Source organism: Lygodium microphyllum, chromosome 20, assembly GCF_053477565.2.
Source record: "Lygodium microphyllum isolate KBCC chromosome 20, Lygodium_microphyllum_v1.1.10, whole genome shotgun sequence".
NCBI classification, from domain to species: domain Eukaryota; kingdom Viridiplantae; phylum Streptophyta; class Polypodiopsida; order Schizaeales; family Lygodiaceae; genus Lygodium; species Lygodium microphyllum.
Window position 1 is genome coordinate 14413078 of NC_141154.1, and position 144179 is coordinate 14557256.

Below are 144179 nucleotides of genomic sequence, written 5' to 3' on the forward strand. Positions count from 1 at the left end.
GTGTTCTACCATGGGAAGAGGTTTGAATAGAGAAGAGTTGCTGGTCCTACACATTAGATAGTTAGAAAGAAGGCCTGAAGACATTGAGACATCCATGAAAAAGTTGAAGACTGCAAGGATCAAGAACAAGTTGAAAAGTGACACAAACTTCGACCACGAGCTATACAAGAAGGAGACTAGGTGCTAGTTTATGACAGTAGCTTAGAAAATCAACATAGTGTGAGTTGGAACATGACAAAGCGGTGGTTTGGTCCATATGTGGTAAGGTTTGTTTTTGACAATGCTACCTATGCATTAAATGAGATGGATGGGACAACTCTAAGGATTACAGTGGTTGGAAAATGTATCAAACTCTTTAAACATAGGGAGTCTTCGGCATATGAGTTGAAGGAGTTGGATACTCAGCATGAACATGAGAATATGGAAGAAGAAGAGGTAGAAGATGAAGACATTGACATGGCAGAGGATACTTCTTCTAACACTGCGGATCCATAAGAATTTGGCACATGCCAGAGGATGTGCAGGTCAGGAGGGGGTGGATGTCGTGCCGCTACGCAAACACCATGTGAAAAACTCTAAAGTGTGGCTTTCTTATTGATCTAGAGAGCCAATACCATTTTAGACATTAGTGTTAGTGTCCATGGTTCAAACATATTAGTTTTTTGAACAAGTGTAGCCAATTTATGATATTTTAGATATTATCTCTTGTAAAAATCCAAAAACTGTAGACAACTTCTAGATTAGGATGACATACAAAAGAAAGCATGTAGCTTTTAGCCATCTGTGAGGATTTTATGTAAAAAGAGAGATGGAAAAAATCATGAGTGTCACGATCATTGTTTTCAGGCAGTGAACAACACTCCAAAGTGGGAGATGGAGTGATCTGGCAGTAATCTGGCCAGGTGTGTTGGTAATTTGCCCCCCTTATGAAGCCAATGGAAGCATCAGATTGGCGGTCTAGAGCAGCATAGAGCAATGTATTATTTTGTGTATGTTTTTGTGTACAAGAGATTTGTCTTATCATAATGAAGAAATAAACTGAAAGGCTTCAATTATGTGAGTATTATTCTACGTCTTCTATTTCTTTCTGCGAGTATTCTTTCATATCTTATCTTTCTTTCAACCCCTTCTCTTCCATCTACTCCACTCCTTGAATCTACCTTCACCTTGCTGTCTCTTACCCTCGCAGTAGACTTTGAACCACAAACGCTCGGACAAGGTACAAAGAATTATATATCTCATCTTATTAAAATATGTGTATATGAGAATAGATGTCAGGTGATATTTTATGTAATAATGTGTCTCTAGTGTAGACGTAAGTGATTCTCTCGCTCTCTCTCTCTCAAGATGGCAATGGCATCTCAATAGTTGGATGAATAGGAAGAAAGGATGAAGCACAATCAACAAGAAGGGTTGAGTTTATGCTAGGCTATTTGCCCTTGACATAGTTATAGTATTTACTAGCCTTAACCCTCAACATTGACCTCTCCTTTGTCCTCCACACACTAGACCCCCTCTCCTCATTGATTTGATTCCTCCTAAATTGGCACTTATCTCATCTCTTTGATGTTTGCATCGATCAATGGTATGGCCCTCCAATTAGTGAGTTCCAATTATAAGGCCTATGGTTGAAACTTCATCAATGTTGGAGACTCTCTTGGCCTTTCAATCAATCTATTCCTAAGGTGCAACATCTTGATGGCTACATTTTTTTCTATTGTTTTAGTAAGGCGATTGTTGTCATGCTAGATGAATAATGGCATGTTTGTCATGGGATCATATAAAGCTACAAGTTTTTAAAAAAAGCTAGACCTGTGTGAAGTTGGTGTTACAGCTTTAATAGCAACATACTATTCATGTGCAAAGGTGAGTGAATAACAAGCAATTTGTGTCACCTTCCATCTTGAGACTTGTTCTCTAGTCTAAGAAACAAACCCAATCTCGGGAAAATATTACTTTGCAAGTGGTGATTTGTTATGGTTTGCAAGTGTAGAAGCACACATATGTGAGGGTCCTAAGGGTTAGGGTGGGAATCACTTTAGAATGGGGAGGCTTGTGTTGGTTCAATATGACCAAGGAAGTTGTATGGAAGTAGGTAAAGTTGCAACAATTGAGAGTGGTTTGCCATGTCACCCTCTTCCATCCCATTTGGCATCAGTTGGTGAATTTTGAAATTTCACCAAGTACCTCTAATTTTTCTTACTTTCAACTTGGTGCTTATTGGGAGAGTCCCTTGCCATGTCTCCCTCCTATTCACATGTAAAGCATGTATTTGTAGCAACCAACTCCTTGCATTGTGCAAGTGTTTTCCAGGTTTTTTTGTGCTAGGCCCTATTTTTAGATTTTCTCCCTTTTCAGCCTTTGATCCTTTCCACACTACAAAGCATCAGCTCTACTTGTTGTCTCTATGAGTTCTGACATGCTCTTGAAGGGGAATAGGACGATAAGAAGTAATAGATAGCAATGCACTCCAAAACTTCTTATTATATGCTCCAAATTTCAACATTGTGATGCATCCAACTTACTCCAAACAATCATAACATTTTCAAAGGTGCTCATTAGCCAATTAGAAGCAAATATATGCAAAAATTGTTCCCATGTTGATGACATTCTACTTTGTATTAAAAGTGTGGACTATCACTGTAATACATTTTCCTTCAAAAAAGTGGTTACCTTTTGAATCTTAGTTATCTCGTGAATATGTCCATATGCAAGTATGCATGCCTTTAAGCCTTCGTTATCATGCTTATATGCTTACATTTCTTTATTGTGGACAGTTTGTGATTTACGATGGCCCTCAACGTTGCCAAAGCTCTCCGTATTTGCTTGATAGGGGCCATATCATCTTGCATAGAAAATCAAATATCCCTTGTTAATAGTTACAATGTTGCTTTTGTCATCTTTTGCAACCGGGCATGTCCCGCCATGCGTACAATGTTGTAGCAACAAGGGCTTTCACACTTAGTCACCGATGTGCTCTGGGATTCAAAGAAAATTTTGCATCTTTGTTGCACACTTCTTGGAAATGCACCCAAGATGCTAGAAGATCTTAAAGAGTTAGCATCAATGCCTACATCAAAGGAGAAGCTAGCCTTATGGAACATGAAGTGTGGAGAGAGGAGGTGGCCTGCTCAAAGAGGGTGAAAGACTTGTTTGGTGCAATTTCTTTGCCAAAGCGTCTTAAGACCACCATAGGCGCAAGTCCTAGTTTGGTCCCACCAAGCAGCAAGGTGATTTGTCAAGGGCAGGAACTAAATTGCACACATTGAGGAATCATCAATGTGCACCAGAAATTGGCATTCCCTTTGATGCTATCAAGCCAGGAAGAGTTATTGGCCAAGGTGCCTTCGGATAGTGTGTTGAAGCTGCCATAGACAATATTAGCTATCTTCCTTCAAATTTAGCATATTGCGCTAAAGTGTACAAGGGCTCCAACAACATCGAACTACAACAATTTCAAGTGGAGCATGGGATGCACAAGGTCAATGCATCAATTGTGCAATGCATTGCCTTTACTTTTGAGCCCCCTTGCGTTACAATCTTCCCCTTTTTCAATGGTGGTACACTGAATGATAAATTGATGTGGGGTCCTTTTCAAGAATGTAAATACAAAAGAATAATCAAGTGTTTCCTCAAGCCTTCAATGGGATTTAGACCTGGTCCTGACATGGTGCCCAATGCAGAGGAGATTGGTATTCGTATTTCCAAAAACCTAGATAATTGGTGAGTGTTCACAAGCATATTCTAATATATGCTAGTGCAATATGATACATATTCTAATATATGCTAGTGCAACAATATCATGGACCATGTCAATTTAGTTTTGTTTCTTTATAAAATGCTAAGGTGAGAGAGGAAGGGAGGCTCTAACCTCAATCACTTTTTAACAAAAGTCAAGTACTCTTAGGGTTTTAGAGGCGGCATTGTGCCCAATCTTGTGTCCAAGTACTCTCTCTTGCTTTTTTCATGATTCATGCTTTCTCAAGAACTCTCCTAAATATTGTATATTTAAGTTTTAAAATATGGTAAGAGATTTCAATAGCCTCATGATCATCCTTAGCATAATACCCTCCCAATTCTACACATGTAACATGCATTTGGAAAATATCTAAATTTAATGTGCAAAACCACTTCAAGCCCATGCGGGTGAAATAGCTCCATACATTTTGATGGATCTTGATGCCTCTCCCAAAGAATACAAGCTCTTCTTTATGTTCTAAGAGTACCATAGGAGGAGGCCATAGTAGGCACATAGAGAATATGCCCTAGTACTTCTATAAGAGCATGGACTACGCCATCCAACTAGACATGCATATCAAGGAAAGAAATCCAACCTACACGCTTATGTTGGACAATCGACTTAGATTAGAAGGCAAGACACTATAATAGAGTAACAACTACATAATCTAGCTCCATAGTTTTCTCCTCAGTTATACTGACTTCTTCTTTCTATTTTGGTTATTCTCTCCAACAATCACCCCAAATTATCATTTGCCAATAAGCTCTCTTGTATGCACAAGAAGAGTGGCCATGTGTTAGGCTGGCCCTAATGTTGCAATAATGGCTTTAGTGGTCTTAAAGGTTATCCCTTTCCATGGCTACCCACACATCCTTGAGCCACTTGCTATAAAACTCCTCACTCGAACTCAATAAGTAGTGTGGCAAAAAAGGTTACTGATATACTTGGCCTAAGTGTGTTGAGCTGTTATGATTGGCACATTGAGATCCTATTTTGGACAAACATATTCCTAGCATCTTGTGAACCTAAGGCTCAGGAATAGATGCATGCACAAAGTGTGTGTCTCGATGTACAAGAGAGCCTTATTGCATGTCTAGAATTGATCACTACAAAGCGTGGTGTAAATGTACTTGTAATTTTGGTTAACTTATCATTGGGTTTGGTTTTGAACCATGGTTGGCATTGTGTCATTTTTCCTTCATCAGGTAGAGCAATGCCATTGCTGTTGCTTGTTACTATACCGTTTTTGTCCTGCCGCGCAAACTCTGAGAACTATCTCACTGCAATTGACAACCTCTTCCACCTATGGTGAGCATGCCTCCTCCATATTTCCTTGCAATTATCTTCCATCATTGAAACCCTACATCACCTTTTCAATGTCTCTAAGCATATTAGCTTGTGGATGTCTAATTATATCAAGCCTATTGTTCTTCTTCATCTATACAAAATTTATCTTCCATCATTAAAACCCTACATCAACTTTTCAATCGACAATCATGAAGTTAAAGAATGTACTTAAACTTTGAATTTCAAAGCATAGGAGCTATCAACATCTAAATCTTTTCCATTATTGTTGAAGCTCCTTTCCCTTCTAGGCCATCATCAAAAGCCAAAACTTCTTCAAGTGTTCAAAGTTTATGGATACTCTGGTAGTTGACATTCCATGCAAGCAACTTTCATGATTCAGGTGTCTTGGAGGATGAACATGATTATTGATTTAAACCTTTTGCACTGATCTAAGAGCTTAACTTATTTAATCTAAGTTTGTGCTTCCATATTTTAAGTCTACAGCATTGATAGCCAAAGTCAGAGCAAAAACTGCATCCATGCCAATAAGTGGGATCCATGTTGCTTCAGATGGAAGTTTTTTAATTACAACAGATGCTAATCACTTGAAACACTAGACAATCGGGTCAAATGTAGGACGACAACGATCTGGAATACGCTCAGGTCTGGTCCTAGATGGGAGAAATGTTCATCTTGGTAGTCAGCATGAAAATTCTTTTGTGGCAATAACATCTTCAGAAGATTCACGAGATGGAGATGTCCAACTGGTTTATGCCTTGACCTGCATAGGCATGCCCAAGCAAGCTTCAACCAACTTTTTCTATTTGGCACTGTTCTCAATTCTGATGCTAATTTTAAATAATTAGTGAATTGAGGATTGTGGTTGACACATATGACGTTCAACAGGAATACTATGCCTTCTATATCGTGGACTTGCATTGAAAAAATGGGTTAATCTTAAGGTATCCTTTGATACAAGCAAGGATCTCTTTGAGGTTTCCTATCTGCAAATATCAACAATAGTTTCAGCTGCTTGTTGCAGGTTCAACACTCGAGGTTCAACAAGGCCATGATTTAGCCATTTCAAGTTTGCATGTTTCTTGTGCATGCAACAATTGTATTGTGCGGATTTTCATGCTTGAATCTCTTGTATTTGCTGCAACTTTTCCTTGACCAACATCATTTGGATTCCATGACTTGACAGTTACAAACACATGCTCCTACCTTGTCACACATAATGTAAATGGGATCTCATATGGTGATGCTGTTACTTGACGATTTGCAACACGCACAAGCTTGGTAAGTTTTATTTTGAGATAACATTAGTGAGTCCTTACAATGAGAAGAAGCTTAAAATTGTTAGGCATAAAGTGCTTCAGTTTTGATAATACATTAGTAAGGTTTCTCTTCAATCACTATTCTTACATAAGATGTTTTGGTTTTTCCAGCTGTTGTATATGCTGATCATAGTTTCTTTGTTTGTGATACTCAGAGCTTTTCAAAGGCTAGGTACTCTATTCCAATATTGTTCAGGCCTATGCTTCTTAGAAGTTGTTAAGTTCTCTGTTGAGTGGAAGATTAATGGTATATGTAGCCTCTTTAACATTGTCTCTTTTGTGACCTTGGGATGGTTTGTAGCGCTATTAAAGAACTTGTAAGTAACAACTTAAAAATGCTTGGGAATACATAGGACATATTTGAATGCATGAAAGGTTGGAAGTTATTTTCATGGAAGGTTACCACATGTCTTATGCCATCCCAAATTGGGAGCGATGATGTCTAGCATACCATCACAATATGGTAGCTCGTTTTCAACCCCCATCCAAATTTTAGAGGTAGACATGCCAAAAAGGACTTCTAGGAGTTAGTGACAACCTAAAACTCTATTATTTTTGGAAAGGAGGTCTTCTCTCTCTGTTCATGCCAAGTTTTTTCTCAAATAGCGATGGAGGACAGCCTTCCAACTTCTCTCTTGCTCTTTTTGCTCAAGATTTGGCTACACAACCTTGGGGCAAGCATCCCACAGACCTCCTTAAGCACATAGACTACAATATCTGCCATTTTCAAATAGGGATTTGGGCCACGAGATCAATTTGTTTTGCTTCACATGGTTTACCTAAGAGCTTTCCACAAGGCTTCAAGCTCAAGCAAATGGGGCACTCAACAAGATGAGAAGAAAAGCCAAATTGGCAGCAAGATCTATGGTCCAATCATTGGGGATTTAGATGCCCAAAAGCTGTCGAATGTTAACATGGCTGATGTATCATTTGGGTGCTAGCCCAATAGAGGGCTGAGACATTGAACTTCCAACTTGTGAAGCCATAGGTGGTGGACTTGGCAGAAGGGGAGGTTGCAAAATCTTTGTAGCCATGAAGGGTTATGAAGCAAAAAAAGGCACAATCCTAGACATTGAGCTAGAGTTAACTGATTGAAATTGTCTAGGTGGAACTAGTGCCACATTTGCCCCTCCAGAGGAATACAAAAGAGGGGGCGGCCGACTTGGTAGTGGTGGTTGGACCTGTACCGGTTGAGAAACAGATGGCCCTAATGAAGTAGGCTGATGAGTTTGACCAGGTTGAAGAATTTGAGCAACATGCGATGATGGCATTAAACTAGTTTGTAAAAATGCTGCCAGAAAGCTGTTAGCAGTTCTATCGATATGCGGTCCCAATGAAGATACGGAGGAACTACCAGTAGCATCGGACCCTCCTAAAGTGTTTGTTGCAGTTAACTGTTGCTCTTGTGTGGTTGGGATAGAGCTCTATATCACCGTTGGCTATTGGGGTGTCTGAATAGGTTGAATGATTGTAGGTGGCTTGCTGAAGAGGCTCGATAGTAGGGAAAGCTCATGATGAGCTAGATGCTCTTAAGGCTCAACTCAAGAAGAGCTTTGAGATGAAAGATCGGGGACAAGTCGCTCACATACTTGGTATGCACATTAGATGCGACATGCATCAGGGACTCCTCTACTTGTCATAGAGGGAGTACATTCGTAAAGTCCTTGAGCGCTTCCGCATGCAGGACGTAAAGCCTATTGGCTGTCTATTGCCTTCTTATGTGAAGGTATCACAGGCTGATTGTCTGGAGACAGATGAGCACAGGGCCGAGATGGCCAAGTCTCCCTATGCATTTGCAGTGGGAAGTCTTATGTATGCCATGATAGCCACTCGTCCAGATATTACCTTTGCAATTGATGTTGTGGCACACTATATGGCTACACCTGGCAAGAAGCATTGGGATGCCGTGAAGGGTATCATGAGGTACCTGAAGGACACTGCAAATATGTGCATATGCTATGGCAGCTAGGATACAAGAATCATGGGGTACACTGACTCTGATTATGCAGGACATGCAGATAGTAGGAAGTCCACTTCCGGCTATGTATTTACCTATGCTAGAGGTCTTGTTTCTTGGATGTCCAGGGTGCAGAAATGCATGGCCCTTTCTACTATAGAGGCCGAGTATATTGCAGCCACCCACTGAGGCTTGCAAGGAGGCCATTTGGTTGGGTCATTTGGTTGCTGACCTTGGTATTGATGCTATCCCTACACTGCATTCGGATTCTATGAGTGCTATTTAGTTAGCCAAGAATCTGGTCTTCCATGTGAAGACGAAACACATTGAGGTAAGGTATCACTTCATACGTGGGGTCATTGAGGACAAGTCTATTGATCTTGTTAAGATCTTGACTGACCAGAATCCTGCAAATCTGCTCACGAAAAGCCTCTCTAGAGAGCACTTTGCCTTCCTCAGGAGGTTGATGGGTGTGGGATGAGATGACGTCTTTTCTCATCCTGTTGTACATGTGTACATGTTGCACTGTCTTTCTTCTTTTTTCTTTTCACTCCTCACTAGGGGAGGTTCACCTTTAAGTGGGAGGTTGTTGGGGGTAAACGCGCTTTCGCCTAGCCACCCGTGTATTACTACATTGACAATCACCGCCACTGCACATTGCAGGTGGCAGGCACACGTCACCGTCACTTTATTCTTTATTCTTTTAGTGATAGTTCGAATAAAGGAAGGCCCGGTCACACATTGTGACTGTTGGAGTTCCCATTTCTTGTCTCTCTCTTTCTTTCTCTTGCTCTCCCGCCATAGTTCTCGAGTGCAAGCTTTGATCCTTCTCACCTTTCAAATATGAATTTATCTTTATTAAACCTTTCTCTATTGCAAATGAGATTATTGGTGATGAAATCTCATGAGAAAATACTGAACGTGATAGTTTGAGCACATCTGATAAAAAAAGAAAAATTTCTATGCCACTATAGGAACTCTCTAAAACTCAAACAACTCGTTGAATTTGAGTCCAATTTCATGTACAAGTGGTATAATTTGCACCTTTCATGGACCCAGGAGAGATACCAAATCATGACTAATGCAGAGCAACGATGTGCCATCAAGAATACTGAGTACAACGAGACCTTATTTAGAGTGTTGGTCATAACCAGGAATCAACCATTAGAAGAAAATGTCATGCTAAGATTCTCACGGAGGAGGAACTCCATATTGCAAGTGGGCTCAACTTAGGTGACATCTTAAAATTGATCTATTGACTTACATCATGTAAGCAGGCATTCATCCATGGGATTTGGACTATTATGTGACTCCTGAATATAAACCCAAGTTTTATGACTGGTTCTTGAGAAAGTAAGGCATACCACGGATGCATTAAATGCCCATACACTTTGATTCCCACAATCCTAGGAGGATTTTCATCCTTTCCAAGGGAAAGGAGAGTAATAGATGAAAACGAAAAATAGGAATTGAATTCTAAAAGAAAAGAATAAAGGTGTGGATTGATTGGTATGTCAATTCTTACCTTTTGAGATTTTATGGGTGATATTCCTCATTGTATGAGCATTCTTATTTTTAGACATTGATCTTTCTAGTCATCTTTCTTTCCATGCAAGAAGAGACACCCCTTAAAAAGAACTAGTTGTGGGATGTTGTGTACCGATAGGAACCTAAATGGTAGGATAGGAGGATAAAGCCAAAAAATTTCCATTCTTGAAGGAAGAGCATAGAAGATATGGACTAGCCATGGAAATCCAAGCATTCAACCAATTGAAATATCATAGCATCGACAATCTCAAAAGGATGGTGACAGTTGAAGAGGCGGTGGCACGTATGTTGGAACAATGCAACCTTACCAAGTACTTCTAAAAGCTTGGACAAGACATAGACCATAGTAAATGCTGTGAGTTCTTGAGGAACTTTGACATCCAAAGGAACATTGGCATGGTGACTGTGAGGCAAGGTGACACCTCTAGAAGTGTGGTGGTTCCCCTTAGTCTAGAAATTGTAGAGAAGGCACTTGAACTAGTAGAGAAGCTAGAAAAGAGACCCAATAGGGATGTGTATGAAATGATAGGGATGGACAAAAGAAAGGTCTACACCAATGATGGAATCAACCTAGAAATTATCCCGGAACCCACCATTTAGTTGCTGGCTAAAATGATTCATACACTTTTTCCAAGCTAGAGATACAATGCCCTTATGAGTAGAATCAATGTACCCTTGCTAGAAATCCTTGCAACCAACACCGTGGGTGGACAAGGTGTACTGCAATGCCTATGTTTAGAAAACAATAATTACAAGCCTTGAGAAAGGTACTAGCCGTAGCATGAAGGGTGGCAAGAGGAGAGTCCCCAGCTACCACTAGAGAGTTCAAAAGGTAAAAATCTACCTCCAAGGCAGCAACCATAGGTTTTGGAGGAGTATTGATAGCCATTATCCAAGAAGCTATAGAGGAGTAAGACAAAGAAGTGGTAGAGGAAACCCCAGAGCCATCACCAATTCACAAGGATCCATCATCAATCCATGAGGAGAGTCGCTCTCCCACCCGAGCAAACTCAACCATCTAGATTTTAGAAGGAGAATATGAGGTGAAAGAAACCCATAAAGAGCAACATGAAAACACAAAAAAAATCACTAATGAAAAGGAGAATGACCAACACCTCGAGCGAGAAGAAAATTAGTGAGGAGCAAGGTTCAAAACTCTTGAGCCAAGGGGGAAGAAGAAATATTACTTTCAAAATCCCCATATGGAAGGCCCACTCCAACATTGAGGAAAATAGAGAGCTACCTTGGGTAAGTTACTATGTATAAACCCTAGGCATCACGTGCATTCAAGACATGTTTTATATATCCCTATGTAACCTATTTTGTAAAATTTTCTTGACCCTTGTGTGACTTTTTAGCAATATTTATAAATCCCTTACTGTAAGTTTATTTTTTTAAGTAAAGAATTTAATAGATCCCTATGTAATAGATACAAGATACTACAATATAGAATTGACCATAGAGCAACTCCCAAGGGTTCATAAAAATCTCTTAGTAGTTCTAGTGACTATGAAAATATCATTGTAATATATGATGTCCAAATGTAGATTTAAAAAAATTTCGTCAATAAAAGTAAAATTTTAAAATAATTTCTAAATAGAGACATTAGGTATATAATGTAATGAAGGAGACCTAAGAGAGAGAGAAGGAGAGAAGGGAGAGACTACAGAAGAGAGGAGAGAGAAAGAGGAACAAGATGAGAGAAGAAGAGAGAAAGACTAGTAGAAGAGAGAAAATGATAGGAAAAGAGAAAGAAAGAGAAGGGAAGCCATGAAAGCTAGAAGGAAGGGTAAAAGAGATTTGATTATTGATAATTGATGCCCTACCAACACCTTAAATATGCTATCAATATAACTAGGTATTCCTGTGCTAACCCATGTCCCACCCATTTATCCCCACGCTTTTACATTCCATCCCAACCCGAAAGGTTTTTTCCCTCAAAAACAAAAAGAGGACTTATTGGTGTGGCTCACACTAGAAGGGGGTTGCAAAGTACTACTCTCTTCAGCATTACAAAATATAGGTATGGGGAAGTGCAATCTCATGTGGAATTGGGCCATACAAATGTATATATGATGTATAATACATGTGCAAGTTGATAGCGTATGAGTTTGGCCACCAATTCTTGATAATTAGGGGCTGACAAATAGTGGGCAGCATGTTGTCTAAAACAGGCCTACTAGAGAAAACTAGTCATAACTTCCTATGGGCAGCTCTAATTGAGGCGTATGACATGTTAAAACAAAGTACATGAAGCATAATTTCAGCCCGTATAGGTGACACTTGACTATCATTAGTGCAAGGTAAAAATTGTTCTAAAATAGTGTGATGTCTGCAACTTGTCTACAGTGTAGACTAGGGAAAATTTAGCTAATCCTGAGTCAAAATTGCACCCTTGAAGTAGGGGGAGAACTGCACTGGTGAAATGCTGATTGGAGTAGGGCTTTTCCAAGACCATTCCATTCCCAGGATCAAATGGATAACCTACATAATAAGCACCAAGGCCATAAGGGTCATCCATACAAGCGTGGGTCACCGTACTACCACCACGGTCAAAAGGATAATTGTGATCCAAAGCATCCGTTGTATCATAGAAGTAATTCATGGTGTCATCTTCAAGCACTGATGGTAGCACAATATGGTCATCTAATGCATCCACTGTATCATAGAAGTAATTCATGGTGTCATCTTCAAGCACTGATGGTAGCACAAGATCCTCACTGACCCAAACGGTTGCATGCATTTACTTGTCCATAAACTCATTGGGAACCACTATGCCAAGTAGAATTGGAGAAGATGAGAGGTTGCAATCACTACAACATTCAGTACATCAACCCCTAGGCATTTCATGTCCATGAGTCCCACATGCGTGGCTACTACTGGGCATTCAAAGTTAAGGGCCTTGGGCTGATGGGGCACTTTCTCATGAAGCTCCAGTGAGATGCTCTCATTATGGAATCATTCGTAAGAAGTATCATGTTTCTCATAAGGATGCACATGCTACTCATAGTGATGATCAAGTGGCTGATGATATCGATCGCTCCATTGCTGATAATGATGTTGCTCCCCATGTACATACTCGTATAAATTTGCATGATTTTGCCCATGTACATAAGGCTATCTAGATGGTTGTCCATGTATGTGACTAGAATGTAGCTCATAAGAACATACATAGTCATTAGATGCATGCTGCTGCTCAAAATATGCACAATCAGAACATACATGCTGACCATAAGTAGGCACATGATGATGTTGCCTTTGCACATCCAAACCATGCCAGTGGTCATGGTACTCATAATTTCCATGAGAATGCCCATGCTGTTGCTCATAATCATGTTGATTCGTCCTTTTAATTGTAGCCATTTGAGCAACTTGAGTCGTAAGGGCTGCAAGTTTGTCATTGATTGCCTTGGTTTGTATGTTGGTGACTGAGATAGTTGAGATCACTCGGTCCATTTTAGACATGAACTAATTGTATTGCTCAATTAGTTGGTTGTGGCTCGTAGCTCAGAGAGCTTCTTGTCATCGTAGAGTAGCATTCAATGCATTCATTTGGGGATGCTAAGAGTGAGAAAAGGAATTGGAACTATGAGCTAGGACTAATTTGTTTTTGTAGATATTAGTGTCTCTTTGTTGGTGCATTTTATACATCAAGTCCTTATGCCTTTCTTTATCCCTTGCATGAAGCCGCCATGAAGTGTGGAGCAAAGCTCTACATTCTTGGGTCGCTAATCTTTCTTTTATCCTTGTCCCCTGCCATTGAAGGTGCAGTCCACACAGACCCCTAGTCACAAAATCTAAGATAACTTTGGCTAGGGAGATGTGATTGGGGAACTTTTTGATTCAAAACGGAGGGGAGAGTGCCTTCTACGAGCTATTTAAAAAGTTATATGACCTCTTCTCTCCCCTTTCTTCTGAGACTTGCACATTTTCTTATGTATCGTTTCAAAAATTTTCCCTTCTCCTCTTTCCCATTTTCTCTTTCCTTTTGTGCAATGAAGATGGAGATATCTAATGAAGATGATCAATATGATGAGTTTGTTCATTATTGAGAGAGAGATTTTGAGGTCCTCTCATGTTGTGAGATCAATGGAAAATCCATACACATATATTTTTGTGATATTTCCTCTCTTTTGTGTTTGTTTCTTACCATGGGAGGCTATGTTCACTCATGCAACATATAGATAGTAGAAGACTAGGTAAATATTTGGTATAACAAAAGAATTGGCTATGCTAAAAGAGAGAAATGACAAAGGGAAGGGATATGAGAGTTGTGAGAGATGTGTGAATTTAAAAAAGAGAATTAGAATGACTAATGAGAGAATTTGAAGAAGCAAATCAAACAAGAAAGGAGATACAACATAAAACCAGATAGCTTGTCCAATTAGAGAATGAGATTAAAAAAGCACACATAACTACACGTGACTCTAGAAGCAACCAGAATATAGAATGCAAAAAAGGAAAATCTTGAGTCCAACTTATAGGGAATAGTAAACCACACTAGAAGTCCTCACAAAACAAAGGGATAGAGCATGCAAAGGAGAAGATAAATCAATGGGTGGAGAGAAATGTTGATGCTATGCAAGATCTTGTCACCTACTTAGCTCAAATAGAGTGTTAAAAGAATTTGGCAATGGAGAGGCTAGAGATTATAGAATGTTAACCCCAACACGAAGAAAGTAAAAAGAAGTGGAAAAGATACAGGGCAAAGGCGGAAAAAGGTAGCCCGATTGAAGAAAGAAAGGGAGAAAAGGCCAAAAGCGCAAGGGCAACCTTAAAAGTCCAAAGCAAAGGCAAAAGGGGAAAGGTGCATTTTAAAATAAAAAGGCGCACAGTGAAATCTTGTAAAAGAGTGCCGGGCTCTCACCCATGCAATTTGTAAATGTAGATGGGCGGTGGAAAGGAAGCTAGGAAGATAGAAGGACAATGGGAAAAAGGGCCTAGGCTATGGCCGGCCATGTAAAAAAGGGGAAAAAGGGGATGACCACCCAAAAGGGATTTAGGGTTTTGTATATAAAGTTGAAAAGCGAATGAGAAGCTCATTCTTGTGTGTGGCCAAAAGTAGCTCTCCTCTTCTTCTTCTTCTTCTTGTTCTTGCTTGCTTGAGCTTGTGCTTGAGAGAGGGAGTGTGAGAGTGTGAGGGAGTGAGTGTGTGAGGGTGAGGGACCGAGGAGGAGAAGCTCTCCACCTTCTCCTCTCTTCTTCTCTTCTCTTCTCTTCTCTTGTCTTGCTCGCGGCAATGGAGCTTGGAGCGTGGAGCTTGAGGATGGAGCTTGCTTGAAGCTTGCACTTGGATCGTGGAGCTACCGGAGTGCGCAGGAGAGGAGGTAACTCAAACGGCATCAAGGTAAGCTCACTACACCCGTAGATATGGATGGCGCGTCGGCTATGTGAGAGGTAGCCATTAGTGCTCGGCTTGGAACGCTTGAAACAATAAGCGGTCTGAGGGTCTTGGCGGTTGAGTGAAAGCTCCCACATAGAAGAAGTGATGTGTGCATAGTAGTGAAGCTTCACCAATATGGTACTTCAAGTATGTGAGCCATGTGAGGAGGACATTGCTGAAAATTTTAAGAAGAAGATGCAACTCACCAGACAACCATTTAAGCATAATCTGCAAAATGGAGTACCCCATTTAGAATATAGGAAGATGAAGGAAGCATAGGTCTTATGAGTAAGGGAAGTTAAATTCTCAATAAAAGATCTAAGACTAATTGGATTGTAGCTAGTGAAGAGCCCACTCTAGCTAATGGAAGAGCCACCACTATCACCTCATATACCAAAGCTAGACTATGAACCAAAAGAACTTGAGGGGCTACTTTTTCAACAGTCAAAGATCACCATAGAAGCCAATGAAAGGAAATCCAATCCTTCATATGGAATTCTAGAGGCCATGCAATAAAGAAGGGAGAAGGTGGAGAGAAGTAGAAGAAGGCTCGCTGCCACACCTCTAACAATACCAAACGTACCCTTCCCATAAAGAGGAGAGTACATCTCAATTAGTTGGGACATGGAGATCAATGCACGGGAGACTCAAGAATCCCCCACGTTTTTTTTCTATTTTATTTTTCTTCCAAATTTAGAAAGATTCTAGTCAATATAATGAGAAAATAAATTGAGATATCAGCATGCCTACAAAAGAAATGGGTAGAGTGAAAACTTAAGACTTGAGAATATGACATGAGTAACCAGTTGGCTTGGATAAGGTGTTTGAGATACCAAGGACTATGAAGGGATTTGACTTCAAATCAGCAGGAAGAAGGAATATCCTAGATGACAATGTGAAAGTGAGGGCACACCTATCATTTGTTTTCTTGTACTAATGTCTTTGAAGAAGCACGAATTTATTCCTTAGATTTGTAATTAGTTAATAATTTGCTAAGATGTGGAGAGCATATTGTAATGAAAATTTTATCTCATAAAATTTTTAAAGTTTTAACCTAGTAAGTCTCAATCTTGAAAAAGTAGCTTCCAAGGGTTTTTCTTGATTCTTTTGATTTTTTTTGTAGTTTAACTTTCTTTTGAGGCATTCTTGTATTATTAAAATGGGCACATAATAGTGGGTTTGATACCATAACAACAAGAATATTACAAGACATTATCATATTCTATCATTAAGCTATAGCACTAAATGTATGTTCATATAGTGTATGTGAGATCTAAGAGATGTCAGTGGCACAACCTATTAGATTTCATAATATCCTTGTTTGTAAAATATATGTGAGACCTAGGACATGTCTATAACATAACTTATTGCCTTTTTAAATATTCATGCCCTTAAATAGAAGCTCTTGGGATCTCTTAGAAGAAGCTTCAACATCATCCAATTTGAAGAAATACTCTAAATAGAAAAACGTAAGTTGCTACTTCATTTGGAAATTTGGCTTATTGGCATAAATTTGAATACAAAGCTTACCACTTTATAAAAAGGATAGACCATTGAAGCTTCATTCTATGTGACTAAAGACATTGGTTTCCAAATCTTGGATTTGTACCAAAATTCTGAAATATGTCTTATAATTCTTTACAATATAAGGGTTGGCCATATGCTCAAACACTTTTCTCATTCTATCCAAAATACATAAGAACATGAGATTTTTCCAATTTGTCATAGTCGCTGAGTCACATGAATGTGCTAAAACTCACTCCTTAGGCTATAATAAAAGATGTATTCGATTGGTCTTCTAGGTCAACTTCAACCTCATTCTAGCCACTAAACCCATTCAAGAAAGAATACATTTCATGACTTGCCACTTAATTCAAAATTCTAATTGGATAGGGTAATGGAAAAGGATCATAAATGATTACTTCATTTAGCTTTTTGTAATCCACATAGATGCGGAGATACTTATTCTTCTTTGAAATATTCTCAATATGAAAAATTCATTCGTCTCTATCCACTAGAGCCTTGAGCCCCCGACCCAAACTAGTTGGTGCAATTGTTCCTGTACTAGTTTTGGGGATTCATTTGATATCGTTGCATATGGACTAGAGTGACATTTGGTTTAAGGGGAATCCAATGTTGGTAGAATTATGGAACTAAACCTTTATTGTCATAATAATCACATGCAAAGACGTCTTCAAATTCCTAGAGTAAGGAGATCAACTACTCCCAAAACTCAAGAGCCAAGTGAGTAGTCATTTTGATAGGTTTTGTATCATCTGGACCTAGATAGACTACAGAAAGTTTATCTTGAATTACCTCAGTCACGTTTTGCAAGTACGCCTCAAACACTCTTCTCCTTGTATCCAAAATACATAAGAACATGAGATTTTTCCAATTTGTCATAGTCATCTCTTGTATGAAAAGTACATACCACTCGTAATGCTTTAGAACCTAATGTTTACTCATATGGTCATATCCTTTTCTTTCCTATACCACTTCACCTTTCACTACATTGTGAAATCCTTTTCTTATAGTATCAAGAATTCATACCATTTTTAATCCTATGGCCACTTAGTAGAAATGTAAAATATCATATGACTCTTGCCTTGATCTTGTGATATAGTTTTGGTTACTTTTTGCCACATGGTCAAATTTATCATTTCCTAACATCTCTTTTATGATTCATCACCTATGCACCTATGCAGGTTTTTAATGTAGAAGTTAACTTTGACGAATTGTACAAATTGCACATATAATGTTACAATCTTAATATGCTTTCAAGGGAAGGGTCACCAACATCCAGTTGGCTTTACTCTAGCTTAATTTCCATGTGTTTGATCTTTTTATATTGATTTTAATTAGAACTATCTAGTTTGTGAAGTGTTTCATTTTCTAAAGCCTCTTAATATGGTAATGTGTTTGTTAAAACCAATTTAGTGATGGGAAAAGAGCTATGAGAAGCTCATTCACTTAAGATAAAATTTACTTCATTAGTTTCTTGTATGGTTTACTTTACCTTATGATACCACTTGTTAAATTTTGCCACATGGTCAAGTGTTTCCTTTTTTATAATCTCTTTTATTTATTAGTAGATTCTAGGCATATTTTCTATATGTATACAAATTTAGAAGCCTTCAAAAATGTGTACATATACATAGGAGTTGTATAAATTCGCATATCTTCTATATGTATACAAATTTGGAAGCCTTTCAAACTATGTACATATACATAGGACTTATATAAATCTGCATTTGCTGCTCCTCATATGTTGCATTATGACCTCATACTATAATTTATGATACCTTTTTCCACATGACCAAAAGTTTCATTTCTTGAGATGTATTTTAAGAACATATACCTATGCATGTCATCTTTTTATGTACAAAATTAAATGCCTTAGTGTACTTGAGTTTATGATTTTTGAAATAAATTGAAATATTCAATGCTAGCTTATTAGGTCAAGCATGGATGTAGCCACAAAGCTTATTTTCTTGAGATATATTTTAAGAACATATGTCTATACATGTATTCTTTTTATGTACAAAGTTAAATCCCTTAATGTACATGAATTTATGATTGTTGAAATAAATTGAAATGCTCAATGTTAGCTTACTAGTCAAGCATACATATAGCCAAAGTAATAAAATAGTAGATGATTCTCATGTGCTAGTTTTACTTCTTTGTTTGACTAAGGGCTATATGGTTGTATATTTAGAAAATTCAACATTAGCAAAGCATACTAGTATGACTGATGTGTCCTTAACAATAAATTACTACAAAAATGTGTCATATTTTATATCAATAACCTTCTCTTACAATGTTGTTTTCTAAATCTAAGAAGTATAGGGAAGGATTTCAATAATACCCTGAAGAAAGGCATAAGGATTTACAATGAGTGCATCGGTACATAACATCACAAACCTATTAAAAGGTATGGTTGTTTCATGTAGAACTTCAAAAGGAATATCAACCAAATGAAAACCTTTTACCCATAACTCTAAATATACAATATAAAACATGAAACTTCTCTTTTACAAGCCCAAAAAGAGCCCCAAGTTCATTCCTTTACAATCTCTATGATAGTCCTATGGTAATAGAAAGAGCCTTCTTCCAATTTGTCTTTGAAACTCCATCACTTTGTTCAATCTCAACTTTAAAAAAAGCATGTGAGGATTCAAAAGCTACAGTTAAATAAAAACCAAGAACCATGAAAAATCTTACCTTTATGCCTTGATTTGATTATCTTATTTATTGACTCTTAGGTCAACACCTTTGTACTTCTGCAATAGTGGCTTGAAAGAACATTGCTACATTCCACACCTCACCTTTATTCATCAAGTCCTGAGGCAATGAAGAAGAGCCTTAGAACTAGTGGCTACATCCCACACCCCACCCCTCATAAAAAATATAATATTTATAGATTTTCTTCTCCTTTGCTACATTTTAGCGCTCCCAAACTCATTGCCAAGTAGCCAACATGCAACAGATCTAGATCTGTTGCCAACTCCTAATATCCCTTCTTTTCGGCATGACTAGATAGTAAATATCTTTGTCATTCTATTTTTCTTATAGTAAAAGGTTATACCTTCATTGTGAGCTTCTTATGATGCCACCTTTCACAATAGGCACTATTTTCTTAAGCCATCTTACTAAGGCCTCTTAAAACTATAGTTAAATATCAATTGGCCCCCTTCACACAAGGCTTTCCAGAATACATCTTAGATCACAACAAAACTCATGTTTCCAATGGAGATCACATTTTCCTTGTCGATAGATACAATAAACCCATACAAAGTCAAATTTAACAATTCCCTTCAAAATGTTCTCCTTCCTAGGTTCGTAATTGATCCACATCTCATTGCATCACCAATTGTCAAATGAAAGTCTTCATTATCTCTTGGAAACTTGACCATTAAGGCAACCCATCTTGAACATACATTGAAACCTTGTATAGATAGTTACTACAAGCAATCTATGTTATACTCCCTTGTTCAGCTTAAGGTGAGGAAAAATGTTAGGTGCTTGACATGGAGATCTTTAGGGATCTTATGATGACAGATTACATTGCATTGGCAAATCTTTTAATTGAGTGGAAATGAAAATTCCATGGAAAGCATCCACATGGTTCATATAGTTTTGTGTAATTGGGTTCAAATACACTCAAAACCAACAAAATACCGCAATTATTGAATCTCGCAAATGGAATTTCATAGTAAACATTCATTACTTCATTTCAAAAAAGAAAAAAAAGAATGTAGAGCCAACATAGATTCAAAATAAAAGATTCATTGCACTTCATTATTGATCTTAGAATATAGCATCATCATTGTCATTGTGATATTAGAGTACATTAGAATACAAGAATACATTCTAATCAATTAGAAGATGAAAACAAACATGACTCCAAACATGACTCTTGACTCTTGTAGATGTCTCTTGACTCTTTAAAATTTCGTACATCCACTATTGAATGATAAACATATGGTATGCATTGGTGGACTCAAAGCCATTGGCACTCCTCATGGATAAAATTATGTAGGTAAATGATTGTTTTAGTCCACAACTTCATGTAGTCACCACCATTGACAAGAGATACCATTTGGGGTTAGTCATCAATGTAACCTTGATCATCCAAAACAAGCTCATCTTGACCCATTGTGCTAAGGGAGCCATAAAAGCAACATGAAAAGTAAGAGGACAAACTACATAGGAACTAGGAATTAGAACTAGAGGAACCCGAGGAGGAGGAGGCAAATGTCAACAAACCCTTCCATGACCAACAAGTAGATGAGGTAAGGGCAATATCAGATGATACATCAAGTGATGGTGCTATAGCCACAAGTGGATGTTGTTGCATAGCCAAGGTTGTAGAACATTAAAGAAAACAACTCTATGGGAAAGATTTCATGATACCAAGCATCTTGTCATATCTCCCACTATAGGTTATTTTTTTGAACACAAGCCACCACCAAAATTTCCTCCAAATGATTCACTCGCTAGAGCTACTAGATCTGCTAGTCCTGATCCAAAGATTAAATTCATAGTCGAAGTTGCTTAAAATCAAGGCCTCTCAAGTAGTAATCTAGCTTTTCATATCCAAAGCAAGGCAAGAATCATCACTTGGTGACTACTCCTCATGTCCCGGGGAGGTCAGTCAAATATATACATGTATCACGTGGGTTCAACATAAGGGATTTTTAAAATACAATTTTTACACATTTTTTACATATAGAAGGCTCCCATATAAACGGGTTACTTATAGATTGAATAGAAAAGGGTTATGTTTTATTCAGGGAAATTTCACAAATAAGAATATTTATAAATAGGCCTTGAATGCACATGATATAGAGGGTATACATATAGTGAACTACCTGGGTCTCTTGTTTGGGCTCAAAGAGCCTTTGTTGATTTCCTTTTAGCTCATCCTGTTGGGAGGTCCAATGATGTTTTACATTTGGCTATCCTAGTTAAGTTTGACTAGAAGCTATACATGACTTGTTGCCTTATCGAGTAGTTTTACATTTTGAAGTTGGGACTAAGTCAGAAGAAGCAACGGTAAGAAAAGGCACAATGGCATGTTGACAGATCACCAAAGACTTCCTCTTTCCTCCCAAAATGTACTTAAGAAATGTACTTCACTTTGGCTTACTGGCTAAGAATTCAAGAACATCATCTTCCATCTCTCAAACACATTCTTGTAACTCCGCATTTTGCAATTCTAAATTTGATAGTGTTTAATGAGCAACTCTAGTTGTGTGTTAGAAAAACTACCATTGCTAGGTCAATCAAAGATATCTTGCAATTGAATCCAAGTTATTTGATCATCATTATTGCTAAGGGTAATGTGCTCCTTGAAGATTGGTATCTTTTCTTTGCCTATAGCTAAGCTGACAATGTCATGTTAACTAGATTGGTCCAAATGTGGAGAGAATAGTTTTAATTTGAGTTCTTGATCTCATAGATGGAGTGATACCTATTATCAAGGCTAGATTTATTGCACATGTAGAAGCTAGAATTGGTGGAGAAGGACCAAGATGGCCAAGCTGCACAAGATTTTGATGCACACACTACACATTAGTATCCAGTTCATCATCGTCGATAGAAAGGGAAGGGAGTGTGGAACATGGATCACAAAGATCATCAGGGAATCAATGCACTACATCATCCCAATCCTCTCTAATCTAGTCATGGTAGGAATATTGAAGACCATCCAAAATGTTATGCTTGATGAATATTGAGTCATCTTTCGCTTCACTACCAATTAGCTATGCATGCAAGATAATAGCCTCCATTTCTACCCACACAAGATGCTCCTGATCAATAGATTTTCCAAAATCAAGATGAGTATCTTGATAGGAAACCAAGTATTGTGATATTCCTGAGCATTCTCTTAGTGGTGACATGTCCACACTGAGAGGGTAGCATTCTTCTCTTGTACTAGCATGACTTCTACTTGTAGTGCATCTAGTTCCTATTGACATGTTGCATGGCAACGAAGCTCAAAAGCAAGGTACGTAGACAAGACTAGGCTTCATCTATAGGTCGAATTCCTCTAAGAATGGTGTGCAAATCAGATGCTTTATGCATACATAGTGAGCGCCAGAAGATCCCCAAGAACAAAGAACTCTACTTTAAGCTCAAAAATCAAGAGAATAGACTTACACGACATGAGGCAAAAAGACCAATTGGGTACAATCTCCCCCCATGCCTCGTGTGAGCGCTCCACAAAGCATGTATTTATAAATTTTATTCATCTCAAAGCTAAAAAATAGCCCAATTTTACAATTAGCATGCTTTAGCTTTTGTGTTTGCTTTTGTGCAAATAAAAAATAAAGCGGTTGGGCGGCCCAAGAGTCGGGTAGTGCCCAAATATAATGTCCAATAATGAATATTTAAACTGTGTGCCCATGCGTATACAAAATAATAGATATATGTCAAGCGCTTCAATAAATAAGCGTGCCTAAATAAATATTAGTGCTGAGCCTTTAATGATAAGATACGCGCCCATCAAAAATGATAATTTCTTCTAAGTAACTTGAATACACGCAATCGCCCAGTGCTTCCCAATGCCAACGCTGGCCTGCTCTACACATCAACTGAAGCATTCACAATTGTTAGAAAATAATAAAATTAAATTAAAAAAAGTGAATACTTAGCCATCTTCAGCTACAAAATAAATAAATAGGTTGGAACTCTGTCCTAACCTTAATTTAATACGAGTGCACACTCTAAACTCATAAACGTCCATTAAGTTAAATATGTATTTTGTGGAATCATCCGCTATGGAATCACCCACTTGCACATTAAATTAATGTGACACTTGAAAAGGATAGGTGTCCCCGTCAACTTTTTGCACAAGAAATCCACCTTGCGTACGAGCCCTGACAAATAAATATAGTTTTGCGAAATCCACTGCAAAACCTCACAGAATCTACTGTGGAATATGCCTCCTGGTATCATACCCCTGAGGTGAGATAGCAATTTTTCTCAGTTGCTATTAGCTCAATGTGGAGCAAGCAGTGAGGGGTAAGCACTTTGTTCATGAGCGTGCATCCATTGGGCCTCTTCAACAAGATGATTTTTAAACTTTACCGAATATCTAGAATATCTATGACCAGTTCTAGTGGTCATATAATCAATGTCTAAAATAGTTTCGGGTTCAATGAATTCAGTTTCTTCTTCTAATAAAGGAGGGTTTTCATAGATAGGGTGGATAGGTAGTTGGCCTTTAAAAGGTCATAACAAACTGATATGAAAAGTATTGTGGATTTTCTAGTGTTGGGGTAGTTCTAATTTAAATACATTGTCATTGATTTTGTGAATGATTTTGAAAGGTCCATAAAATCTAGGAGCTAACTTTACAACGGGGTGTTTCTCAACACTTTGTAATCTTCTCTTTTCAATGCGTAACCAAACATATTCATCAACTGTGAAACTCATAGCTTTTCTTTTCTTGTTAGCTTGTTTTGTGTATGATTGTTGGGCTTTCGCAATCATGTCTTTGACTTTAGCAAAAATAGTAGCATGCATATTGGCAATATCATCAACATCTTTAATGTTGTTTGACAATGAGGTAATATGTGTAGGCAATCTATATCCATAAATGATTTCAAATGGTGCTTTCTGTGTAGTTGTATGTGGGGTGTTATTGTATGCAAACTGAAGTAAATGCAAGGATGTATCCCATGTTTGTGGTTTTGAAATTGTGTATGCAGGCAAAAGATCCAAAATTATATTGTTTGTAGCTTCTGTTTGCCCATTTTTTTCGGATGAAATGTAGATGAAAAATCAATCCTTGTACCTAAATTAGCAAACAAAGTAGTCCAAAAATTATTGCAGAATCTAGAATCACGATAAAAAATAATAAATTTTGGTAAACCATGGTTAGTAAAAACAGTTTTCCAAAACAATTGAGCAGCTTGAGATGCAGTTAGTTTTTTTGCATGGAACGAAATATGCTTGTTTGCTAAACCAATCTACAATAGTCCAAATCATATCATGATTAGCTTGGGTGTTAGGCAAGCCAATAATAAAATCCATTGAAATATGTTCCCATGGTCGTTATGGATTTGGTAAAGGCATTAACAAACTATATTGCTTACCATGGTTTCGCTTTACTCTTTGAAAAATTAAGCATTCAGATATAAAGTTAGAAACATCATATTCCATTTGTGGCTAGGTAAAAACTTCAACCAATGTACATAAAGTAGAAATAATACCTTTTTGGCCTTGGTATGGGAGACAATGAATTTCGTGCAACACAAATGATCTAAATGGAACAGTTACACATAACCTTTTCTCATAAAACATAAATCCATAAGAATAAGACAATGAATCTATTGGAATCCAGTTATTTACAACTATTTTATTCCAATCAGCTTGAAAACTGGGATCTTGATCATAAGTATCTTTCATAGGAAAAGGGAATCAAAAGATATCACAGAGATGTTATGAATAGTTGGTCTTCTACTCAAGGCATCTACAACAACATTTTCTTTTCTGGGTTGATATTGGATAAGTGGATGAAAACTTTGAATAAAAGCATCCCATTTAATATGACGATCAGAGATTTGTGGCTAACTAAGGAGATGTTTGATACTTTGTTGGTCATTTTTGATCATGACTTCATATCCCATTAAATAGTGTTTCCATTGTCGTAAAGCTTGTACTACAGCTAGCAATTCCTTATCATGGAAAAAATACTTGAGTTTAGAGGGTTTAAGTTTGCAGTTAGAGTAGGCTATGGGATGTGAATCTTGCATAAGGACAACTCCTATTCCAGATCCACTAGCGCCAGTGACTACTAGGAATTATAGTCTATTAAAGTTAGGGAGTTGCAATACAAGAGCATGTGTTAAGGCATGTTTCATCAAATCAAAAGACTTTTGCTGATTTTCATATCAATGATACACAATACCTTTCTTTAATAATATTGTCAAAGGTAATGCAAGCAATGAAAAATTTCTCACAAATTTTCTGTAAAAGCTAGCAAGACCTACGAAAAAACATAATTCATGCACATTTTTAGGTATCGGCCAGTTCAAAATTTCTTCTATCTTTTTAGGATCAACTTTAATACCTTCAAATGAAACAATATGTTCTAAATATTCAATGTGGGTTTGAAAAAATTCACTCTTTTCAAGATTCTCTTTTAATAATTTGAAAACCAAGGATAAATGTTCATAATGCTCGTTCTCATTTTTACTGAAAACCAATATGTCATCAAAGAAAACAATGACATAATGCTGATGCTTCAAAAATATGTGATTCATCATATGACTGAATGTGGCTGGTGCATTAGTTAAACCAAAAGGCATAACAAGGAGTTCATAATGTCTAAATTGAGTCCTAAATGCAGTTTTGAAAATATCGTATGTGTTCGGTCGTATTTGATGGTATCCAAATTTAAGATCTATTTTGCTAAATATTGTATCCCTTTGTAGTTTATCCATGAGGTCGTCTACCCTAGGGATCGGATATCTATTCTTGACAGTGATCTTATTTAGGGCACGATAATCAATGCACATCCTATAGGTGTTATTTTTCTTCTTGACTAATAGGACAGGTACACCAAAAGAAGAACTACTAGGCCGAATGAGTCCTCACGTTAACAATTCTTCAACTTGGGTTTGAATTTCTTTCTATCCAATTTGATTATGTTGATAAGGTGCTTTACATGGTGGTTGAGAACCTAGAATCTATTTTATGATCTACAAGATATGTAGGTGGTAAGCCAGGTGGTAAGTCAGCAACAAAACAATCTTTAAATTGTGAAAGAAATTATGCGTGCCTAGGATGCATCTAATTTTCCTTAGCTTCAATTTCATTCACCCATATTAAGTAGGATTTGCTCCCTTTTCTTAATGCACGTTTAGCCTATGTATGACTAAGAAATGGAAAATTATCAAGGGTGTGCATATCATGCAATGTGATTTGTTTTCCATTAGAATGAATCTTCATTGAATGCGTGGAATAATCTATATCGGGATTATATTTATGACGCCAAGGCATTCCTAGGATAATGTCACTAGATTGCAAAGGCACAACTAAGAAATTTTTGTGCTCAACATAATCACCAATTTTAATGTCTAAGTCATGCACTTCTTGTGTTCCATTGAATCTAGTGCCTAAGAATGCAGCCTTGATGCAATAATGAGTCAAAATAGTATGTAAATTAAATTCTTTGACCAATTTTGCATAAATAAAATAGAGTGTACTCCGGTCATCATGTAAAACAACCATTCATCTACCATGCATAAGACATTTCATCATTAATAATAGAATGGGGATTTGGCATACTTGGTAAAGTATCTGAAGTAGTAACGATATCGTCATCGTCTTCTGGAAAATCTAGCATTTCTTCATGGTCTTCATCTCTAGTCGTTCCCAAGTAGTTGATGTGAACAGTTGGCTTTTTGGATTGACAATTCACCGCTAGTTGTCCAGGTTGATGGCACTTATAGCAGACTATGGAATTGGCTTTGGAAACATTATTGGTAATAGCGAAAAGTTTAGGAATATTGGAATTCGGCTGGAAAGATGGCTTAGGATTTAGATTTGTGTTTGTTGGTAAAGCAGGAGGTTGTGTCCAAGATTTACGGAATGAAGATGGAAGAAAGGGGTTTTGATTGAATCTTCGTCAAAAGTTAGAATTGAATTTCTTGGTACCAAAGTTACTGTTAGTTGGGAATTGTTGTGGTCACTTCTCTCACCCTTGAATTTTTTCTTTGGCATCATGGGCCAAGGAAATCGCATCCTCGAGAGTCGTTGGCTTGAACATGTTCACTTCCGCATAGAAGTGACCAAGCAAACCAAATAAACTTGCACTTATGGGTCACCTCAGGTACATCTTCAAGTATTCGAAGTTGCAATAAGGCCTTCTAGAAACACTCCGTATATTGTGAAATAGGCTCGCGATCTATTTATTTGTAGAAGATCCCACTATTTGATTGCTTTTTCGTGGAATCGAGGTGGAAGAAAATAATGCAAAAATTTCTTTTGAAATTTCTATGAAGTAGTAGGACAATCAATGCTTCTGCGGACAACAGTCCACCATAGCGATGCTTTATCCACTAAATGATTAGTGACACACTTGAGTTTGTCTTTTTCGGCATACTGTTCTTCATGGAAATAATCATCAAACTAACTGATAAAAGTGAGAACAGTCTTTCCAACGTGTAACCCATTAAAAGTACGGAATTTGAAATTTCTTTTACTTATCTTGGCTTGTTTCCGGATAGATTGTACTTCAAGTGTTGCATCGATCGTGCGTTGTATAACATCTTTCGGTTGTGGTCCATCTTGATCAGCAGTAGATCATTGAATAGTGGCCAATTGAGCTTGCACAGTTTGATGTGCTTGTCGTTCCTCTTAAAGCTGCATCATAATTAGGAACAATTTTTGCTCCATCGTTGGTTTCGATAAATCACATTCGGTCATAAAATCTTCCATATTTTTATGGGTTGTTCTGCAAAATTTCAAACAACCTCACGCACTCGAAATCTTTTTAGCAGGATGAGCGTAGCTCAAAGTCGGGTTTAAAAGGCTTGTTTTTTGAAAAAAATGGCTTTTTGCAACTTTCTTCTTTGCGGATGCAGAAGTTGCTGAAATACTTCTTCAATGAATACTTTACCCGGGTAGACTGCATATAGCAATCTGCTCGCTGGAAATTATCTGTGTCACACCATGGAAGTGAACGGAGGCTTGCAGGGAGGTTGAAAATGAGTTCGGGTTTGATTTGTAGAAGAACTCTGTGTGAATAACCGCTCATTAGGGCCAAAAATGCTTCAAAAATGGCACTTGTAAGAAAGTGATTAAGTTGCTAATTAGTTGAGGTTTAGGAAGAATAAAACCTCTAAATTTGGTTGTCCAGATGTGATTAATGAGAGAATATTTGGTTCATTGAAGAGGTCGGCTATTAATTGCCCTCATCTTTTAATCCAGGTCAGGGGTCACCTTTTCGGCCGTTTATTGTCTTGGAACTCGAGAGATTTTGTATTTTCGAGATTTTCGTACGAACTTCGCATTTGTTTGCTCCCGCGTTTTCTTTCTATACACTATTCTCTTTTACCATTCCTTTTGTTGCACTTGCTTCTTACCACTGTGAGATTCTTGCTCGGTTTATTTGCTAGAATGTCTAGCAATACTACTTCAAATAACACAGGCGCAAGCACACGTAAATACAAGCTATCTATTCAGATAGATCCGACTTACACATCTTGGAGAAGTATACATCATCGAGTATTGATAGATGAGATTGAAGCCAACAGGTTGCGAACACAAGGAATGAAGCATATAGATTTGTGGGTGGATGGAAATATCTATCCCAGGGATCCTTCTACAGGTAAACCACCTCCTTTTTTGAATGTCCATGACTATATAAGATATGCTGGAGAAGGTTACAATGGAATGCTTGGCTACTGTATGAGGTTATACTCTGCATCTTACACATATATATAGCTCAAGTGCACGAAATGAAAAAAGCACTAGAAACTACACAAACAAATATTTTAGAGTTGACAAGTCAAATTGATATTTTGAAAAATGTTAACAATTCATTGCAAGATAAGCTAACACGCTTGAGAGAAACTCCAGTAGGATTTAGAGAGAGGAAGAGACCATTAAAAAATATAACCAGCTTGTGTGAGAGAGCAAAGAAAAGGAGACTAAATCTTACAAAGAAATATGTCTCTAACATACTAGGCATAAATATCCGAGAGAATGAGGAAAGAATCAAACTTTTGAAGGAAACCATGAATAAGAAATACATTTTGAGGATTCTTAAGTCACCAGAAAATGTGGATTTGAGAGGTCCAACTCTGAGAGAGTTAGTGAAGGATTTAAAAGGCACAGTGAAAGCAAATGAAATCGTAGAGACATGTGATACTGTGGGTATAAGTCGAAAAGGTTATTGTGCTATCTCTGGATTATGGTTTAAAAATCTTAAACGCAATAGGGTAACTATATTTGGATTGCCCCGAGCCCTTGCAGTTTCGTCTGCAAGAATTTCCATGAATCACAAGATTCCAGATGTTTTTGGAGATTACATTCACATCGAAAGGTCTATGTCCTATGAAAAACAAAAAAAACAGGCAATTTTTTATTACAATGAGTTTAACAATATATGGGTTGATCTAAAAAAGGTGCAAATTGCAATGGTTCACATGTATAAAATCACAGTAGAAGAAAGTTATGGTGTTCTAAAGTTTACCTTGAAGTTGGATGAAGCACAGATTCAAAAGGGACAGAAGATGGAAAGAATTAGCATTTGCCTCATGAACATGCCATTGGACCATGGCAATGGCGAGGGCAAAGCTCCATTGCATAAGATCCAATCCGAGATGGAGATTTGGTGGATTGGTGCAGCCCAGGTACCAATTGAAAATCATCAAACGTTGAAATGGTTGTTCAACCATACAGGTATTCCAAATATCATTAAGTCTCAAAGTGAAGGCGAAATGTTGGTAGCTGATGGGGTTGGTAAATTTAATGTGGAATGGCATATGAGTGCTGATTTGAAAACTATCAAATGTATGCTTGGAATATGTAATGGTGCAAATGCAAAATATCCTTGCATTTATTGCATGGAAAGTATTGGATCCAAAGATTGGAGTAGTTTGCGACCAGTAAGAAGAGCCCCAAATAGAGACTCTATAGATTTGAGTAAATTTAAAAACATAGAAGACATCTGGGATCCCATTCTTTCCATCTCTCTTAAGAATGTTCATATTTGTACTTTGCATACAGAGATTAGAATAATCGATAAGCTTCTCAGGTTGCATCTTGACTACGCATATTCCATTAAGCCATTATCTTTATCAGATGAGTGTATTGATAAATGCAAGGCATTGCTATCGAAAATGGGATTTCATGGGGGCCAAGTTCACTTGAGAAAGGATCCAATACTTTCAGGAAAAACAAGAGATATCTTGGCCAATGTCTCTATGGGAGGCTCAAAAGCTAGACGATTCTTAGGAAACCATTCAGGAAGGCAGGTGAATGCGGCTTGGGAGTGTTGGAGAGAGCTATGTGAGATCACAACAAATGTTGCAAGCACGCCGAGGCTTGCGTTTCTTAGAATGGAGGTCTGGATACACCTTGATGTTTTTCTGAAACTCCTCAAGCAACATAAGACAACATATACATATGCGGAAGAGTTCAAAAGATCAATCACAAAGCTTGTTCAAGCGATAAAAGAGGCATGGGGAGAAAAAGATATCACTTTTTATCTGGTAAAGTAATAATTATTTAATATGGGCTTATTTTGATAGGTTTTTCAATTGGTATAAAATTTGTGTTACTTTGTATTGCAGCATATTCTTCATATTCATGGACCTTTCTTTGTGGAGGAGCATGGCCCCTTAGCAACTTATAGCAACCAAGGCATGGAAAAATCCCACTATCAAGCACGCACAAGTTATTTTCGAAGCACAAGGCATGGGGGAGGAGTTACAAAAAGCAATGCTTTGGAGAAGCTATTCAACTGGTTTTTTCGACGACAACTTCAAAGAATGCAAATAAAAGACGACAATGACACATGAGCAATCGCACTTTTATATATAAGAAAGAATATATACAAAGCTAGTTTTCCAAAACTCTCACATTCTCTTCCTCCTCAGGAATCTTTCCTCTATATCGTAGAAATTTTTTTCTCTTGTAGCCAGCTATAGATTTTACATCAGTTCGGTCTGCAGCTAAGGCGTAGGATGAAAACGCCAAAAAGTATCCTGCTCTAGAAGCAGAGTAACCTGGACCGTAGCCAAAAATCCTAATTGCTGCAGTCTTTTCCAAAAACATTACTTTGTGGGCATTATATTGTAATCCTAAGAAACCTAGAAGCCTTGTAATAGCTTTAATACAAAGTATCGGCCATGCTGCATCCTCTGAGAAACTACTATGAAGTACAAAAAAGGAATCAGGGTCAATCCTAGCCAAGTAGTGGCCGAGTGCAATGTCTTTGGTGGTGTTACTAGCAGCTCTCGATCCTTTGCCACGCCCCAAGAAGTTATCTGTATCAGTAATCTCCAACTGCAAATAAAACCCATACTGAATGAGCATGAAATGTAAACCTACCAATGTGTAAAAGCAAATTCAAAATTATCTTACCACTTGATTTTCATCGTACTCCAATTTAAATGGATTCCATAAATTAATTGATGATGCTGTCTCATTGGTGTTAGTCAATTCTTTAACATATTCAGGCTCCTCTCTTCCAAAATTGGAGATCCCGAGTTCGCTTTGAATGCGATCGAAGTCCTCATCAGTAATACTCAACTCTTTCTCAGCTTTTTTGGCCTTTTCAAAACAAAGAGAGAGGGCCTCACCAGCATCAATAAACTTATCATCTAGAGTTTCTTTATCAAGTTTCAGAATCTCTTCCTTTGATTCATTTTCTGTGTCAATTATCCCATGTGCAGCTTCAGAAGCCTCTGCAATAATTGCAAGACAATAATCTTCCCTGAGATTAAAAAGTTTTTGAATATCTGACAGTAAAATGTACTCCTTGTCCTTGAAAGGTATACATGGTAGGGAAGGAACAATATGGTGAGAACTCTCATCAGGTTGAGGGTTTGTATCTCCTTGGCTCTCCTCAATGATAGTCTCAGCTTTGAAGTGAGCAACATCCAAATTCTCAGCAATAGAAGCCTCAAAATCTGTATCTACAACCTCCTCTGTTTCCTTTTCATCTACTAGATCATCTAACATGCAAAAGCTAGCAGACTTTGCTTCTTCGAACTGTTGCTCCTCAGCTTTCACAGGGTATTTGACAAGGCTGAAAACAATAAAAGCAGCAGATTTTCTCATCATCTTGCAGTTTTTGGAATGAGTACAGCAAAATATGTCTCTTGAATAAAACCTCTCCAGAGAGTGGGCACTGCACTTTTTAGTAAATACTGACTTTTCATTTCCTGTTGACCCAATGGGAACATGGTCATATTCAATTGTGCCAACTTGAACAGAAAGACCTGCAAGATTTTCAAACTCCAAAAAGTCCTCCACAATATATTTTTCACAAGATTTCAGAACTTTGTCAAGTTCCCAATCAGGATTAAACACATTTTTCACAACTCCATAGAATGAGAGATCCATTCCATTCTGAAGCATAAAATCAAGTAGCCTCTCTGATGGAGTGATATCAGTGAGCTCTGATACTCCTTGACCTCTCACTACCGACATTCGCTTCCCTGGAGATGTACTTGGCCTTCTCACACTGGTGGCAGAGGATGGAGAGGAAAAAGAATCACATGTTGATGCCCTTGAGCCTTTTGAAAGCCTCCTTCTTTTACCAGTTCCTGGAGAAACCTTGGATCCTAGGAATTCTATGGGTTCAGACATGTTTGCAACTTCTGCCAATACGGCGCGATAAGAGAGAAACGAATCAGACAGATAGGCCCCCTCGTGCCGTATCGGTGATTCCAGTAAGAAGCGTGAACGCCACAACGGTGGTCACATGAGCTTGGGCAGAATGAACTTGAGAGAAGAGCCGAAAGAAGACTCTGCAGAACCTCCAAAACGACGCGAAGAGAGAAAAGCGAAGAAGGCAAACAGTCGCCCTCGTGCCGTATTAGCAACACAAACAGAGCTCCCGAAAAACCGAAAAAAAACGTACGGATGAGGAACACACCCTCATGTAGGCACGGAATTATGCCACCTGGCAGTATCCGTTGGTTTCCGACACGTGGCAGTAGCCGTTGGCCAACACGTGGCCGATAACCACGTGGCAAAGAAGTGGACCAGTCGTTACTTGACAAGTAGGACACGGACCATAAATGCAGATACGTGGCACAATCAGCGTCGGACACGTGTCCGACACGTATCATGATTGACGTGGGTATATAAGTGGTGATCTTTCCTACGTGTACACTTTCCATTTCTCGAGCTCTTCCCGCCTTGCTTGCCGATACGGTGCGATACAAGATGCGTCTTCTCCGTTTCTTAACTCTCGCGTTGTATCGGTGGTCTTTCGGCTCCGTTCCTTATTCGCTTTTAAAAAAGAGGTGTGCCGATACGGAGCGAGGGCGTCTGAACGCTATTCTCGTTTATTGCATATCGCGCCGTATCAGCACTTTCATCTCACCAATACGGACCAGGCCAATACGAAGCGAGGGCGTCCATCCGCTGGGTTCGTTTGCTCCATATCGCGTCGTATCAGCATTTCCGTCTCACCCTTGTGGCATTGCGAATACGGAGCGAGGGCGTCCATACGCAGTCTTGGTTTGCTCCATATCGCGCCGTATCGGTATTCTGGTGTCCAATACGGAGCGAGGGCGCTGTTCCGTTGTGCTCGTTTTGTTCATATCGCGTCGTATCGGAATTGCTCATTTCGTCCCTTTTCGCGCCAATTAGCCTGTTTGATTTACTATTTCTGGAATTGTCCTTCTGGTTGTTATTTTTGCATTTCTGGATGGCAAGGACAAAGCAAACTGCAAGAAGAGTGTATCTGGATGGGAAGGACAGTGGGGGAAAAAGAAAGTTAAAATTTGATGAATCTGAGGAGGAGCCCTCTGCCAAGTTTACTGTAGTTGGTCCATCACAGACCCCAGAGCATTTTACAACAGAAATCCCCCCTACACCTGGTGTTGGCCTTACATCTTCTATAAACGTTTCTTCTCCTGAAGTTGAGGAAGCAAAGGGTGATTCTTGCCCTGTGAAAGACTCATTCCCTACAATGGCACCTGAGGCTACATCTGCTGAAGCCACTGAACCACCCAAGCCACAAAAGAGAAAGAGGAAGTCCAGGTTCTTCTATATGCAAAGATGTTTCAGTGAGATAAGGAAAGCCCAGAGGGCTACACAGCATGTCATTCCAAAAGCTGCTTTTATAAGGGTCGTTAAAGAGATCTCTGATAGATTGTCTCAAGTGGCAACTGTCTCTGGTCTAAATAAGAAGTGGCAACTCTCAGCCATTCTTGCCCTGCAAGAGGCCGTAGAAGATTTTGTTATTGATTTCATGAACGACGCTTACATTGCTGCCGCCCATGCTCATAGGATCACCCTTATGAATAAAGATTTCAGCATCATCAGCAGAGTCAGGTATAGGTTTGACAAAGTGCTGAGGCCCTTGCCTTCCAATGATCAAAAAGCCTTTGAAATCCTTAACATTCCCCCAAAATTGTCCAGGAAAGAGAAAAAGCTAAATGTTGAGGATGTTACTCACCTTTACCCTACAAGGGGTGCCACCCAGCAGGAGGCTTTCTTGAGTGAAAAAAATCAGGAGGTGCTTGAAACTGAAGACGATGTTTACAAGAGGAAAGCCGCATTACTTGCTCCCGTCAACAGCGAGAGGATGGGCAAAGTGTATGGGCAGATTCTTGTGAATGTCTCTGCGGAACCTCAGGAGGAATATCTTAGTATATCTCCCGAGGACAAGCCCATGTTGGAAAAAAGGGATGTCCAACTATCTGACTCCGTGGTTTTTTGTTGCATAAGGTAAGGTTTATATATATTTTTTTTGCGTAAGTTAAGTCTTTTAGGTTCAAGTATATTTTGGATGAAATTTGTATTGAATAGCTTTTGCTATTGTCTACAGGGCATTGGTCTCCTCGCTCACTCTCGATATCCGAAGAACCATATACATTGTTGATCCACTTCTCTCTGTGGAACTTTTTGCAAAATCTGGTTCTAATATTTCACCATTTTTTCGTAGCTTCGATAGTGTGACAAATTACCACATCTTTTTCCCTTATGTAGAAAGGTATTTTTCTTTTTCTGTAGAGGAAAATTTATATTCATTTGCTTTCACCCTTCTACTCACCTCTTTTATGAATTTGCAGAGGGCATTGGAGTCTCATCTACATTAATTGTCTTTCAAGGGAAATTATCTTTATGAATTCTCTCAGCGGTGTTCATGGTCAAGCACGAATGTATGTTGAAAGAAAATTACTTACTTTGATTTTATTTATAAAGAATATTTTGAACTTACAAAGCTTCCTTTTGCAGTGCTGGTAGACTCATTTCTACATTTTTGGATACAACATACGAGGATCTTGCTGATCCTCAAAGGCCCTATACTTTTCTTCTACAAGAAGTTCCATTGCAAAGCGATGCACATTCTTGTGGATGGAGAGTTATCTCAAACATTTGCAGAACAGTGGATTCAAAGTTGTTACAAATAGAAGGAGTGAACGTAAGTTAATTTCATTTGATGTTTGTGCAACCCTTATCATCACTTCTTTTCACTAACTTTTAATATTTATTCTTACAGTGTAAGGACTATCCCGAATCATATGTTTGGTGGATAAGGGAGAGATGCATCAAGCTGATTCTGGACAGGGCAATCACACCGTATGATCCTGACTCCCCTCTTCCTTCCGAAACTTCAATGGCCAAGGGCACAAGCAAGGGAAAGGTCAAGGGAAAGGGTAAGGACAATGGCAATGGTAAAGGCAAGGGCAAAGGAAATGGGACCACTGCTGCAGAGTCTAAGAAAAAAGGAATGCCAATGCTCTCTCCTCTTAAATTTGATCCATCCCCTCTTAAGCCCCAAGAAAAGAGACTACCTGTAAAGGTGAAATTTTTTCAACAATCAAAGAAAGGCCCTGTGAGAAAAAATATCTTTGAAGAAATCGATAAAGAATGAAAATAGCAAACATAAGCATACACGAGCCTTATTATTTTGGCTTTGTACATTTTTATGCAATTTTTGTACCTCATTGTGTAATGAAAATTTTCACTTGTAAATCGAATGTAATGTACATTTTATTTATACACATTCGAAAGGCATCTTGCTTCCTTATGAGTTCCCATTAAAAAATATCTTAAGGACAGTCTATTAAGATAAATTCCTGCCAAGTTTTCATTCTCAAGGCTCAAAACTCACAATTGTGGGAGACAAACAACTTGTACAAAAGAAAGAGCGCTCGGCTCTTTTACCAATTGTTACACCATTCACTTTGAACTTATACCTAGGGGATGTATTGTCTAGCAATTCCAAGGTATCCCTCATATCTTTCAGATTCCAATTGGAAGTAACATTCACCTTCTTTACTTCTTCATGCGGAAAAACGTGCACCGCAAGTTTATATGGTGTGTAATCTGTATCGGAATCCAAGGGAACCCAAATACCCAATCTTAGTTTGTATCTCCTGTAATCAAAGCCCAAAGCAAGAGTTTGGCGAGGGATAATGTAAGCCAAAGCCAAGGATTGAGGGCATGCACTGCACCTCAAGATATCACCCTTATGATCGCACTCTCTAGATTTCCAATGCGTCCCTATAGCGTTGTCCAAATCCTCTTCCGAAAAGTTTCTACTTAGCCAGGATACCTTCGTTCTTTGTAAATTTGCTGTTTTGAAGCAAGCCACGAAGATATGGAGGGGTATAAACCATGATAAACGTATTCTTCTTCAGATCCTTCCAGCTGTCATGGACTTTTTAATATCCTGAGATATTTTGAATTTGAAACTCTGCACCGTTACCTTGTCAGGAATCTCCCAGTTTAGAGATGAAAGACTTGGCAATGGCAAATCTTCGATATTCCCATACCTATCCGCTTTAGAGGGAACCACATACTGTGCATAATATATAAAAACCTTGCATTCACTATAAAAAGACACAGTTTGATCGGCATAAATAATGTCTGCCAATACCTTATGAATGGCATGGAAAGTCCCACTTAGGCTTTCCGCAGGTTGCCATTCAATACTTGTTGACGGAAAGATATCTACAATGACGAACCGTTTGTTAGAACTTGCATAAATGGAAAAGAATTATATACGTTATTCAACTTATAACTTACAATGTGTTTGTTGGGGAACACGTTTGTTTGGAGGCAAGTGCATATCCTTGGCCATGTAAACATGTTGCACCTTGACAAACCAGCCTTCGGGCATAATTTTGAAGGCAATGATACGCCCCTTCCAGTGATGTTTTATATCTTCTCGTTTTCTTCTTTTCACCTTATGAGAGCCCTTGCAAGATGGCAGCATGGTAACCCAATCGTTTACACCAAAGGTTTTGGGCTCAAAATTTCCATCTGCTCCCTGGCTATAGACTGTGCAAGAGTGTATTAAACGAGAAGGGCGCCTGGAGGAAGCCATGAAAAGAATGAAAGCGCAGAGAAAGAAGCTCAAAGAGGAGTGAATGAACTAAAAAGTAGCGCCAAGAACACAAATGAGTATGTATTGGGCGCCAAAAACAATATTGAAAGATCTCCCTACTTTCAAAAAACTCATTCTTAATTTCATCACATCTCTGTCACGTATTTTGTTAGATTTGTAAGTAAATAACGTCTTTGGGACTCCAAAACATGTCAGACTTTAGGGGTTTTGGCTAAAAAAGAAGAGAGAATCACGAAATGGACTCCACTATCTCTAAAAAAGAGGAGACAAGAATACAATATTCTTGCACACGTGGCGAACTCTCTTTGGCCCTTTCCTTAATCCCGTGATTAACAAAAGTGCATTTTTTGAAGCGTTTTTCGCCCTAATGAGAGAGAAAATTTAACTTTGAAGCTTTATAAAGCTTAGAGTCTTAAGCTTTATTAAAAAGCTTGAAAATTTGAATGAATGGGATCAAGACAACAAGACTTCATTGACGGATTTGACGTCGTTAGGAAGATGTTGAAGCCGTCGCCACTGAGTTCTTTAAAAAATTAATATTTGTTATAAATCTTGTTAATCTTTTAAGCTTGAATTTACTTGTCTTTCTTCTCTGCTCTGAGAATAAAAGGTATTTATGAAGAAGCTTCCCGGCTGGTCCTTCGCTAGCAGAGACTGGTCCTTCATGATTCAATAGCACAGTAGGGGATTCTTCACCGCCACATGAACACGCTGGTATTGACGGATTGTCGTGAGATTGATTGTAGAGCCCGTTCGTTCGAGAAGCTTCACCTTTGCACAAGATGGTAAGCGATTGGAAGCCCTTGATCTCAACTTTGCTGTAATACCACTGGTGCGTAAATCGGATGATGTATGTGTATGTAACGAGCATCGAAAGGTCCCCAAGAACAAAAAATCTACTTTAAGCTCAAAAATCAAGAGAATAGACTTGCACAACTTGCACGACTTGTACACTCTCCCCCCATGCCTTATGTGAGCGCTCCACAAAGCATGTATTTATAAATTTTATTCATCTCAAAGCTCAAAAATAGCCCAATTTTACAATTAACATGCTTTAGCTTTTGTGTTTTCTTTTGTCCAAATAAAGAATAAAGCAGTTGGGCGGCCCAAGAGTTGGGCAATGCCCAAATACAATGTCCAATAATGAATATTTGAACTATGCTCCCATGTGCATGCAAAATAATAGATATATGTCAAGCGCACCTAAATAAATATTAGCACCACGCCTTTAATGATAAGACGCGCGCTCATCAAAAATGATAATTTCTTCTAAGTAACTTGAATATACGCTATTGCCTAGTGCTTCCCAATGCCAATGCCGCTTGCTCTACACATCAACTGAAGCATTCACAATTGTTAAAAAATAATAAAATTAAATCGACAACATTGAATTTCTAGTAGTCTTCAGGTACAAAATAAATAAATAGGTTGGAACTCTGTCCCAACCATAATTTAATACGAGTACGCACTCTAAACTCATATATGTATTTTGCCGAATCACCCGCTATGGAATCACCCACTTGCACATTAAATTAACATGACGCCTGAAAAGGACAGGCGCCCTCATTAAATTTTTGTGCAAGGAATCCACCTTGTGTACGAGCCCCGTAAAATAAATATAGTTTTATGGAATCCATTGCAAAACATCACGGAATCCAACATGGAATATGCCTCTTGGTATCAAAGAAGGTCAGAAAGAGTAATTTAACCAAGCAGAGGGCCAAGTTAGGCTTTCAATCGTAGCACTAGATACGATGCTAGTTGTAGCACTAGATACAATGCTAGTCATTTGGGAAACTAACTCTTCTTGAGTCTACTTGACCCCATACAAAGATTCCTTCAACATGCAAGTCTCGAAGTAAAGCTAGTTACTAGTAGACACAGACCTTGTCAAAGTGCTAGTAGCCAATCATGGTTGCCCCAAAATAACAATGCTCTACTGCCACCTATTCTTGGCTCTTGGTCTCAATGCTAGGCTTATGCTTGGACCATTGGCATTGATCTATCCCTCTATTATATCCAAAGATACCAGGATAGCACTATCTTAAGATTGATTCTAGGGTTGTTTCTCCATCCTAGTACTAGACCATCCTTAGTGGCCTAACTAGGTGGTGTTGAAATCTATAAATGAGCATGCATCAAACCAAGTTGAGGATTTTGCATCCCAAGATTTAAAAATAAAAAGGTGAAGTGTTGGCTACACATTACCCACATGGTTCTAATGGGATTGGAATAATTTGTCACATTCTTGGACTCATGTAGTATGCTCTCCACTAGGAGCATGTCTAACCAATTCAAATGCAATTGATATTTTGAGAAGAACACGGAGGCCACCTTCTTGGAGATATTTAAGGTCTTGACTTGCAACTATATTGCCTCCAAGAAAACTTTGAAAAAACCTTACTTGGCTTTGTCAATTTCCTTTATCCCACTAAGCCTTTACTCATACATCACACATGGACCAAACAAGGCATCCATCTATGGGATGCTAAGAGTAGTGAGAAATTCCTTATCACCATCACTAGGAAACATCAATCATTTCTAGAGGCATTCCACAGTAAGCTCATAGGGACCCTAGCCTAGTTGTATAATAGGCCTTGATACAATTGTGCAATGATGACCTCACCCTCTAGATGTATAGGCATCACGTTCCATGGTAAGAAGATGAAGGTCTTCAAGTGTGAAGAATGCGCCCATGGATGGTGATCAAGAAGCATAGGAGCCAACTTCTTGAATATCACTGCATTGCCTATGATGGCATTAGTAAAGATGATGTAGACAAAAGACACATAAGAAGAGAGGGAAAAGAGAAATTTCCAAGAGAGTGATCATGTAGTTGAAAATGAAAAATGATACCAAGTGTGAAATAATTTGTCATTTTGAATGACTCTTGACCAACTATCCAAGATTGAAAAGCATGCATCAATGCATGCTGGCCATGTTAGCCACATGCTCCTTGAGGTATCACAAGTACCACTCACAACATGAAGCCTCATATTGCCACCAAAGGGAGTGGCCACCCAAAGTAATGAGTAAGGACCATTAATGCTTGCTGCCATAAGAAGTGGCCCATTACATCCCCTTGGGATCTGTCTTGAGGGACCCTAGGACCCCAAATCCCGGTACACCACATAGGCACCACATAGAGCCATCAAGACTTAAATTACCATAACCATAAAAATTTTAGAATATGGAGAGCCAAAAGATCTGACAAAATCCTTCAACAAGGAAAAATCACACATCAAGCCATGTACCTAATAATGTCGCAACTGGAACCCATTGACAATATATCAAGGAGAGTTCTTTGAATATCTATAAGGTAAAAGGAATTAGAGCCGCTATTGCTCAATATCTAGAATGGTTAGCTCTAGTGGAATTTGAGTTTCCCTAATAGTTTCCCTATTAGAGCATTGAAAATCGAGTTCTCCTATCCCCATTTGAGGAGCCACTTCTTTAACATGCAATCTAGCTAATACGTCTTCCACAAGTCATCTTGCATAGCACATAAGAACTCAAGGTCTAGTCCTCATCCAACTCAGCAAGAAGTTCCAACTCAAAAGGGAGAGACTCTTTCGGATGAGGATGTTTTGAGACTACAATCTACATGCTCAGAACCAAAGATTTTAGAGGGATGATTACTTCTAGCTTGAAATCAAATTTTATGGAGAAAGACCAGCTGCCACTTTATAAGAAGTCTAATAAGCCCATGGTGCAGTTGGAAGTTTAGTATCCCAATCCTTCTTATGAGACTCCACCAACTTGGTCAGAATCTTGTAGAAAATTCTATTAGTGGACTTGACCAATCCATTGGCCTAAGGATAATAAGGTGAAGCTTTATTGTGCATCATCAAGAAAAGTGTACTTACTCATTTAATTGCTCTACTAAAAAAATGACTCTCTTGTAACTCACAAATTCCATCATATAGCCATATTGGTTTAGGATATCCTTAAAATAATAGGAGATTTAAAAAAATTTTGAATTACCTTTAAAATCCCATGCCTCCACCCATTTTGTACAAAAATGAGTGGCTATCATAAGAATGTATCTATACTTGGTGTGGACTACTAATGGCTTGATCGAATCAACAAAATCAAACTCCCATATTCTAAAATGGTTGTAATGGAAGAATATGATGAAGAGGGAGCCAATCGTAGGCTAGAGAGACTGGCCCACCCATTGACAACAATCACATTGGTAGATCCATTTCTACACATCATTGTGCAACAAAGGCCACCAAATCTAGCCTAGTGAGTTTAGGAAGTGGTTACCTCTATTAAAAAATGGCCACTAGAAACTCCTAAATAGAAAAAAATTAGTGATTCGAATCCTCATGCATTAGGATACTACTAACAGCACAATCAAAGGTATCTACAAAGACATGAAACTCTTTATTCCAATTCATAGGGATGAGAATCAAATCATTTGATAGCATTAGTTCAAGCCCCATGGGGAAGCCAAATCTATAGTATCATCATGTTGAAATGAAGATTTTAGAACATGCACCAACTTATTCAAGGGAATATAGTTTTCTCATTGCATATTGTTTTCTTTCTTGTTGGAAGAATTTGAGTTTTTTGGAAACCCTCTTCTCTTAGGGCTTAAGAGGAGATGGATCAAAATTTAAAGGAGAAAGCTTTGATGTACTCTTCTTTGTGGAGGCAACATAAATCTTTTTGGTGGTTGACTTGGATGTGCCCTTACCTTTCCTTATAGATATGGTAGAAGGCTTTCTGGTAGTTGCATTGGTAGTTCCCTTACTACTTGTAGCTTTCACCTCTCTCTTGACTTTGTCCTTGAAAGATTTAGGAGGAAGAGAAGAGTCAGGGTCCACTGGTGTAATTGCCCTATCCAAAATTACCTCAATACACTTGTTCCCCTTTTCCACCATACATATGACTTATGGTAATATTTGCATTGAAACAAAGCACAAAACAACTCAATTGAGAATATAAGATAATTGTAACTTAATAAAAAAGGCAAAAGACTTACATTCATCCTATCTATGTTCAACAACTTTGAGTCGATAGTCCTACGAAAATTTGAGATGACTCTCCGTATGCAACCATGTGCATCATTCTATAATCACACATCTTAAAGGTTAAACTTGAAAGAACTCTAAAAGTTAGTTATATCATTGAAAGTGGCATCCAAGTAGGCAATATTAAGTCTAGCAACATTGGAAGAAGTGAAAACTTGTTAGGAAACAATAAAGAGTACTATAATAAATCCAAAAAACAAGACAAGGCTTTTTACAATACATTTCTTCCATTCAATGAACTCATGACCTCTTGAGCAATAATATTGAAGTAGATCATACTCCAATGTCCACTAAAAGAAAAAATAAGGCATTAACAAAGATGAAAAAAATCACCAAAATTAACTATTTATAAGGGATTTATTTACCTATCAATATACTTTTAAAAATGTATGTGTGTGGCACTATAAAAAAACCTAAGGATATTTATAATATTTAAACTAGGCTTTGAAACAAGAACCATACATAGAGAGAAGTGAATTAATAATGAAAATGTTCTTTGCAATTTCATTGTTGAGAGAAGCAATGTATGTCATGTATAGAAATTAAAAAGCCCAAAATAAAATAATGGAAGTTCAATGTACTTTTAAAATGTTTATAAAACCAACAACAAACCTCACCGAAGTCAATAATAAACAACAAAATTTGATATATGTATATCTTTTTTCTCTATCATACTCTTATCTCATGGAGATATGCTAAGTTATTTCTCTTTATTTGCATCTCAAGAAACATTCACAAACAACTATTTGGCCAAATTCCTTGCCCATCTTCTCATAGTAAATGGGGCAAATATAATTAAACTTCCTCTTGCAAATAGCATCCTTCCCCTGATCAACCTCCTCTTTGATTTTATCCTCCATGGTAGTCTCTCTCTGAGCTACAGTTATAGTTGGATATAAGCAAGTAACATTTTCAAGGAAAGGTTTTGTGAAATTTCTCAACTTTGGGGGAGCAATGAGGATCTCAATAGCTTTATAATTAGCATTGGGCATTGGCTTCAATACTTTGTCAAACCTATACCTAAGTCTACTCACCTTACTAAAATCCTTGTTCATCAATGTGACCATGTGTGCATGAGTAGCAGCAATGCAACCATCATTCATAAAATCTATCATGATGAATTTCTCTACAACCTCTTATAAAAACACAATAGCTAAAATTTTCCACTTCTTTTGGAATCCAACAGTTATGGTAACCTTGGACAATGGATTTGAGATATCCTTATTGGCCACTCTAATAAATGTGGCCTTTGCGAGATAAGATGGTTAGTTGCTTTCTTGGATTTCCTTATTTCTTTGAAGAATCTCTGCATGTAAAACCACATTGACTTTCTTCTCCTCTTGGCTAGGGTTAGTTTGAGAGGTTCTTCAACTATCAACTGCTAACTCGGCTCAAGAGCAATAAGGGCAGGTGAGTGCTCTCCTTGGCCAAGAACAAGAGGAGGGGTTGAAACCTCATGACTAGGAGAAGCTAATGTTCCACTATCATTTGAAGATATTTCTTCAATTGGAGTCTCAATGGGAACCTCTTGAGGTTCTATGGGAAGTTCAAGATGCTCTAAAGAAACATTAAAGGATTGTGCTTGCGGCTACTGAATATATACCTTCCTTGGAGTGTGCTCACTTCTAGCTATTTAAAATTGCCAAGAAAAGGATGATATACTTGGGAAATTGGAAAGAGAAGGATGTAAGGGGCATTGGCCATGGCAATGTGAAAATAAGACTAATAGGAGAATGTTTAGAGACAATCACGTTGTTGCAAACCAAGGCCATTACGGTATGAGGGGAGCCCATCCTACTCATTGGGATGTTATTTTTGTGTGAATGTGGACATGGTTGGTGAGTGTGAAGAAAGCCATCATGGCATGAAGAGGCGTGCTACTTGGCATTGGATAAGCATGATTGCACTATTGCAAACATGGTTGGTGAGTGCATTTCAAGTTGTCACAATGTGAGAAGATGTGGTTCTAAAGGTGGATAAGCAAGATTGCACCATTGAAAATGACATCAAGGAACTCAATTCTAAGTTGTGAGGGACGATTGCCACCACGGCACAATGAAGAGAATATGCGAGAGTTGGCAAGGAACTATCACGCCTTCACAAATGTTCTGCAAGAAATAGTTATCATGGCATAATAGAGGATACTCAAGGCTTTTAGGATAGGAGTGAACAAGGTAAAGCTAAGAGAGGACCTTGAATGGTGCAATGTAAAAAACTCCACCTTATATACTTTCCCACCTTTAGAATGCCACATATCAAGGTTCTATTCATGGGATGAGCTAGGGTTTTAAACAAATATTTCTAAGTGAAAAGTCCAATGGCTAGATTTTTTCCACGCATCCAATAATAGATTTTTGACAATAAATATGAGTGACTATAGGTTAGTTTGATGAAGCTTTTCTCTAGCCTCTTTTTCTCTACATGTGGATACTCCTAATTAAGATTTTGTGTATTTGTGGCTCTTGCCTTTGGTGGATTTCTACTATCACTGCATTTCAATTGTCTATCATGGCACAAGTGGCACAATGACTAAATCTCAGATTGCTTCTCCTTGCACCATTACGGCATATTTTTCTTCACTAGTTTTTTGAAATCCAACAATGCTCTCCTTTCCATTACAGTGCAACTCATGCATCAATTCGATTTGGCACTCCCACTCCTTTTTCCATTATGACATATTTTTTCCTCCTCTAGATGTTCTATTTTAGAAATCTTCAAGCATATCTCAAGAGTCAGGTTCCCTCCCTATTTCATCTATGAAGGCTGTGAGTATTAAAAGGAAAAGGGGTGTCTCCTCCATAGCATCCAAAGAGTTAGAAAAAAGAAAGGTACACCTTGTTCTAGATGTTCTTTCTGCTAACTCTACAAGGTCCACCAAAATTATAGGAATTTCAAGAAGGACTCCATCAAGTAAAGAAAATTCACCATTGAAGACCCCATGCCTTACTCAAATCAAAGAAATAACCCCCTTTGAGAGGCTTTTGAATTTCCTTATTCAAAGTAACATAGAACTGTTATTACTATAATTTTATCCAATTGCCTAGGACATGTTCAATCCTAAATGGGACCTTGATCAAGTGATTAATTATTGCAAAGACTTGTGCATGAAGGACTATGCAGAGTTTGAAAATTTAGTACGCCCAATTGTGCAAGTGAACTCAAAGGTTTTTGCTCACCCTAGAGAAGACATCATTCACAATAAAGTGTACAAGGCATTCTTTGCAGAAGTTTTGTGGTTCAAATGTTTTGTGTTCTCTGTACCCAAGAAAATGTAGGCTTGTGTTAAAGTCTATTATATACATTGTGTATTTCCTTGTCCCTAGAGATTGACTATATGTATACCCTCTATATCACATGCATTCAAGGCCTATTTATAAATATCCTTATTTATGAATTTTCCCTTGATAAAACATAATTATTTTCTATTCAATCTCTAAATAATCCCTTTATATGGGGCCCTTATGTGTTTTAAAAATGTGTAAAAATGGAAATTTAAAAATCCCTTATTTAAACCCACGTGCTACATACTTATATTTATGACTAACCTCTATAGGTCCCTTGTAAATTACCTAGTGAGTTTTGATGAGTAGGAGATGGAGACAATCGAATCATCCAACTATCATCTACGCAAGGACATGGAGGTTGACAAGGATGTGGAGGAGTAGGTTGATCCTCAAATGGAGGAATCTATTGCAAAGAAACTAGATGTTGCCCATTTCAAAGTGGAGACTATTATTGAAGAAAGAAATGTTGAAGTCCCTGAAATATATAAGACATCCTAAGGTCTTATTATACCATCTCTCTTGAACTTTCCCTTCAAAGACAAGGAGTAACTGCTATGGTTTGACATCTAAAAACTCTTTACTCTGAGAGAGGACTATTGTTTGGCACGCGGATATTGATGGCATTATTAATGTTGAATGTGAATCTAAGATGAATTTCTCTTGCTAGATACACAAATGCCTAATGATAAGTTGATTGATGCACATGAGGCCTTATCAATGTGTTTGACCCAAGCAAAAGATATTGTGCAGATTGGATGTAAGACTTGTGTGTAGCGAACAAAAGAACCTCTTCCTTACTCTCTTTTCTTATAAAATTTGAAAGCACAAATCTTAAAACTAAAAATAGACTTAAAAAAGAGTAAAGTAAATTTGAGCGTCACACTATTGGGTGCAACTTTCCCCTATACATGGCGTAGGCATCTCCTCCATGCCATATCTATAATATTAAAGTGAATATTTCTTTGCCCAAAGATAGGCCCTTTATAATCACTCTTTTTGCAAAATAGTTTGAGCTAACTCAGTCGATGGTTATAATCAATTGCACAATCCACAATTGCTGAGAGCCATTAAATATTTTTAAAATATCTTTTAGAATATCAAATATTAATAAATATTTACAAAGAGAATGTATGCACATCTTAGAAAAAACAATATTGCATTTATTTAAACAGTTTAATGAAGAAATATCTGGAATAAATTGTGCTTGCCACATGTATCCAATTTATCTTTCTCTACACATCTGCTGCTATAAAAACTTTAAAAAATCCCCAGGGAGAACCAATAAAGGTGCTCATCCCCTCATATAAGTGCCACCTAGCAACATATCCCCAGGGTGGGATAGCAATTGTCTTCAATTGCTATTTGTTGGATATGGAGTCAATAAATGTGGATAATTACGTATAACATGAGCACTCATCCATTGAGCTTCCTCAACATGATGGTTTTAAAGTTTTACAAGATAGCGACAATAAGTATTGCTAGTACTACAGGTAGTCATATAATCAATATCAATAATAGATTTAGGAATTAAAAGATCATGATCATCTTCAAGAAATGGAGGAGAATCATATACAAGATGGATGGGTAATGTTTAACATTAGAATTCTTCTCAACACTATGCAATCTATGTTTCTCAATTTGCAACCAAGCATAATCACCTTCTTTAAAATTCATAGCTTGGAATTTCTTAATAGCTTGCTTAACATAAGATTGTTGGGCTTAGCAATAAATTGTTAAACTTGTTAAAAAATTGTGGAATGAGTATGTACCCAATCAAAACCAGAATGCACTTTCTGACATAAATGAAATGTTGGTGTTGGCAATTTGTGACCATAGATAATTTCAAACTTTGCTTTATTGGTGGTAGAGTGAGGTATATTATTATAAGCAAATTGTAAAAGATATAAATGTTGATCCCATGTGTCGAGTGAAGAGATAGTATAGTCATGAATCAAGTCAAGAATAGTGCTATTAGTAGCTTCATTTTCACCATTGATGTATTGTGTATGTTATGAGCGTCTTATGCTATGAGTTTTAAGCATAGAACAAGTTCAGTCAATCGTCGTTTGGATTGCACATATGTCAAATTCTAAATACGGTTTGCTTGGAAACCCTAAAAATTTCTACTTGGGAAACTCTTAAGAAAATTCATTTCTCAAGAAAATGATTTATTGTGATATGCTAGGACTTACAAGCTTTCTTCGTAGTAGTAAATCCTTACTCAATTTTGAGTTCTATATCAAGAGTTATGTCAGTTCAAGTAAATTGGACTTGAGAAACAAATAGGTCAATAACTTTTCATGTAGACTTCTACCGCATAGGTTTTGTCACGATTACTCATTTTTGAGTTTCTGCCAAAGTTAGCCAGATCATCATCACACGTTTCATCTATTTTGGAATGCTTTATTCTCACCCACATTTCATCTATTTTGGGCCACTTTATTCTTAACCATGTTTCATCTATCTTGGGCCACTTTACTTTAGTGTATGCTTTTTGAACTAAACATTATTATTTACAGCATAGCTTCTACGTACAACTTCTTGTGCTATACTTTCATTGTTGTTCAGTATATCATGTGTAGATTCTCTAATCTCATATTGTACATATTCTCTCACCTAGATATGTCAAATTCTATAATCATCAATGGATTTCCTTTTGGATAACATTCTATCCCTCACTTTCAAGGACAAGGATCCCTTAGATGGAAAGTAAAGATGTCATTAATTCTTGAAGGCAATGACTTGCATGATATTGTTCTTGATAATTATGAATGTTTGTATCAATCAATTGATCAAGCTCATGATAATACCCTTGTAACTAAAGGATCTATCTTTGAAGAATGGCAAATTGCTTATAATGAATGGATCAAATGCTACAAAGCAGCTCATTGATACATTATTTCTGCTCTTCAATAATCTCTTATGCTTGATGTATATAATCTTTCAATCTCACAAGCTATATGCGAGTATTTAATGGAAATATTTGAGAAGAAATATATTATAGAAATACTTTATCTTTGTATTCAACTCATTGAGTTACAATACAACATGGGAAATTCTATGACAACACATATTGAATCTTGCAAGAACATTATTAGTCAACTTGTGCTACTGGTGATGCCATTCCATGAAAGCAATTGGTAACATAGCTTCTTACACTATAAAGAATCATGATTATGATAATATTATTACCATATAATCTAGCAAAGATGGAATCAAATTTGATCAAGCTTGTATATCTTTCATTTATTATTCACCAGAATGACATGAACAATGATACAAAAAACAAGAAACAACTATGATCTCATAAGAGGACACATAGTGAGAACAAATTAACCAAGCTTTACTTGTTGGAAGGCGTCTCTTTCCACAATTTACACGTAGCAACTGTCATGGTGTTAGTTCTCTTGTCTCAAGTTGTCGGGATCTAAAACAGACCCAACACTGGCTATAAGCACTAGCCGAGCCTCTCTATACTCAATGAACACACCTCTTGGTCTCATGGCTAGGAGCGTCTAAGGGACATTGCCCTTACCTTTATCATAAATTTTGCATTTGTTTTGAATTGTAGTCCAATGGTTAAGCCTTTCCCACACTCCTCCAGGGAGTCCCTGCACATATATCAGTGTAAAACACCTTGTAAGCACAAACAGAAGGAGGCACCCCTTGACTGAATGTCGTGGCCCCATTGCAACTCTCATACACCTCGGAGATTGGCCCCTTGATGCACCGCCATAGACATAAATAACACATATGTCACAAACTCCACTCTTTGTTTCAAACATTCCAGGAGAGAAGATATTTCCTCACTTAACAATCCCCCCCATGAAACTGGTCATCTAAACCTACAACTTAGGTATCTCACAACTCCACGTAGGTCATATGTATAAGAAAATAATTGTAATGCATCCAAGTATTACACCATGTGATGATATACACAATGCAATTGTGAATGGCCATAGTTCTCAAACACTTTATGATTTATAAATCATTATTGTGAAGTGCAAGGACATTTCTTTCAATGATTTCAACCTACACGTAATGCTGCGTTGCTAAGGGTTAGCATCAAGCATCCTCGTGCTACTCAATTCTCTTACACTTAAATCATAAATGTCCTATATGGTATGCACAAGCAAATAGATCAAAATTTCAAATTTTATCAGCATCAACATCAAAATCCCTCTTTCCCCCTATCGTTTAAGTTATGCATCATTGATAGGTGTAGAAGGCATTTTTTCAAGTGTCTTTTTTGTAAAAGTGGTAAAAACAAACTTTAATATAGAGACAAGGTTTAATTGAGGCTCATTCCTCATGCTACATCCATGCCATATATTCACAAACATAAATCATTTTTTCCCTTTATTTTCTAACACAAAACTAAAAATTTTCATTTTCACTATTTTTTTATTTATTTAGATAAAAATTATGATATTTCTAATTCATGGATTGATACTATTCATAATCACTAAGAATTGATTTTATATTCATTTCTACTCCATATGAACCCCAAAATCACAACAAGACCCCCAAATTTTATCATTTCTATAAAACCACATAATTGAGAGTTTTGTGTGTTTGGATATAAATTGTTAAATGAATAAATTCTTTAGTTTTCTTCAAGTTTCTTGATAAATTTCAATATTATCAATCAAAGACATCCATTTATAAACAATTTCATCAAGCATCTATCATGAAACAAATAAAATGATTGCTTAGGTATAGAAACCCAATTTTGGAGACACGTAGTTAATGGTTGGGAGGCCCTTGATGCTTGTTCTTGGCCATTGATGCTCTCTCATAGCCCAATCTATGATCTCCTTCACTCCGGTTCCATTATTCAATCAACATCTAGCATCGAACTCAACCCCCTTCTCCCATAAAATCACACATGTGAACTAGCAGCAAGAGGAGAGAGGAGAGAGAAGACTGATTTTGTAGCTTCTCCACCGAGAAGCCATTGTTCAATCAGAGAATGGTGATGGACACCCCCCCAACATGAAAAATTTTAGGGGCCTATGGGCCCCGTAAAGGCCCATGCCCATTTTGGTTAGCCATTTTGTTGGTCAATTTTGACATTGGCAATGTCCAGTCACTCACATTCCTTTCATCCAATGCTCAATTTCAAATATGAAAAATTGAGCATGTCTTGCTTGACATCCCAAAGAACTACTGAGAAGCTATCTCTCTTCAATCCAACTGTCGAAAAATTTACTAAAAATCTGCAAACACTACAACGATCGAAGTTTGCATTTCCATCTTTCTCTATCTCTAAAAATTGTCGAATCCTCATGTTTTGCTTCCATTGGCTTTGAATTGCCACATAAAATTTGCATTAATCCACTCCTTTTTGGCAGTTTATGAGTCTTTAAGTGATTCTCTCACAAGTTTCCTAATAGATATTGTTCTTATTGCGATAGAAATTGTCACACGACAGATGATTGCTGCAATATGATGAAAAACATAGTATTACAAATAAGTAACCACATTTATCTAGAGATTATTCTCCTTGTGACTATTGCAAAAAGAGCCATTACCCAACCCATTTATGTTTCAAGAGAGGCATTTTGATTCTGATCATAATCAAGTATATCTTGTACACATGATAATACTACTATAGAAGAAAATTATGTGAGTTGTTTTATCTCTCTAGAAATGATACTTCATGTTCGTGATGGATGTGGTTACATAGCATATCATGTTCGTGATGGATGTGATTCCAATGCTACGGGAAACATAGCATATCACTCCCAATGGTTACATAATTATCATTCTATTCCTTTCAAAAAATTGGTTTATCTTGGTGATGACGCAACTTGTCAAGTCAAAGGTACAGGTGCTTTATATCTCAAAACTCTTTCTTTAACAAGAATTCTGCATGGAGTCTTACATGTACTAAATCTACAAAGGAATCTTCTTTCATTTGCAAGACTTGTGGATCTTGGTCCCTTTGTTGGTTTTAACTATACCAAATGTCGCCTTGAGAAAGACAACCAAACCATAGTTGTCACTCCTCAAAATGGTAATCTTTTTGAGTTATCTTTAAATGAAGATGTTGCAAAGGTTGTTAAAGTTGTTGGTGATCTTAACAAAAAAATATGGCAGCATCACTTTATTCACTCTGATTTATCTAAGCTTGTCGATCTTTATCAATGTTGCCTTCTTCAAGGTATGGAATTCAAAGATCGTTTTCACATAGGTATTTATGAATATTGTGCACTTGGAAAGCATTTTCACAAACCCTTTTCCATTTCCACCACAACTCATTCAAGAGACTTTCTTGATCTTGTCCACACTGATACTTGTGAAACTTTTCCTCAAAATATCAATATCAGTATTTCATGAATTTTATTGATGATTTATCAAGAAATAACACTAATTTTCTCTCGTAACACAAATCAAAAGCTTTATTATCTTTTAAGCAATATGAAAAAGCTGCAGAACTTCATACTAGTCGTTGTATCAAGAAACTTAACAATGATAATAGCAGAGTATACATTTTGATGTTTCTAGGTCGAAGCAGTCTTAACAACAGCATGTGTGCAAAATCATCTACCTACGATTGCTCTTTCTGGTAAAATACCTAGTATTGCTTGGATAGGTGAAACTTCTTCTATTTCATATTTTCAAACCTTTGGATGTAGAGACTCGCAGAAAACATCATCCTCCTAGTTTGAAAGTTATTTTCATTGGATATTCAAACTTTTCTAAGGGACATAAGTTGTATGATCCATTCTCAAAGAAGGTAACCATCAGCCCTAATGCTATTTTCAATTAACTTGATGGGTAGTACATGGTCTTAGGAGGATGCTGGGAGAATGTGGTCATTGGAGAACATTGATGATACAAAGTCATTACTGATCACTTCTTTTCCTTTTCTATATGATGATGATCCCCCTTCAAATGATAATATTCACTCTTCAAATTAGAATTCACAACCTATACCTATTATTACTAATGATGACCTTGGCGTTGTCACACTAGATTCATGCAGGGGCTCCTGAATGTCACTCATCGCATGGACACGTTGCAAGATGGGAATAAAGATAATGAAGAGTACTCAACTGAAGATATTTACCTAGAAGAGTAAATTTAGATACAAAGAAAAAGTGAAAACATACTCTTTCTTTTCAAGATATATGTTTTAAAACTTGATCAAGGGAAGTGGGAGCCATGCTTCTCTTTTATGTCATGGGAATCCAAAGATGTTCACATGATAGGATTCTTCTTTACATTGATACTAGTTTCAATATTGAGGTTATTATTGACAACCGTCACTGGCTCCCATAACGATAGTCAATCACACAATCATAAAGAATTCTTCACATGCAACCTTTTCTTCACTATGTATCTACCTGTTTGTACTAAGGTACACTACCACATATGTAGAGACATAGATGATGCCATGGCACATTTTTCTCTTCTCAAGGCGATATGAAGCTACCTTTTGATGCATATAAAGAGAAGGTCATAATGATGTCAATGCTAACAAAGGCAGGTTACTTATCCTCACACAAAGGGGAGCCGAAACAAGCAGGATGAGGCTAGTCAAAAGTAGGCTTGAATCAGTGATGGACAAAGAGGAGGAAAGGCATGGGTATATCCATGTGGAAGGAGCACAGAACTAGTACAAGCTATCTGATCTGAGGCTCTTCTTCTCCATGTTCGTCCTGTCCTTCTACGCCTCTTGTGTAGTTGTTATCCATGTCGAAGCGCTCCATGTGCTGGTACCCATCCATGGTGGCCAACGTGCAGGAACTCAGTCAAGGGCTTCTAGACGGAAAGCTGCAATAGCAAGAAAAGTAGAAGCTTGCACTCCTTCAGCCTCACAATCAAGGTTATGGATCCTTCTTCTCCTTTCAGTAGCCTCATCGTTGCTTTTATAATCATCTGCCACCTCGTAAAGCTTTAGAAAATCTTCAAAAAAAGCATAGTTCGTAACATCAATGATGACATTGAAGGCATCGTCAATAATATTGCTCTTGACTTCTCTTTGAGGCTCCATTAGTAAAAATGAAAAGCTTTATAAAAAGCATTCTATATTTTGTCTCTAGTTGACATAAGAGATTATGTCGTCGTGTCGCCATCGTCATCTCCTCAATTAGACCAACTAACTGCATGCACAATCCTCAAGGATTTCCTCAATGTGTGGGTAGTTGGGCCCCTTGTCTCCAAGTAACACCAAGAAATATCTAGGTTCAAATCCTTTGCTCTTTGGGAGCATATGCCAATGTGTGCACATATCTTTTCTAGATTGATCTGTTGCTTAACCATTTCAATAATCATATCACCATATTGAGACACCATGGCCTTGCATTGTTGATTCACGACATCAAATGCTCGGATGGCCTCATTTATAGCTATTATGATTATCATTGGCCCAACATCAAAGATTTTTCAAAGTCAACAATAGCAGTATAGCCATTGGCACATAAATGTGTTGTCTTTCCACCTATGAGAAGTCTCCCATATTAAAGTGCCAGTAGCATTTTCATGTGAGTGACACATAAGTATGTTGCCCAATGTAATGACTAGGATCCATGCCACCAAAGATGAGCTCTCCTCCATTGTCATCATTTGCATTTCAGTTTAACAAGAAAGAGAACACAGGTTCAGACACTACATCCTATTCAAGCATATTATACCATACAAGACTAATGCCATCAACAACAACCTCTTTGAATCACTTCAAGTGCTTTTTGTTGTTCACACCGATGTCTATAGAGAGAAATAAACTGATTGTGTGGTAAAGTAGAGATGAGTTTCCTCGATCTCTTAAGGTTTTTGAGAGCATCAAGGCTTGTGTAACCAAACCCCCTCAAAGATAGGAAGATATTAGTTGTTTGTATAAGGTCTCTCTTTTATACTCCAAAGGACCTTTAGCAAAGCAATTCTCCACATCTTCTATTGATCCTACTTGTGATGTTAAGTAAAGCATGTAAGTATGATTCACATCAGCCACCTCAAAGGGCTTCTCCTTCCAAGCATATTATGGTAGCTCTAAAGCTTGCTTGTATCTATGATCTCATTTAAGATTTGTCATAGCAACCACAACAATGTTTTTGGGCAGAGGGTTGCCATCATAAAGCCATTGTTTCAGAGTTGGCATGATTGAGGCATGAGGGTTCCTCTTCATGAGCAGCTTGTTGAGGTTGCCTATCTAAATGGTACGACCAAGACCTCCATCTCAGATCTCAATACATACCAAGAGAGGCCATTGTCTAAGGTATGTGTAGTCTTGATAAACTTTTTCAATACCGAATGTATCTTTTAATAAAGCAGTAAATTGTTTATCATGCAACAACATACTTTTGTTGAGCTTACTTTATCATCATAGCATGTCTCCACCATCTTCACAAAGAATGCAAGTGTCAGATGTAGCAATACTCCACTTAAATATCCATGATATGAGCAGATAACTTTTAGCTTTTGTAGGCCACTAAATGTTGAACCAATTTCACATATGGAGACATATTATCTGCACTTGCAATATCTAAAGAGCAAGTCACATGAGGAAAGTCCAAAGCGAAGGATCAATGTTACAATCTTTTCCTTTAGTCCTCGAGTCTTCAAAACGGAAACCTTCATATGAACCTATTTTTCCATGCATTGTGGCCTATCAAGAATGTTATTTGGAAGAGGATTTCATGCCCAATCATTCATGTAGTTGGCAAATTAAAATCCATGCTATGCAATCAATTGAGCGATGTATCCACAAAAAAAAAAGAATCATAGAAGAAATTGTGCCTAGCCTAACTATAGGTGCTCGTGCGTCATGCAAATGCAAACAAAGAGACACACACAATGGAAAAGAAATTCCTAATGATGCTGAATAATGTGTTCAAATTATTGGCAAAAAACTCTTCCCTCAGATTTGCAGTGGTGGTCGCATAACGTCACAATATCTACCCCCTCCAAAATTGCACATCCTCCGGATGGGCCACAGCTACCCATCCTCATCAGTGCCAAGCTCGATGGTCAATGTGATCTCCTCATCTTTAGTAAAAGCATCTACAATATCCATATCTTCATATTCATCATCTCCTAGTTGAATTCCATCATTAGTTGCATCATGCAACTCCTCAACTGCATAGGTTGCATTATCTCTTCTCTTGAATAATTTGATTCTCTTCCCTGCAATTGGAATTGGCAAAGCCATATCTTCAAGCTCTACTAAGGAATATGTAGCATTGTCATGGACATGATGCACCAAATAAGGCCCAAACCATTGTCTCGAAACCTTGCGGATAGCACTATACTGATTGTCTAGACTGTTGTCATAGACCAACACCCAATCTCCCTCCTCAATCTCTTTAGGTCTCAATCTGTGTCTACTATCAAAGCGGTCTTTGTTGCAAATTCTAGACTCTTTGATATTTTGAACTGCTCTTTCAATATCTTCAAATATTCTCTCCACTTGACGAATACAAAGAAGAGCCAAAAAATCCTCTTTAGTCATCTCTTCTTACTGCCACGGTAAAGCACTCCAAGTAAGTGTGCAAGTTTGTGTAGGCATGACTGGCTTCTATCCATACATCAACTCAGCTAGCATATATCCTGTAGTCACATTGTGAGTAGTACGATCAGCACATAAGGTGTAAGGCAGTAACCTAGGCCACTCTTTGGCCTGGTCCATCACATGCTTTGGCCAAGGCTTTCACAATCGACGAATGGCCTCTTTCGCTCTTCTCGTTGCCTTCTTGATTATATGCTGAAGTCAAAGCAAGGTTTAACGCCAAGGTGAGAGAAAAAATCCCTAGCCTCATCAGCATCCAACTCACCTCTATCTACACTAATTTTCCCAATGCATCCATACTTGCAAATAGCATCCTCCAAAAGAAAATTATAAACTACTGAAGTAGACTTCATCCGCAATGCTCTTCCTTCTACTTGATTTGTGAGATCTTCTCGTGCCAAAATAGTGTAGTGCATCTATCATAAACCAACAGGCATACTAATCAAATCAAGAACCCACTTGCAGTAAATACATAGTGGGTAGGTAGGATGAAGCTCATCTCTATGCCTCACTGAAGAGAAAAACTAACAGTAAATGCATATTTCAACAAACTGTAAGATATCTCTGTACATGCCTCTCCACCAACATCACTCTTTAATCTTCCCAAATAGCTCGATGTCCAACCCAAAGACTTTCATGAAATTCTTTCATGATCCGCACCTGTGAAACTCTATCACAGACAACTCTCAATGGTTTTCCTCCTCTCTTTCATGGATGCTTCCAAAGTAGCCCACTTCGCAAGAAGAAACCATAAGCTTTTCTTTTAATCGTCTTGAAGTCTGCATCAATCCATCCATCTTGTCTAGACATGGTACTCAAATAACAACCAATCTGTAAATACTCTCCTATATACAAATAATCATAAAAGCTTTCCAAAGCAGACACATGAAAAATATGATCAATATGCATGGCTGAAAGATCAGCCCCATCATCATCAATGCAAGAAAAATCTAGGTCATCATACCTCGCTCGTGAAAGCATATTGGCTACTAGGTTGTCTTTACATGCTATATTGTGCTTGAACTCAAGATTCATGGATTCTATGTACCTAGTCCACCTAAGCATGGCAATATTTAGAGTAGAACAACTTGTGATCATACCTAGAAGAGGCAAACAATAAGTTTCAACCACCACATCAACTCCAATGAAGTACTCTTTGTCATTCTTGAGAGCTGTGACAACTCCCAAGAGCTTCCTCTTAATCTGTGAATACCTACGTTGCCACTCCTCTAGGACTTTCGTCCCAAAATGAATAGCATACCTATTCCCATTGGCATCGTCTTGGCTAATAGCCCATCCAATGCCATGCCAATAGGACTAGTATCAACAGTAAGAAAAATAGGTCTCCCATACTCATAATCTTCTTTTCAAAGAGTTAGAGTAGCTCTCAATAATTTCTTTAGTTTTTGCATAGCTTTAGTATGTCTCATCTCCCAAGAAAAACCTTGTCCTTTCCTCAAGAGCTAGTAGAGGTCATTTGCAATATGAGTAACATGAGGAATCCAAATAAGATAAAACACAAAAGCTCCAAGAAACCTACAAACCTCCAAAGTAGATGAGCAAGTCTCCGCAATCTTCTCTATGGCATCTACCTTCGCAAGAGAAGGCTTCCTGCCATAATACCCACATATATGTCCAACAATCAAAACTTCTCTGGCTCCAAAAATAGATTTCAACCTAACAATGTCAAATTCACTTTGTCTAGCTTGCAAACAATCCTCTCAACATCTTTGATATGTGGCCACAAAGAACCTGCACGCATGATCATCTAAAGCCTCATCCTTCTCTTTTTCCAAACAACCTTTAATAGGTAGATTATCAAAGAAAGGCATGGTAAGCTCTAGAATAAAATCTCATAGAACCTTTTTTATCACATTCATCATATGGGCAACCAAATTAGTAGCTCCTTGAGGAAGTGTACACATACAAGTAAGGCCTAAAGGTTTCTTCATCATAGTCAAATCTTTGCTCTCAAGGGCAAGTTGGAACTGGCCATATTTGGAATAAAGATCACCAAGTGAATAGATAGCATGTCCAGCAAAAGCTTCTGCAAACTCATCCATAATAGGTTCAGCACCAAAATTTCAAATAGTGACCCTGTTTACTGGATATAAGTCCTATATGATCTAAGTATCCCGTTCTTCTTAGGAAGTGTGAACTATCTATTAGAATATGGAGCTGAAGATGGTTCTAGAATTCCCATCCTGATCCACTCATTGAAAAACACCCCCAATTTAGGCAAGTGAGCCCTAGGAACACGAATACATTGTAGATTCCAAGGGACATGCAAAATGCTAAAAATAACCACAAATATCACAATCCTAGGATCAACACATCCAATCTCATGTGGGAAGAAAGAAAAAGCTTTTCCATGTCTGCATAAAACCTCTTCAAAACATCTCACTTCTTCTGGAAGAAGATGATCTTTAGTTCCAATTTTTCTCTCTTTTAGTGTTTCAGTTGAAAACTTATGTCTGATACCTACAAGATTTCGTAAAGGAGGTTGCATAGCAGCTCTCCTAATCATCTCATCACTGTCCAAAGGTAACGGTTTTGCAAGTGGTCTAACCTTCTTGTCAATTATCTTATATTTTGTTTGAACTCTAGCTTCATTGCTACAACCTACAAATTTCAACCCTTGTTTCTCTTCAAAACATCTCACCTCTTCTAGAAGCAGAAAATATTTAGTTCCAATCTTCATCTCTTTCAGTGTCTCAGCTAAAACCTTATGTCTGATACCTACAAGATCTTGTAAAGGAGGTTGCATAGCAGCTCTCCTAATCATCTCATCACTATCCAAAGGTAGTGGCAAAACTGGTCTAACCTTCTTGTCAACTGTCTTATATTTTGTCTGAACTCTGGCTTCATTGCTACAACCTACGAATTTCAACCCTTGTTGAAAATACCTTGGTAAACACAAATTTTATTGTGTACAAATAGGAGCATCCAACTCTTTTTGCTGATTATTTCAACAAATAATAGTTTTTGCTAAGAATCCTTAGCACCCAAATTCTCTTCAAGCATGAAATCAACAATTTCACAATACATTGCCAGAGAATGGACCTGTAAGACATATGACAACTCTTGATTGTCAGTATTCAATAATACTGAAAGATCTTCCATAGTATTGCTGCATGAAAGGCCATCATAGAGACCATCTATCTGGTCTTCTTCCTATAAAAAACACCTGCAAGCTTCAATTATTTTTCTTTTATTTTTACATACTACTTGATAGCTCTAGGCATATTTGAAATATGATAAAAACACAAATTATTTCAGTGGATACACCATAAACACATGAGGAAAAATTGCCACAGCTAGGAGGTGAGAGCTTTCCCTAACTCACACCACTATCGTCTCACAAGAAGACAGTGGTACCTAACAAAAATTTGTCTCTCCTACGAGAAGAGAGGAATCCCTCAAGGAATCCTTATTCCGCTGATGGTTGACACAAACTATCATGAATTGAACATCCCTCTTTCCATCCTTGCTTCGGATGCTATGCATAGGCAAACCCATCGTCTAGAACCTTAGTCTCCATTCGAGACTTAGCAATAAATGGCTGCCCCAAAATAATAGGATAAGAACAAGAATTTTGTACAAAGAAGTCCAATAGAAATCTTCAAGTTCGGACAAGCATTATATAAATCTCTTGCAATATTGTTGGCCGCACGCATACACCAACCATTATCCACATCAACTGGCCATCTACCAGTATCATATAAACTTGCACTATGACATTAATCTTGGAGCCATGATCCAAAAGAACAACGTAAGGAGTCTCTATCTCACTACAATCTACGAGCCCGGTGACTAGGAGAAAAATGGCTACGAGGCACCAATCTGGGCACATCTTCACTCTTAGCATACTGTACAGGAGGCTGAAGTAAAGGCTGAAGAGTCTTCTTGGACTGCATACATAAAGCCCCATATGTAGATGACTCAATAGTATCCACATTAGAATCAATCTCCTCAATCTACAATCCATAGAGAATAGCCTCGGGAACAAGTAAAGCCTCTCCATGGATCATATCCTGTGTCGGCTCTTCAATAACCTGTCGTTTTCTTTTAATGATGTCAATGATAATATCATAAAATTCTCTTTTCAAAATCCCCAAGACTTCTCCAAGAGTAAATTCAATTTTGTAATTAAGAATCCAATCCTCAAGTACCTTTTTCAAGTCCGTAGTCATCTCAATGTTGGAAAGTAGCTTGAATCCAAGTTGCTTTTTTGGCTTCAAATCCTTTGTCTCTGGGGCCTTCTGATCTTCTTATACTTTCGGCTTCTGAACATTAGCCATACTCTGCTCTGGTCCTAAGGAAGAAGGCTAAAGAATTGGATCACTCCTCATTGTCACCCTCTTCAATCCTTCAGGTTGATCATTATCTCTTTTCCGCTTCACCTCAACAAGTGCTTCAAATCCTTAAGATTTCGCCATATAAGCGTAGGTAGAAAAGACATTAACTCGATCATTCCATCCAATCCATTTTTTGATCGCATCTCCTATGGCTGAAAGTTCGAATGATGAAGCTTTTCCTTTCTTTTTTGCGTGCAATGCATAAGACCATAAAGGAGATTTGTCCTTCGACAATTGCTCCAACTGAACACTATAGGCATCATCTTCTCTTGCCACCTCTCGCATCACATAAGAAGACTGCAAAAGGGACTCCTCCAATAATTTATTCATATCTCCTTTACCAAAATTTGGTTTAGTTTGTTGCTCTATATCTCCAAAACATATCATCTTGTCCTTCTAGACTACCAACTTCAATCTTTTTTCTTCTTCAAAATCTTGACAGTCCATCCACTCATGGTTTGGACTATCACACCACATGCAATAGCAAACACAATCATTTCTAGAAGAATTTTTAGGAGTAGATGAAGTTGGGACAGAGCTAAGTGGCTATTGCTCCCTTTTGGTCATCTTAATTTGAAGATCTTTCAAGTTCTTTGAAATTTCCTCCACCATATCTTCAACAGTTAGTTTTGCAGATGGTCTGACAACCACAACAGGAATAGGCATAGGCATAGAAGTAGGCATAGATACATGATGAGAAATAGGAGAAGAAGTGAATGGAACAACAAGATAAGTCGAGGAAGGTAAAGACAGCGCTGATGGTGAGTGCATTCCATTCTCCAAGGGAGCCTTCCATCTCCGCCTCTTTGTTAGAGTAAAAACTGCATCAACAACATCTTGCCAATCAATCCTCAATCCCATAGGCTACACACGGTCTTCAAGAAGCTCTCCCAAATCATTCCGAAGTGCAAGATCAGCTACCTTTAAGAACAACTCCACTTCTCTGAGTTTAGAGCTCTTTGCTCTAGAGTATTCAACTAGTTGTATCGCTCTTCAAACTCCCACAACAACTCAGAAGCAATGAGACCTTTGTTGGGCTGATAGACCCACTCTCTAAATGTCTTCCACATAGCAATACCATAATTCTCCAAAAAATATTCATCTTTGAGCGCTTTCTTGAAAACATTCCAGTTGAGTCTTGCACAAATAAATCTGTCACCCTAACCTACAAAGCAAGCATGACAAGCCATGAGAAATAATTACTCCAATTGGTCACAACTCCGAAGAAGCGCATCTAGATTTCAAAGGCTATAAGACAAACTGAAACATTTCGGCCATCAAATAATTTACGCTCACTAACCGCAGCCTTGATCGCCTTGGTTGCACCATGCATATACTCTTGTTCTTGATGCATCATTTGTTGTTGATCCAATTGTTGCTGATGTAACTGCTACTCTTGATGCATAGATGATTGCATCTATTGATTCTGCATCATAGTGGTTGAAAAAAGAGTTTGCAATAAAGTCTTCATCTCATTAGTCAAAAAGGAAGAAGTAGTCGATGATGAAGGTGGATTATTCGAATAGTCTCCCATCTCGATGATCAAAAGCAATGCTTTTACGTCAGGTTCACCAAATATGAGATTCGCATGGTGGTTCGTGAATGTCGGTCGTTGTAGGGATGCTTTGCGAGATGGGAATAAAGATAATGAAGAGTACTCAACTAAAGATATTTACCTAGAAGAATAAATTTAGATACAATGCAAAAGTGAAAACATACTCTTTGTTTTCAAGATATATGTTTTTTTTTAAATCTCTTAATCAAGGGAACAGGGAGCCATGCTCTCTTTTATGTCATGGGAATCCAAAGATTTTCACATGATAGGCTTCATCTTTACATTGATGCTAGTTTCAATAGTGAGGTTATTATTGACAATAGTCGATGGCTCCCATAACGATAGTCAATCACACGAGCATAGAGAATTCCTCACGTGAAACCTTTTCTTCACTACCTATCCACCTATTTCTAGTGAGGTACACTGCCACATATGTAGAGACGTAGGTGACGGCATGGCACAATTTTCTCCTCTCAAGGCGATATGAAGCTACCTTTTGCTGCATATAAAGAGAAGGTCATAATGATGAGAATTCTAACAAACTTGGCAAGTTACTTATCCTCACACAAAGGGGAGCCAAAACAAGCATGATGACGCTAGTCAAAAGCAGGCTTGAATAAGCGATGGAAGTAGAGGAGGGGAGGCATGGGCATATCCATGTGGAAGGAGCACAAATCCAGTACAAGATATCTGATCTGAGGCTCTTCTTCTTTGTGTTCTTCTGTCCTTTTGCACCTCTTGTGTAGTTGTTATCCATGTCAAAGTGATCCATGTGCTAGTACTCGTCCATGGTGGCTAACCTACAAGAACTCAGTGTAGGGCTTCTAGAGTGCTAATTGCGATAGCAAGAAAAGCAGAAATTTGCACTCCTTCAGTCTCACAAGCAAGGTTATGGCTCCTTCTTCTCCTTTTAGCAGCCTCCTCATTCCTTTTATAATCATCTGCCACCTCGTAGAGATTTAGAAAAGCTTCAAAAAAAAGTAACATTCATAAAATCAATGATGATACTGAAGGCATCGTCAATAATATCGTTCTTCACTTTTGTTTGAGGCACCATTGGTAAAAACAAAAAGCTTTATAAAAAATCATTCTATATTTTGTCTTTGATTGACATAAGAGATTACGTCGTCATGCCGTCGTCATCATCTCCTCAATCAGACCGAACTGCATGGACAGTCCTTGAGGATTTCCTCAATGCATGGGTAGTTAGATCCCTTGTCCAAGTAACAGTAAGAAATATATGGGCTCAAATCCTCTACTCTTTGGGAGCACATGTCAATCTATGCACATATCTTTTCTAGACTGATCTGTTGCTTAACCATTTCAATAATCATATCACCATATTGAGACACCATCGCCTTGCATTGCTGATTCATGACACTAGATGCTTTGATGGCCTCATTAATAGCTATTATGATTCCTATTGGCCCAACCATCAAAGATGTTCCAGAATCAGCAATAGCAGCATAGCCATTGGCACAGAAACCTGTTGTCTTTCCACCTATGAGAAGCCTCCCATATTAAAGTGCCAGTAGCCTTTTCGTGTGATTGGCACGTAAGTATGTTGCCCAATGTAATGACTAGGATCCATGCCACCAAAGATGAGCTCTTCTCCATTGTCATCATTTGCATTTTAGTTTAACAAGAGAGAGAAGATAGGTTCAGACACTACATCCTACTCAAGCATATTATACCATACAAGACTAACGCCATCAACAACAACCTCCTTGAATCACTTTAAGTGCTTTTTGTTGTTCGCGCCGATGTCTATAGAGAGAAATAAATTGATTTTATGGCAAAGTAGAGATGAGTTTCCTCAAACTCTTAAGGTTTTTGAGAGCACTCAAAGCTTCTGTAACCAAACCCCTTGAAAGATAGGAGGAGATCAATTGTTTGTATAAGGTCTCTCTTTTATACTCCAAAGGAACTTTAGCAAAGCAATTCTCCACATTGTCTATTGATCCTACTTGTGTTGCTAAATAAAGCCTATAAGTATGATTCACATCAGTCATCTCAAAGAGCTTCTCCTTCCAAGCATATTTTGCTAGCTCTAGATTGCTTGTATCTATAAACTCATTTACGATTTGTCAAGCAACCACAGTAACATTTTTTGGTAGAGGGTTGCCATAATAAATCCATTGTTTTAGAGCTAGAATGATTGAGGCATGAGGGTTCCTCTTCATGAGCAACTTGTTGAGGTTGCATGTCTGAATGGTATGACTAGGACTTCCTATCTCACATCTCAATAGATACCAAGAGAGGCCATTGTCCAAGGTATGTCTAGTCCCGATAAACTTTTTCAATACTGAATGTATCTTTTAACAATGTAGCAAATTGTTTATGTGCAGCAACATACTTTTCGTTGAGCTTATTTTATCATCATAGCAAGTCTCCACCATCTTCACAAAGATTGCAAGCGTAGGATGTAGCAATACTCCACTTAAATATCCATGATATGAGTTGATAACTTTTAGCTTTTGTAGGCCATTAAATCTTGAACCAATCTCACATATAGAGAGACATATTATCTGCACTAGCAATATTTGAAGATCAAGTCACATGAGGAAAGTCCAAAGCGAAGGATCAATGTTAGAATCTTTTCCTTTAGTCCTCGAGTCTTCAAAATGAAGACCTTCATATGAACCTATTTTTCCATGCATTGTGCCCTATCAATAATATGCTTTGGAAGAGAATTTTGTGCCCAATCATTCATGCAGTTTGCAAATTAAAATCCATGCTATGCAATCAATCGAGCGATGCTTGCACAAAAAAAAAATGCATTGAAGAAATTCTACCTAGCCTAACTGTAGGTGCTTGTGAGTCATGCAAATGCAAACAAAGAGACACACACAATGGAAAATAAATTCCTAATGAGGCTAACTAATGTGTTCAAATTCTTGGTGAAAAAATTCGTCCTCAGATTTGCAGTGGTGGACTCATAGCATCACGACAACATTGATCTTCATGTTGATCTTTCAATTGATAATGACAGGGTACTTGTCATGTTTATGATGTTGATATTCTGAAGAATTCTCTCAATATTAGTGAAGACCCTGTCTCGTATAGTGATGCTATGTCATCCCCACAAAAGGAATAATGACAAGAGGCTATGGAGGCTGAGTATTAATCTCTTTTCTCTAAAGGTACATGGGTTCTAACTAAGTTGTCACGTGGACATACTACTATTTAATGCAACTAGTTTTATAAGACTAAAACAAAAGCATATGGAACATTTGATAAATTCAAAGAAAGGTGTAGAGGGAGCTCACGCTCAACCGCCAAGACCCACGAACCGCTTATTGCTTCAAGCGTTTCAAGGAGCTCTAATGGCTATCTCTCACCTAGTCGACGCGCCGTCGATCCTACGAGTGTAGTGAGCTTACCTTAATGTCGATGTGAGTAGCCTCCTCCCTCGCACACCCCGGTAGCTCCACGATTCTTGATGCTAGCTCAAGCATCCTCAAGCCTCCTCCATCTCCAAGCTTCATCCTCCATAGCCGTGTGTGCGAGAAAAGAGAAGAGAAGAGAAGAGAAGAAGAGAAGAGGAGATGGTGAAGAGCTTCACCCTATTGATCCCTCACTCCCTCACACTCTCACACTCCCTCTCTCAAGAGCACACACAAGCAAGAAGAAGAGAGCTCTTGTTAACCACACACCAAAAGAATGAGTTTCCATTCATTTTTTTGAACTTTATATACAAGCCCTAAAATCCCATGGGCACCCATCCCCTTTTTTACATGACCGGCCATTGTGGCAAGGTCCTTTTTCCATTTTACTCTTCTAGCATTATGCCTTTAGCCTACACCCGTCTAATATTTTACAATTGGCACAGGAGGGAGCCTGGCACTCTTTTACAAGAGTTTTCCAAGTTTTTGAGGCTCCTTTCATTTAAAATTGCGCTTTTTGTCCCGGCTTAGCTTTAGCGGTCGCCTGCGTGTTTTTGCTCTTTTTCCGTGCTTTTTCTGCTTTTTCCTTCATTTTTCGCCATCTTGACTCGGGGTTAACATTACCCCCTCCTAGACGGGTGCCAGTCCCATGGCACTTCTGTGTTGTTGCAGAGTGGTAGGTTGTTGGACAAATGATGATGTAAAGGGGAGGGCCACATGGAGATTTAGGTGCTCGTGGAAGCTAAGGAAGGATGGTTTTCGGAGAAGTTAAATGGATAGCGAGTGGTTGACGAGGCCTCCGAAGTTGGTGGTTTATTGCTTTTTGTGATGCCTGATAGGAGAAGGTACTGTGCTCTACCTAAGGGGAGTGTCTACCATACCGTGTTAGTGTACTGTGCTCTGCTAGTGGAATGGGGAGGTGGGTCTAACCGCAGGCAAGCCTGGGTGATGTCCCACACTTGAGGACCCCATTTGTGCCGAGGGAGGTGTGGTGCAAGTGGCTTAGGGCGATAGGTCTAACCATAGGCGAGTGTTACCTCCCTAGGTAGTCCTACCCTTGATGTGCCCTAAGGGTGAAGTGAGGGAGCAAAAGGGGCTAGGGGGTTAGGAGCGGAGCTAGCCGACCGAAGCCACTGGGCATGCCTAACTTGAGAACCCCTAGGTGCAGTGATAGTGCTTATGTGGTGATTGAGTGCTTCTACAAGTGAGTGCTTGTGTTGTCATGCTTTCCACTTTGCCTTTCTTTCTTAGCTTTTCTCTTTTTTTACGTTCTTTGCTTTTCTCTTTTTTTTTTTGGTTGTTAATAAGGGAAGAAGTTACAGAGGAGGATATGGCTACTGTTGCTCACTCTGATCATGTTGGGAAGGAGGTTGGGGTTTGCAGGATCTATTAAGGAAGGGTCGGCTTTGCAGATACCTACGTAGATCGAGGCGGGTTTGGAGTGTGGTGGTGGAGAGGAAGGGATGATTACAAGTCGAAAATCGGCTGTCGCTCATATCCTCTAAAAGAGCTAGGAAAAATGAGGGTAGGAGCGTGGCTCGCATCATGAGACGGGCCATGGCACAGCTATCAATCATGTTAGGATCGAAGAAGGGAGGGGGTAAGTTGTGCTATTGCGGAGTGGGATATATCCTAAGGAGAATTCTAAGTAGGCAAAGGTAATTACAAGTGGTGATAAATGCTGGGTCAGGGCAAGAGGAGAATGTGTCTAGGAAGTGTACAATGGCATTACATAGATCGCTAGGGGTGAAGGTAAGAGCATCCTCGTAATTTGTACAATTAGGGTTGTAGATGATTGGGAAATCATACCTTCCATGGGCACTTGGGTCAAAATTGACTCCAATCCTCTGAGGGTATGGCATGTGAGTGGGATCATTATGCTCGGAGGGGAGTGCGTTGCAAAAGGTCATCCAAGTGTCCATATTCATCAAACATAGCCTTCTCCTCCACAGAGGCTGACTTTTGAATCCTGGCATAGATCTTGGCAATTTGAATACCTTGTTCTGCCAGTATTCGCTGTCTACATTGCTCCATCCAGTCGGATGCTACTCTCTTTCTAGCAACCACCTATCTCTTAGCCTTCCAGCGACACCTATGACTTCGTCCACCACTTTAATGGGTAAAACACTTCTTAAGTTTGTGGGGAAGCTGAAAGCGAAGTCATAGGGTTGTCTATTCATCTCCTACTGCTCCCAGGTGGTGATGTCTGCTTGGAAGCGTGCAAGGCGCTCTTCTAGGGTGGGCGAAATTGGCAGTGCGGCTGTTATCACTGGCCGAGCCCTCTGTCTAGCCTTGACCTCTTCAATGAGCTTTCTCTGCCTTTCTTCTTGAGCGGCTGCTCTCTCTACGGATGAGTCAGTGTTGGGCGACTGGTCTTCTGGTAGTGGCGAAGGGGGTGGATGGACCAACTCCTCCTCTTGCGGCCCCATTTTGAAATTGAAGTCAGTCTCATCCCCCTCTTGTCGTTGCTCTTGCTGCACTGCCTTTGCTGTGAAGCATAATGAGTGTATCTCCTGGGGAGATAGCCCTGCCTCTAGTAGTGAATTACGTTGTTCTTCTAGGCTTGGGTTGGCCCTTGTCATTCGAGCCGGCAGCTATAGTCCTGCTTTTAGTGCTCTGCGTGCCATGCCTAGTTTCTTGCAGGCTGTTTCCACAATCTCGTTGTCTTCTGGCACTGTTACGTCCAGAAGGGTGGTCATGAAAGCACGTTGTTGAGCATTGAAGCTCATGGAGACGCCACCTGCCCTGCTTTCTGCCATCAGTTTATCTTTCTCCAGCTATCCTAGGCGTTGGGCGAGAGTCTTCACCCGCCTTTCATTGTGAGCAGCCCACTCCTCGGCCCTCTTTCTCATATCCTCCAGACTCTTGCCTTGCCTTTGAGCCAGCACTGTCAGTCTTGTTGCTCTTGGTCTTGCACGTCCTTCTTCAGCTGTACCTGTTTCTCTTGCTCTGCACTCAGCTCCTGTTTTAACTTTTCTATCTCTTGCTCATACCTACGATCTCTCTCTTCTCGTACCACTTCCAGGTCATTCGCAGCCTTCTGGATCTTCTCCCCCTGGTCCTGCATATCCTCACAAAATCATACAAGTTTATCATTTCGCCGTCTTAAAGATGCCATGACCTTGGCGTCTTCACTGGCCTTAGTCTCATACTCGGCTTCCACATCTTCCTTTTCCTGGAGCTGCCCTTTCAGCTCATGTAGTTCTCTCTGAGCTGCGGCTAGCTGCCTCATTGTTTCCAACTGAAAGGCAGCTCTAACCTCTTTCTCAGCTTCTAGCTCATAGCTGCTGCTTTCTTCTCTTCCTTCACCTTTTCCAGTTGAGCTAGCAGCTGCTTCATGTATTCATCATATTCTTGTGTTGGCATGCCTATTGTGGAGACGGAGGTGGTGGAAGTTTCTATTTTTTGTCTCTTTGGGTCCCTTTGCGACTCTGCATCAGTAGCTACAGGTCTCTTAGTTCTCGGTGTAGAGGGCGTGACCTCTCCTCCTCCTTGGCCCATCTGCTTGTCAACCAAAAACTGCACCCACTCCAAGACATTGCTCGTGATAGTGGGCGTTGTCGTGATGGGAGGTGGAGGTGGTAGTGGGCGTTGTCGTGATGGGAGGTGGCGGTGGTAGTGGGCGTTGTCGTGATGGGAGTGGCTGGTGTGGTAGGTACAAAGAGAGGGGGAATTGGTGCCATTGGTTCTTTGCCTTTTCCTTCTGCTGGGGGCAGGGGTGTGATTTCCGACATATTGGTACTAGAACCAGGTGCTTCTGTTCTACGTGGGCTCATTGTGCCCTCATCTCTTTTGTGCTGCTCCTCAATGGAGAGATGGGTGGCCAGTGCTATTTCTTCCTCTTCCTTTCTTCTCAACTCCTCTTCAGTCTTCTTCCTCTCCTCCTCTGCCTTCTTTGATTCCATCTCAGCTAATCTTGCCTCCTCTTGCTCCTTCTTTTTTCTCTCCTCCTCATCCCTGAGCGACTCCCTCTGAGCCCTCTCCAGATCTTCTTTTTCTTTTTTCTTGTGCTCTTCTTCCCTCTTTCCATGCATTGCTTTCATTCTTTGTTTTGTGTGCCTCTGTGGGCTGCCTTGGGACTCTCCCTCTTTGTCTTTGTCAGTCTCTGTTTCATTTGAAGACCTATGCTGTTCTTCTGTGTGAGGTGGGGATTGTGACGGTGACTAGTCACTTTCTTCTTCGTCTCCCTTCTTACCTTCTTCTTCCCGTCCTTTCCCTAGTGCTTCTCGGATTATGGTAGTAAGGACGTCTCCAAACCCTATGGTTGAGGCCTTGGAGGACGATGCCTTGCATTTCGATTTGGACGATGGGGATTCTCCTCCAGCGACTCTTCCTCCCGTTGCCAGAGCCTTAGCTGAAGCCTCTATGGTTCTCCTCACAAACCCGTTCAGGTTTACCCCGTCCACTGATTGTGCCGCAATGCTGTCCAGCAAAGGCACATTGATCCGGCTCGTTATGGAGTTGTACCTCTGGCTCGAGAACAAAGTGTGCACCATTTTTGCTTGTAGCAGGATATCCGGGTTTGGGATGTCTTTCAAGCTAATCCCATCGTTGGTATGGACCTTCACCTTGTCCATTCCCAACATGGCGTAGATGTCCCTCTTCGGCTTTCTTTCCACTTTATTTGGCAGCCCCAGTGCCCTCTCCACCAATTTCGGGGTCAGCTCAATCTGTACTTGCCGGGTGGCTTCATTCTCGCGCACCGTGATGGTGCCTCTATTTCTATCAAAGGTATGCAAAAAGTCGGTGCACTGGGTGTAATCCACCCTCTGGCCCACTACTTCTAGGTATTTATGTAGATGGCACTAGTTTATAATCTGGTGCACTGCCGGCTCTTCGATGGCCACATCTTCAAGGTTGAAGATGTGACAAAACTTCAACTGGCTAAAGGCTCTAGTCCCCACTGTGAGCCCGTACTTCGCTTGCTCCTCCTCTGAGAAGGGGAGCTTGCCAGCCTTGTCCTGGCTTGCCATGATAGATGCCTACAAGTTCAGCCATTTCCACTATTAGTACTTTTTGACAAGTAACTTGCTGAAATAAGAAAAGCGTAGCAGATTTTATTGATCTGAAATATTTTGAGTATAGCCTTAACTTTTCTTTTCAGACTTTTACCATTACATTTTACCATTGCATTTCAACTTTTATTGACATTTCATACTTGGTTCACTTTTTAAATTCCACCTTATCCCCTCCCCCTTTGGAATGAGAAGGATCCTTCCCAGGATTGGAGGTTGAGAGGACAAAGGCATTTAGCATACAGAGCATCGGTCTATTTGCGCAGGAGCCAAGCATAGAAGTTGGGGTTGTACTCTACCTGAGCTTCACGGTCTAAATCGAATGGATGGATACCCACGTGCGTGATGTATGTCAGAACATCGATTAGGAGATCGCTAGAATTGACGTGACTAGCAATGTGGAGTTATTCCTCTGTTAAGAGGCAGTCAAGGTAGGGATGCCCCTTAATGTGCTCTTCCATGGGTCGGCCACGAAGAGTGGTTAATACTCGATAAGAGGTTGGCGCAACGTAAGTGGGATCGTACTCTGTTGTTTTGATTGCATGGCGTTGCTCAGCCTTGGTCATTATGTGGCACCCCTCAACTTCCCGTTGCAGCCTAAGAGTGTACCAATGCTTCAAAAACATGGAGTTAGTATCAGAGAGCTTGGATAACTCTGTGATTTCCTGATCAGTGATAGCAGAAGTGGTTCGCTGATCGTAGGATGTGATGAGACGTTGTTTAATGGCTTGCTCTTTGGAGATCTCACTGTTAAGCAACTCAGCAGCAGAGCGAGAAGCTTTTGCAAATGCGAATTCAAAGGTCTCCCAAGAGCAAGGCATATTGCACACTTCCAGGGTTCTTCTAATAGACCTAAGTCCAAGTGGTCGTAGACACGAAGGTGGCATCAAGTTGTTTAATGCATTCCACCACGTCATCCTCAGTATCCTCAGCGAGGTCAGCGGCTAGTGCTAGAAAGGATTTTCGTTCATAGGAGGGTGTAAGGCCGACAGGTGGTCGAGGTTTGACAGAATAAGAGCTTTTAACAACGAAGATGGACAGTTGAGAGTTTCCTTGAGCCTCCAGTTTGGATGTTTGGAATATGGGTGGATTAGGGTCAGCCACAACATATGGACTGCTGCATTCAGGTTTACTTTGGGGAGTCGGATTGACTTGGTTTGATGATGCCTCTTGTGATGGTGGCTGTTGCTTAGGCCGATAGGCCTGTGCGACTCTCTTGGGCCAAAGCGTAGATGAGTCGGATGGTTGGGGCTCTGGAGAGCACTACGGTTTATGGTTTTGAGGTGTTATGGGACGTGGGCTAATCAAGCTTGAGGGTGGCGTATGAATAGTGCCTCTGGCCGTGGGGGCCTTAGGGATCCACAGCCAGGTATTTCCCTCGTAGTAGCCTTGCATATGCAAGAGGGCTTTAGGGACCCATCTTTGCTTGATCATGCGGCGCTTCCTGTGATTGCGTCTTGGCCTCCTAGGTTTAGAGTTCTGGGTCTTATGAGGATAGGAGCATAGACTCCTAGGCGGTTGTTGCGGCTGTTTAGGCACCCATTGAAGGCAAGGCTATAGGGCCTTAGCTTTGGCTGCTGTGGGTTGCGGTTTATGGAAGTTGGGGAGTGGCAGCCGCACACTACCCCCTCCTTAGTCTTGCCTATGGATGTTTCTACCGATGGCCTTGCGGACGGTGATGGTGTCGCGTAGCCCTTGCTGAAAGCTGTGACAATGTGCTCGTTGCCTATTGCTAGGTGGATGCGATGCGACTCATAATCAACATTGTAGTGAGTCTGCTTTTTGAAAGTGCACCCTAGCAGCAACTCCGTACCTACGGCTTTTTCATTTGGCAACACGTAAAAAATCATTGTGACAGTCTCAGAATCGATAGAAATGGCTACTTTGTACTTGCCGAGGAGTGTGTAAGAATGGGCCCCATATGGGCTTAATTTAGCGTTCTTGGGCTGAAGTGGTGGTTTGCCAAGTTTAGTCCAATGATCATGAGTTAGGACATTGAAGTCTGCTCCCTCATCGATCAAAGCATTGAAAGTGCAGGTTTGTTTTGCAGTGACAGTTATGTGGAGGTATGCGGGCTCTACGGCTTCCTCATCCTTGTCATCAATCTCAGTGATTATGGCCACTCGTACTTTGACAGGCGGTTCTAACATTGGGTGCTCGTGCAAAGGATGGGTGGGAGGGTAGTACTTCTTGACACAACTGCCATTGAAGAAGCCTATTCCCTCACTGTCTAAGGTCTTGAGTTCGACATTGCCTGTGCAGCTGATCGCACGAACTTTGAAGGGTCCAAGGCCTCGAAATTTCATTTTCTGTTTATGTCCCTTAACCGAGTAGAGGAGTACTAAGTCGCCCTGTTCAAAGTCGCGCTTCTTGACATGCTTGTCAAACCAACTCTTGTGACGGGGGTATTATGTATTCCCTTGTGAAGTATCTAGTGGGTTCTAATGAGCAATAGATGGAGACAATTGGATCCTTGTGCATGGGTGGCTAGAAGATGGGTCTCTAATAGGCGTTCAAGCTCGACCAGGCATTGCATCCATGCCTCCTTCCCTTCCCATCATTCTTGAAGGGCTATTCTCACGCTAGGAACAAATAATTCTAAGGGTAGGATTGCTTCTGTTCCATAGGTCATCCTGAACGGGGTTTGACCGACAGTCATTTTATAAGCCGTACGGTAAGCCCACAAAGCTGCCATAAGCTTGTTGTCCCAGTCGCTGCGTGAGGCTGAGACTACTTTGGTCAGGACATTGACGAGAATCTTATTCATGGATTCTGCTTGATAGTTCACGTGAGGGTAGTATGGTGATGATTTGCGATGGATAATGAGAAAGGTTGACAAGAGATGCGCTATCACTTCGTTGATGAAGTGTGTGCCCTGGTCATTGACCAGCTCGATGGGGCAGCCAAATCGCGCGATCACTTGCTCCCATAAGAACTTGGCAGTCATCCTAGCATCATTTTTACGTGTCGCTCTTGCCTCTGCCCATTTCATGAGGTAATCCGTGGCCACAATGATGTACTTGGCTTGTGAGTACTGCGCCGCAGGACTGATGGGTCCTATGAAGTCGATCCCCTATTTCTCGAAGGGCTGTCGAGCAATAATTAGGGTCAACTCCATCTGATCCTTGCGAATCGGGACTTTTCCCGTTGGCACTCGTCACAATGCTTGACGAATTGTGTAGCATCACGGAAAAGCGTGGGCCACCATAGTTGAGACTGCAGCACCTTCCATGCTGTCATATCAAGAAACTTTCTCACACTACTAGTATTGGAGTCTTGTTAGTTTTTGTTGCTCTTGAGTTTGACTTGGAGGTTTACCAAATGGATGTGAGAATGGCTTTTCTTAATGGTGATTTAAAGGAAGAAATATACATGGAGCAACCAGAGGGATTTGTAGTCAAACATAAGAAAAATCTTGCTTGCAAACTTCATCAAGTACTCTATGGTCTCAAACAATCTTCATGAGCTTGGTATCAGAAGATTAGTCTCAAACAATCTTCATGATCTTGGTATCAAAAGATTGATCTCTTCCCCCTTATAATACAAAAATTTATCTCTTGTTTTTCAAATCCTAACTTATATGTCAAGCAGTGCAATGATAGTTTTGTTATTCTTTCTCTAGATGTAGATGATACCATATTTGTTTCTATCAATCTCAACTTCCTTCAACAAGTAAAGAAGGTTTTGTCTTTTGTATTTAACATGGTGGATATTGGAGGCATACACTCATGTCTCGGTGTTCAAATTCAACGCTATGGAGAAAAGGGCGTTTTATTATTGTATCAAAAAATGTTCATTGAAGATATTATTTTAGATGTTTGGTTTGGGTTTCGCACATCCTAGTACACTTCAACTTTTGGGTTATACAGATGTAGATTAGGAAAGCTTTCACTTATCTATGTGTTCTACAAGAATAAAATATTTCTTTATCAATGGTTGTCTTATTTCTTAGACTAGCAAGAAACAATGTTGTATTATTGTTTTCACTATGAATGCTGAATATGTAGATGCATCTTTGGCACCTAGAGAGTTAGTATGGCTTCGACAAGTTTTATCAGATATTGGTCATTCTATTCTCTCAAACACACTATCTCAATGTGATAACCAAAGTGCTATTAGTCTTGCTGAAAACTATGTTCAACATAACATGTCTAAATATATTGCAATGCATTATCATTATGTTCTATATGAAGTAAAGAAAGACACAATTATGATTAAAAATTGTCCAAGTGATCAGATGACTACATATATATTCACCAATTGAAAGGACTCAATGAAGCATGCTTCACTATGTTACACTTATAACTTTGAGTTATCTCAACTTTAATCTTTGGGAATTAATCTACTACGACATTGTAGGAACATTGTACATACTCCTTGTAGGCACCATGCACTTCACACATGCACATACATCTTAGACCTCTTGGTCATCTTTGTACATACAAATTCAATTTCACTTCACATGTATCGGTTATTCCCTTATGATCTCCAAGGGTTTTTTTATCCGTAGCTAGAGACCTTTGTTTGAGTAGGGTTGTTGGAGCTATATATAGCTCACCCTAGTTAGACTGGGTCTCACCTCTATATATATAGATTATGATCAATATGAAATAGTATTTGGAAGTTTACATGGCATGTCTCTTCTCCCTCACTCTCATGTCTCTACATATCTTCCCTCTCTATATCTCAACATTGCCTAGTAGGAGTTCGTAGTCCAATTGTCCTAAGTAAGGTAGACAAGCCACACCACCACTTTGGATGTCTTATTTGATAGCTCTTTTATCTGGTCTATATTGGAGCAATTGGTTTTTAGGTAGCTCTTGATCTCTTTGTCAGATTATGCTTGGTTTATTCCTCATGCAATTCATACCTTGATTTTATCACGAGGTAGGGTGCGAGTTGTGTTGTACTATATTTTTTATTTTATTTAAAGTACCTTAATGCTCTTTATGGTTTGTGTATGTGCAAATTAGTTTACAGGTTGGACATGATTAGCTGCCATATCCTATGGTTGCCAATGAGACCTGATTCTAAGAGAAAATTAAAAGTGCAAAAGTGGCCCGAGAGTTTTAAAAGTACCATATATTGAAATAAAATGTGTCAACAATAGGTCGAGAATGTAGAGTTTTCTTGGTGCATTTCAACATTGGAAATCCAAAGCAAGTGTCCATTCATCAATCGAGATGCATTTATTAACCCGCCATTTAACGACTATAAGGTCTGGCATTATAAAGCAGCTACATGATTTAGAAGCCAAAAATAGTATCCAAGAGACTAATATATTATTTTTTAATACCAAGAATGCATTTTTGTTTTCAAATTGTAATTTTGAGTCCGTTTAGGTCTCCGATTTTAAGCAAATCACATGCCAATAGTGTAAATGCAAAAAAAATGAACTAACTTTTTTAGTAGTTAAATGTGGAAGAAAATAGGTGTATTTTTCTAGATTTTAGACAATTTTAGATGGATCCACAAAAGGCATTTGTGGATAAAAATAATTGTTTTAGGCTCCATAGTGTTACATACGTGAAAAGCGATCAAGGCACAAGAGACAAAGTATTTTGAAGTATGAGATGCAGTGAAGCACCAAGTTGAGTTTGCAAATAATGAACAAGAATCCAACCAACACTTGGATAGTAATTCACTACAAGGATATGGAGGTATAGCGACGGTAGTTTCTGATGCAAAATAGCAGCATCGCTATTTGCAATGCTAATAGCAACGGTACTCAGACGAAAAAAATGCGGGCCAAAACCCGAGCGCGTTATTTTGCACGCATACAAGAAAGAGAGAGCGATAGGGAGAGCGAACATTTTGTATTTGAGAGGGAGAGGGAGAGAAAGACGAAGAAGGAAAGCTTCTCACTGCCGCCATCGCCATTCACGAAGAAGAGGAGGAAGTGTACAGAGGGCGAAGAGGAGCCGCCGTCGCAAAGAGGATCCGCCAAACCCTTCTTCGAGCCTTTACGGTGAGTGCATTGTTTCTTCTTTCTTTGTTTTTGTGTTTTATCTTTCTCTTTTACTTGTTTTTGTTAAAATTCATGTGTATTGAGAGAGGGAGAGGAAATGAGAGAGAAAGAGAGGGAGGAAGAGGAAATGAGTGAGGGAGAGGAAGAGGGAGAGGAAATGAGAGAGGGAGGGAGAGGGAGAGGGAGAGGGAGAGGGAGAGGGAGAGAGGGAAACATTAAATATAAAAGGGAAAGAGAGAAAGAGAGGGAGAGGGAGAGGGAGGAAGAGCAAATGAGAGAGGGAGGGAGAGGAAGAGGGAGAGGAAAGAGAGGGAAACATTAAACATAATAGGGAAAGAGAGAAAGAGAGGCTGAGGGTGAGGGAGGGAGAGGAAATGAGAGAAAGAGAGGAAGAGAGAAAAGGAAATGAGAGAGGGAGAGGACAGAGAAAAAACATTAAAGATAATAGAGAAAGAGAGAAAGAGAGGGTGAGGTTGAGGGAGGGAGAGAATAAACATAATAGAGAAAGAGAGAAAGAGAGGGTGAGGGTGAGGGAGAGAGAGAAAATGAGAGAAAGAGAGGAAGAGAGAAAAGGAAATGAGAGAGGGAGAGGAGAGAAAAAAACATTAAACATAACAAAGAAAGAGAAAAAGAGAGAGAGAGAGAGAGAGAGGGAGAGGGAGGGAGAGGAAATGAGAGGGGGAGAAGAAGAGGGCTAGGGAGGGAGAGGAAAGAGAGGGAAAAATTAAACATAATAGGGAAAGAGAGAGGGAGAGGAAGAGAGAAAAAGGAATGAGAGAGAGAGGAGAGAGAAAAAACATTAAACATAATAGAAAAAGAGAGAAAGAGAGGGAGAGGGTGAGGGAGGGAGAAGGAATGAGAGAGGGAGAGGAAATAAGAGAGGGAGAGGAAGAGAGAAAAGGAAATGAGAGAGGAAGAGGAGAGAGAAATAACATTAAACATAATAGGGAAATAGAGAAAGAGAGAGTGAGGGTGAGGGAGGGAGAGGAAATGAGAGAGGGAGAGAAAGAGGGAGAGGAAGGGAGAGGAAAGAGAGGGAAACATTAAACATAATAGGGAAATGAAAGAGGGAGAGGAGAGAGAAAAAACATTAAACATAATAGGAAAAGAGAGAAAGAGAGGGAGAGGGTGAGGGAGGGAGAGGAAATGAGAGAGGGAGAGGGAGGGAGAGAAAAGAGAGGGGAACATTAAACATAATAGGGAAAGAGAGAGGGAGAAAAAGAGAGAAAAAACATAATTAAACATAATAGGAAAAGAGAGAAAGAGAGGGTGATGGTGAGGGAGGGAGAGGAAATGAGAGAGGGAGAGGAAGAGAGAAAAGGAAATGAGAGAGGGAGAGGAGAGAGAAAAAACATTAAACATAATACAGAAAGAGAGAAAGAGAGGGAGAGGGAGAGGGAGGGAGAGGAAGAAATGAGAGAGGGAGAGGAAGAGAGGGATAGGGAGAGAGAGAGGGAGGGAGAGGAAATGAGAGAGTAATAGGGGAAGAGAGAAAGAGAGGGAGAGGGTGAGGGAGGGAGAGGAAGAGAGAAAAGGAAATGAGAGAGGGATAGAAGAGAGAAAAAGAGAGAAAAAAATATTAAACATAATAGGGAAAGAGAGAAAGAGAGGGAGAGGGTGAGGGAGGGAGAGGGAGAGGAAGAGAGAAAAGGAAAGAAAGAACGAGAGAGAGAGGGAGAAAACATTAAGCATAATAAGGAAAGAGAGAAAGAGAGGGAGAGGGAGAGGGAGAGGGAGAGGGAGAGAGAGAGAGAAGGAGGGAGAGGTTGTTTTCTTATTTGTAGTAGTAGTGGTTTTTTTTTGCTTTTCTTATTTATTGTTGTTTACTTTTTTTTTTTTTTTTTGTAGTAGTAGTAGTAGTAGTTATTTCTTCTTTTCTTGTTTATTTTAGTAGTAATAGTAGTCGTAGTAGTAGTTGTTGTTGTTGTTGTTTTTTTTTTTCTTCTTTTCTTGTTTATTATAGTGGTAGTGGAAGTGGTAGTCGTGGTCATGGTTGTGGTCGTGGTTATTATAGTAGTAGTTGTAGTTGTAGTTGTAGTTGTTGTTGTTTTTTCTTCTTTTCTTGTTTATTATAGTGGTAGTGGTAGTGGTAGTGGTAGTGGTAGTCATGGTCGTGGTCGTGGTCATAGTCATAGTCGTAGTCATGGTCGTGGTCATCATCGTTGTCGTCGTCATAGTCATAGTCGTGGTCATGGTCATAGTCATAGTCGTAGTTGTACTCGTAGTTGTAGTCATGGTCGCGGTCATCATCGTCGTTGTAGTCATAGTCATAGTCGTGGTCGTGGTCTTGGTCATCATTGTAGTCATAGTCGTAGTCGTAATCGTAGTTGTAGTCATAGTCTTGGTCGTGATCGTAGTCATAGACGTAGTCATAGTCGTGGTCATGGTTGTAGTCGTGGTCGTGGTCATAGTTGTAATCGTTGTTGTAGTCGTAGTCATAGTCATCGTAGTCGTGGTTGTAGTAGTAGTAGTGGTTTTCTTGTTTGTTGTTGTTGTAGTATTGTTTTTTTTTGTTTTCTTGTTTATTGTTGTCTAGTTTTCTTATTTGTTGTTGTTGTTGTAGTAGTGGTAGTAATAGTAGTTTTTTTTTCTTTTCTTATTTGTTATTGTTGTAGTAGTAGAGAGAGAGATATGTTTTGTTAAAGAAAATGAGGGAGGGGGAGGAGGAGGGTGATGGCTCGCATGAGAGAGTTGTGCCAACAAGTTTTTCCGCACAACGTTTTGGATTATTGGAAAACATACCGGAGGGGAGCAAGGACTACATAGTAGCATCCTTGCATGAGGAGTTTCTAGTACTAGCCACAGTAGATGGGTTTTCTACGGGTTGGGTGATGGAATGCATGCGTGCATATATGTCACACAGACGATCGGACGCACGCAAGGCACTCGTGGTGCTACAAAGTCTGAGTGGCTAGACGCAGACGACTGGTGGCGACTGAGGGAGGAGACTACAGATTCTCCAAGATGTTGGAGTCAGTAGTGCGAGACGGCGAGGGCACGACTAGAGGCCAGAGTGGTCCATCATCTTGGGAGTGGTGGTCACATGACATATCTGGAGGACTTTGTAAGTTTTTCTTTTATTTTGCTTGCTTTTTTTTTTTGCAATATCCTTTGTACTAACAATCGTGTTTCTAATAGTTAGTATTTTGTTTCCTTTGCAGTACTCCATTACAAATCGCGGTCCGACCGGCCTTGAGACTCGATATGCAGAGAGGCACGGTCTCACTGTATTGATCGACCAATTGCATGGACGTAGCGGCCCTGTAAGTCACTCATCTTTCTTGTCTGTAGTTACCATGTTTAATTAGAATGCATTATTGAATGGTGGACTGATGTGTAGTTTTTTTTTTATAGAGTCCGTTCGATGCTCCTTTGCGGCGGGATGAGCTTTCGGATGGCGAGGATCTATAGCTCGCCCTTGGATCCTTGGAGCTCACACACCCTTCTTTTTTTGTCACCTGATCTGTGTAGATATTTTCTATGTAGTAGTGATATCTTGCCATAATTGTACCAGTCGCTTTCATTATGTGATAATGTATTTATTTCATGTATCAATGACATGATTTAACTACACTTTGTCTTTATTTACACAAGCATTGTGCATAGTGGAGAAACTATTTTGTATAGCCCAAATAATGCACATAGTGCTATATCTGCCCTGCCACAAAAAATTTTGCGACATTGATACCGACACAAATAGCAACACTGATAACAACGCTAATACCAACTATTCTATGGCGTCGCCAATAATGACGCTTTTTGTGACGACGAGGGAAAATTTTTTTATTTACATTTTCGTCGCTTTTAATGTCGGTATAAGGCCTATATCTTGTAGTGATTCCAAACATTCGGGGTGAAATGTAAGGCCACGAGACCTTAATTTGTATGAAAATGTGGAATGGGCAACCAAGGAGGACAAAAAAGGCTCCAAAACCATGTAACCATACCAATTTGAAGGGAGACTTATGATAGGGCTTAAGAGGCCAATTTTTCTTGATGTGTTTAGTCATTTGGAAGAGAAAAAGAAGAGAAAAAAGTGGATAATATACAAAAAACGTCATCATGTTGGGCTTTTGATTATTTTTGTATGTGAGATCCTCATGGTTTTTTGCATATGATGGATGAAATGAAGCCCCCTCGCCATCCTCTACGCGATTATGTAAATTTCATGGCCAAATATGAAGACTAATGAATGTTCATTTTTTAGTATTTCTCTCTCCTCCCTCAAATAGTCTTTCTCTCTTCTTTCTTTCCTCTTGCATAATGGCTATTCTTAACAAAGAAGGGGGATAGGTAAAATGATAGGTAGAAGTGAGAATTATATGAAAGATATGTTCCATGGCATATTATTGGAGCATTGTGGAGTGCTACCAAGTATGTTAGTAGCTATCTCAAGCTTCTGTGAGCTTCGAATCCACAAGGGATCTTATTCATGTCACGACAGTGTGTAATTAAGTAGATTTCAAATAAGTTCATTCATTTTTATACTAAATAAAATGGAATTGAAAAAATACTTTATAGGGTGGAAAATAGATATTAATACTTAATTTTAGCACTTTATATTTTTTCCTATTTTTTATTTTTTCTAAATAAATAGATAAAAATCATTAAAAATCATAAAAATAGAAAAAAATAGGTTTAAAATACCAATAAATAGTGAAACACAAAGAATGAACTCAAGAGTTAAAAACATATAATTATATTATATACATAAATTTATAAATTATAAAAATAAGTATTTTTATATCTAAATAAGGTGTTTTACTCCCAATGCCATTCTTGGTGTGCTAAAGGAATCCATATATAAAAAATAGTTTTTTACTCCACTTTAGGAGTAGGATGGTCATGTATTATTTATGTTTCCAAAGATAGCATGAGTTGAGAGGACTCAGTGCGTTTAGGATGTGTTTAGCAATGCAGCAATGAGTAGAAAAATCATGGAGAGATGTAAATGAATGATTGCTACACATTTAGACTTTGGTTGTCTCATTAAACATGTATATGGATATCCATTCACATTTTGAATACAAGCATAATCTTATTTATAGTATCGCACTGCAATTGTATTCTATTAGCTGAGTGTGCAAGATATATCCAAGCTGTTGAGGTACTGGGTCATAAAGGGATATTAGTGAGGAAAGAGCAGACCATGTTTTGTTGTTATTTATGTATTAGGACAATGCATCTTGTGTCCAATCCATGGGGTGTAGGGAGAGTGGCAAGAGCCACAACAATAATCAGTCTTGGGAAATGCTATATTTGTGTGTATCGAGGTAAAGTAGTCACCTATATGCATAGGATACTCTCTTTGCTTGGAGTTGGGATGGGTAATACATTGAACTACAATTTGAATATTATATATAAAAATTCATTAGTTATATAGATCGTTTCGTAGCATCTAGATGCTCTTGGTCGCGATGTTGTGGGGTTATTTGGAGAGTGTAAGAGCTTCACTAGAGGCTTAGAGCCAATGTCGGACCTGTTTTTAGTCCAAACAAGTGTGTTTGCTAGGAGCTACTTACAAGTGACACTTTTCAAACCTTGGCTAAAATGGGATCTAAAATTTTATAACCTTCACCATCAAGGATGTGTTAAAATGTTTGCGAAATGGGCTTTTCCTAGGGATTAAAACACTTGTCTTTCCCTATACAAAATCTTCTAATGGATCTAATTAATCTTGTAGAGCATGAATCCTCTACGTTAAGTGTTTGCACCCAAGAATTCTTCCCTATATGTGCTACTATTGTCACAACTCTAGACGTCACTTAATCTCTATGCATATTCCTATGGTAGGTTTGTCTTGAATGCAAATGTCAATCCTAATGGTACTTTATAGGGACATCTTGTTAACATAAGGCAGTCTTGAAACCCTTCTACTCTAATGCATATGTAAAAAATGAGTTTGGAAAGTTAAACATACGTCATTAGAAGGAAAACTTTGATGTTAGAATACCCTTGGGGCAAGTTTCCAAGTGCGAACTACTGTGGAAGCATAATATTTAGACAGACTTGATATACTCTATGTGCTCCTCTGTTTGTCCGCTTATGTCGACTCAGGTGGAACTCCATGCTAGAATCAATGATAGGCTATGCTTTAGATTACTTTGTAGTGCTAGGAACTTAGGAGAGACTTAGGGCTGATCTTACCATTCAAAGCAATGTCACATAGCTCGAGGCTTCATCACAAGGGCTAAGCTCAAAGCCATTACATTGGGAACTTAGGAGAGACTTAGGGTTGATATTACCATTGAAAGCAATGTCACATAGCTTGAGGCTTCATCACAAGGGCTAAGCTCAAAGTCATTACATTGGCAGGATAAGTTAGAAGGGCTATAAGAGTAATATTCATACACCTTTGACAATTAGCTCTATGCTTTTTTTTTCAGTACCATGAAATACTACTTGTTGTCATTTCCACATAAGCTCCATCAGTTTCTTCTCTAGGTCCATTGAAAACTTCCCAAGGTTTCTAAGCCAATCACATCCAAGTACTATATTAATCATACCCATTTTCAAAGCAATGAGATTGATAAGAGAAGTACATGTTGAAGATGAAACAATAGAAATATATGGATAGATCTTGTGGCTAATCTCATGAGCTTCATTAGCTACTCGAATAGGTAAGGAAGACTCCATTTCAAAAGGGAACAATCTCAGCCCTTTGAGAAGGGATTGAGAATTCACAAAACTGTGAGTGCTTCCTATATCAAATGAAGATATGAGCAACTCTCCCATTGAAAACCCCTTACATGTCCCTTAGCTTGTCATTGGCAACTTGTTTCCCTTAAGCAATGTTGGCTAAAGCTTTAGCACTCAAATTATTCCTCTTTTGATCAACTTTCCCATAAGTATTAGATCTGAAAATTTGGCCCTATTTTGATGCATATGCTATAGAAAAAGTGAAAATTATGTTGTAGGTATTTAATGGCTTTCCATCATTTCTAATTCCATCTCATTGCTGTCCATATGATTATACACCACTTATAGGCTGATTAGACTGGTTTACACCCCTTGTTTTGGGCTCAAAACTTCTACATATCAAGTTGTACCTTTCTATCAATTGAATAGCCTTATGTATGAAGGTAGGGTCCATAGTTCAACTTCAAATGATAGGGCTAGATCAAGACCGAATATGTATTTATTTAACTTTTATTCATTTGAAATCCTATCTACGTACATTCAAAAAATGAGGAATTGGTTGGAATACTCTCTAATGGATTCTCTGCTTTGTTGTTAAGAGTACCAATGTCTTTCCAATGATGAGATGAAGACTTCTATCATAGCTCTTTTCAGTGCATTCTTGCTCAAAATTACTTGCCCTATTTTTTTCATATACCATTACCCCATGTGAGAATACCCCTCCAAATGAAGGGCTACATAATATGCATTTTCTTCTTCAACTCATGGATAAATAGTAAAGTACATATATCTTAAAAAAATACTCTTCAAGATCCGTGGGTGATAGATTATCCCCTTTGAAGTTGGGAATGTTAATCTTCTTTATATTCCTAATCATAAAGTTGGGGCTAACCATGTCCAACATTTGGTGCATTATTATACATCCATGTATAATTTGGCCTATGCATATCATTGCTCTATGATCCTTGAGCATGAGGTGGCTATCCCAATGATTGATTTACTCCAAAAAATTATTGTTGCTACCCAAAATTAGTATCTAGAATAGGTGGTCGTCCAAATGATTAAAAGTATTGCCTTGAGCATGTGGTGAACCATATGGGTGTACAATGTACATTAGCATATGGTGGCTAAAATATCCTGAATATAAATCTCCCATAGAGTAAATTGCCTTGCCTAAAAATGCTTTTGCAAATTCTGGGCTTGATCAACATTCCTTATAATTATCTTATTAACTAGTTGTAAATCTTGTATAAACCTCAAAGAACCATTCTTCTTTGAAACAGTAAACCACCGATTCAAATATGGAGCTGAAGAGGGCTCCAAAATGTGCATCATAATCTTCTCATTCGAAAGCTCCACCAGCTTAGGAAAATATGCAGTAGGTACTGGAATAGGCTTTCAATTCCATGTCACATGAGGTACTGTAAAGATCACCATAGGTGCAACTATGGTCAGATCAACACATCCAATTTCATCTAGTTGAAATGTAAAGGCTTTCCCATCCATTGCCAACATCTGCAAGAAATAAAATCTTTCTACAAGTAAAAGAAATCTTGTATCACCAATTTTCAACTTTTATAAAATTTGAGCTGTAAATTTATATCCTACTCCATGCGGATCTCGTAAACTAGGCTATTGAATCACTTTTTCAGTCAACCCATCACTTTCAACTGGTAAAGGAAAAGCCACAAGCTTAACCTTCTTTGCAATTATTTTGTACTTTGTGTCCACCCTTGCTTCAGTCCTATTTTGCAGCCCATAATATTCATGCTCAACAAACTCTTGAATGACTTCACACATCTCTAAAGTGTCAACATAAATAATCTCTTTTTTTTCCCTATTTTCAACATTTATTGCTGCAAAAATTTCACCCATTGTATCAACATCAACCACCCCTTAAAATAGCCTTGAAATACCTTCATTTGCAACCATCAAACCATATGTCTTCAGCTATTTTCCAACACATTCTACATATTTCTTTTCAGCCATGTACATGGCTAAAATATTCTTAAAATTGCCAAGAATACATGCTATCCATTCCTGCAATCCAAACACAAACACAATTTCCCCCTTTCTTGGAGGCATAATTATCTTCCTAGAGGCACTGCCATAGCCTCCACTTATAGCAATGCTGTCTAAAAACCCTTAAACTCTCGTGCATTAGGTGCCATAGGATTATCCCATAGGCTATCCTGATTGCGAGGATGATTCACACAAACAGTGAGAAATTGTATTGTCTTTGTATTGTCTTTACTTTGAACCCAAGCATATGAAGAACTATAATTTCTAGCCTTGATTTTGAAATATGAGGCTTCCCAAAAATCATCAGATAACTACATGAATCTTGCACAAAAAAATGATGTTTATCCCTAACATTTCCAATAGTCACGGGTACATTGAGACAAGCTGCACAAAGATCCCCTGATGAATTGTTTGCTACCCACATGTTCCATCCCGGATCTACATCAATCGGCCATCCTCCATTCTCATACAAACTGCGTGCCATAACATTGATTTGAGAACCATGATCCAAGAGAGCTATGCAAGGTGTCTCTCTTTCTCCCACTTTAACAATTGTCTCTGTCTAGTGCATTCATGAATTATGACTCCTTGGAATAAAATGAGCATATTCTTCTTCATGTGCTTGTTGATGGACATCCGCATTATACATAACCATTTTCTATGCTTATTGCTACCCATAAGACCAATTTTAGCCACAAGCTTGTTGTATGCACTCTTATTTCACCCGTTTTCAACATCAACCAGCTTCAAATCAACATTATGTGCATGATCATATTCCCTATGAAGTTGATTCTCTATGTCTTTGTAACGTGTCCGCTAGAATCATTCCGGACACGTCTTAGCAGTCCATCGGAAAGGTTGTCTAGAAAACTCCACCCGGCACTCCCACGGAATGTTGCGGGTTTTGCAATCTAGGTCTTCCCGAGTCTGCCACGTAGCGGAAGTATCCTGGCCGTTCCCACTTAGGATCGACCTGAATTTGGGTTTCCCTGTTTGGTCATTAGCTAGCAACAACTAGCGTCAAACCCGAGCGAACTACTTTACGCAGAAACGCCAGGTCCGAAGCGGATTCGCGCTGCACTTGGTTCAAGGAGAATGGGAAACGAGAGGGATGCAAGGCTCGACCTCTCTGCCATAAGGCATAGTCCCATTCCGTTCCCCTAAAACAGCTTGAATCGGGTAATCGGTAATTCTAAGTCATCGTTCTCGTTACTGTTTCCGGAGATGGCGATCATCCTCTGTCCGTCGAAGACTTTGAGAAAAGTTCCCGGCTAACCGGGACCACCCATCCGTAGGACAGACCCATGGTCCATCCTCCGCACTTTCCTCGGTTTGTTTTAGTTATGTAATTACCTACCACATTAGTTTGATATATACAAACAGCTTCTTTGAATTAACCCTGTTATGCACCGGTACCTTCACGTAATCTTATCACAGGACATAAAGAAAACAATGCCAAACAACTTCTTTATTATCATTTTATCCTTTTATCTTTGAAATACAAGGAGTTCCGCCCGTAGGCATATTCATAATCCGCCCGAAGGCTATCCAGTAATCCACCAGGGATCACTAATCCAAGTTTCCGCCCGTAGACTAGTATGCGGGCCTCGAGATCCAATCTCGAGTCACGTTAGTCTCTTGTGCAGGGCCGGGAAGGCGAGGGATTTACAGCCAGAGCCCCCCCTGGCACCCAAGCGTCCTCCTGCTCCAAGTAGAACTCAACGGAGAGACCTCTCACGGCGGGTTCGGTCCACGTTCCCGGCGCGGTTCACAACCCCCTTGGTTAGGGTCAGGCAGGCAATCGGGGGTAACTGAAGCTGCCTCTCAGGCACCAACCTGAAGCTTTAGATATATTTTCATCCTTTAGTTCATTGAGCAAACAATGCAAACAGTCCTTTCTAAACTGTTACAAGCACAATCAATTTCAGTGGTCTTTTAGCTGGCAAACTGTTAAGGAGTGACTCCTTTTCTCCGAATGCAACCCGCATTCGATCTGGAATCAATTGCAATTTGGCAAGATTCCTATCATTCTTGGGTTAGGGTCATACCCTACCAATGCTTAAGGTTCTGTTGTGGCGGGATCCAGCGACCATGTCGCTTTAGTTTATTGTCGGGTCATTCGCAAATACCTAACTTTCTTTTTCCTTGGCAATTATTCCCCAAGAAAAGTGAGTAACAGGATGATTACTCATCCTCTTGTAAATTAACTTGCCAACCTCATTTCGAGAGATGACAAACTCTCTTGTGGACAAATCTCAAGTCTACACGATGTTGCAACCTTTTTGCACATGCGTTGCATCATTCCACGGGATCATTCCACCCATTGAATGGCGTCCTCCGGTCACGGAATTTACCTCCAGCCGAGTAACAGGTTTTAGGGTATCCTCCAAACCATTCCTAGTTATGTTGGCCCACGGCCCTAGGAATTTCCAACTCAATCGGAGTTTCATCATCTGTACGAGTGATCCTTAGGATAAAACCTTAGATCATTTTATGCATGATCATCCAATTGCTTCGACATTTCGTGAACGTGTGTAAGATCTTTAGATTTGCGGTTTTTGTCTTGGCAACCAGTGTAAACTAGGTCGAATTACCCTAATTAACATTTGGGATTCCTATCATATCGACTCAATCATGCCCATACGAATCTTTGTGGTTTAGATTACTTTAGTCAACTCAATATTCTTGTATTGCAACAAGGATGAACCTTCTAAAGGTAATAAACTACATCTAATGGAGAACAATAGTTACAACTGCACCAATACGCGTAAACATGCGATTTATTGCTTCTATGCATCACATGATTCACGATAACCCTATCCTTCCTTGGTAAGGTAAAATGCTTGATAATCTGTACACTAACTTTCCTAGGTCCTACTAGGATTTACATCAATTAATCATGCCTACTACTTGTAGTCCATACTTTTGAATACTATGCTTTGACTCCTAAATGCAGCTCTTAACGATGGCATGACGACTACGCAATACACAACGTTCTCCTAGCTACGAAGTAGATAATGAAGTTTATACAAACTAGTGTTAATTTATTCCATCTTACAAGATATTTGCAAGTCCATCCGTTCACTTTGGTACTCTATTATTTCTTTCCGGATGATACCTTATGGTGCTAACCTTTTCCTATGAAATCATTACGAGAAGTATGTTGCCTAATGTGCAGTATATGCTTATTTCTACCAAATCTAAGACGAAAGATAATGCACTTATAAATTCCATTTCCTTGCCTAAGTTTAGACTCATTACCTTGATAAGGTACCAAATCTACATGCAATTAGTCTTTTACTCGTTCAAATTCATGACAATTTTTAATCTTACCTAATGTTCAAGAGATGTATTTCTTTCCAATTTCCGTATGCATATTAAGCGTAAAAATGCAATTCCTTTTTATGGGCTAAGCGCGCCTAATCTTTTCCTTATACGGAAATAACTCGAAAGAACCTGGACTTGTGGAGTCGGGGAGATGTCCACTTGTACATTCGGAGATGAGCCTTCCGCGGTCGCACCTTGCGATCTTTTCGGGGCCATCGTACACGTAGGTTCGGTTTCTGGATTCGCTTTCGTCGTCTACGGATTGTTTTGCCTTGACATGCAACCTTCCAGCCTTTGCCTTCCCTCGTAGGCGGAAGATTCTTTTACGGAATGTCGCTTGCGGTGAAGGGCCTTAAAGACTTATTGCGGGAAGCCTTTTCCGACGGTCTAGTGGGGTCCTTATGGCCCCTCTTCAAATCCCGGGAAGGGGGTATTAATGGCTTATTCGGAATTGTGGTGGGAAGGGGATTTCGGAACAGGTGGTGGGAAAGGCCTTTAAGGAGGCCCCTCTTAGGAGCTTCCAAAGAAGCTTCTAAGAAGCTTCTGCTTCTTCAGTCCCACGTGGGGTCGCGATCAGCGTGGTGGGCGGGCTGTTTGGCGGCTGTGGCGGCAGCAACGGCTGCTGGCGGACAGCGCGAACTGGGGGCGGCAGCAACGGCAGCGCGGCGTCGGTGATTCCCTCCACGGCGGCCAGCACGGCCCTCCCTCTTCAGCACGGCCCTCCCTCACAGCCTTCCTTCTTCACGGCCTCTCTTCTCTCCCTCCCTTCTCCACAATCTCCTCTCACGGCCTCCTCCTCAGCACACCCCCTTGATGGGGGGTGTTTATATAGGAATGGGGGGTGGGGAAGAGGGTCTCCACCCACGTGGAGAGCTTTCCTCATGCAACCCTCACTTGGCCATCCCCCCCTCCACACTCCCTCTCCTCCAGCCATGCATCGGCTGGGGGAAGGGATAATAGTAAAAAAATTTGCCTTAATTTAATTAAAATTGTCCCTCCCAAGAGGGTGTTTTCGTGCGGCTTGCGGTTTTGATCTCCCGGTCTTGATTTACCAAAGCGGAGGATCCCATTTCACGCGCGCTGGTCACACATTACACTGTCAATAATTTCAATGCAAGAGATACCCTTTGCACAAGGTTTACACGGTGTGCGGAAGGTTAATATTTATGGTACGGATACGCGGAAATATTACATTAAAGGATACCAACAAAGGACTTGTTTTTAGGAAATTTTAATAAGAAGAAGTAAAGCGAATGTTGTGTCCCAAACATTTCCTTACTTTGATTGCTGTCTTCCAGAATTATGAAGCATGGAACAAGTTCTTAGTGTTCCAAGTCATGTTTATGACCGCGATGCATTCCACGGATTATCGACAAAGGGTTGAGATGATGAACATCCTAGACCGCATTTACAATCCATCACCTGTGTACGTGGAATGGAGATGGATGGGTGTTACAGGGATCTATTACATAACTGCCTATCAACCTGCGTACCTTCAAATTAACTTGAAGAGAATCAAGTGGATGGAGGATTTGAAGATCGTAAAGCTGTTCGTCTTTATTGAGGCTCACGCAAACGCGACCCTACTGGTCGGAGGTCGAAGGGTTAACCAGAATAAGTATGTGTACGGGGAAGTGATTCAAAGAATCCCTGCCGACCGAATCAAGGTTTTGGGGCATCGTGAGAAGAATGGATATCGAAGGAAGAGATACCCTAATCTTCCAATGAACTACCGATTCCTGAAGATCAATGACCCCAATCCGTACTACTACTCAGTTCCTGTAGCTGAATGCAATAATATCTTATTCTCCTCGAATTAATATATTAACTTGTTCCATCGGCCCAAGAAATAATTGTAAGGGCTATGCTGAGATGAATGGAATAAAACTTTTTCCCGATTGTCTTGACTATGAATATTGATAAAGAAGTAAAGTGATTTGGTCACTTGGCTGAAGGAATACGTGGACGTAGCTTCTGAAGAGTTAACAGAACTCCCGCTTCAAAGAGAAGTAGATCATGAGATCAAGCCAGTAATAGGAGCTGTGCCAATTGTGAAGAGAACCTATAGAATGTCTATATCGGAAGCAATTGAGTTGAAGGAACAACTCAAGCAGCTGTTAAACCAAGGCTACAACGGGCCTAGCAATTCCCCATGGGGAGCTCCAGTCCTATTCCAGAAAAAGAAAGATGGGACACTCCGACTATGTATTGATTACCATGAGTTGAATTAATCAACAGTCAAGAACAAGTATCCAATTCCTAGAATAGATGAGCTTCTTGATCGCCTTCAAGGTGCAAAGATCTTCTCCAAAATTGATCTCAGGTCAGGCTACTATTATCAAATCAGGATCAAGGATGAGGACATTCCAAAAACGGCCTTCAATACAAGATATGGGCACTTTGAATTCTTGGTTATGTCATTCGGACTTACAAATGCACCTGCCACTTTCAATAGATTAATGCAGGATATTTTTAGACCATATCTTGATGATTTTGTGCTTGTCTTCTTTGACGACATTTTAGTCTATTCTAAACAGGAAGAAGATCATGAGGCCCAACTACGGATTGTTTTGGAGACAATGAGGTCTCATAAGCGGTATGCAAAAATGAAGAAGTGTGCATTCTTCAAACGTCAGATTGAATATCTAAGATTCATAGTATCATCAGAAGGAATATCAGTAGATCCAGCCAAAGTCAGAGATATGCTTGAATGGCCAATACCAGTATCTGTCAAAGAGATACGTAGTTTCTTGGCTTGACAGGATGGTATAGGATCTTTATCAAAAACTATGCTTTGATTGCAGCACCTCTTACCGACTTACTAAAGAAGCAGACTTCCATTACATGGTCAGCTCCCGAGCAAAATAGTTTCGACCAATTGAAGCAATGTTTGGTATCAGCACCTATTCTGAGACTTCCTGATCCCAGTAAGGAGTTCGAGGTAGTAACTGATGCTAGCATTCTTGCCTTGGGGTGTGTTCTTATGCAGGAAGGTCATCCAGTAGCATATTCTTCAAGGAAATTGAAGAGTCACGAAAAGAATTATGCCACGCATGATCTGGAGTTATTAGCTGTCATCCATGCTCTAAAGCTTTGGAGACACTACCTTTTGGGTAACAAGTTTACTCTAGTAACAGATCATAAGAGTCTCAAATGGATTTTTTTTCCCAGAACAAGCTCAACATGAGGCAACGTCGATGGATTGAAGCATTGGAGGAATATGATTTTTAAGATCAAGTACCGACTTGGAAAGGAGAATGTAGTTGTTGATGCACTCAATCGCAAGGCATTCCTTAATTCATTAATCTTGCAAAATCTATCAATAGCTAGATCTCTAGCTACAGAGGTGTCCATGCCAAACGACCTAATACTTGAGCTAGCTAGAGAGGAAGGATGCCATGATCTAGCCTATCAAAAGATGCTAAGGGAAGTCTCTATCAAGGACCAGAATCCGAAGTTACAGGCCAAGTATCATGAATTTTATGTTGACAATGGACTTATTTACTATAGAACAAGGGTATGTATACGAGCAAGCCAGCTATTTAAGATATTGTGCGAAGCTTATGATTTCACTCTATCGGGACATCAAAGCTGCGAAGGATAGACAGAAGGCATACACGAAATTGAAGTGTCAAGATAGAATATTTGAGGAAGGAGACATGGTCTTCATTCACGTATGCCCAAAGAAGAGTTCTCTATCCTTAGGAGATTGCAGGAAGCTAAGGTATTGTGGACCATACAAGATCCTCAAGTGCTTAAGACCTAATGTTTATAGACTACAACTCCCTGAAAACCTAAAGGTTCATAATGTATTCCATAACAGTCTATTGAAGAATGAAGTATGTACCTAGCCCTAATCATGTACTTGATGACCAACAAAATTGTAATGCCTAGTCAAGGAGTCCTTGAACTAAGGACGGAAAAGATTTTAGATGTCAGGGAGAGACAGTTGAGATCTAGAACCTTGAGAGAATGCCTCGTCCAGTGGAAAGATTATCCCGAAGAGGATGCTACCTGGATGGATGAAAGCTCTCTCAATCTTCAATATCCCCAGTTTATCTCGAGATGAGGACATCTCGATTCTTCTAAGGGGGAGAGAATGTAATATTTCCGCGTATCCGTACCATAAATATTAACCTTCCGCACACCGTGTAAACCTTGTGCAAAGGGTATCTCTTGCATTGAAATTATTGACAGTGTAATGTGTGACCAGCGCGCGTGAAATGGGATCCTCCGCTTTGGTAAATCAAGACCGGGAGATCAAAATCGCAAGCCGCACAAAAACACCCTCTTGGGAGGGACAATTTTAATTAAATTAAGGCAATTTTTTTTACTATTATCCCTTCCCCCAGCCGATGCATGGCTGGAGGAGAGGGAGTGTGGAGGGGGGGATGGCCAAGTGAGGGTTGCATGAGGAAAGCTCTCCACGTGGGTGGAGACCCTCTTCCCCACCCCCCATTCCTATATAAACACCCCCCATCAAGGGGGTGTGCTGAGGAGGAGGCCGTGAGAGGAGATTGTGGAGAAGGGAGGGAGAGAAGAGAGGCCGTGAAGAAGGAAGGCTGTGAGGGAGGGCCGTGCTGAAGAGGGAGGGCCGTGCTGGCCGCCGTGGAGGGAATCACCGACGCCGCGCTGCCGTTGCTGCCGCCCCCAGTTCGCACTGTCCGCCAGCAGCCGTTGCTGCCGCCACAGCCGCCAAACAGCCCGCCCACCACGCTGATCGCGACCCCACGTGGGACTGAAGAAGCAAAAGCTTCTTAGAAGCTTCTTTGGAAGCTCCTAAGAGGGGCCTCCTTAAAGGCCTTTCCCACCACCTGTTCCGAAATCCCCTTCCCACCACAATTCCGAATAAGCCATTAATACCCCCTTCCCGGGATTTGAAGAGGGGCCATAAGGACCCCACTAGACCGTCGGAAAAGGCTTCCCGCAATAAGTCTTTAAGGCCCTTCACCGCAAGTGACATTCCGTAAAAGAATCTTCTGCCTACAAGGGAAGGCAAAGGCTGGAAGGTTGCATGTCAAGGCAAAACAATCCGTAGACGACGAAAGCGAATCCAGAAACCGAACCTACGTGTAAGATGGCCCCGAAAAGATCGCAAGGTGCGACCGCGGAAGGCTCATCTCCAAATGTACAAGTGGACATCTCCCCGACTCCACAAGTCCAGGTTCTTTCGAGTTATTTTCGTATAAGGAAAAGATTAGGCGCGCTTAGCCCATAAAAAGGAATTGCATTTTTACGCTTAATATGCATACGGAAATTGGAAAGAAATACATCTCTTGAACATTAGGTAAGATTAAAAATTGTCTTGAATTTGAACAAGTAAAAGACTAATTGCATGTAGATTTGGTACCTTATCAAGGTAATGAGTCTAAACTTAGGCAAGGAAATGGAATTTATAAGTGCATTATCTTTCGTCTTAGATTTGGTAGAAACAAGCATATACTGCACATTAGGCAACATACTTCTCGTAATGATTTCATAGGAAAAGGTTAGCACCATAAGGTATCATCCGGAAAGAAATAATAGAGTACCAAAGTGAACGGATGGACTTGCAAATAGCTTGTAAGATGGAATAAATTAACACTAGTTTGTATAAACTTCATTATCTACTTCGTAGCTAGGAGAACGTTGTGTATTGCGTAGTCGTCATGCCATCGTTAAGAGCTGCATTTAGGAGTCAAAGCATAGTATTCAAAAGTATGGACTACAAGTAGTAGGCATGATTAATTGATGTAAATCCTAGTAGGACCTAGGAAAGTTAGTGTACAGATTATCAAGCATTTTACCTTACCAAGGAAGGATAGGGTTATCGTGAATCATGTGATGCATAGAAGCAATAAATCGCATGTTTACGCGTATTGGTGCAGTTGTAACTATTGTTCTCCATTAGATGTAGTTTATTACCTTTAGAAGGTTCATCCTTGTTGCAATACAAGAATATTGAGTTGACTAAAGTAATCTAAACCACAAAGATTCGTATGGGCATGATTGAGTCGATATGATAGGAATCCCAAATGTTAATTAGGGTAATTCGACCTAGTTTACACTGGTTGCCAAGACAAAAACCGCAAATCTAAAGATCTTACACACGTTCATGAAATGTCGAAGCAATTGGATGATCATGCATAAAATGATCTAAGGTTTTATCCTAAGGATCACTCGTACAGATGATGAAACTCCGACTGAGTTGGAAATTCCTAGGGCCGTGGGCCAACATAACTAGGAATGGTTTGGAGGATACCCTAAAACCTGTTACTCGGCTGGAGGTAAATTCCGTGACCGGAGGACGCCATTCAATGGGTGGAATGATCCCGTGGAATGATGCAACGCATGTGCAAAAAGGTTGCAACATCGTGTAGACTTGAGATTTGTCCACAAGAGAGTTTGTCATCTCTCGAAATGAGGTTGGCAAGTTAATTTACAAGAGGATGAGTAATCATCCTGTTACTCACTTTTCTTGGGGAATAATTGCCAAGGAAAAAGAAAGTTAGGTATTTGCGAATGACCCGACAATAAACTAAAGCGACATGGTCGCTGGATCTCGCCACAACAGAACCTTAAGCATTGGTAGGGTATGACCCTAACCCAAGGATCATAGGAATCTTGCCAAATTGCAATTGATTCCGGATCGAATGCGGGTTGCATTCGGAGAAAAGGAGTCACTCCTTAACAGTTTGCCAGCTAAAAGACCACTGAAATTGATTGTGCTTGTAACAGTTTAGAAAGGACTGTTTGCATTGTTTGCTCAATGAACTAAAGGATGAAAATATATCTAAAGCTTCAGGTTGGTGCCTGAGAGGCAGCTTCAGTTACCCCCGACTGCCTGCCTGACCCTAACCAAGGGGGTTGTGAACCGCGCCAGGAATGTGGACCGAACCCGCCGTGAGAGGTCTCTCCGTTGAGTTCTACTTGGAGCAGGAGGACGCTTGGGTGCCAGGGGGGGCTCTGGCTGTAAATCCCTCGCCTTCCCGGCCCTGCACAAGAGACTAACGTGACTCGAGATTGGATCTCGAGGCCCGCATACTAGTCTACGGGCGGAAACTTGGATTAGTGATCCCTGGTGGATTACTGGATAGCCTTCGGGCGGATTATGAATATGGCTATGGGCGGAACTCCTTGTATTTCAAAGATAAAAGGATAAAATGATAATAAAGAAGTTGTTTGGCATTGTTTCCTTTATGTCCGGTGATAAGATTACGTGAAGGAACCGGTGCATAACAGGGTTAATTCAAAGAAGCTGTTTGTATATGTCAAACTAATGTGGTAGGTAATTACATAACTAAAACAAACCGAGGAAAGTGCGGAGGATGGACCATGGGTCTGTTCTACGGATGGGTGGTCCCGGTTAGCCGGGAACTTTTCTCAAAGTCTTCGACGGACAGAGGATGATCGCCATCTCCGGAAACAGTAACGAGAACGATGACTTAGAATTACCGATTACCCGATTCAAGCTGTTTTAGGGGAACGGAATGGGACTATGCCTTATGGCAGAGAGGTCGAGCCTTGCATCCCTCTCGTTTCCCATTCTCCTTGAACCAAGTGCAGCGCGAATCCGCTTCGGACCTGGCGTTTCTGCGTAAAGTAGTTCGCTCGGGTCTGACGCTAGTTGTTGCTAGCTAATGACCAAACAAGGAAACCCAAATTCAGGTCGATCCTAAGTGGGAACGGCCAGGATACTTCCGCTACGTGGCAGACTCGGGAAAACCTAGATTGCAAAACCCGCAACATTCCGTGGGAGTGCCGGGTGGAGTTTTCTAGACAACCTTTCCGATGGACTGCTAAGACGTGTCCGGAATGATTCTAGCGGACAAGTTACAGTCTTTGTCAACCTGCATCAATGCTTGCAAAATTTCACCATCAAACTGTCTTTTTCATTTCAGCATATCAATGATTGTATCATGAAATTCACGCTTTGCGATTTCAAGAACTTCGCCAAGTGTGAATTCCACTCTATTACCAAGTATGTGATCTTCCAAGACCCTTTTAAGGTTTATGGCAATCTCAAGATCTGATTGTAATGTGTAACCAGGCGGCTTGCCCCTTTTCTTTTCTTCTTGTTTCTTCTCTTGAGATGCATCCTCCATAACATGCTCAGATATGGCTTTTTTAGCCTCATTCTCTTGCTCCATTTTACTTTCTGTTATGCATTTAGATGGGCGTGAAGAGGAAGGACCATCAATGTCCTCATCTCTTCTTCTCTTTTCTTCCACAAGAGCTTCTTGATTATGAACCTTAGCCAAATAAGCATAGGCTGAAAATGAATCCACTGGTGAACTCCATCATGTTCTCCCTCGTATACTCTAACTTGCATTAGCCAATTCAGACTTTATTGTTTTGCCTTTTTCCATGCAATCTAATGCTTGCATCCAAACATGAGATTTTGTTTCAAACATGCCTCCTTTATGAGCTTCATCAGTCCTTTCAATTCTCAACCCATATATGGCTGCATCTATGGCAACAAATGTTGTCCTTGTTGCAGCCATATCTTCCAGCCTCTTTTGCATGCCACTATTTCCTAAATTTGGCTCTATTGCAAGACCAATTTCTATTTCATGTATTTTTCCATCTTTCCAAAATACTAACCTTTTTGCTTCCACTTCGCGGTAAGCTATATAAACTCCCTTTTCATCTTGTAAACTATCACACCAAATGCATCTCCTCTTGTATCCTTCTCTATACAATCTTTGGGCTGTTACACGAGCCTTTTCTTTTACCTTAACATCCAGATTTTTGACCTTTGCATAGATTTCTGTTGAATTCAGCCTCAAATCACGCATGCCTCTCATTAATTCATCCATAACATCACCTTTAAGAGGTAGACCAACAGATATTGTAATATTCACGTGCTTCCCCCCCCCCCCCCCCAGGTGCCTCCCCCACCATAGGAAGTCCCCCCCCTAATGAAAAAAAAAAATTGTTAGTGCAATTTTTTTTATCCCTCTCTCTCTCCCCGCCGACAGCACATCGGGGAGAGAGAGAGAGGGAGTGAAGTGGAAGTCATAGGGGGGCATGCAGCCCCCCAGGTGGGACGGGTAGCAGCCATGCCACCCTCCTCCCCCTCCTATAAAGGGAGCTTCCCCCCTCCCTGGGATACACAGCATCCCCCTCTCTGCGTCGAACGACACAATTCTTCCCCCCCTATGCTTCATTACCCTCCGTGTGGACTACAGCAGCCCCTTGGGCTTCGTCAGGAACCTCCCCCCCCCCCACCTCGTCGTCAGGTGGAAACCCCCCTCTATGGCCATCGACTGAAACCCCCCCTTTTCGCCAGGCAAGCTGCGCCCCGTGATCAGAGAGAGAGAGACTGAGAGGGAGAGGAAGAAGAAGAAGAAGAAGAAGAAGAAGAAGAAGAAGAAGAAGAAGGGAAGAAGAAGAGGAAGAAGGAGAAGAAGAGGAAAAGAAGAAGGAGAGGAAGAAGAGAAGGAGAGGGAGAGAGAGAAGGAGAAAAAGAAGAGAAGAAGAAGAAGAAGAGGGAGAGAGAGAGAGTAGGAGAAGGAGAGAAGAAAAGAAGAAGAAGAAGAGGGAGAGAGAGAAGAAGAAGAAGAAGAGAAGAAGAAGAAGAAGAGGGAGAGAGAGAGTAGGAGAAGGAGAGAGAAAGAAGGAGAGGAAGAAGAGAAGGAGAGGGAGACAGAGAAGGAGAAAAAGAAGAGAAGAAGAAGAAGAAGAGGGAGAGAGAGAGTAGGAGAAGGAGAGAAGAAAAGAAGAAGAAGATGGAGAGAGAGAATGAGAAGAAGAAGAGAAGAAGAAAAAGAAGAGGGAGAGAGAGAGAAGGAGAAGGTGAGAGAGAGAGAGAGAGAGAGAGAGAGAGAGAGTGAGTGAGTTGGTGAGTAGAAAAGGTGTTGAGGGGTGTGTTCAAGAAGCCACCTTTCAAGCCCCCTCATCGGCGAAGGTCACTTTCTCACGAGCTTTCCTATCCCAAGCCTATCGTCTTGAGAAGGAAGCTGCTTTTGCATGTCAAAACATAATGTGGTAGGTAATTAGATAACTAAGCAAACTGAGGAAAGTGCGGTGGACATGACTTAGGTCCATCCTATGGAAGGGTGGTCCCGGTTAGCTAGGAACTTTTCTCAAAAGACGAGATAATGAGACTATGAGACCTAGCATCAGGAGGGTTAGAATCCTGATTTATGCTATTTTAGGGAAAAGGAATGGGAGTATGCCTTCTGGAAGAGAGGTTGAGCTTTGCATCCCTCTCGTTTCCCATTCTCCATGAACCAAGTGCAGCATGAATCCGCTTTGACTCTGTGGTTCCTATGCAAAGTGGTTCAGTTAGAGCTCGATGCTAGCTACTTCCTAGAGACCTTGCTGATTGGAAAGGAACCCTGACTCTGCAGGTTGATCCTAAGTGGGAATGGCCGGACACTTATGCTCGAGGCAGACTCAGAAAGACCTAGATCGCAAACTCTGTGACATTCCTTGCGAGTTCCAGGCGGAGATTTCTAGACCCTCTTCCCGATGGGCTGCTAAGACGTGTCCCACAAGTGGATGAGCGGATACGTTACAGTTGGTATCATAGCAAACCAACGAGATCCAAAGATTACAAGGGAACTTCATGGAGGAAAATAAAAGGAATAAGGGGATAGTCATGGAAAGGTGAGTGGAATATAGTAGTGGTTTCTGTTGAAAACATTTCTTTACTCACTTATGGATGTTGGGTTGCAGAGTCACGAAGCGTGGAGCAAGTTCTTGGTGTTCCACGCCATGTTCATGACTGGAATGCATGCTTTGGATTATCATTAGAGGCTTGGCATGATGAACATTCTGGACCGCATCTATAATCCTTCGCCCCTGTATGTAGAATGGAGATGGACGGGAGAATCAAGAATATACTACATAGCAGCCCATCGACTCACGTACCTTCAGACCAACTTGAAGAGAATCAAGTGGATGGAGGATTTAAAGATCGTGAAGCTGTTCATCTTTGTCGAAGCTCACACAAACGCAACTTTGCATGTTAGTAGTCAGCAAATCATGCAGAACAAGGATGTCTATGAAGAAGTGACCTCGGTGATCTCTGCTGAGACAGGATCAAAGTGTTAGGGTGCTATGAGAAGAACAGGTATCAAAGGAAGGGATACCCCAAGCTTCCTATGACTTATCGTTTCCTAAAAATCCATGACCCCACTCCATATTATTATTCCGTTCCTGTAGCCAATTGTAACACAATCCTATTTTTCCCAAACTGATGTATCAATAAGCTTGTTCTACTTATCCAAAATAAATGTACACAAAGGGTTATGCCCTCATGAATAAATAAGACTTCTTACTATTGTCTATCTTGATCGTAAATTCTAGCTAAGGTGTTAAGCGATTAAATCACTTGGCTAAAAGCTGGGCTAGTCGTATTAACGTAATATGGGGAAACGTTTGATAAGATGTTAACATAAATAATCTTATTGTCCAGACGCAACCCCGAGCGCAGGTTCCAAGTCCGACTCCTGTACTAAGTACAGTTGCGGTTCAAGAGAAGAAGTTCCTTCTCAAATAAATTAAGCCACCCGAGTTTGATGGCAAGGGAAGGACTGTTCAAACTGACACCGAGATCTAGATTGAGTCCATGGAGGACTATTTTGAGGCAGCAGAACTGCACGTGCTAACCAAGCCATGCTCACCAAAATTAAGCTTACAGGCGAAGCGAGACTTAGGTGGAAATAGTGGTGTAGAGATCAAGCGATCTCAGAGGAGACAGTCACTTGGGAGAAGCTTAAGGAAGCTATGCGAGTGAGGTATCTACCACCTGCCTACCACACACAAAAGATGAATGAATTCTATGACTTGAAGCCGCTAGGATTATCCCTTGATGCATATTATTGAAAGTTCATTTCACTCCTAAAGTACGCACCTCCAATGGAGATGACACAACAGGTGTCAAAATTTTGTGCTGGCCTAGATCCACCCATAAACATTTGATTGGAATCAATGCACCCAACGGACCTACAAGACGCACTCATTCGAGCTGCTCCAATAATACAGGAGGTGCAGACCAAACCAAGGAACAACAGGATTTGGCCTTACAAAGATCAGAATAAGGGTATGTCTAAGGCTCAGACTAAGAGAGCACAGGGTTAGAATCAGAGCCAAAGAAAGAAAGCTAGGGCCAATGCTGTCAACAACTTTGTTCCTACACAAAGTAATGACCGCAACCCATGTTGCTTCCATTGCAACGAGCCCGGACACTTCAAGAGGAGGCAATTTCCTAAGCTTAGCAGAGGACATCACCAAGGGAAATTCCAAGGTTAAAATAGGGCTGCTCATGGCCAAGGAACCACCGTTATGGCTAGAGGAAGAACCTCCAGTGTTTCCAACAAGGAGCTGGACGATGAAGAAGATCCATCCATGGATGCTGACATTGAGAGGGCAATGGTTCACACCGCTCTTCACAAGAAGGGTCCAAATTGCCAATTCTCAGTGATTCAAACTCCATCAGATTATCAAGGTAAAAGCTTCAAAACCCTGATTGACTGTGGCAGTAAACATTCCTTCATTTCACCAATCTGTGCAAAAAGATTAGGGATAGCCACAATAGATGCACCTACTTTACTTGTGGAATTAGCAAATGGTCGTGAGGTCACTTGTACTAGGCAAACTGCTAAGGTGAAATTCCTACTAGGTGGGAAGCCAACTTCGGTGAGATTCAGGGTAATGAACCTAGGTGTCCACGAATGTTTACTCGGGATGGATTGGCTAATACCCAATGATGCCCACATTCACTGTGGAAAGGGCTAAGTCTCCTTCCAAAATTCTAAAGGGGGACTAGTCATGACTCAAGGTGAGGCTGGTAAGCCAAAAATACAGTGGCAAAAGCAACGTGGATAATAAAAGGTGTTATAAAGGGCCTACCTGTCTATCTGATTAAACTAAATAAGCTAGATGAGAATTAGGAATCTGGGGAAGAACCTTCATGGTTAAAGGAAGACACAGACGTATTTCCTGAAGATCTGACAGAACTTCCTCCTAAAAGGTAAGTTGACCATGAAATCAAACTTGTGCCAGGAGCTGCACCAGTCCGCAAAGAGGCCGTATAATATGTCCATTTCAGAAGCTATCAAACTGAAATAGCAACTCAAGCAACTGTTAGACCAAGGCTACATCCGTCCTAGCAGTTCACCATGGGGAGCTCCAGTGCTATTCCAAAAGAAGAAAGATGGAACGCTTCATCTATGCATTGACTACAGAGGATTGAATCAATCAACCATAAAAAATAAATATCCCATTCCAAGAATAGATGGATTACTTGACCACCTTCAAGGAGCGAAGATCTTCTCTAAGATAGATCTCAGATCTGGATATTATCAGGTAAGGATTAAGGAAGAAGATATCCCGAAGACTGCATTCAATACAAGATATGGACACTTTGAATTCCTAGTGATGTCATTAGGGCTGACGAATGCTCCTACTACCTTCAACAGGTTAATGCATGATATCTTTAGGCCCTATCTTGATGACTTGTGTACTCGTCTTCTTTGACGATACCCTAGTCTACTCTAAACAAGAAAAAGATCATGAACCCCAGCTTCGCATTGTTCTTGAAACAATGAGAGCACACAAGCTTTATGCCAAGAAGAAGAAGTGCATATTTTTTAAGCGACAGATTGAATATGTGGGATTCATTGTATCAGCGGAAGGAATTTCAGTAGATCCAGCTAAAGTCAGAGACGTTCTGGAATGGCCAACACCAACTTTTGTCAAAGAAATACATAGTTTTCTTGGGTTGACAGGATGGTATAGGATTTTCATCAAAGATTATGCTTTGATTGCAGCACCTTTGACTGATCTATTAAAGAAGCAAGCAGCAATTGTATGGTCACCTATCGAACAGACCAACTTTGACAAACTAAAGCAAAGCTGAGTATCAGCACCCATCCTTAAACTTCCTGATCTTAGTAAGGAGTTTGAAGTGGTAACTGATGCTAGTACACTTGCTTTAGGATGTGTACTTATGCAAGAGGGTCATCCCGTAGCATATTCTTCACGAAAATTGAAGAGCCATGAAAGGAATTATGCTACCTACGATTTGGAGCTGTTGGCTATCATTCATGCCCTCAAACTTTGGAGACATTACTTGCTAGGTAACAAATTTTTCTTAGTGTGACGGACCACAAGAGTCTTAAATGGATCTTCACCCAGAGTGAGCTCAATATGAGGCAACATTGATGGATCGAAGTGCTGGAAGAATATGATTTTGAAATCAAATATAGGCTTGGAAAAGAGAATGTAGTTGCTGATACACTCAGTCACAAGGCATTTCTAAATTCTCTTATTTTGCAAGATTCATCGACAGCAACATCTCTAGCCACAAAGGTATCAATGCCAAACAACCCGATTCTTGAGCTAGCTAAAGAAGAGGCATATCATGACCCAGTCTATCAGAAAATTCTAAGGGAGATCCCCATCAAGGATCAAGACCCGGAGCTAAAGACGAAGTATCAAGAATTCTCTATCACAGTAGTGGGCTTGTCTACTTTAGGACAAGTTTATGTATCCCTGCAAGCCAAACTCTCAAACAGAAGATACTGTGGGAAGCCCATGACTCCCCTTTCTTAGGACATCCTGGTTATGCCAAGACCCTTAATGCGGTCAAAAAGAGCTATTGGGAAAGGCTCAAAGGTGACGTTCTCAAATATGTCATAGAATGTTTGTCTTGTCAACACATTAAGGCAAAACATGTCAAAATGTGTGGAAAATTGCAACCACTTGACATTCCCCAAATGAAATGGAAATTCATTAGTATGGAATTCATTGTTGGCCTACCCGAAGTTCAGGGAGGATACAACTCTATTATGGTTGTAGTAGATATGCTCACCAAGATCGCACATCTCATCCCTGTCAAGACAAACTATAAAGCTTCAGACATCGCAAGATTATTCATCAATGAAACATTCAAACTACATGGGTTACCGAGAAGAATGATTAGTGATCGTGACTCTCTCTTCACATCACACTTCTGGAGAGCTATCTTTGAGGATATTGGAACTCAACTCTGTTTCAGTACAGCTTACCATCCCCAAACTGATGGTCAAACAAAACGAGTCAATCAAGTCATTGAAGTTATGCTTAGGGCATACTACTGTCGCGAACCCAAAAAGAGGATTCAATATTTTCCACTGGTTGAGTTTTCCTACAATGCTTCTTACCAATAGAGTATTCAGATGACCCCTTTTCAAGCATTGTATGGGCATGATTGTCGTACCCCTTTGAACTTCTCAGACCCAACGTTGAGGATAGAAGCTTCAAGGTAGATGCTAGAAGACATGGATGATCAAATCAAATCAATAAGACAAGACATTCAAGTTGCCAAGGATAGACAGAAGGCTTACGCTGACTTGAAACGGCAAGACAGATCCTTCGTTGAAGGTGATATGGTCTTCATCTGCGTACGCCCTAAAAAGAGTTCACTGTCCTTGGGAGAGTATAAGAAGCTAAGTCCGAGGTATTGTGGACCTTATAAGATCACTAAGTGCCTAGGGCCTAATGCTTACAGACTATAGCTGCTTGCAACCCTAAAGATTCATAATGTATTCCACATTATCCTATTGAAAAAGTATCTACCTAATTCGAATCATGTACTTGATGATCAATAAATTGTGATGCCTAGCTAGGGAGAACTTGAGCTACGGTTTGATAGAGTCCTAGATGTCAAGGAGAGGCATTTGAGGTAAAGGACCTTGAGGGAATACCTCATCCAGTGGAAAGATTATCCCGAAGAGGATGCCACCTCGATGGATGAAGATACTCTCAATCAACAATACCCCCAGGTCTTCTCGAGATGAGGACATCTCGATTCCTCTAAGGGGGAGAGGATGTAATATTCCCGTGCTTCGCGCCCCCCCTTAATGAAAAAAAATTATTATTAGTGCAATTTTTTTTATCCCTCTCTCTCTCCCTGTTGACAGCACATCAGGGAGAGAGAGAGAAGGAGTGAAGTGGAAGTCATAGGGGGGCATGCAGCCCCCAGGTGGGAGGGGTGGCGGCCATGCCACCCTCCTCCCCCTCCTATAAAGGGAGCTTTCCCCCCTCCCTAGGGTACATAGCGTCCCCCTCCCTTCATTGAATGGCAGAGTTCTTCCCCCCCCCCCCCCCCAATCTTCATCACCCTCCGTGCGGACTACAGTAGCCCCTTGGGCTTCGTCAGGAACCTCCCCCCCACCTCATCATCAGGTGGAAACCCCCCTCTATGGCCATCGACTGAAACCCCCCCTTTTCGCCAGGCAAGCTGCACCCCATGATTAGAGAGAGAGAGAGAGAGAGAGAGAGAGAGAGAGAGAGAGAGAGAAAGAAAGAAAGTTATATTAACGTCTTCTAAAGACCAAAAATGGCCTATGAGACAAACTGTGATACAACTGATGAGGTCCAGCTATCCAAAATAAAAGTGCTGATGGACCTAAAAACGGGCCAGCACTGGCTCATGCACTAGCTGGGCCTCGTCACTACGCATAAGACAACCCCTCGGCCTCGCGGCCAGGAGCGTCTATCAAAATCTCTGCCTTCCTAAACATTGCATTTGTAATACGTTGTAGTCCAACTAATCCTAACCCAATATTACTCCTTAGAGGGAGTCCCTTTCACATAGCCAAAAGGCTCGAATCACATACACATGGGGTTCCTCCTACGGCTTAATGCCGTCCACCCTCTGCGACTCTCCTACACCTTGGGGATTGGCCCCTCGATGCGTCGCTCAACATATAAACATTTCGCACAAAAGTCGCTCAAGATACCAAATAAGCGTATACAAGAATGTACCATTGTCCTTACTTCTCTTTTCCCTCGACCCCACGACTAGCCTATGGCTTAGGGTGCCCTGTCTCTCACTCAACGTGGGTCAATGTCCTAATGAAAACAATTGTTGTGCATCTAGGATTTCTGATACCTTTAAATATTTCCATGATTTATGCATAGTGTGGATGCCAAGTGCTCAAACAGTTATGAAATCAATATTGTGCACATGTGGAAATCATCCTTTTAATGACTTCCAACTACCGTTCTTATGCGGCGTTGCACAGACCTAGCACCGAGGGAACCCTCGTGCTACTAGGCCCTTATTTTATAATTATTCACTGACCTATATGGCATGCAAACCAAAAAACAGCAATTTGTTCATCATTTTACTCCACATTTAGACACACTTTAATCACTCTACCCTCCCATCGATCAAATGTTGCATTGTTGTATAGATTTATAGGGCATTTTGCCATCATTTTATGTATAGAAAGTGGGAAAAACACACTAGAACAAGAAGGTGGGGTTGAACTGAGGCAAATCCTCATGCTTCAGTCCCCACAAACATTCACAAACATTGCTCTTAATTTTCATTAATTTTTCGCACCCAAAATGCATTTTTTCCTCTCTTTTTTAGTGATTTTTCTCTATTTTTCTTGTATTTTCCCTTATTTTCTGCATTACTTTATTACCGAAAATTCAGAATAGATTATGGGCTGTGGCCCTTAGTTCCTTATTGCAGCAAAAATGAAAGTTTAGTTGGTGTTCCTATTCACTTTCCCATTTTTATGCCCAAAAACATCATTTTCCCTTGATTTTCCATATTTTACATGTTTTAGTGTATTATTTTGAACCACAAGATGCATATTTTTCTGATTTTCTGATTATGACCAGTAAGTACTCATGGAAAACAGCAACATAAACAATTTTTAGCCCACATGAACAACATTTTATCAATCAAAAGCCATAAAATCTCAATTTTCCTTTGAAAAATTTTGAATTACCGCTTATTTGCGTGTTTCGGGTTTCATGTCCATGGCTGCAAATCTGAAAATCAGCAGCACTTCATGTCCAGCACAACCACAAATTACCATTTCCAGCCCGTGGAGCAATCTGATCCATGCCGGACAAGCCTCCATCATTCTTTCTTCTTCCTTCTTCTTCCCACATGAACTTGCCTTTAGAAGAGAGAGAGGGAGGAGAGAGAAAGACTGAAATAAGAGATCTTCAAAGAGAGCATCATTGCGCGAGCGAAGGGCGGCGAAATGATTGGCATCCAGGGGGGAATGAGGGGCAGTGATCAGTTGGCATGGTTGTTTGCAGGCAGGAGGGAGCATCTCCATCAACATGGCGCATTTTTCGGCGCCTGTTGATGGCTCCCTCTCTCCACGATTTCATCTCTCTCATTTGCATGAAACTTTCATGTGACATTTAAAGTTTGGGCTCCCAAAGGTCACTTGCCCACTTTGGCCAAATTTTGTCCACCCCTTCGTATCTTGACCGGTTTCTTGGCCATTTCCTTGTCCGGACTCGAAATCGAGCTCTGAAAAATCTTGGGCGTCCGTCTTAGCATCCCCCACTGGCCAGTAGCTCGTGTAAACCCGCACGACTTTCTGAAAAATTATGAAAAATCAACAAGTGTCGCTCGGGCACCTTTAAAGCACTTTGACGCTTAAAATCGTCCTAGATCGAGCCGCCGCCTTTGACGGTGAATATTTTTCCCTTGATATTCATAATTTTTAGCTATTTTTAAGCACTTCCCGTCACCTAAATTCCGCTCTCAAGTGCTGAATGAAAAGCTAAAAATTGGAAACTGAAAATACGGTGTTGTGAGTGTGATAAGTGTCGTGTATGTGTATGTGCATATGTAGCTCTGGTACTCCAGATAATGGCTACAAAAGGGGAACAAATGTCGGCTGTGATAGGGGAACAACTGTCGGCTGTGATAAAGTGGTGCGATGTGTATATGTAACAGATGCAGGGAGATATACTATCTTGGGATGTAGTAGCAGTCGTCGAAGTTGCCTATAGCAGGTGATCCCTCCTGGATGCAGGATGTGGTACATCGGCGGTGGAGAAAGAGCAAACTGGAGATCTGAGATCCAATGTGTCGAGTGTCGTCGGATCTCAGTCTGCTGTCGATGTAGATCAAGAATCCTCCGGATCTCCTGTCGGTGTGGCTGTGAGGTCCGAAACCCACGGATCCTCGTGCGGCATCGGGTACGCTGGTCCTCAGCCTGCTGTTGAGACCTAGCATTAGTAGGGTTGGAATCTCGATTTATGCTATTTTAGGGAAAAGGAATGGGACTATGCCTTATGGCAGAGAGGTTGAGCTTCGTATCCCTCTCGTTTTCCATTCTCCATGAAGCAAGTGCAGTATGAATCCGCTTCAAGTCTATTGTTCCTACACAAAGTGGTTCACCTAGAGCTCGACGCTAGCTACTTTCTAGAGACCTTGCTGATTGGAAAGGAACCCTGACTTTAGGTCGATCCTAAGTGGGAATGGCCGAACACTTCCGCTCAGGGTAGACTCAGGAAGACCTAGATTGCAAACCCTGTGACATTCCTTGCAAGTACTAGGTGGAGCTTTCTAGACCCTCTTCCCAATGGGCTACTAAGACGTGTCCCACAAGTGGACGAGCGGACACGTTACAGGTATAGTCGATTGTTCCACCATAGCTATAGGCACCTTGGTTGTGATTTTAGCCCCCTTCTAAGCACTGACATGTGTGATTTGTGTACCCCATCTTAATTTCATCCGCTCTCTCTTTATCAACATATACACTGCTTTAGTTACATTAGCCTAATCTAATTTCAATCCTATTTTAGAAGAGGTATCTTCTAAATGATCAATCAACTTCTCTTGCAAGACAAGATCTACAGCCTTCAGAAACAAATCAATTTTTTGACTCTCCAATGATTGTTGCTCATTGACATCCAACTATGCATACCGACTTTCAAATTCATGGAGCAAAGCTGTAGCAACCAACCCTTTATTGGGCTTTTCAATCCAATCTATAAATCTATTTTTATTTACCAATCTTGCATCTCCCAAGAAAAACTCTTCTCTCAAAGCTTTCTTAAAAGTTGTCCAATCAACATCTCTTCTATGTAACTCATCAATCCAATCATGCAAAGCATGCATGACTAAATGAAAGAAATATTGACTCCATGTATACTGCGGTACCCCATGAAACAACATTTCTTATTCATACAACAGGATGAAGATGGAAACATTTTGACCTTTAAACTGCTTCAATTATTGTCCCATTGCTTGCAATGCATTCATAGCTAAGGAATCAATTCTTTTTGCTTCCTGTCGAGTTTGCATCTACTGTTGTAACAACAACTATTGCTATTGTTGTTGTTGCAACAAAGCAATCATATGTTGTAAAGCATTACCACCACTTGATCCAACAGAATCCCCCATCTTTACACACCTCTACTTTCGACTTTTACATTGGGTTCACCACTATTAGAGCATTTGGGGTCAAAAGTCTACCGCAGGGGTAAGAGACAATAAGGTGAAGGGAGATTCAAGGAGGGGAGTAGATGGAAGAGAAAGGGTTGAAAGAAAGAAAGAAAAGATGTAAAAGAATAATCACAAAGTTGAAACCTATTAGTTGATTTTTGCATTATGAGAAGATAAAACTCTTATAGACAAAAACGTGAATAAAACAATATCTTTCTCTATGCTACTCAGATCGCCAATCTAGTGCTTGGATTGGCTCCGAAAGAGGGGGTAAAATACCAGAACAGTTGGCCAGAATTTTGCTAGATCACTCCTTCTTCATCTCTCGCTTCGGGATGCTGTTCACGACTTGAAAACTGTGATTGTGCATCGCGCAGTTTTTCCAATCCTTCGTTTTACATAAAATCCTCTCGAAATGGCTGAAAGCTATCTACTCTCTTTGACATGTCATCCTATTCTAGAAGTTATCTATAGTTCTTGGATTTTTACACGAGATAATATCTAAAATATCAAAATTTGCTAAATTTATCAAAAATTCTATTATTTTTTAACCATCCACACTGTTACTTTTGCGCTGGAAATGCTCTCTTAGAATCAGCTCTCACCTTTCTTTAACCAACCATGCATTAAACTTTATGAGTAGGCATATTTTCAACACTAGTTCCTACATACTTTATTTCATAATTAACTTAAACATTGAATCAACATCCAATTAAACCTGATTTAAGAAATGGTCATTGATGGCAATATATATAACAAGTGCTCCTAGATCCACTAATAGATCCATAATTTTTACCTCTTTAGTTCCATTTCTCTTAGTTATATTTGCTCTAACTTGAGGATTGTTAGCATTGATTCTTTTACTTCCACACCAATCTAATTTTGATAGAGATTCCTTTAGCATGTAGGCACTATATTTAACAATTGCATGAGGTTGATTCACAAGAAACCTTCTTTAGATACTCCCCACAAACAATAGAACTTGTCCACCTTCTCATTTTGTTCCTTTTTCCCTTTCTTGGAGGTACCTGTCTCTCTAGGAATGGAGCTATCCCCACTTGAATTTTAGGATTTGTCAAGAACACATGTAATAGTGGATGGTTATAAGATTGTTGACGATAATTTCATTCATGTAATTCCACATTAGCATCTATATCTTTACAAAAATCCCTTGAAACTTCCTTTGATTGTTGTAGACTTCTTTCCTTTAGACCATGTTCAAATTTTTTAAACTTTTGCACTCTAGTCACCCCACCAATTACAGAGTTGGCTTTGAAAGTAATAGTTAGACTTAGTTGTCTCCTTTTTTTAATTTTGTTTCTAGTTTAGCTAAATTTATGGATGAAGTTGAAGGGTCAGTGGAGACCTATTTATGTTTGTCGTTACTCTTGTCCTCATTCTTCTTTGGACAACTCTGTTCATAGTAGCCGTTGGCATGAGATATGACTCAAAGCATGGTAAGATGGTATCCAAATAGGTTGTTTGGGGCTAGATCCCTACTAGCTTTCACTTTAATGTTTTTCCACTAGTATACCCTATCATACTATATGTAAGTGGAAAGTTCTTGATGAGAAGAATCTAAAAACTTATCCTCTAAAATATGTAGATATATTTTACAAAAGAAAATATCACAGCTTCCCAATGTTTTAAAAGACTTGACTAAATATCTCCATAAGTGGTCCATCTTAGAATGCTTTCACCCATGTAGTCTTATTTTTGCATGCATTTGGCAGTGCATAGCTATATGGCCTTCCTCTTGAACAAGATAGCAAATCGTTCGTCCTCTAGGTCTTTGCTACTCATTTTGTCCCATTAGATTCCAAAAAGTTACATTAATCCTCTTAAAATGGGAAATCCTTCCTCAATTTTGATCCCTTTTATAATTCCTTTGAGGAGCTATCCTCAAGTAGGAAAACCTCATGGTCTAAAAGGTCGATTGGGTGGTTCAATCTCATAAGTAGTATTATTACTATATATATTTGTCCACATTGCTTGAGCTTTTTGTTGTTCTTGGCCTATTCTATGACACCAATTTTTATCCAAATGCTTATCTTAAGGAAATCATAAGGCAAAAGTTAGAAAAATTTGGATGGTCTTGCATTAATCTTGAAGGCATTGGGAGCTCCCTAGCCATATGACCATATTCATGGCACTTTCTAGACTAGATATTTAATCTAGGTGAATTTGAAGTTGAACTACTTGAAGAATGTTATGAATTCATAGCCTATGTCATTATAAATATTTTTTCTTGAATAGGTCTTGGGTTGCACCCATTATTTTGTCTTTTAATTTGCCTAGGGACTTCATGATCATGTTTGCTACTTTAGCCTCATCTAATATAGACAGAGTTTGATGCATAGATGGCATTCCTATCTACATCATGTAGGCTACAATCAAAGTGTGTGGATCCAAAGGTATATTTGGAAAATTAGAGTATCTAGTTATAGATGGATTTCATGGAATGTCACATATGTCACATTCATAAGCATCCCATTTAAGGTATTCAAATATTCCATCCAAGGTTCCTTAAATAAATCCTTTCAACATTGATGACGTAGTTGAACCTCTTCCCACCATGTAGCATGGCTCTCTGCATTTGTCAATGTAGCAGGCCTTTGCAAGCTCACATGTTGATGTATGTCTAGGGTGAGAAAATTTATAGATTTTTTCTTTTGCTTAGGCTTGTCATCATGGCTTGGATTTATTTTTTGTATGATTTTTCTCAATATATTGACACTCTTAGTCACTACTTGGAATAAATAATCTAATTGGAGATCTAATTTCTATTGGAAACCTTGCTATCTAAAATTTTCCTAGAAATCCTTTGACAAGGCAAGAGGATTCCTTTGTATTGGGTTTTCAAATTTCCATATTGTTTCATAAGCGGTGTTCGAAGAAACTCCTCTCACACAACCCAAAAATGAGACGAAAAGGACTACCAGTAAAATATAGGACTTTGTTAGGATGCTAATTTTGTCTAGAAAACATTGACAAGTCATGGCTAAACACTAGCTTACTCAATCCATAATACAACTTTAATGCCTCTTATAACCACAAACACACACAGAGCATACACAATGTAGAGCATCTATAACCTTAGATCAACTAAGCAAAGAACTCGAGTTCATTTAAAATAACTTCACTTAGTCTTCATACCCCCAATTTCAATTGTTGTGATACATCGATCTATTGGCACCATGCTTGAAGATGTTTGAAAAATAAAGAACTTGCTCCAAAAAAACTTGGGTGTTTCCCTCCTCGTCTCACAATGAATACTTGAGCTCACCAAGAGAAGGGCCCCTTACTTGCTACTTTCTCATGCTTATATAGGTTCTCTCTCTCTTCAGCACGATATGTGCTTTAAAAATCTTTTTAGATTTTCATTTATGTTTAATATTTTATTGAAAATCTTACAAATTTTTATTTTTATACGTTTGTGTTATTGCAAATCTTTAAGGTATGTTCTAATGTTTTTTCATTTTTTGTTATGCTCATGACCATCCTACTTCTGATTCACTACGTTAAGTTGTAAAATATGAGTGTTGTAATACCAATGTCTTCTTTTAGATGGTTGGTACCTCTCCAACAATTCCATCCTAACACTTCAAAGTAGGTCTAATAATCTACATTAAAGATGATCGTATAACCACAAAGTTGAAGAAGTCAAGCATAATGGGACCAATAGGGTATTGACTCATCTTCTTTTTCATCACTAACAACATGAAAGTTGATAGCAAATAAACTATTAGCTCAAATTATTAGTTTAGAATTACCTTTTGAGTCACACTCATCTTTCTTTCCATTGTATTTTTTCATTTGGGCCTTGGATCCCTATTGAGCCTTCCATCCAACATGTATCCTTAGCTATTGTAACACTTGCTAGAATAATATGGCCACTACTCATTAGGACTTATACATCTCTGAATATACAGAGCTCTATTTGAAATAGTGTTATGTATATTGCCTCGTTATTAGGCTTGCAATAAAGAACTTGAAATACAAGTAGAAAACCCATACATCTATGTACAATTAGTCTAGTATCAGACTCACTCGCCCAAAATGTGGCAAACTGGTGGCACTTGAAGAGTTGTGTTCGCAATCCATAGCATTAGGATTACTAGTGTGGATGCCTAGAATTATAGCTTTTGGAGGTTTTTCTTTCAACAAAGCCTTTGTTTTTCTTGACTTGAAGACAAGTCAAATTATCTCCATCTCCAAATCATACTATCTTCCTATTTCATGAGTGAAATACTTAATTTTTGGGAAAGCATATGAACTCTTAAATTAGATAGTGCAGATGGGATGCATCACTTGGATGTCTGAATATTTCCTAATAGCTAACACATTAGAGTCCCTCCTCCTTGACCTCATTTCTTCTTAGTAATGACGTAAGTTCGAGGAGATGCTCTTTCCCATCCACTTCATTCACCTTGCCTTGAGCCAATATTTCTTCCACAATCTACTCTCTTTCAAAGGTCATTAATCCATATGCATGAGACTTCCCACTATTGAAATCTTGCATAATCTAATGCTCAACACCCTCCAATATATATTTCTTTGTCTATGGTCCGTTTCTTTCTTTACATGGTATGACCTATTGTGTTAACAAATATCAAGATCAAACATAGTGAGCAACTTGTTTTGGAAACCCAGGAAAGTGTAGTTTTTGGCAATGTGTGACTAAGACATTAACTAAGAATAGTGCTAAATTATAATAGAAGCCATCCAAGTACAAATATTGAGATTCCAAGCATAATAATCCTTCTTGTAGATAAACTCAAGCCTCCCTTATGTCTCCCAAACAACAATGATTTTTCTTGTGCACCTATCTTTGTTTCAATGCAAAGTGTCCTACCAAAAATCATGATTCTAAATATGAATTTTGTGATCAATCACACATGATTTGAGAAAACTTGCAAATCCAAAACTTGCCATGCACTCACACAAACCATGCAATATAAAAAAACATGAATGCATTGGAAAATTGTGCCTAGCCTATCTACTAATGCCCATGCATCATGCAAAATGCAAACACAATTTCTTGATTATGTTTTACCCTTAACATGACCTCTCAACTCTCAAGTGAAAAAATAATTGTTACGCTCCACTCCACCCACCTAAAATTTCACAATCCCTTAATCAAAAAAATGGTCAACATGATGTTGACCAGGTAAAATAACCCATCTCACAATGAGAGACATCCTATACTATCTTCAAACTCACCCAACCACCTTCCCACTTATCTAAGATTTCTATTTTTGGTGATGAGTATCCTATCTCTTGTGTGTGATATGAACTATGTGTGCACAATGAGAGGTTCTCTCTCAAATGCCATGCATCTAGGGTTTACTACATATAGCTATAGCGGGCATCATGTCATGCTAGTGCTCAAGGATGATACAATAAGTATATTAACCCAGCACATGGCACAAAAGTAATTGATAAAGTTAGATGACCCCAAGTGTAATGTATCCTACAAGTGCAAAGTGAAGTGCTCATGAACCCAAGAATCCCCATGATGTACAAAGATACTAACAAGAAAATATATATCTTTTAATATGTCTAATAGCTACCATCAAAGTCCTATTCCAATTTGTCTAGAAAAAACACCAACCTTGACAAAGTCTATCAAGTTTTCAAGCTCAACAAATCCAAAATAATATGATAAAAATAGTTCCTAATATAGATAAACACAAAAAATCTAGCTATAAAAAAATATAACAAATAGTCACACAAACAGCTAGGATATAGAAATTCCTACCTATCTAATGTTTAGCATCTAGGGAAAATATCACCTTCACGTAAGGGGATAAGATTTCACCATGTGTCCAAATATTAATCACATTAGGAATTTAGGTTTATGAAAATTTCCAAATTCTTGAATATGTAGTCAAAAGCCTCTAGCCCTATTGACATAATATGACAATTGACCTTCATGGATATGCCATAAACATTGACCTCCATATTTTGAATTATTCCTAGGCATCTCACTTTAATAGCATGATTAGCAACTGTGATTCAAAACTTTGATCCCTTGATAATTAGAAGTCCAAACTACTCTACATAAGTGTGAGTAAACACACTAACTTGTGATCCTCCATCAATATATGCCGCTCCTATATTCTTATTCTTATACCAAGCATCGACAATAGGACAAATATCAGGTAAGTCTTCTACACTCAAAATTCTCATTGTTCCTCTCTTTCTTTCCTTGGGCTTTGGATTTACTAAAATTTTCCAACAATCTCTCATCCTAGGGCCTAACTAACTGAGAAAAATATATATCGGCCTTCTTACCCATCATATATTTTTTAAGGTTATAATCACTTCCCCCTTCCTCCAATAGAATGTTAGTAGCATGATAATGTTTCCTACATGCTTTCTAATTTTATAAGAAAATAGAGTAAGGGAGAGCTTTTTTTGTTCACTACCTGTAAATCTCACATCCAATCTGTGCAAAAATGGTATCAGAGCTCAACTTATATCTGGGGCTTTCAATTTCCTATCATCTTGCATGAAGGCAAGCTCTTTGGCATAATCAAGCTCTACAATCTATCTCAGCTCAAATTGACTGCATGGCTAGATTCCCAGGGCTTCAAAACCCCAAACCCCTCTATCTCTACTAAAAAAAATTGCAGTTTAGGACAAGATTGAAAAGCTCAACCCCTCTTCCATGGCACCATCAATCTATAAGTTTCAAGTAAAAGGGGATGTTAATGCAAGCTTAATTAAGCTCTTAAATTAATCTTTGTTTAAGCTTCAAGCTTATTAAAACTTGATTTTTTAATTTGAGGGGGGGGTTTGGATATCCTTAGAAATTTGACACCATATTCATGACCCAAAAATTAATTTTTAGCTACAAACTATAAGCCTTGCTTAATCTTTCTCAACTTATCTAACTTCAAGCACGTTCATTCGAAGTCACTCATAGACTATATAGATTAATCCAAGTGAGCATCGACTTCTAGCATCTAAGAGATGATTCCTGTGCCATCAGTTTAGGACCATGGAACCTCATCAAAATGTCATGAAACCATGGAGCAATGCATGGACTTATTGGCCATGCAATTAGAAGAAGAGCATCAACATTGAGCCCAACTAGAGCAAGAGTTGCGATCTCTCAAGGGTCTGTCCTCTAAGATTTTCTCTAACAACATTGCTAAGTTATATACCATTGATCCTATTCTTGAAGCACAATCCAACCATAAAGAGACAAAGATAAGTTAATGTACCTTTAAATTTAATACTTGCAATGTTATTTAAGATATTTGTAAGGTTCTCTCTTGGCTAACTCAATTCGGCTCATATTTTCATAATGAAATTATAAAATCAAGTGTGCTTCAAATTATTTATCAACAAAGCTTCTTTATGGTGGGATATCACGCGCAAGAGCACTGACCATCCTCTTACATGGGAAGCATTGCATAAGAATGTTCCTACTAATTTTCTTCCTACCCAATTCAAGCTTTGTGTGCAACAACAATGGGATGTCTTCATGCAATGAGAGCAAGAGACCATTCCTTAGTACACTGAAAGATTCTACAATACTTTGGTGCAACTTCAAATTGTTGAGCCTGTATAGCTAAATCAACTTTTAAAAGGAAGTACACGCCTAGCCTCCTTCCATTTTTCCAAGCTAAATTCAACATGTTTAAACCTAATACATTGGACGAGGCTATCTCCTTGGTACATGATGCCAAAAAGAAACAACTAAAGATTGACGACAACTTCAACTTCCATGGGAAGTAATATGGGTAATGATAATTCTCATTTTAATTCTTTTCATGCTTGAAACTTTCAATTTGGAAAAAATCATCCTAATTGCTGACCTTGGATGAGAAAATTTTATAATAATATAAGCGAGCTTAATTCCAAGCATTCTCATCTACCTTCTACTCTATCTAAGCTACATGAGCTTAAATATGTTAATCCAAGTGTCTCAAATATCAATTTTAAAAATGTAAATTTTTATAAACGCAATCGCTGTGGCCATATTGCAAGTTTTTGTCCTATGGCCAATACTCATGATTGGAAAAAGCCCACTACACATCTAAATTATCTTAGAGTTGGCGAAGCAACTAAAGACCTTCAAGCAATGTCTGATTTTGAGAAAGCCACATTTATAGAAGAAAAATCTAGTGACACTGACGAACCTACTGGTAAAATTTCTATCCATGCTTTATTAAAATGAGATGTAAATTTCTTAATTATAAAATAACTATTTTTCATGATGATGGAAGTACGCATGACTTTATTTCAGAAAATGTAGTTTAAAATTTGTAACTTAAAACTATTCCATCTATTTATAAAATTAAGGCTTCATTCTTAAGGCAATGTTATAGTAGAATAAAGAAGTACATGGATTAGAAATTTGCATTGAACCTTATAGAGAAAAATGAAATTTTCTAGTGGCACCTTTACAATCTCTTGATGTAATTCTATATATGCCTTGGCGGCATCAATTTTATGCTAATATTGATTATGACATGCATTCGATGCATATTTAACATGAAGGTAAAACTCTTTTTATCGAGGGACAAAGAGTTCCATTCGAAAACAATCTAAAGCTTTTCACACATTACATAATGAAGTCCAAGATATTGATTGGTAAAACTCTTTTTATCGAGGGACAAAGAGTTCCATTCGAAAACAATCTAAAGCTTTTCACACATTACATAATGAAGTCCAAGCTATTGATTCTAAGTTATTCATAAGGAAATAAAATTTTATTAATCAATTTTCTAATTGTTTTTGTTCTAATTTGCCTTGAATGAGAATATGAATATCATTTATCTTTAGTCTTTGGTTTACTAAAACAAAATCATTTTCTTGCTAACCCAGAAAAGAGTACTTTCTTTCAAATAAAATTTTAATACTTATTTCATATTGTGTCTGCTAAGGAAATTCAAGTAGATCCACACGAAATTGAGGCTATTAATACATGGCCTAGATCCAAAAGTGTACACGAAGTCTAATCATTTGTAGACTTAGTCTATTTTTATTGTAAATTTGTTAGAAACTTTTCATTACTTGATTTGGCGTTAACTATATTATTAAAGAAAGGCCTTGAATTTCATTGGGGCGACAACCAACAAAGATCCTTTGATTTATTAAAGTATGCATTAACTAACACAAATGTTTTACAACTTCTTAATTTCAATAGACCATTCTTTCTAGTTGTTATTATTGATGTTAGTGATTTTTGCATAGCATAGTACATATTGCAAGTTGGTTTTAGCTATAGTCTATGTATTACAAATATGAAAAAATTATTTAATGGGCTCAAAATTTATGATTAATACAAATGAACAAAGTATCGAACACCTTATTTTCAACTACAATTTTCTGATAAACATATTCAATGGATATCTTTCATTCAGTCTTTCCATCCTTTAATCTAGCATTAGTTTAGTAAAGAAAATGTTGTAGCTAAAGTATTAAGTTATAGAAAATTTGTGAATAATATTTCTGTGCTTTCTATATCTTCATTAGATGCTATGAAAGATACTTATTTTCATGACTCTGATTTTCATGATGCTTGGTGGAATTTGTCTCAAATCCAATGTATTAATTTTTGTTAATAAATTTTTTGTCCCTGATGGATTCCTCTTTTATGAGAAATGTTTATACATTACTCAACCCTTTCGTCATTTTGTTCTCCAAGAAGTTCACAATCCATCTTATATGCGACATTGTGGTATCATTTCTACTCTTTTAATTTGCAAGAAGATTTTTATTGTCCTCATATGAATCAAGATATTTCTACCTTCGTTTCTAAATGTCTTGTTTTTCAATACATGAAAAGACATCATGGTAAGCAGTATGGTTTATTAATGCCTTTATCTATTCCTAACTCACCTTGGGAATAAATATTAATGGCTTTTATTACTGGTTTTCCACTCACTTGGAAAAATAATATGCTTTGAACTATTATCGATAGATCTAATAAGCAAGCATATTTTATTTCATGCAAGAAAACTTTAACTGCTTCATAAGTTGCTAATCTTTTTCTTAAGTATATCTTTGTGCATCATGGTTTGCCACACATTATTATATCTAATCACGATCCACATTTTTGTAATAATTTTTGGATAACTCTATTCTCTAAGATTGGTACTAAAACTGATTTTACTTCAGCATTTCATCCAAAACTAATGGTGAAATTGAAGTTACTAATAGCACTATTCTTGACTTGATTCATGGCTATACTATCTCTTCACTCGACACATGGGATCCACATTTATATCTTTTACAATTTGCTTATAATAGTATACCTCACTCTGCCACCAACAAAGAAAATTTCGAAATTATCTATGCTCGCAAATTGCAAAACCCAACATTTCATTTAAGTCAAAAAGTGCATTCTAGTGATGATTGGGTACATACTCATTCCACTATTTTTGAACAAGTTAAACAATTGATTGCTAAGCCCAAAAGTGTTATGTTAGGCAAGCTATTAAGAAATTCCAAGCTATGAATTTAAATGAGGTGATTATGTTTGGTTGCAAATTGAGAAACATAGATTGCATAGTGTTGAGAAGAATCCTAATGTTAAACTTGCATCTAGATTTTATGGACCCTTCAAAATTCTCCATTCTATCAGTCTTAATGCTTTTAAATTAGAATTACCTTCACATTAGAAAATTCAAAGTACCTTTGGTATTAGTCTTCTCCATCCATTTATAGGTTCATTAGCCATCCATCTTGTATATGATTCTCCACCATTACTTGAAGATGATCATAAGCTTTTAATTTCTAAATCTATTATTGATATTGACTATATGAGTACATGTAGTACTGGCAATGCTTATCATCGCTATCTTGTAAAACTTTAAAACCATCATGTTGAGGAAGCTCAATGTATGACTGCTCATGTTATGCATAATTATCCACATTTATTGACTCCATATCCAACAAATAACAATTTATAAGACAATTGCTATCCCACCTTGGGGTATATATTGCTAGGTTGCACTTATATGAGGGGATGAGAACCTTCATTGGTTCTCCCTTGTATACACATTGACAAGATGAGTGCCTTGAATGGTCCTTCGTTAGCATGGTGTGAGACGGATCTAGGATTCTCGTCTCATGGGTCAATTTCCGAAAGGCACCGAGCCTCTATTGACTCGATATCACAAGCACAAAGAAAGCAAGCACTCAAAGAACTCAAAACGATTTGATTCACAAAAGTTGCTTATTGAAATTTGAATTCTTCCGGCTACTCAATGCTCGGAAAAAATTCTAAACACAATTCAAAGCTGTGCTCGCACTCCATGTGATGCTCACTCCAACTCTTTGACTTCAATGCACATTTCATGGTAGTCCACTACAGTCACATGATTATAGTGCTTCATCTTGAAGCCTTTTTTATTGCAACAACTCTTGAAGAATTCAAATATGTTTTATTCCCCATAAGTGCCATGATAATGTTAGGATTTCCATGTTTCTCAAGTTCCTTGTCCCAAAGGTTGTAAGAAAAAAAAAATCTACTGGCTAGATGATGCCTACATGATCCAATGAAAGCATGATCTAAAGATCCTCGTTGGGTTTCTCATTTCTAAACGTTCAACTGATCCAATAGAATTTGGATACCACATTAGGAAGATGGATGAAGAGAGTTTGCAGAGTTTCAAAAAACATGATGAGAAAATTGTCTATTCTGCACATGAGTAGCAAAAACTATAGATGATGTTGTTTCAGAACATGCTCGTCAAGAACATAGTCCAAAAAATCTTGCTTATGGAGCATGTGGATGCATGGCAGAGTATAGTGAAATTATTGTTACACCACATCCTGCATAGACCTTTTGTCTGCTTGCCTTTTGATCAACCACTTTGACTGTTCAGGCTACCCACTTTTAGTCCCAAGAGAAGCATATGTGTACTAGGTTCCAAATCTTCATGTTCTTGCATTACAATATATACAGTTTAAGGGCTTCTGTGCTCTTCTTGAGATGAACATATGCTGAAATGATTGCAAGCCAAGTTCATATTGACTAACCCCTGTGTGTATAGTTTTAATACTCATGATTATTGTAGGCATGAAAATCTTTGGAATCTCATCTGATTTCTTTCTTGATGTCTTGCAACCAGAAGGTAACACTCATAATAGTTTTCATCAAGCGAGATCAGGCTATTTAGTAGTAAACTCCAGACTCTTCATATTGAATGCAAAGATTGTTGATATAACATGCATTTGACAGGTTTCCCAAAAGAAGAAGACCGATTCTAGACTGTGCATTGCATCTTATTCTCAATTAAAGCTTCAAATCATGATTCCTATTAAGAAGATGCTTAGGTGTGTCCAAAACCATGCATATACATAATGTCAAAGTGATGTAATGAACAAGAAGTAGAAACCTATTCAATAAGCTTGTTGACAGCATGAAGAGCTATTGGATCCAAGTCTATAGCATCATCGGTTCTAGTAATCAAAGGCTATTTTATGATCACAACAGCTATTCAACCCTGCATACACTATGGCAATGCTTTATTGTTGGGTTCTGTGACTCTACAGAAGGCTAGGTTTGTCTCCAGCAAGCTCTTTAGAAGTAGTCCTTGTCCATGGCCAATATCCAAGTCTTGGAGAACATAGTTGAGATGTTCAGTCATACATAATATCTGAATATGCGTATTGAAGCTATTTTGTAATGTTGGCATGCCTACACAGCTTCTTCCTCATAAATTTGATTTTCTCTTTGCTCAAAATCAACACATGGATTAAATATTCCTGTAACGCACGTACTTCAATGGGATGGAGCTCCTTCCAAGATTCATGCTGTCCAGTGGGACTGTCGTCCCGCAAAGAAAAGCTCTCGATTCATCTGCCCCCCCTTTTTTGTGCATACTCTTTTCAAAAAAAGCAGAGTCATCCCTGAATATCATTGGCTCCCAAAATAGTTCCCTTCTTGAAGTCTCAAAACGAAGGCAGCGACCTTTTTCTTCAACTCCTGTGCTGCCACAAGTGAACCACATTTGACAAACATATCAACCAAGGAATTACCAAAAGAAAGATCCATTTCCAATCCCTTTTTTGTTATCTCAACATATATATCTAACCCCTTTTCTAATGCTCCTACACTGCCACATGCCTTCAAGTAGAAGAGCGGTGTAACAATATTTACAAGCACACCCTCCAATTGCATCTTTTCAAAAGAATCCAGTGCTTCCTTACCAAACCCATGTTCAGAATACCCTGAAATCAATGATGTCCATGAAACCACATCTCGATTTGGCAATGTGTCAAACACCTCCCAAGCTTTAATAGGTGAGCCACATTTGCCAAACATTTCAACCACAGTGTTACAAATTGCAAGGTCACTTTACAATCCTTCTTTGGCAATCTTGGCATTTATCTCTTTGCCTTTTTTTGTAGCTCCTATAATGCTACAAGCTTTCAAGCCACCAACAAAGCTAACAGTATCTGGAGTTATGCCCTCATCCTGCATTTGTTGAAAACACTCTAGTGCTTCCCCCCCGAGCATGTGTTCCTTTGCCTACTTGACCGCTTCTACATGGCCACACACGCTTGCAATACAAAAACATGGGTAGTTGCATTTGGAGAGAGATCCTCATGTTGCATGCCTTCAAAACACTTTAGTGCTTTCTCACCATGACCATGTTGGATGTATCCTGCCATTAGTGCATCCCATGAAATAACAGTCTGAAGTGGAAGCTCATCATTTTTTTAGTCCATGATCGACAATCGAAGAATATATCTCTTGATCCCTTGTCATGTAATTTAAATTGCCACAAGTTGTCAAGCTGCTACCAAATGTAAATGTATCTGGAGACACTCCTTTCAATTTCATATGTTCAAAGTATCTAAGTGCATCCTCAACCATCCCTTCTTCTATAAATCCAGCAATCAATGCATTCCATATAGTTGTATCTTGAAGTGGCAAAGTGTCAGATGCCTTGGTTTCCTCTAATTCAAAAGCTCCCTTTGTACTACAAGCTTTCAAGATGAAAACATACATAAGTGCATCCACAATGACATCTTTCAGCTGCATTTCTTTGAAAAACATGAGCACCTCATCATCAAGACCATGTTCAGCATATCTTGTAATCAATGTAGTACATGAGATTGTATTTCAAACTCACAGCCTCTCAAGCACATAGTGTGTTGTTGTAAACAAACCACATTTGTAGTACATGTCTAATAATGAGCTTCCCACATAAAGCTCTCTATCAACTTCTCTGCTAGTTATTTCAGCTTGTAAAAGATGGCCTAACTCTAAATATTTTGTAACACCAACAACTTTTAAGCACAAAAGAAAAGTGACAGAATTAGGAGACTTCAAAGTGACTTTGCAGTGATGAACGCGCAGTGTCACGACATCTGCCCCCTCCAAACCTGCACATTCGGCCAACTTGTTTACCACTTGCAACATTGTTCCCACCAAGATCATATGGATAATCATCTAGGTAATATGAGAAGTAGGTAAGTTGACTTAGGTTATCAAAGTATCCTTCTGGATCATATGGATGAATCAAAGTAGGTATGTTTCCGTATATCATCACAACATCTAGATCTTCTTTGTCTAATTGACCATTAGAGAATCCTGTGACTCCAAATTCTTTTTCCTTCTTCAATGGATAAAATCTTATTTGTGCCTTGACCACATTGACGTTTATCTCCATATCCGTCTCCATAAATGGCATAAACATTGGCAAATCATCATCACCCCTTCTAATGTAAGAGGTCACTTTGTTCCATAAGTAGCACATTTGATATGATAACCCCACTCAAAATCTGAATAACTGCTTGTACAACATTTGTCTTGGGTGAAAAATGCTTTAGAACCTCTGCAAGCATCTGCATTAGCTTTTCATTATCCTCTTGTCCCTGTTGCATTAAATCTTGTTTGTCTTTACACTGATTGTTACTCTTATAATCTAGAATGAAAATCCCCTCTAAAGCTTCATCAATAAGAGCCAAAAGTTCCATGTCTTCCTTCACTACCAAAGAATCATGTAAGTCACCTCTATGATGACCAAAAGAAACCTCATCACATATATCATGCATAGGGGTATTATGGTTTGCAAAAAACTCAGTCTCCTTGTTACTCTCCATAAGATATTTGTGAGCTGTAGCATCACAAGAATCAGCATGCATCATAAGAATAGCATTATTTTCCCTTTTCATAGCATCATCATACCAATCCTTCTCAATGAATGCACCAAGATACTCCATAATAAAATCACAAGCATATGAACCATAATCAAAAACCTGAGAATAGTCCATGTGGATAGTATTTTCCTTCGAGCTAGTCATTAGACGGTCTTCACCTTCATCTCCATCCTCACTAGAATCACTCTTGGAAGTAGTGACATTCATCACCTTTGAAAAAAAAACTTCAGCTTCAATTCAGTTTATATCTTCAACCTGTGCAGAATTGTCCAAAACTTGGTTTTCCAATTGTGCATAGAGAACTTTGTCCTCATCATGAGGTTCCCGAACATCACCATCTTTGATAAGGCATGCATCTTGATCTTCTTGTTCTTCTAAAATACCTGCATCACCAAAAGTTTACCCTATCTCTAATTCCAAATAATAGTCACCCACTTGTTTAGTAACATCTTCAAAATTTGTCAGCATATACTCTATCCAATTCATTTATTTTACTCATGCAAATACAAAATCACTAGTTGTTTAAATTCTTTGATCATGCATTCATTTGAGACACCTCTAAGTTTCATCTATGCCTTGCAGCATGCAAGATAACCTTTAGGATCATAACCATCAAATACACACCTTTTCTCATATGCTGCATCTAGTGCATTTTCCACTACTTCATCCATCACTTGCAATCTGAGTTCCACCTTTCACATTGGAATCACCAGGTGTGAGACAGCTCTAGGATTCTCGTCTCACAAGTCAATTGCCAGAAGGCGCCATGAGCCTCTGTTTACTCAAGATCTCAAGCACGAAGAAAGAAAAAACTCAAAGAACTCAAAACGATTTGATTCACAAAAGTTTCTACCCAAATTTGAATTTGTCTAGCTACTCAATGTTCAAAAAAAATTCTAAACACAATTCAAAGTTGTGCTCGCACTCCATGATGCTCGTTCCAACTCTTTGAGTTTAGTGCACATTTCATGGTAGTCCACAGCAGTCTCAGGATTTTAGTGCTTCATCTTCAAGCCTTTTTTATCACAACAACTCTTGAAGCATTCAAATCTATTTTATTCCCCATAAGTGCCATGATAATGTTTGGATTTCCATGTTTTTGAAGTTCCTTGTCCCAAAGATTGCAGAAAAAAAAAATCTACTGGCTAGTTGATGTCTACATGATCCAATGAAAGCATGATCTAAAGATCCTCGTTGGGTTTCTCATCTCTAAACGTTCAACTGATCCAATAGAATTTGGCCGCCACATTAGGTAGATGGATGAAGAGAGTTTGCCGAGTTCTAAAAAACACAACGAGAAAATTCTCTATTCTACATATGAGTAGCAGAAACCATAGATGATGTTGTTTCAGAACATGCTCATCAAGAACATAGTCCAAAATATCTTGCTTATGGAGCATGTGGATGCATGAGCCTCTTGTTTATTCGAATGAATAGCATAGACTTGGCAGAGTATAGCAAAATTATTGTTACACCAAATCTTGCATAGACCTTCTATCTACTTGCCTTTCGATCAACCAATTTAAGTGGTTTGGCCACCCACTTTTAGTCCCAAGAGAAGCATATGTGTATTGGTTCCAAATCTTCATGTTCTTGCATTATAGTATACAATTTAAGGGCCTGTGTGCTCTTCTTGAGATGAAAATATGTTGAAATGATTGCATGCCAAGTTCATATTGTCTAACCTCTATGCGTATATGATTACTATGGGCATGATAATCTTTGCAATCTCATTTTATTTCTTTCTTGTTGTCTTGCAACCGGAAGGTAACACTCATAATAGATGTCATCAAGCGAGATCAGGCTACACAATAGTAAACTCCAAACTCTTCATATTGAATGCAAAGATTGTTGATATAACATGCATCTGACAGGTTTCCCAAAAGAAGAAGACCAAATCTAGATTGTGCAATGCAGCTTATTCTCAATTAAAGCTTCGAACGATGAGTCCTGTTAAGAAGATGCTTAGGTGTGTCCAAAACCATGCATATACATAATGTCAAAGTGATGTAATGAACAAGAAGCAAAAGCCTGTTCATTGATCTTGTCCATAGCATGAAGAGTTGTTGGATCCAAGTCTGAAGCATCATCGGTTCTAGTAATCAAAGACCAATTTCTGATCACTAGTTATTCAACCTTGCACGAGTATGACATACACTATGGCAATGCTTTATTGCTGGGTTCTGTGACTCTATAGAAGGCTAGGTTTGTCTCCAGCAAGCTCTTTAGAAGTAGTCCTTGTCTGTGGCCAATATTCAAGTCTTGGAGAACATGGTTGAGTTGTTCAGTCGTACATAGGCTCTGAATATGCTTATTGAAGCCATTTTGTAATGCTGGCATGTCTACAAAGCTTCTTCCTCATAAATCTGATTTTCTCTTTGCTTGAAATCAACATATGAATTAAAATACTTGTAACGCATGTACTTCCATGGGATGGAGCTCCTTCTAAGATTCATGCCGTCTAGTGATTGTCATCCCCCAAATGAAAGATCCTGATTCATTTGCCCCCCCTTTTTCGTGGATACTCTTTTCAAAAAAAGCAATCATCCCTGAATAACGCTGGCACCCAAAATAATTCCCTTCTTGAAATCTCAAAACGAAGGCTACGACCTTTCTCTTCCTCCTGTGCTGCCACAAGTGAACCACATTTGACAAACATATCAAACAAAAGAAAGATTAGTTTCCAATCCCTTTTTTTTAAATCTCAACATATAGTTCCAGCCCCTTTTCTAATGCTCCTACAATGCCACATGCCTTTGAGCAGGAGAGCAGCATGACAATATTTACAAGCACACCCTCCAATTGCGTCTTTTCAAAAGAATCCAGTGCTTCCTTACCAAACCCATGTTCAAAATTCCCTGAAATCAATGCTATCCATGAAACCACATCTTGATTTGGCAGCATGTCAAACACCTCCAGAGCTTCAATAGATGAGCCACATTTGCCAAACATTTCAACCAAGGTGTTCCCAATTGCAAGGTCACTTTGCAATCCTACTTCAACAATCTTTGCATGTATCTCTTTGCCTTTTTCTATAGCTCCTATAATACTGCAAGCTCTCAAGCCACCAAAAAAGATAACACTATCTGGAGTCCCTCATCCTGCATCTGTTGATAGCACTCTAGTGCTTCCTCCTTGAGCATGTGTTCCCTTGCCTACTTGACTGCTCCTACGTTGCCACATGCTTGCAATACACAAACATAGGTGGTTGCATTTGGAGAGAGATCCTCATGCTGCATGCCTTCAAAACACTTTAGTGCTTTCTCATCATGCCCATGTTTGATGTATCCTGCCATTAGTACAGCCCATGAAATAACATTCTGAACTGGAAGTTCATCATTTTTTTAGTCCATGATTGAAAATTGAAGAATATATCTCTTGACCCCTTGTCATAATTTAAAGTGCCACAAGCTGTCAAGCTACTATCAAATGCAAATGTATCTAGAGACACTCCTATGAGAACCTCATCATCAAGACCATGTTCAGCATATCTTGTAATCAATGTAGTACATGAGATTCTATTTCGAACTGATAGCCTCTCAAGCTCACAGTGTGTTGCTGTAAGCAAACCACATTTGTAGTACATGTCTAATAATGAGCTTCCCATATAAAGCTCTCTATCAACTCCTTTGCTGGTTATTTCAATATGTAAAAGATGGCATGACTCTAAATCTTTTGTAACACCAACAGCCTTTAAGCACAAAAAAAAAGTGATAGAATTAGGAGATTTCAAAGTGACTTCGCAATGGTGAACGCGCAACGTCACGACATCGGGGCACATTCCTAAGAGTGAATCTTGGATGGATCTTGGATGGATGGATGGTTGATGGGGATACCTATTATTTCTAGATGTGAGGCTGGTGCATAGATCGGATGTCGTATGCGCATGTAGTGAGCGTCAGAAGGTCTCCAAGAACAAAAGAACTCTACTTTTTGCACACAAATCAACGTAGAAAGCTTGCACAACATGAACAAGAGACCAATTGGGTGCAATCTCCCCCCATGCCTTGTGTGAGCGCTCCACAAAGCATGTATTTCATATATTAATCATCTTCAAGCTCAAATAATAGCCCAAATTACAAAATAGCACACTTTAGCTTTTGAGTTTTCTTTTGTACCAAATAGAGAGTTAAAGCTAATGGGCCCCCAAGAAGTCAAGCGTACCCAAATACAATGTCCAAATAAAAATATCTAAATCGTGTGCCCATGCACATAAAAAAATAATAAATAAATATCAAGCACTTTGATAAATAAACGCGACAAAATATAGGCGCTATGCCTAAGATACGCACCCATCAAAATATTGACAACAAATTTGAATACACGCTATCCTCCAATGCTTTCCACTGCCACCGTTGCTATCTCTACACATCAACTGAAGCATTCACAATTGTTAGTAAAATAATACAATTAAATCGACAAAAGTGAATACCTAGTAGTCTTCAGCTACATAATAAATTGGTTAGAAATCAATCCTAACGTTAATTTATCACGAGTGCGCACTCTAAACACATAAACTTTTATTAATTTAAATATGTATTTTGCGGAATCACCCACTATGGAATCACCCATGTACACATCAAATTAACAAAACGCTTGAAAAGGATAGGCATCCCCATCGACTTCTCGCACAAAGAATCCACTTTGTGTATGAGCCCCAGTAATAAAATCTTGCAGAATCCACCATAAAATCTCACGGAATTCACCGTGGCACGGAATCCACCATGGAATATGCCTCTTGGCATCATACCCCCAGGGTGGGATAGCAATTTTTCTCAATTGCTATTAGCTCAATGTGGAGCTAACAGAGTGGGGAAAGCATTTAAGTCTCTAGCGTGCATCCATTGGGCCTCTTCAACAAGATGGTTTTTAAACTTGACCAAATATTTAGAATATCTACGGCCAATTCTAGTGGTCATAAAGTCAGTATCTATAATAGTTTCAGGCTCAAGGATTTCAGTTTCATCATCTAATAAAGGAGGGTTTTCATAGATAGGGTGTACAGGTAATTGGCCTCTAAAGGGTCGTAGTAAACTGATATGGAAGGTGTTGTGTATTTTCCAATGTTGTGGTAGTTCTAGTTTAAATGCATTGTCATTGATTTTGTGTATAATCTTGAATGGTCCATAGAATCTAGGTGCTAATTTCACAACTGGGTGTTTATCTACACTTTGTAATCTATGTTTTTTCTATGCGTAACCAAACATAATCATTAACTTTAAAATTCATAGCCTGTCTTTTCTTATTTGCTTGTTTTGTATATGATTACAACAGTCCAAATCATATCATGGTTAGCTTTAGTGTTAGGTAAACCAGTGATAATATCCATTGAAATCTGTTCCCATGGCCGTGATGGAATAGATAATGGCATTAGTAAACCATATTGTTTACCATGGTGTCTTTTAACTCGTTGACAAACTAAACATTCAGATACAAAGTTAGATACATCAGTGTCCATATGTGGCCAATAAAAATCTTTAGTCATCAATGTACGCAAAGTAGATATAATACCTCTATGACCTTGATATGGAGGACAATGAATCTCATGCAAAACAAATGATCGAGATGGAATTGTCACACATAATCTTTTTTCATAAAACATGAATCCATTATTGTAAGACAGTGAATCAATAGAAATCCAATTATTTGCAACTAGTTTATTCCAATCTGTTTGAAAAGTAAGATCCTGATGATAAGTATCTTTCATAGGGATAAGAGAATCAAATGATATCACAGAAATATTATGAATTGTCGGTCTTCTACTTAAAGCGTCGGCTACAACATTCTCTTTTCCTGGTTGATATTGTATAAGGGGATGAAAAATTTGAATGAAAGCTGCCCATTTAATATGTCGGTCAGATATTTGTGGTTGACTAAGGAGATGTCTAATGCTTTGTTGGTCAGTTTTGATCATAAATTCAGATACCATTAAATAATGTTTCCATTGATGTAAGGCTTTTACTACAGCTAGCAATTCTTTATCATAGGTAGAATATTTAAGTTCAGATGGTTTTAGTTTACAGCTAGAGTAGGCTATGGGATGATTATCTTGCATAAGGACGGCTCCTATTCCAGATCCACTAGCGTTAGTAACTACTAAAAAGAATGGTCTATTGAAATCAGGTAGTTCTAATACAGGAGTATGGGTAAATGCATGTTTCAATAAGTCAAAAGATTTTTGTTGATTGTTAGACCAGTTATAAACAATACCCTTCTTTAAAAGTTTAGTCAAAGGTAATGCAAGTAATGAGAAATTTCTCACAAACTTTCTATAAAAGCTAGCAAGACCTACAAAAGAACGTAACTCATGCACATTTTTGGATATGGGCCAATTTAAAATTGCTTCTATCTTTTTAGGGTCAACTTTAATACCTTGTGATGAAACAATATGTCCTAGATATTCAATTTCTATTTGGAAGAATTCACTCTTTTCTGGATTAGCATACAATTGATTGTCTTTTAACAACTTGAAAACTAAAGACAAATGTTCATAATGCTCATTCTCATTTTTACTAAATACCAATATATCATCAAAGAATACTATGACGCAATGCTGATATTTCAGAAATATGTGATTCATCATGCGACTAAATGTAGCTGGTGCATTAGTTAGACCAAAAGGCATTACTAGAAATTCATAGTATCCAAATTGTGTTCTAAATGCAGTTTTGAATATATCAGATTTATCCAATCTTACTTGATGATAACCAGATTTAAGATCTATCTTATTGAATATGATAGATCCTTGTAATTTATCCATAAGATCATCTACCCTAGGAATCGGATATCTATTCTTAACAGTAATTTTATTTAGGGCACGATAATCAATGCACATGCGATAAGTATTATTATTCTTCTTTACTAATAAAACAGGTGCACCAAATGGAGAACTACTAGGTCTAATTAATCCTCCGTTCTTCTATTTGATTTTGAATTTCTTTCTATTCAATTTGGTTATGTCTATATGGTGCTTTACATGGTGGTTGTGTTCCAGGAATTAAATCTATTATCTGATCTTCAGAACGTGAAGATGGTAGTCCAAGTGGTAAATCATCAGCAAAACAATCTTGAAATTGAGCAAGAAATTGTGTATGCCTAGGATGCATTTGTTTTTCTTTGGCTTGAAGTTCATTCACCCATATTAAATAAGATTTGCTACTTTTACGTAATGCACGTTTAGCTTGAGAATGAGTAAGCAGTGGAAAATTATTGGAAGCGTGCATACCATGCAATGTGATTTGTTTTCCTTGAAAATAAATTTTAATTGAATGTGTAGAATAATCTATGTCAAGATTATACTGATGACGCCAAGGCATTCCTAAGATAATATCACTAGACTGCAAAGGTACAACTAGGAAATTTCTTCATTCAGTATATTCACCAATTTTAATTTTTAAGTTATGCACCTCTTGTGTTCCATTATATCTTGTTCCTAGGAATGTAGCTTTAATGCGATAATGTGTAGAAATAGTTTGTAATTTCAATTCTTTAACTAACTTTGCAAAAATAAAGTCATGTGTGCTCCCATCATCATGTAAAATAATATTTTCTTTACCATGCACAAAACATTTCATTGTTAACAAAGAATGTGGAGTTGGCATACCTAGCAAAGTATCCAAAGTAGTACTAATGTCGTCATCATCTTCCGTAAAGTCAGGAATTTCCTCATGTTCTTCATCTTCCATTGCTCCAAGATAATTGATATGAACAGGTGGCTTTTTGGTTTGGCAATTGGCTGCTAGATGTCTAGGTTGATGGCATTTGTAACAAACTATAGGTTTGGCTTTGGATACATTATTGGTAATGGCAGGAAGTATAGGAATGTTGGGATTTGGCTGTGAGGATGGCTTAGGGTTTGGATTGGTGTTTGATGGCAAAGTAGGTGGTCGTGCCCAAGACTTACGGAATGAAGATGGAAGAAAACGACTTTGATTGAATCTTCGAAAATTTGAATTGAATTGTTTGGAACCATAGTTACTATTAGTTTGAAACTGTTGTGGTTGCTTGTCTCTTCCTCGAATCTTGTCTTCAGTGTCATGAGCCAAGGAAATTGCATCTTCAAGAGTTGTTGGCTTGAACATATTGACTTCAGCATAGTAATGTCCAAGTAGACTAGACATAAACTTGTGTTTGTGAGTCGCTTCAAGTACATCTTCGAGCATGCGTAGTTGCAGTAGGGCATTCCAAAAATGTTCAGTGTATTGGGAAATAGGTTTGCGATCTCTTTGCTGTAGAAGATCCTATTGCTTTATGGCTTTTTCATGGAACTGAGGAGGAAGGAAATTCTGCAAAAATTTCTTTTGGAAACTCTCCTAGGTAGTGGGACAATCAATGCTCTTGCGGACCACAGTCCACCATAAATATACTCGATCAACTAAATGATTAGTGACACATTTAATTTTGTCTTTCTCAGCATATGTTTCTTCATGGAAGTAATCATCAAATTGACTGATAAAAGCAAGTACAGTCTTTCCATCTCGTGATCCATTGAAAGTATGAAATTTGAAGTTTCTTTTACTTATCTTTGTTTCTTTGCGGATGGATTGGGCTTCAAGCGTCGCATCGATGGTACGTCGTATAAGTTCTTCGGGTTTTGGTCCATCTTTGTCGGTGGTAGATCGTTGCAAATTAGCCAATTGAACTTGCAAAGATTGTCGGGCTCTTCGTTCTTCTTCGAGCTGCATCATAATCAAATCCAACTTTTGTTCCATCGTTGGTTCGGGTAAATCACCTTGAGCCATAAAATCATCCTTGTGTTGTTCATTCATCCTGTAAAATTCAAAAGACCTCACACTCTCAAAATCTTATTAGCGGGATGAGCGTAGCTGAAAGGCGGGTATACAAGGCTTGTATATTTTATTTGGCTTTTGTAATCTTTGTCCTTTGCGATTGCGGTATTTGTTGTCACAACCGTCTTCGTAGAAACGGCATACAATCTTCGTATGGCCTGCGTATGACCTTCTGCATTTGCTGAAACTAGTTCAGCAAGTCTGCAAGTGTGAACAGAGTCTACCAAAGAGCGATAAATTGATTATGTGCTTCTGCGTGCGTACTGTCTTTATGGGAGTTGTTGAATAAGTCTTTTTTTTGAACCTCTGTGACTTAGGTGACGTGCAGGAAAAAGGAAAACTTGGAGGACTTAGAAGACTTAGGATCTTTAGGCTTCTTGATCCAACGTGGATTTTTAGGACATGAATATGTCCTCGGCCGTTTTGACGCCGCCCAGCTGATACCGTTGCCGCCGTTCATCAGATTTCGTGGATTGAAGCTTTTTAAAGCTTCTTATTAAGCTTACTATTAAGCTTTTTGACCTTTGAGATAAAGCTTTTAAGCTTTTTGGCTATGGAGCTTATTGTATAGAGATGACTTGAAAAAGAAGATGTCCACGTGGTCCTCCGCCTCCACAGGCTGGTCCTTTGCGATCAGAGAGTGCAGATGGGGGTTCTTGACTGCCAGGAACATGCTGGTATTGACCGTTTGCGATGAAACTGACTGTAGAGCTCGATCGTTCTAGGAGCTCTGTCTTCCCACAAGATGGTAAGTGATTGGAAGCTCTCAATCTCAGCTTCACTCTGATACCACTGGTGCATAGATCGGATGCCGTATGCGCGCGTAGTGAGCATCAAAAGGTCCCCAAGAACAAAAGAACTCTACTTTTTGCACACAAATCAATGTAGAAAGCTTGCACGACATGAACAAGAGACCAATTGGGTGCAATCTCCCCCCATGCCTTGTGTGAGCGCTCCACAAAGCATGTATTTCATATATTAATCATCTTTAAGCTCAAATAATAGCCCAAATTACAAAATAGCATGTTTTAGCTTTTGAGTTTGCTTTTGCCCAAATAGAGAATTAAAGCTAATGGGCGCCCAAGAAGTCAGGCATACCCAAATACAATGTCCAAATATAAATATCTAAATCGTGCTCCCATGCGCATACAAAAATAATAAATAAATATCAAGCGCTTTGATAAATAAGTGCGACAAAATATAGGCGCCATGCCTAAGATACGTGCCCATCAAAATATTGACAATAAATTTGAATACACGCTATCCTCCAATGCTTTTCACTGCCATCGCTGCTATCTCTACACATCAACTAAAGCATTCACAATTGTTAGTAAAATAATACAATTAAACGGACAAAAGTGAATACCTAGCAGTCTTCAGCTACATAAATAAATTGGTTAGAAATCAATCCTAACCTGATAAACTCTAAACTCATAAACATTTATTAATTTAAATATGTATTTTGCAGAATCACTCGCTATGGAATCACCCATGTACACATCAAATTAACAAAACGCCCGAAAAGGATAGGCGTCCCCATCGACTTCTCGCACAAAGAATCCACTTTGTGTATGAGCCCCGATAATAAAATCTTACAGAATCCATCGTAAAACCTCACGGAATCCACCGTGGCATGGAATCCACCGTGGAATATGCCTCCTGGCATAAGAGACTTTCAGGTACAAAGGTGGGTAAAGCCATACATGGGTGATGCCAAAATATTCATATCTCAAGTGCTAATGTCTACGTGAATTGATTATTTAAAGGAACTCCAATGGTTACTTGACTGATTAAGGCTAGCTGCATTTATTTTTTTAATTATTTTTTGAATTTTTCATAACAATAGGCTGATGTGTATAGAAAGATAAATTGGATATATGTGGCAAGCACAATTTATTCCAAAGATTTTATCATTAAACCATTTAAATAAATGCACTACTATTTATTCCAAGGTGTGCATACATCCTCTTTGTAAATATTTATTGATATTTGATATTCTACAATATATTTTAAAAATATTTTATGGGTCTTAGCAATTGTGGATTGTGCAATTGATTAATATAACCATTAATTGACTTAGCTTAAACTCTTTTGCAAAAATAGTGATTGTAAAGGGCCTATCTTTGGGCAAAGAAATATTCACTTTAATATTACAAATATGGCATGGAGGAGATGCCCACTCCATGAACAAGGGAAAGTTGCACCCAATAGTGTGTCAATCAAATTTACTTTACTCTTATTTAAGTCTATCTTTAGTTTTAAGATTTGTGCTTTCAAATTTTATAAGAAAAGAGAGTAAGGAAGAGCTTCTTTTGTTCGCTACACACAAGTCTCGCACCCAATCTGCACAACTTCTTTTGCTTGGGTTAAACACTTTGATAAGGCCTCATTTGCATCGATAAACTTATCATTAGACATTTGTGTATCTAGTAAGAGAAATTCATCTTAAATTCACATTCAACATTAATAATGCCATCTACATCCGCACAAGATTTCTACAATATTTGCCAAACAATAGAGTTTTTAGATGTCAAACAATAGCAATTACTCGTTGTGTTTGATTGGAAAGTTTGAGAGAGGGTATAATAAGACATGAGGATGTCTCATATATTTCAGGGACCTCAACATTGCTTTCTTCAATAATAGCCTCCACTTTGAAATGAGCAACATCTAGATTCTTCACAATAGATTCCTCCATTTGAGAATCAACCTACTCCTCCACATCCTTGTCAACCTCCATGTCCTTGCGTAGATGATAGTTGGAGGATCCCATTGTCTCCATCTCCTACTCATTAGAATGCACTAGATACTTTACAAGGGAACTGTGGAGATCAGTCATAAATATAAGCATGTATCACATGGGTTTAAAATAAGGGATTTTCTTAATGCCAGTTTTACACATTTTTTAAATACAGAAGAGCCCCATATAAAGGGATTATTTACTGATTGAATAGAAAATGATTATGTTTTATCAAGGGAAAATTCATAGATAAGGATACTACTTATAAATAGGCCTTAAATGCATGTGATATAGAGGGTATACATATAGTCAATCTCTTGGGACAAGGAAATACACAATGTATGTAGTAGACTTTAACACAAGCCTACACTTTCTTGGGTATAGAGAGAGAACGCAACATTTGAACCACAAAACTTCTACAAAGAATGCCTTATACCCTTTATTGTGAATGGTGTCTTCTCTAGGGTGAGCAAAAGTCCTTGAGTTCACTTGCACAGTGGGGCCTGCTAAATCTTCAAACTCTACATAGTCCTCCATACACAAGTCTTTGCAATAATTAATCAGTGGATCAAGATCCCATTTAAGATTGAACATGTCCTTGACAATTGGATAAAATGATAGTAATGACAGTTCTATGTTACTCTAAATAAGGAAATCCAAAAGCCTCTCAAAAGGGGGTTATTTCATTAATTTCAGTAAGGCATGGGGTCCTCAATGGTGAATTTTCTTTTCTTGGTGGAGTCCTTCTTGAAATTCCTACACTTTTGGTGGAGATTGTAGAGTTAGCAGAAAGAACATGTGGGACATGGTGTACCTTTCTTTTTTCTAACTCTTTGGATGCTACATAGGAGACACCCCATTTCCTTTTTAGACTCACAACCTTCATAGATGAAATAGGGAGGAAACCTAACTCTTGAGATATGCTTGAATATTGCTAAAATAGAAAATCTAGAGGAGGAAAAATATATCCTAATGGCAAAAGGAGTGGGAGTGCCAAATACAATTGATGCATGGGTTGCACTATAATGGAAAGGAGAGCATTGTTGGATTTCAAAAAACTAGCAAAGAAAAATATGTTGTAATGGTGTGAGGAGAAGCAATCTAAGATTTAGTCATTGTCCGACTTGTGCCATAATAGACAGTTGAAATGCAGCGATAGTAGAAATCTACCAAAGGGAAGAGCCACAAATACACAAATTCTTAATTAGGAGTATCCACATGTAGAGCAAAAAAGGCTAGAGAAAAGCTTCATCAAACTTACTTATATTCACTCATATTTGTTGGCAAAAAACTATTGTTGGAAGAGAATGTTGGATGAGTGCTAGAAATGTAGCCATTTGACTTTTAAGCCAATACCCAATGCTAATTATAAAGCTTTTGAGATTCTCAATGTTCCCCCAAAGTTGAGAAAGTTCACAAATCCTTTCCTTGAAGATGTTACTTGCTTATATCTAACTATAACTATAGCTCAGAAAGAGACTACCATGGATGAGAAAATCAAAGAGGAGGTTGAGGGTAAGGATGTTATTTGCAAGTGGAAGGTTAATTATGTTGGCCCCATTTACTATGACAGGATAGGTAAGGAATTTTGACAAATGGTTGTGAATGTCTCTTGAGATGAAAATAAAGAGAACTATCTTAGCATATCTCCATGAGATAAGACTATGCTAGAGAAAAAAGATATACATCTATCAAATTTGTTGTTTATTATTGTCTTAGGTGAGGTTTATTGTTGATTTTATAAACTTTTTAAAAGTACATTGCACTTCCATTATATTATTTTGGGCTTTTTTTCTATACATGAAATGCATTGCTTCTCTCCAATAATGAAATTGCAAAGACCATTTTCATTATCAATCCACTTCTCTCTATGGTTCTTGTTTCAAAGCCTAGCTCAAATATTGCAAATATCCTTAGGTTTTTTTATAGTGCCACACACATACATTTTTAAAAGTATATTGAAAGGTAAATAAATCCCTTATACATAGTTAATTTTGATTATTCTTTTCATATTTGTTAATGACTTATGTTCTCTTTATAGTGGTCATTGGAGTCTGATCTACTTCAATATTATTGCTCGACAGGTCATCCTTATGAATTCTCTTTTAGAAATTCATGGAATGGAAAAAATGTATTGTGAATAGTCTTCTATTGTTTTTTGGATCTATTATGGGTAGTCTTTATTGTTTCCTAACAAGTTTTCACTTCCAATGTTGCTAAACTTGTTACTTTCTACTTGGATGCTACTTTCAATGATATTACTGAATTTTAGAGATCTTTTAAGGTTCTCCTTCAAGAGGTGTCACTATAGAATGATGCACATAGTTGTAGATGGAGAGTTATCTCAAATGTTTGTATGACTATGAGCTCAAAGTTGTTGAACATAGACAAGATGAATGTAAGTCTTTTGCCTTTGTTATTAAGTTATAATTATCTTATCTTCTCAATTGAGTTGTTTTGTGCTTTGTTTCTGTGCAAAGATTACCATAAGTCATATGTATGGTGGATAAGGGACAAGTGCATTTCAAGTAATTTTGGATAGGGCAATCACATCAGTGGACCCTCACTCCTCTCTTCCTCCTAAATCTTTCAAGGACAAAGTCAAGAGAGAGGTGAAAGCTACAAGTAGTAAGGGCACTACCGATGCAACTACTAGAAAGCCTTCTACCATCTCTATAAAGAAAGATAAGGGCACATCCAAGTCAACCACCAAAAAGACTTATGTTGCCTCCATAAAGAAGAGTAAATCAAAGCTTTCTCCTTTAAATTTTGATCCATCTCCTCTTAAGCACTAAGAGAAGAGGGTTCCCACAATTCAAATTCTTCCAACAAGAAAGAAAACAACATGAAGTGAGAAAACTAGTGATCATGAATGAAAGTGATGAAGATGAACCCATGCCAAAGAAGGAGGAAAGTTCAAAGGAAAGAGAAACTAAAGATAAAAAAGTCAGCTGGCCTTGTATTTGTTTATTTGTACATTTACACCATAGTTACATTATTTTTTTGTATTTGTACTTCGATTTTGTAACTCACATATAATGAAATTTCTTGAACTTACTCACATGAGTTCTTTGCAATGCTTATGAGTATCTATTGAAGAATAGATTTCGCAATAATTTCAATGAGATAGAACAAGTTTTAGAAGTTTTTATATATTTATAGTTCAAAACTCAAAATGGTAGGAGGAAAACACCTCATACAAGATAAAGAGCATTTAGCTCTCTTCCAATTGTGGTACCATTGATCTTGAATGTATACCAGCTAAATTATCTTGAAACTCCAAGGTGTCTCTTACATCCTTTAGACTCAACTTAGAAGTTACATTATAGTCCTTTGCTACTTTTTCAATTACTCGCACCTGCGATCTTATTGGAATATAATCAACATCAGAATCTAAAGGAACACATGTACCATGCCTATGTTTGTATCTCTTATAATCAAAATCCATAACAAAAGATTACCAAGAGATGCTATAAGATATAGCCAAAAACTTAGGATATGTATTGCACTATATAAAATCACCATTGTAGTCACATCCTCTAAATTTCCACGATAGTCCTAAAACATGGTCCAAATGCTTCTCCGAAATCTTTCTACATAGCCATGAAACCTTCATCCTCTATAAATTTGTTGATTTTAATCAAGCTAAAAAGATGGGAAAGGGTGCAAACCATGACAATTGTATTCTTCTAGATATCCCTCCAAGATTCATGGCCTTTTGAATGTCTTCGACTATTTTGAGTTTTAAGCTCTTTATTATTACTTCATCAGGAGTTTCCCAATTGAAGGATATAAGGTTTGGCAATGGAAAATCCTCAATGTGTTCCTATATACCTTCTCTTTACAGAACCACATATTGTGAATAATAAAAAAAAAATTCTACCTTCGGTAAAAATCCTACAATTTTATCAGCATAGATAATGGTTGTGGATTCTTTATGAATTGCATAGAATATGCCATTAAGACTCTCCACAGGCTACCATTCAGAACTTAACAATAGAAAGATATCTAACACCAATAATCCATTATTTACTTAATGTCTTAATGAAAAATATATTTACATACAAGATTCAACTCAAAACCAAACTTACAATGGCTTTGCTAAGGAAAACGTTTATTTGGAGGCAAGTACATTCCCTTCGCTATGTAAACATGTGGTATCCTAGCATTCCCGAGCTATGATTTTGAAACTAGTGATATGTCCCTTCTAGTGATACTTGATATCCTATCTTTTTTTTTTCTTTACCTTGTGAGAGCCCCTACAAGATGGCAACATGGTAAGCCAATTGTTCATACCAAACATTTTGGGCTCCCATTTTTCATTTGCACTTTTGTTAAAGATGGTACACACATTTATAGAATGAGAAGAATGCCTTGTGGAAGCCATGAAAAAAATGGGGCACAACCAATGTGCAAAGAATGAAACTCAAAGAGAATGTCAATGAATTCAAAATGAATGTCAACAAGGCTAATGGAAATACACTCAGTGCTAAGAGGAATATTCAAATGTGTCTCAAAAGTTACAAAATCAATAATATTAATTACATCTTATTTTATCTCATCTTTTGCTCGATTTTATTACTTTATGAACTTTGGAACTACTAAAAGATATTAAATGTTAGATATTTTGGCAAAAAAATAGGATAAATCCATGAAATGGTATCTATTATCTCCAAAGTAGAGGAGACAAGAATACCATACTTTTACACATGTGGCAAACTCTTGTTGGCTATTTTCTTAGTCTAGTGGTTAATAAAAGTGCCATTTGTAATATGTTTTGGTCCTAATGGTTAGTGTCACCCAATGAAGAGTGTGTTTGCCATGCAAGGAATTATGCTTTTGAGAAACATAAATTTAGGAGATGGAATTGATATTGACCTAAAAAAGGTGGAAATGGTCATGCAAGTGGAAGTCCCAAACTCTTCATTAGTACTTTTATGATTTATTGGGCAAGTCTACTAGCATGGGCGGCATTTGTGATTGTTGAATCATGTCAATATTCCCTTGAATAATTTGGTGGATGTTCTAAAATATTCATTTCAACATGATGATATTATAGATTTGCTTTCCCATGGCTTGGACTGATGTTGTCAAATGCTTTGATTCTCATCCCTGTGAATTGGAATAAAGAGTTTCATGCCTTTGTAGATACCTTTGATTGTGATGTCAATAGTATCCTTATGCATGAGGATTCGAATCACTCATTTTTTCCTATTTAATATATTGGCCAATGGTATTTTATGGTTGAAAAGAATTTTTCTATCACAGAATGTGAATGCTTAGAAAAAATCTATTTGGTCAAGAAGTTTTGGCATTATTTGTTGGGTCATTCACTTATCATTCATGTAGATCATTCCCTATTAGCTTATTTGTTCAAGCAACAGAGCATGAATGATCATCTAGCTTGATGGATCTCATTAATTTAAGAGTTTGATTCTTGTGTTGTTCACCGACGTAATGTTTAGCTAATGGTTACAAAATTTTTTTTGGCTAGATTTAGTGAAGTTTTGATTTCTATGGATGATAATTTCCTTGATGCTCAGCTATTTACCACTATGATAATTGTCAATTTGACAGGAGGGCTTGTGAATCCTCCCTAATCTTGGTATGAGAAGATGCTTACTTTTTTTATGACGATGGGAGAAGCTTGTGATCACTTGGAAATGGATCAGTGAAAGCATTTGGTGCTTTGCACTTAGTGCTTTGAATACTTCATCATTGGACTTTATCCCAACTACTACACATGGTGATATTGCCAATGAAACATGAAGCTCTCATAGATGGAACCCATCGAGGAGTGTCAAGTGGAAATTTTTTAATAGAGGTAACCACTTCCTAAATTCACTAGGCTAGATTGTGGTGGCCTATGTTGCATGATGATGTGTAGAAATGGATCTACCAATGTGATTTTTGTCAATGGGTGGGCCAGTCTCTCTAGCTTACAATTGACTCCCTCTTCATCACATTCTTCCATTACAACAATTTTAGGAAATGGGAGCTTGATTTTGTCAATGGGATCAAGCCAGCAACACTCCACACCAAGTATAGATACATTCTGATGATAGCCACTCATTATTGTACAAAATGGGTGGAGGCATGGGATTTTAAAGGTAATTCAAAAAATTTTCTTATCTCCATATCTTTTTAGGATATTCTAAATTGATATGGCTATCTGATGGAATTCGTGAGTGACAAGAGAGTCATTTTTTCAATAGAGCAATTAAATGACTAAGTACACTTTTCTTGATGATCCATGATAAATCTTCACCTTATTATCCTCAAGCGGATTGGTCAAGTCCACTAATAGAATTTTGTGCAAGATTCAGAAAAATTTGGTGGAATCTCATAAGAAGGATTGGGATACTAAAGTTCCAATTGCACCATGGGCTTATTGGACTTCTTATAAAGTGGCCCCTAGTCTTTCTCCATAAAATTAGATTTCAGGCAAGAACTAGTCATCCCTCTAACACCTTTGGTTCTGAGCATGTAGACTACACTCTCAAATAATCCCCATTCAAAAGAGTCTCTCCCTTTTCAGTTGGAACTTCTTGCCGAGTTGGATGAGGACTAGATCATGAGTTCTTATGTGCTATGAAAGATGCACTTGTGGAAGACGTATTAGGTAGATTTCCTCTTAAGAAGTGGCTCTTCAAATTGGATAGGAAATCTTGGTGTTCAATGCTCGGATAGGAAGTTTACTCGGTAAACTCAAATTCCACTAGAGTTGACCATTCTAGATATTGAGCAATAGCAACTCTAATTCCTTTTACCTTATAGATATTCAAAGAAATCTCCTTGATATATTGTCAATGTGTTCAAGTTGTGACATTAATAGGTACATGGCTTGATGTGTCATTTTTCCATGTTGAAGGATTTTGTTAAATCTTTTGGTTCTCCAGATTGTACAATTCTGATGGTTGTGGTAATTTAAGTCTAGATGGCTCTATGTTGTGCCTATGTGGTGTACCACGATTTGGGGTCTTGGGTCCCTCAAGAGAGATTCCAAGGGGATGTAATGGGCCACTTATTATGGTAGCAAGGATTAATGGGCCTTACTCATTACTTTGGGTGGTCATTCCATTTGGTTGCAATATGAGGCTTCATGTTGTGAGTGGTACTAATGATATCTCAAGGAACATGTGGCTAACATGGCCAACATGCATTGATGCATACTTTTGAATCTTGGATAGTTGGTCAAGCGTCATTCAAATTCGAAATTCTTTCACACTTGGGATCATTTTTCCTTTTCAACTACATGATCACTCTCTCGGAAATTTCTCTTTTCCCTCTCTTCTTATGTGCCTTTCGTCTATGTCATCTTTACTAATGCCATCCTAGGCAACCCAATGGCATTCAACCAGGTGGCTCCTATGCTTCTTGATCACATCCATGGGTGCATTCTTCACACTTGAAGACCTTCATCTCCTTACCATGGCATGTAACGCTATACATCTAGAGGGTGAGGCCATCATTGCACAATTGTATCAATGCATGTTATAAAACTAGGCTAGGGTCCCTATGAGCTTACTATGGAACGCCTCTAGGAGTGATTGATGTTTCCTATTGATGGTGATAAGTAATTTCTCACTACTCTTAGCATCCCATATATGGATGCCTTGTTTGGTCCATGTCTGTTGTATGAGTAAAGGCTTAATGGGATAAAGGAAATTGACAAAGACAATTAAGACTTTTTCAAAGTTTTCTTGGAGGAAATATAGTTGCAAGTCAAGACCTTAAATGTCTCCAAGAAGGTGGCCTCCATGTTCTTCTTAGAAGATCAACTGCATTTGAATTGGTCAGACGTGCTCCTAGTGGAGAGCATACTACATGAGTGCAAGCATGTGACAAATTGGTCCACTCCCATTAGAACCATGTGGGTAATGTGTAGCCAACACCTCACCTTTTTTTTTCCCTAAGCTTGGGATGCAGAAGCCCCAACTTGATTTGATACATGCTCATTTTGGAGGTTTCAACACCACCTAGTTAGGCCACCAAGGATGGTCTAGTTTCAGCTCCACTAGGATGGAGAAACAACCCTAGACTCAATCTTAAGAAAATGCTATCATGGTATCTTTGGATATAATAGAGGGATAGATTAGTACCAATGATCCAAGCATAAGCCTAGCATTGAGACCAAGAACCAAGAATAGGTGGCAGTAGAGCATAATTATTTTGGAGCAACCATGTTTGGCTACTAGCACTTTGACAAGGTCTGTGTCTACTAGTAACTAGCTTGACTTCAAGACCTACATGTTGAAGGGATATTTGTATGGGGTGAACTAGACTCAAGAAGAGTTAGTTTCCCAAATGACTAGCATGGTATCTAGTGCTACAACTAGCACCGCATCTAGTGCAATGACTAATGTGGCTAAGATGTTAACCTAACTTGACCCTCTACTTGGTTCAAGTAAT